The 121,668-nt window shown below is 42.9% G+C and overlaps 7 protein-coding genes across 13 annotated transcripts; 3 read left to right on the forward strand and 4 right to left on the reverse strand.

Annotated features, from left to right (window-relative positions):
- Window positions 1-23,424: 23,424 nt before the first annotated feature.
- On the forward strand, window positions 23,425-25,202 carry LOC119655930 (alpha-ketoglutarate-dependent dioxygenase alkB homolog 6). Its single transcript, XM_038062112.1, has 3 exons — window positions 23,425-23,561; window positions 23,624-23,837; window positions 23,900-25,202. The coding sequence occupies exons 1-3, from the start codon at window positions 23,532-23,534 to the stop codon at window positions 24,370-24,372; spliced, it is 717 nt and encodes a 238-aa protein (XP_037918040.1). The 5' UTR covers window positions 23,425-23,531; the 3' UTR covers window positions 24,373-25,202.
- A 7,425-nt stretch (window positions 25,203-32,627) lies between these two features.
- Window positions 32,628-33,640, reverse strand: LOC119655360 (THO complex subunit 7 homolog). The gene is made up of 3 exons (XM_038061217.1): window positions 33,506-33,640; window positions 33,320-33,440; window positions 32,628-33,239 (listed from the first exon to the last, which is right to left on the reverse strand). The coding sequence occupies exons 1-3, from the start codon at window positions 33,513-33,515 to the stop codon at window positions 32,714-32,716; spliced, it is 657 nt and encodes a 218-aa protein (XP_037917145.1). The 5' UTR covers window positions 33,516-33,640; the 3' UTR covers window positions 32,628-32,713.
- Window positions 33,326-63,521, forward strand: LOC119655358 (E3 ubiquitin-protein ligase COP1-like). Of its 6 annotated transcripts, none has more exons than XM_038061216.1 (6): window positions 33,326-33,636; window positions 34,394-34,509; window positions 61,869-62,264; window positions 62,323-62,702; window positions 62,755-62,905; window positions 62,963-63,521. In XM_038061216.1, the coding sequence occupies exons 1-6, from the start codon at window positions 33,631-33,633 to the stop codon at window positions 63,378-63,380; spliced, it is 1,467 nt and encodes a 488-aa protein (XP_037917144.1). In that variant the 5' UTR covers window positions 33,326-33,630; the 3' UTR covers window positions 63,381-63,521. The 6 variants fall into 6 exon arrangements, with proteins under 6 accessions (XP_037917144.1, XP_037917143.1, XP_037917140.1 ...); XM_038061215.1 differs by lacking the exons at window positions 61,869-62,264; window positions 62,323-62,702; window positions 62,755-62,905; window positions 62,963-63,521 and adding exons at window positions 59,916-60,302; window positions 60,368-60,750; window positions 60,816-60,966; window positions 61,027-61,692; XM_038061214.1 differs by lacking the exon at window positions 33,326-33,636 and adding an exon at window positions 33,833-34,121.
- A 6,549-nt stretch (window positions 63,522-70,070) lies between these two features.
- Window positions 70,071-96,276, reverse strand: LOC119655733 (mediator of RNA polymerase II transcription subunit 28). Of its 2 annotated transcripts, XM_038061783.1 has the most exons (5): window positions 96,083-96,276; window positions 88,346-88,636; window positions 88,026-88,271; window positions 71,485-71,608; window positions 70,071-71,412 (listed from the first exon to the last, which is right to left on the reverse strand). In XM_038061783.1, exons 1-5 carry the CDS (start codon window positions 96,140-96,142, stop codon window positions 71,381-71,383), a joined length of 753 nt encoding a protein of 250 aa, XP_037917711.1. In that variant the 5' UTR covers window positions 96,143-96,276; the 3' UTR covers window positions 70,071-71,380. The 2 variants fall into 2 exon arrangements, with proteins under 2 accessions (XP_037917711.1, XP_037917712.1); XM_038061784.1 differs by lacking the exons at window positions 70,071-71,412; window positions 71,485-71,608 and adding an exon at window positions 78,693-79,294.
- A 451-nt stretch (window positions 96,277-96,727) lies between these two features.
- On the reverse strand, window positions 96,728-97,244 carry LOC119655735. Its single transcript, XM_038061785.1, has 2 exons — window positions 97,094-97,244; window positions 96,728-97,027 (listed from the first exon to the last, which is right to left on the reverse strand). The coding sequence occupies exon 2, from the start codon at window positions 97,024-97,026 to the stop codon at window positions 96,796-96,798; it is 231 nt and encodes a 76-aa protein (XP_037917713.1). The 5' UTR covers window position 97,027; window positions 97,094-97,244; the 3' UTR covers window positions 96,728-96,795.
- LOC119655732 lies at window positions 97,206-116,279 on the forward strand. The gene is made up of 2 exons (XM_038061782.1): window positions 97,206-97,419; window positions 115,333-116,279. Exons 1-2 carry the CDS (start codon window positions 97,322-97,324, stop codon window positions 116,258-116,260), a joined length of 1,026 nt encoding a protein of 341 aa, XP_037917710.1. The 5' UTR covers window positions 97,206-97,321; the 3' UTR covers window positions 116,261-116,279.
- LOC119655731 lies at window positions 104,735-107,407 on the reverse strand. Its single transcript, XM_038061781.1, has 3 exons — window positions 107,201-107,407; window positions 106,973-107,086; window positions 104,735-106,910 (listed from the first exon to the last, which is right to left on the reverse strand). Exon 3 carries the CDS (start codon window positions 106,743-106,745, stop codon window positions 105,501-105,503), a length of 1,245 nt encoding a protein of 414 aa, XP_037917709.1. The 5' UTR covers window positions 106,746-106,910; window positions 106,973-107,086; window positions 107,201-107,407; the 3' UTR covers window positions 104,735-105,500.
- Window positions 116,280-121,668: the final 5,389 nt, after the last annotated feature.

The following is a 121,668-nucleotide window of genomic DNA, read 5'->3' on the forward strand; positions in this document are numbered from 1 at the left end:
CTGACAAAGGTTAGGTCTTCGATTGAAGCAGAGCCCCCTTTCTGAAAGGTGTTTACATAATCTTCGTTGGCCAGAATAATATCCAACTGGGCAAAAGCATCTAATAGACTGCGCCCCTTGCATTTGTCTTCCCGCTACCCACTCAAAGCAGACAACCCATCCGATTCGACCTTTCCTGGTTGCCAATAACTTCTTTCCACTGGTAAACGTAATATGATTATTTGGGTATTTCCACAGGATTTTCGCAAACACACAATGGCCTCTCCGGCAAATTCCTCCAACTTGAACTGTTCTCCTTTCTTTTTCCTTTGGATGTTACTTTATCAAGTTCCTTGCACTATATGTAGACCTCAAGTTTTTGGACCCTTACTGTGACATTCTCCACAAGTGAATTCTTAATTTGAGTTCGGAGGCGATTAATTTTCCTAAGCCGGATTTTTCCAGCTCAAACAGCCCTTCTGGGTCCTTCAAATCTTGCTGACATTTCTGCCTAGATCATTTAGGTCGAGGTCAGCTTTGATCTTTTTCAATATCTCCGCGGATGACAAATTTCCCTTGCTGGAGATCATAATGGGTGAATTCGCAATTTTGCTTTCTTCTTCTTCTACCTTGGTCCACCCACCGTTTTCATTCCCCTTTTATGTTGTCGATTTGATTGCCGGAGTTGGTACTTGGGGGACCTGCTTTCACCCTTCGGTGCTTTTAGTTCCATTTTGTCGAAACCGTTTGTATGGCCTTTTTCCTCTTAGGCGCCTGCTGATTTCCCAGAGGATCCACATCCTTTTCCCGCACTCTCTTGTTTGGCAGCAGGTTGATTGCAATACGATTAGGTACCACTTGGGTCACCTATGACACCGTTGGGCAGCAAGTTTTGACTTGTGCTTGGAATTTCGTTCTCCCTGCTGCAATTTGTTATGGAGCACTCCAATAGTTCTCAATATTTTTTTAATGGCTTGTTCGCGTTATACTTGTCCTTGATGAATTCGGGCAGCTCAAATAGTCCTCCATTTTTGGCATTCATTCACATTCCCTCCGTTTCAGCTTTTATGATCTTTGGCATTGGCGGAGATCTCAGAGTTGTTGAACACTTGTAGCATTAGATACCACGGTGGCCAAGTTGTCCACTACCGAGGCACAGCGGCCGAGGGATATTGATGACCGGAAGCCCGCTTGCTCACTCCCAAAAGCCGGAGGTACTGGGGTTCCGAGCCCCTGCACCGTAAGTTTCCTCCTTCTCTAGTCTTCCATTGTTGTTTTATATTCTGGGTATCCTTCCCATAGCCATTTTGATCCGCGCACCAGAGATGAGCAAATACTAGCCCATGCACAGTCAGAAAAGAAAAGTGCATGAATATATGCTTACACATCAATAGGTAAACCCCAATACGCCAACTGGGATCGCACAGATGGGAGCTCTGGTCAGTCCTCACAGGCCAGTCTATCTGTCTCTCTGTCTGTCTGCCGGTCACACCAGATTTATTCGTAAACGGCGAAACCAATTGTCACAAAATGGTGAGATCGTGTAGTCTGTGAATCACTTTACATACAGCAGGTAGTACCATTTTGCATTGGGTTTAAGGGGGGGTTGGCTCCTCATACATTTAAAAGGGGGTGTACATTTTTTTTTTCACAGAATATGGTCCTGTGGGGTATCAAATGAAAGGTCTCAATTAGCACTCTTCGGCGCTGATGATATTTTTGGTACCGAGTGAAGCATAGGGGAATGAAAAATTTCAACAAAAAAAATCACAATGGTGGATGCATACCAAATCTAGGCCTCAAAATACATCCCATCCCGATATCTACTTAAATAAGTTACGTCTTATCCCGGTATAGCTGCTCACGCACACACGCACTCAATCTTCCCTAAATATATTATTCCAAGGAGGATAACCCAATCCCATTGTTTAAATTCTATTTAAGATATTGGTAGCAAAATTCCAAATCAAATAAGCCAGGTTAATTCCGGCATCTCAGGTTTATATCTCAGAATTACAAAACAATTACAAAACGAACGAAGGAACGTTGAAATATGATTAAATTTCATAATTACAGCTACCCCCAAAAGATCCGTCATTTGTGGCGTTTAGCACTTCTACCACGAGAAAGATGAAAGGCAATGTCGAAATCCCGTCTAATATCGTTTATAAATATTACAAGTTTCAAGTGATCCAACTTCCTGTTGTGTGCCCTTTGAAGTTTTCTTGTAAATTATACGTCACGCTAAGCTTTCCACGTCTTTGCGTCATTTTCTTGTGATGAAACGCGCCACCACCATTTGATAAGGACGCGTTTTGGTAACGGAGACATGCCAGTGAAAGTGTAAAGAAATCAATTTCCAGACGATTTACTTGGTCCCAATGGGCTTAAGGTGTTGACATCATCTTCAAAAGGAGATGCCTACAATTTCCAAGGATATATTTATTCTTGTAAATTGAACGACCCCCACACGACTGGTAGGACAGTGGGTGGTGATGGAAGAGTGAATAAACTGGAGATTGTTAGATAGAGGAAGAAGTGTCTGTGATATCCAGGACGAAGTTCAGTAATTTTTTGGATTGAATGGCAAAGGAATGGTAGGGAAAGAAAATTTTAAGTCACTTTCCTTCCTGGATTGTTACATATTTGCCGGGCCATGACAACATTCCTAGCGCACTGGTTTGCATAATATTATCCCTATCTATAAAAGTATCTTCAGATTCAATACAAGATTCAGAGCATATTTAGTCGAAATCCAATTAAAATTGCGACAAACGGAAAATAAGTTTTATTGCGACAATATCTCCTAACTTCCGTCAAAGGGTCACGGATATCCCAGAAGACCAACGGGATGAACATACTCCCACAGCCTAAGACCCCTTTCCAAAATGAAAATTGGCAAAGTAATGAGATGGAGGGATCGAGTTTTTGGAACCATTTCAAAAAAGAATCTACATGTGTAGCTCAGTTCGGATATCCTTGGAAAAAGCCACTCTTCGCGAAAATGCAATTAGTTGTTGATTGAACACTTCACCTACATAACATGGATAAGGAGTATTTACTTTGGCACTTCCAGGCCTCTTGGTTATTGACCCAGAATAATTGTTCGTGGTACTTCCTCGAGTTCAGTGGCATTCTCACTCCTATTCCAACTTCACAGAATGGGAGTACATTACATCACACAATATCTTCTTTTATTCTTTAGGCGTTAAGGACTCTCTTTTCTCTATTCCTATTTTCATGCTTCTCTCCTTATTTATTCATTCGTTTGTTTCTCTATTGACTGATCAAATTTTTGTTTTGTACATTTTGTTGGGTAAACAGAAGCTAAAAGGCTACAGCCTGGAGTTGAAGCTCTTGAGACAAGGATATCCAAGTGTACATAAGGTTGAGTTTCAAGGGATTTTTGGATATTTGCATTCTCCAGAACAAGGAATGATATGTAATTGAATAGAGAAGGGGAGAAGGTTTAGAAATCGAGAATATCGAGTGTTTGAATGAGGGCTGAGTAGCAGTAGTGGAGACTAATTCTCTGTATTTATTTTGATATGTAAGTCCTTTGGAATCTTGCGGCGTAATGTGACCCCCTAACTTGCATATATTGTTTGGGAGTGCATTTCTTCTAATGCTAAAAATACTTAAACTATAACTTTACCCCCGATAATTTCAGCAGGAAACATTCAACGTGGGTAATGACCCCACTTTTGTTAATGCGGCCAAGCAAGAAGTCATCATTTCATATTGGTATGCCAAAGAGAAGAGAAATATCTCGATGCAACTCAGATCTGGCAAAGGAGTACGTCACAGGTACTTCTCAACAAACTCTAGCTCCATCAAAAATTGGAAATCGATAAAGTCTGGAAGCAGGCTAAAGACGCTAAACGATCATTCTGGAGAAGGGTTTTGTAAAAAGACGAACTCGCTCAAGGCTACTTCTAAATCAAATCTAATCCTGATCCAGAAGCCAAAATAATATTAGAAATCTTGCACTGAAGATGAAATCAGGGCTTAGCACCCAAACATAAAAAAAAATATTAGGCGAAGACGACTTCCCGGTTTCTTACCATGGCAGAGGCAAATCGTCCGACGCTGCCTCACCTCTACTTTGGGAACAGTATGACCGAAGCGACGCGCAGAACACACCACGGCTGCGAATTATATTGAACGTAAATACGCCCATACAAGCTTGGTCAGAGCTGAAAATATTTTGTTTAAGCATTGAGGGGTCCTAAGTCCGCATCCACTTGATGTCGGAGCGGACCAAAATGCATCAACCACACCTACGGGCCATCGTTCACGGCAACCTGAAACGCGCTTTACCTCCCGCAACGATCTCCTTAGATATTTGCACTCCTTCTGTAATATTCTGTGTCAAGTGCCCTTGGAACAATTACAAGGTACACGGGTTTTGATAGTATCAGACCAGCGTGCCTCGATGATACCACGGAGACAGCTGTTGTCGAAGGCTTCAAGCTTTTGAGTAAATTTCCATGTGCTACTGCCATATATCAACACAGAAAGAACACTTACACAGCTCAGCCTCAACTTGGTGTTGAAATAACTCCATTTCCAGATATTAGGTAAAGCAGCGAAAGCGGATCTAGAGCTGTTAATGCGTCAGGCAACATCCAGTTCGGTGCCATGGTCAGCGGAAACCACGCTTCCTAGATATACAAACTGATCAACACCTTCGATCCTCTACCCATTAATGCAGATAGTGAGAGTACGATGGCCCGTCAGGCAAAGAACTTTGGTTTTGCTGGGGTTTATCCTCAATCCAAATCTACTTGCCTCTCTTTTCAAGTCCAGAGCCATTAAGCCAAGAGCCATGATCCGGCGAATGAGCAAACGGAAGTCATCAGCGTAATCGAGGTGTTCAAGGAAAGATGTCATAATCCATTGAACTCCTCCACGTCCTCCAGACAAGCCAACATGAAGAACGTCATCGATGACCGTCAAAGATGGCAAACTCCGCTTTGAACTGCAAAATCCTCTGCGACTTCACCTTCATGCAGCACGTCAAATTTTGCGCCATTCGCTTTAATAATGGCTACTAGTTTCTCCGGAACACCCCTCCTGCGTAAAGCACGCCAGATACATTCTCTGCGCACACTATCGAACGAAGGAAGGAGCGAAGATCTAAATTCCGCGCACTGTTCCAAAATGATCCGTATGGTGTAGATATGGTCAACGCAGGAGGATTCAAGGCGGAAACCAACAAACTCTCTATCGATCAGGTTTTCCAGCTTTTCTTTGATATGGTCTAGAATTAGGTTAGCTATTATCTCTGCAACTGCTGGGTGCACGCAGATACCCCTTCAATTGTTACACTCAAAACGGGTCCCCTTCTTTGTGGCCTTGACGATCGTCGCCCTTTTCCACTCTCTGCGAAAAGTCTCGGACTCCCAAGATTTCTGTACGAATGGAAGCAGTGGATCAGAAATAACTGCAGGTAGGGCGATATATAACTTTGAAGCGAGACCGTCAAGCCCAACGGCTTTACTCTATTTGAGGGCATTGATGGCAAAATGATTTCTCTTCTGCTTGAAGGATCAGTTCGTATCCACATGCTACGGTAACTAACCATTCCATCCACAAGAGGAGGAACTTCACCAGATGTGATACAGGTAGGAACCGTGGTGAAATGTTCTTTCCTTCTCTTCACTTTTTCATCATCGTAGATGAGAAGAAGAGATTTGCGACAGTATACAGTGCTGAAATCATTGCGGTCTGCGGCATCTCTCCCTTCCTTGACCAGCGCAGTAGCAAATTCTTTCTTGTCGCGGGGTACACTACACTGAACTTTTCGGAATTTCGTCTGACATCGCAGTTCGAACGCACCACGCCCGTCATCGCTTGCAGCAGTTCTGTTCATCGATCCGCTTTCACGATTCTGCAGTCAGCCAGATCCTATGACATCCCTTCGGGCCGACGACCTGTGCACCACTCGAGAAAAGAGCACTTTTGATAGCGGGCCAATGCTCATCGATATTCTCAGGCGGGTTATCTCCCACTGTCGAGCAACAGCTAGGTCATAAAAGCGGTCGATATTGAAGTTAGGGGGTCGCAACTCCCCAACCCATGCAACACATAACACGCAAGCGGACGTAGGCGATCATCAAATGGAGATCCCTTGCGGGGCCGATGTCAGTACCTCTCTTGTTACACACATCCACCAGACAACTGCTATACCTACTGCTGATCGCTCGTACCGCGTCGGTACTCGAATAATGTACCACCAATGACAAGGCGGTCAAAGTTGCGTTGTGGTCGCTACGACCGGAGGTTGTCAAAAACCGGCTCCCAGGTAAAAAGGGCATTTTTTGTGATAGCCGCCAGAAGCAGCCCGCGTCTGTTACCACTTGATTTCCTAGAACACTAAAACGCATTGCCGCAAAGGGGAGAGGAGTACTCTCAAGGTTTCTGACTTGGATAGTCCCCCCATCTTACTTCGCTTAGGGCCAAAATTTCCAGCTTATATCCTTGGAATTTCCGCTCAAGGTGGATAAACCAAGCATTCCAGGGACCCTCGCTATGGACGGGCTAGCGCACATTCCAGAAACCAACTATAGTCCGTTTTCGATTGCCAGAGGTCGTTGCCATGATGCCAGAATTTTTTCATAAAGTTGAGCTATTTTAGAAAAAAATGTTGTGGTGAACAATTTGCGAACGCATGCAATTGTGAACACTCTGTGTTTTTCTGGACTGACTTTTGAAAAACAGAGAAATTTATCATTCACTGACAGAGCTAACGCTTAGTGGCCATACGCCAAGCCAACTGCTACTCGAAATGAAGCTGGTCGGTGGCAAAGTTTCGGGGTCCCTGAACATGTTGGTCGCCACCGCCGACAAAATCCACGATGGACGCGCGTGTCCTTTAGCTGGTGGATTGTCATTTAAGTAGACAAACCTGCAGCAGAGAGGGGCAAGGCTAGCTGCCACCGTTTCTAAATTAACAGAGACAGTCGGTGCTTTGGGTTTGGGGAAGTAGAACTAGATCACGATGTAGATCAATTTCCCAAAATGGGCCCTCGGGTAGTAGATCGCCAGGACCTTCGACAAGTAGCAACGCACCTTCTTACCACCACAGATTCGCCGATAAGGCCACGAAATGGAACATCCCTTACTTGACGTCACTATCCTATCGAGAGAGGCGCTGAAATCTCGGTCCTCCCTCCATTCCGAAATCATAAATTAACACTGCAATCGTTAAAACTCGCCACAGTAAATTCCTTGTCGATTCGTAGACATGGTCCACAGGTAGACATGAGTTTAGGACTTCGGTGAGCGTGATCACTTTGACACTTTCTTATCACGGATAGAAGCACTCCTATCTATGCCACTACAGATTGTTAGTTGATTTCCACAATAGATTCCTCATTCCCTTATGTTATATCATCAGGAAGAATCTCAATCTGAATCGCACAACGTCCCTTATGTTGGGTCTTCAGGAAAAATCATAACCTTCACGCCCAACACTGTTTTCATCATTTTTGAAGATGTTGCAACATTACTACCGATCGTTATCACTCTGAGGCTGTTAAGCATGATGTTCAACACCATATCAGCAGTTCCCCTCTTAAACGAAGTGCAAATTGGTGGTGGTGAAACGGCTAGTAAATCAGGTGTGATAGACAGACAGACAGATGGAGAGACACTAAACTAAACTACATTTTTAGCGAGCTGTGATGCAGGGAACTTACGGTAACGCTCAATCTCATACTCGCCCTCGAAGGTAAAAAATAAATAAAACGGAAAACGTACTTATCACTAAGTCAGGGAGAAGGGTGTGAACATCAAAGTTGGGATACAGATAATACATTCCCAGCCTGCGCTCAAATATTTGGGCGTAATAATCGACCGGAGGCTAAGTTTCAAATTGCGTGTGGAGCGTGCAACAACTAGGGCATATAACGCCGGAACACTGCTGAAGAAAATGTTACCGAATCTATGTTGAAATCGATGGAGATATGGACTGCACTCAAGAAAGCCATCGAAGCTATCCAGAGGAAGTCAGCCGGAAGAAGGAACGAGCGAGGAGCATGAGGGCAGACACGAGTGCAGGCTAAATTCTGATCCAGGCCCGGGACGTAATACCATCGGAGAGTCCCGGGGGGAGAGTGGAAGGAGATAATTTTTAATGTACCACAATACACAAAAAATTGGAAAACAGCTGCTCCACCTCTCTGTACCCCTTTATTTCTTTAGGCCTAAATTCAACAATCTAATAAAATCCTTAACACAAATCACTAGCTAACATCTCAACCCTAACAACCTCATCAGAAACCCCATCAAAATACCCTCAGAGCACATGTTGTAGCGATTCGGTCCACCAACCACTTGTTCTTGGGTCACTAAAATTTCAATGCGATGACGATGATGGTGGGTTGATGGTGATGATGACAACGAGAATGATGATGACCTTTCGCCAAACCTGAACCGGAAGTATTTATGACAGATCATTATGTTGGACGTCTATCGACAAGTCAACGTTGTAAATGAATATTACCTACGGAATAGCCCGATAGGAAGACCCTCGCAGGCTGCTAACGGACGGTCATTCAACAAGCACTTTTCAACCCCATGTACAGGTCGCGGTCGTGGCAGTTGGCCAAGCCAACAAAATGATGAATGGTCGCCTCCATAATGTGTTAGGGAATTTGTCTTTCAAACATTTTACACCTGAACGCCTCCAAGAACTGAGCATCATGCTTGAAATGAAAAATAGGAATAACAATTCCATATGGAGGTGGAATTGGGAGAAAGGACTCACAGTCGGGGCGAGAAATTGTGTGACGAATGGATACGATGAGGATCGTGAATTATAAAGAGGATTTTTTCTATGAAAGCTGATAACGAAGAAACTATGCCTGCTTTCAATGACCCAATTTTTTAATCCAAGTGCAAGCTCCTTTCTCATTTGTGAAGTCAAAATGCACTCACTCATGTATTAGAGGCAGTTTCAAGTCCCTTTTCATAAAATCCATTACATAAGTGGAAACATATCGTAGCGAATTAAATGAGGTGTCCGACAACAGTTTTACTGAGGTAACACAGGAAATGATTATTAAGACTAGACCCTAATTGGATTCTCCTATGCCAGAAATGAAAAGTCCACAACACGACGGTGCAAGAAGAAAAAAAATAACATCAGATATTCGTTTATCACCTCAAGTGTTTTTTTCCTAATTAACTTGTTGAGGACTGGGGACTAGGGACCCCGCGATCCGAGCCTCTAAACTCTTTGTAATGCCAGTTTCACCTTTCCTCTGTCTCAAATCGACATAATAAGGTACAACACAAAAGTAACAATCATGGTAAATGTTTAATGAATTAATGACTTTCTAATGGAATTTAGTTTTGTTCGATTTGTCTTCTTGGGAGGTGTGGATTACTCGCTAAATCGTTAATTTTATATCAATTGAGAGGGACACGTAATGTCGACTTTTAATAATGATTTTCTGATCCATTGAAGATTATTTTGAATACAAGTAATAAATATTTACTGGGTGGAATTATTTCTGGAGGAAAGATATAAAGCAGGGACAACGCGGGACCCAGCCCTGACATCCAAACCATCAAAGGTCCTACAAAGTCCTTCAAATTCAAAATTGGAGGACCAACTCATCAAAATATAGACGCAGTGAAGTGCATCAGCACGAAAAACCAGATGCCTGATGCACCCATATCCGGGGCATTCATATAGCAGTTCCATGGATTCCCTTCCTCAGGTTCTGCCATTTGTCCTTATGGGAAGCTTACTGACACGTCAATTACTAAAAATTCAACCCTCTTTTGTAAGGCATCTGAGACACTCTCTCTCTAAAACACAGAGACCAGGTATCCAAAGTTGTTCCACCATATTTAATATAGCTATAGAAGTCAAACGACTTCTACATTTTTGAACAATTTTTGAAATGATCAAAGGAGCTGTTCAACCTGAAATGATCAAAATATCAAAGGAGCTGCTCAACGACAACCTGACAACACACTGTTCGGAAGCGTGACGAGAAAACACGGGCTTGGCGACCGTAACAATAATAGTGTAGGCCTGGAAATTTCCGCAGCTTCCACCGCCTCGTCATTGGTGGCACATAGTTCGAGCGAAGAACCTGCCATAAGGTCAGTTGGGTTTCAATCAACCAACACCGTACGCGCAACCAGATTAACCACTTCTTAATCAGCAGTAGATTTAGGAATTGACTCCTGGATGTGAGTGGCAAGGGAGGCGCTGCCAAGGCCATCAAAATCACCATCTGATGGTGGCTAACGTTCGCTTGCGTGTTGCGTCCGTCACTGCTCGCAGAAGAGCTGTGATCCTCTAAATTCAACATCGACCGCTTGTATAATCCAGCTGTCGCACGATATTGGGCAAACTATCTTGCTAATCAGCAGACACACTGAATAACCCGACTGAGAATATCGATGAATATTAGGCTACCATCAAAAATGCTCTTTTCTCGGGTACTACGCAGGGAGTCGGCTTCGTCCCGAACTGAAAAGGAAATTTGTTATTACGCTGCTCAGGGAAGCGGAGAACGCAATGATTTTAGAACTGTAGACCTCATCACGAAAGAACTTGCATGTGGTGGCGATGTTTCTGTGAAGGATGTCAACAGTCAACTTCTCATCCATGATGACGAACAAGTGAAGAGGTGGAGAGAACACTTCACAATGGTTTTTAACCGTATCATTTCCGGTGAAGCTCCTCCTCTTGTAAATGAAATGGCTTGCCACCGTAACTTGCGGATACGGACTGTTCCACCAAACAGAAGAGAAATCATTTTGGCCATCAATGCACTCCCAAGGAATAAAATTGCTGGGGCTTTACGGCCAGTTACTGCAGATCTACTATGTACTTCCACTCGTACGAGAATCTTAGGAATCCGAGACCTTTCTCAGGGAGTAGAAGAAGGGGATGATCGCTAAGATTCCAAAAGGGCACAGGTTTTGAGTGTGCGGATTGAAGGGAAATCTGGGTGTCCCCTGCCCTCACAAAGATAATAGCTAAAACAATCCTGAAAACTATCAAAGAACCTTTTTTTGGAATTTGGAAGTCCGCATCCACTTGATGCTGGACCGGACCAAATGGAGAGCAACTTCCTCCCACTCTTTATGGTCCACGGACTCCTCTTTCTGAGTTTAACACCCAAAATTCAAAAATTAAAAGAGGGACGAAGACGGCTACGGTTTCGTACCAGGGCAGAAGCAACTCATTAGACGCTGCCTCACCGCTGCTCCCAGGGCAAAGATGAGGCAAAAAAAGTGTCTAGCTCAGCCAAGCTTTGGTCTGAACTGTGGGCGGATTTACCTTGAATATAATTCGCACCCTTGTCATATTTTCCGAATAATAAAAGGGAGCGTAAAACATCTGCGAGCCGCTTCGGTCACGCTGCTTCCAGGGCGGAATGAGGCAGCGTCTGATGAGTTGCCTCTGCCCTGGTACGAAACCGTATCCGTCTTCGTCCCTCTTGTACTTCGAAAGCTCGCAGCAGTACTCGGAATTTAGATCTTCGTTGCACCTGCTCTTCATGGATTTCGAAAAAGCTTTCAATAGCGTGAACCGATAGTGAACCATATTTGGAGTGCTCCACGCAGGAGGGGCGTTCCGGAGAAACAAATAACTATTATCAGAGCGACATATGATGGTACAAAATATCACGTGCTGCACCGAGGTAAAATCTCAAATGATTTTGAGGTCCTTAGCGGAGTCTGCCGGGGTTTGAGTCCTCTCTCCGATATTATTTCCTTTTTTTATCGGTGGCATTCTTCATGCTGTCTTGTCCGGAGGATGTGGAGGGTCCTCAAATACCCCGACTACGCTGATGACATCTTTTGGTCTCTCACCGTTCTTACTGGGTTATGGACCTTGGCCAAATTGCTATGGATTTAGAAAGGGCAGCAAATAGAATTGGACGGAAGGTAAACACCAAAAAAAACCAAGCTTCCCAGTTTGACAGGTCATTGCATTCTCCCTATCTGCATTAATGGGCAGTGCATCGAAGGCGTCGATCAATTTGTATATCTAGTAAGCGTAACAATTTTTTTTAGGGATTCAGGAGTCCTAAGTCCACATCCATTTAATGTCGGACCGGACCAAATGGAGAGCAACTTGTTCCCACTCTTTATGGTCCACGGACTCTTCTTTTTGAGTTAACACTCAAAGTTCAAAAATGAAAAGAGGGACGAAGACGGCTACGGTTTCGTACTAGGGCAGAGGCAACTCATCAGACGCTACCTCACTTCTACCCCGAGAGCAGCGTGATCGAAGCGGCTCGCAGGTGTTGTACGTCCCTTTTATAATTCATGAAACACAATAAGGGTACGAATTATATTCAGCATAAATCCGACCATAGTTCGGACCTACGCTTCGCCGGAGCTAGACAATTTTCTTTTTAGAGATTGAGGTTTCTGCCGACGGTAGCACCGAACTGGATGTATATATTCACCCTGGACCCGTATAATTTTTTTCCGGGTCCGGACTCTCTCTCTACGGCACTAGAAACGAGTGAAATAGAGCAGTGCCTAAATATAGTGTCCAAAATAACTAAAAAAAATCGTTTAAGGTCAAGAATGGAACACCAACTCATGTTAAGTACAGAGTGTACCTTAACAACTCGGCAACGCTGTTAGTTTAGTGTAGTGAAGGGAACCGCACCTCCAAGCACTCAGGAGTATTCAATGACCTACCGCCTGCAGCGTTTGCAGGCTTTTACGATTCTGAGAACATTCTCCAGAAGCAGAGTGCGCAGAGCAAAAAAAATCTTACCATCTTCGTCTGGGATCTGAGCAGGCCGCGAAGCCATCTCCTCCTCTTCACCTTGCCTACATGATGTAGCCGAAAGCACCACCCCAGTTTTTTTGCTTGTGGTAGTTTAAGAAGAAGTGTCCAATTAAAAGCCCTACTAGAGTTTCCAGGTACCAATTCTTAAGAACCAACAAAAATGCCGCTCTAGTGAATGCGGATTCTTTCGCGTGCTTTCAAGAGTTCAAATTTCTCCATTCAGCTACGTGAATCCTTTCAATTTCACCGTTCAGAGTAGACCTGGCTGTGGATAGCCGGATGCCTAAAGCTAGTTTTTACCCCACCATTATGAATTCAGACTATTGATGAGTCAATCTGTCAGTATCCTTATTACCACCGATGTTCAAGTGCCCTGGCACCCACATCAGGAATGCTTCATTCACTCAGTCAAGTTTCAGCAGCACATGGTGGCAACTCTTAACCAACTGGCTTGATATCGGTAGCTGCTTTCCTTTTCACTAAAGTCGGAGTAGTATTCATTGCTCCAGTGATACTTAGGCAAGCCATCCTTTGAATCTGTGTCAGCACTTTACTACTGTTAGCGAAGTTCAGTTTTGGCCACCAGACGATACAAATATACATTGGATTTTATTATGGATATATACATCCAATGAATTCCTTGGGGTGAAAGTCCCTAGGCCTTACCCATGACTTTCTTGCAGTACCAGTCTACAGGAGCCATAACAGAAGAGAGAGAGCCCCGCTTGTTGGCGGCACGTAAGATATCCTGCTTCAATTAACTTGACTGTCCGACCAATATATGAATCTACCTCCTTTCCAGCATGTGAAGGGACCAACTGATTAACAGGGGATCGATTCCATGTTGTCTTGCCGCGTCACAACCCGCAGCGAATGAAGCCTAATTGATAGCAGTCTCGATGTCGATAAATGCGTCTAAGACGGATTCTTTTTCAAACATCGCCTTCTCAATTTGGAGTGCGTTTTGCGTTGGTTTGTCTTTCCGGTAGGCATGTTACCACATGATCCCTTAGTCTTTCCCGTCCTTTCAAAAGAAAGAGAGTTCGACTGAAACTTTTTTCGTCCGTATAGGCCGGTTTCCCCGGTCTGGGAATGTATATCACCTTCACATCATACCAGTTAATTGAAACTGTTGCTAGCCATGCACAATATATATTCCGAATATGTAGACTCAGGGTATCCATTACCTCTATTAGTATAGCAGAAATAATGTCATTCAAGCCCGCAGGCTTGTATCTATTGATCGAGTAAAATGTCCATTTTTCTCGTTCTAGTGATACTATTTTGTATGCCGGAGTCCAATCTCAGGGTTGAGGGCTGTATGCACCGAGAGGATGTTATAGCTTGATACTCTCCAATTTCCGACACGATCCGTAATATCAGAGGATGCCATCGTGATATCTATGGCCACTCGCCTGAGCAAGTTGAAGAATGTGAATTCATTACTTAAATTGAGGATCTGCAGTTCAATTACTGCCAGGTACTCTAATAGTCTCGATCCGCTCGCGTTGATGTTAGAACTTCCCCAAAATATATGGCGGGGCTTAATATCCAACTATTACCCCTATTCCTTTGCTTTTGACATCTTAGATAGCTCTGATGAATATTCCACTAGGAACTTCGTCTACATCATAAGGAAAGAGCACAGAATGATCTCATTATTTCCCTGTTGACCTTCTATGATTAGTTTGGCCACATCTACACTTCAGATAAAGATATTGTGGGATATATGTCCCCTTCAATGACCCAAGGACCCGACAATTGTAACGTGACGGTCCAAAGCCCATTTCTTCCCGAATCTTTTCAGTATCCGGTTATCAGTGCTTTGCGATGGTGTAGTCCTTACAGGTAAAGAAAATTTCCTCCTAAGCTCATACAGTAACCCAACAGATTGGCCACATCATACAAAACCTATCCATCGGCTTCGATATCCTTGGCTGCAAATGAAAGCTTAGTCTTTTCCGGCTGAGCACTTTTTGCTGCCCTTTCGATCGGCTTGGCCTCTTTAAAAGACCGCTGCAGCTCCCATTTGCCCTTAGCCACAGATGCGACGATGCCTCTTTCTCCTCAACTCCTGCACAACCCAGGGGTTGTGCACGCAGGTGATTAGCTTGAAGGCAGTTTGCCCAGAGGCATTGTGGGCCGCCCCGATAGTTGGATGCTATGACCTTTACTGAGGAAAGTAAGTCGATTTCGATTGAGGCCCTTATGCCGAAATAAGGCTACTTAAAACTAGGGGCCACATTTTAACCCTTGTAACCATGCAACTCTCAACACGGTAGACACACCTTGACTTGGGTTTTTGATAAAAACTTATCTTCAGGTTCCCCCAAGGATCTTCCTTACTGAGCTCTTTCACCACGACTAGCTAGGTAATCGTCGAGACCCACTAAGCTAAAGTTTCATCAATACCATCCCATAGAATTTTTGGAAGAGTACACAGTCAAAAACTCCTTCAATGTCTACGAACATCCCCATCGCGTGGTATTTTTTCAGATTTTTTACCTCTATCTTGGAAACTCAGTCACAGCTTTCCAGGCTGGTGGGCAGGTTGGTTTTTCTTTAGCAGGTGTGGCCTTATCGCTTTCTCGCAAATGTCACGCTTAGCAGGTCCCTCTAGACATTCTAGTGAGAATAATATTAAGCTAATTTGTCGGAAGTTCGTTGCGCTTGAATAGTTATCCTTCCTTTGGTATATAGACTACCCTACCCTTCTGCCAATAGGTAAGTGTAGCCCAGAACGCAATGTTCCAGTTTCTCTTGCAATACGTTGGTATTGGAAATTTTCTCTAAACCGCTGATTCTCCGCGTCTCAACCACCTGTTTAAGCACGCTGACGGTAGGCACAATTTAAGCACGCTAATGGTAGGCCTACAGTAGCCGGACAAGCACAAACAATCATAATCTAAGCCATTTTAAAACTTGGAGCCAACGGCTATGGCCGAAACTTTGCGGGAGAAGTTTCAGGAAAAAATCTCACTTACCAGTAACAAACTAATCTCTATTCTATTTGAAAATAGCTCCTAATTTAGACGGAATATATCAGGGCCACATTATAATGCAACAAAAAGAAACTCTATCTAAAATCGCCACTACTAAGAAACATCGTACTATACTATGATCTTAAAATCTTGAATATCCATCAATTGAGCCTAACTAAATTTTCAGCGTATTTCATTTCTATTCCATTCATTTCCATTAATTAAGAAATAAAATCCCACATAATACATACATGTATGCAAAATTAGAAGGCTGAAGCCCCTTAAAGCATCCGCAACTTATCTTTAAGCTCCGTCCAATGGCTGCACGATCTCAAGGCAATTAGCTACGAGAATAAGTAATTTGATATTAATATGTGGACATAGGAGCCTGAATTAAAGAAATTACGGATCAGAATTACATCAAGCGTATAAAATCTTCTACTAACTGATCTCATTTAAGATAAATTCTCAGCGCTGGCTAGTGCGCTTGCATATTCAAAACAACGAATAATTCCACTTTAAAATAATAAAACTCAATTATGGATATCATATTGAAATAAAGGAGCCAATGGTAATGTGATCCTAATCTGCTGGCTGGATTTATTTGTGAAATTTGTATTGGGACCAACAGGCTTTCCATGGTTTATGTTCTCTGGAAATTCATTAATGGAATTTCAAAGGAAAATTTATAATGTTTGAGTCTCGAGAATTTTACATATGATAAAATGGATATTGAATAAGAGAGAAAACATGAAACAACTCAAGAGCCCTTCCATGAATAGGCACCGTGCAAGCAAAACTGAAATTTCGCGACCTATATCAACTCCTTTTTCATTACGCATTTCCCAAATATAACCCCTAGTACATAGATTAATTTGATTTTATGTTGGCCGAAAGCCAGTCTCATTCTCCTCTCAAAAGTTTAACTTAAAGGGCACCTGAGCTAATCTGCTCGCACTAATAGAGAAGCCTTGGATTGGAGGAGCCAAACCATCAAAAGGCTCCAAAGCCAATATTACATAGCAAAAGAGATACTGATCGGGGCAGACCTGGAGCATGTATCCTCATCAGGAAGTGCCTGCACGGTTTTCTGCGACCGACCTAACCGGGGCCATACTGGACTACACCGGAGCGGGGAACGTGCATATCTCCTCGGCTAACATGGCCCACGATCAGTTTCGTCAGAAGAACTGCAACATATCGGTGGGCAACAGAGGCGATATATTTTCCTAACTCGCAGAACTGTGCTGGAGAGATCTACGATATTATCCTACTAACAGACAATAGGGTTCTTAGAATGAAGAACTGGAGAGTATCTGATCAGAAATCCATCTCAAAGCAGAGTTGAATACTTTTCAGTTTAAATCTCGCTACGAGAACTCCAACCCTTTCAGAGACATCAGGAAGATAAACTGGCGGAAGTTTAGTCAAATTCGAGGACAAAATCTCGGCTGCGCAAATTCAACATTGTCACGACAGACAAATTTGAGCCAAAGGTCGGAGCCCTAGAAGAGGCATTCGAAATCACCACGAAGTCTCACGCCGTGCTAAATACAACAAAAAGACCTTACCACTGTGATGGAATGACGATCTGTCTACTCTCAGGAAGCTGACCAAGGAGGTCTTCAACATCTGATGTAGCCACAAATATTGGCAGCCATACAAGGACAGCCTGAACAAGTACAAGTCAGCTATCGAGACTGCAAAGAGGCGATCCTGGTTGCACTATTGTCAAAACATGGAAAATCCCAGCGAATCTGCAAGATCCAGTAAGATTCTGTCCAAGGAACATAGGAGGAGCCCATCATCTGAAAGCTCCTGGGCGGAATTTTCTGGTGAAACCCTGAAGCTGCTGGTTCAGACGCACTTCCCCACCAGCGAGGAGGACTATGAGTCAGAGCCTTGCTTGAAGGGTATATAAATCTCCGGGCTCAGATGGCATAATGCTGACCATGCTAGAGAAGCGGTAAAAAAAGCTTGTGCAGTGGATTTACGAAATTTCCCGCAGCTGTATCTCTTTGGGATACGTACCACACGCACGCATGGTTTCATGTCAAAAGCGAGTAGGCGCAGTTATTAGTCTGCGAAGGACTTTCAGCCTCACCTCTTTTGTATTCAAGACCCTAGAGCTCATTCTAGACAATAACTTAAAGGCGGTTATCGAGAGAACGCCCTTCTCTAAGCCTCATTGCGCTTACCTCAAAGGCAAAGGCGCAGAAACCGCTCTCCAAGCGGCAATTAGGACGATTAAGCGGTCACTACAGTACAAGTATACTCTAGCTGCCTTCCTGGATATAGAAGGAGCATTAAACAACGTTAATACCAACGCCTTAAAGGAAGCCTTAACCAATATCTGAGGGGTTACTTACATATTGGATAATATTCACCCTAAGAACTAGGATAATCCAATCTGATCTGAAAGGTAGCTACTTAACCAGAACTATGGGCAGAGGCACAGCCCAGGGTGGCGCCAGCCCTCCGGTGCACTGGTTGATAGTGCTGGACGAAATTCCACGCATTTTGGACAGGTGCAGAGTCCTGGTGGTGGCGTATGCCGACGAATTGGTAATATTGATATCAAGGACGTTTCCCTCCGTTATGAGTGACATCATGGAGTCAGCGTTGGGAAAACTATGCCTGTGGGCCGGAAGATGCAGACTAGGCATAAATCCAACTAAATCGGAGCTGTTGCTATTCACCACCGAGTCAAGGGTACCTGAATTCCACCTCCCGCACCTAAATGAATAAAGATTGGTTCTTTCCTCCAATGTAAAATATTTAGATGTAATCCTGGATCCGAAGCTAAATTAGAGATTGGACGTAGAACTAAGGACGAAGAAGACTTGTATAGCATTTTACGTCTGCAAAAGGACCTTTCCAAGTACAACAGAGCGAATCTTAACAGGATTCAAAGAACTGGCAGATGCTCTCAATATACTCTGTTGCATCCAACATAGGGCCACAACTTTGCGTGCGTAACGGAGTTGATGCCCAACGTGGAGCCCTAAAGGTGGCATTTCCGCTATCTTTTGGGTTTATACCCACCGAGCTTTGTTAGTATGAGTATCAGAGCTTCCTTCGCTTGCGAATACTCTAATGGCTAAACGGAGTTAGGAGAATTTCGTTCACTAGGTGAACATCCTCTTGTAGGTTCGAGCTCGACACTCAAAACAGGGCTCTTCAGCGGATTCCTCTGCATAGCCGGCGGAAACTATTAGCAAGGTGCCTGGGTGGAGAATGTAAAAAGAAGTAAAATGGACCTTGTCCATTCACTTGCCCATACGAAACTCAGGAGCTACACCTTTTAAATATTTACCGACGAGTTAGCTCAAATCATAACTCAAAATATTAAAGTTCTTCGACGCATTTTGTTGACTTTGTAGGTGTCTAATTTGGATCGTGGCTTTGAGTTTCGACTAGACCAAGCGAAGTTGGGAGGGAGACTGTGCCGCCACTCCATCTCTGGTCTGGGAGAGACTTTGGTCTGCGTTTCTGATAAGATTCCTTACAAAATCTAGAGTTTCCCAATCCTATCTTTGTGTTTTCCTAAAAACCTTGCGCGGATTAATTTACTAGGTCTACTACTACTTCTGCTGGGAGATTTTGTTTATGAGGATTGACTTTTTTTGGGAGTCAGGGAACAGCACAAATATCGTGAACTTTTTACAGTAAATTTTTTTGGGCACCAAATCTGTAACATATCCAACACTGTAGGTTCACGTTCGGCACCAACTCTGTTACGTATGCAACAACTGTGGCCCCACGTTGGGCGCCAACTCTGTTACGATGGAAGTACAATGTTGGACTACCTTGCACCAACACGGTCGCCAGGACTGTCATCCAACCCAACGCCCCTAACAGGTTTGCTAGTCGTAAACAACCGGGCGGCACGTACTAGAGGTAACCCCAATGCTAGCAGTTCGGCAAGATGTTCTCACATATTATCTGCCTGTCAGGACGCAGAGATCTTATGACGTGCCTTGACTCAGCAGTCAACCAAAACTAAACCCACCCGAGGTAAACTACTTAATTAGAGACGTGAGTTCTCGAGGCGGGGGCGAATAATTAGGTTGAGGTGAGCAGCCGCAGGGCCGTCATATCATTTGGCCCCCAAGAGGAGGAAAGGAAGACGGTGGCCAATCGTCACGTAAATGCCAGAGTCAGCTTAGAGCTAGTCCTTTCCCGACCATCCAGCGCGCGTTAGATTCTTCTGTGTCCTGACAGGGTAATAATATGTGTTCCTACTGTAGACCGGAATTGCACTCATGCGATCGCATACCATATTCACAAACTTACCAATGGATATAATGGCTAAATTATCAGTGATGCTTGCATTAAGGCTCCCTCGTTTCCGAAATAGAATCAAAGTATCCTTTACCAGAAGCAGATCAGATGGCAGTGGAGGCTCGTGCTTCACATCCGTTGGTGGTGGAGGGATTTTTATCATGACTCATTGTCGGATACCAGGTGACCCAACTGTGAATGGGTCAAATCAGGGTAATAATCACGGGTGCGCAAAATACTGACCACATTACCTCCTACAGTGGGCCGTAGTCCTGTAATGTAATGGCCCAGATCGATCCAACTAGATTGTCGCGACAAGGATTATTACTATTACTTACCGGAAATTATAAGGAAGGGTACTCCTCCTTGTGAACAGCTCGAAACGACTCTCTTACGACAATGAATAGAACAAATTAAATGTCCATTTAAACATGCTCAACTTTGCATACCAAAGATTTGTCTCTAAATTGAGGGCTGTGTTCGGATATTTCCAAAAGTAGACTACAAAGTTGCTATCTATGATATAACCTCGATTACATTTCGAAATTGCTTCAATCTAGTAGCTGATCTAATGTTCTTCTTCGGAGCTCTTTGAACTTCTTTGTATCGTTTCCAGCCTTCAGTTCACCGGATCTTCAGAAGGGAGATCACGCGTGGCTTTCTCTTGTTTTTCCTATCCTGAAAGACTAACTTTCCTCCGAAGCTTCTCTCATGTTATTGATAATCATCTGAGCTACTTCCTCAATTTTAGTAAGGGATTCGATTCGTCCCCCAAAGATCATAATTCGGACACTCGGTGCCAATTTTTACATAGCCCATTCAGCCTTCCTTGGTTTCCAAAAGGAAACAGATGAAAACAGTTACATAATTTTTGCGACGACAGCTCCAACACCTTCATGTCGAATACTTCTCACTTAGCCATATTACAGTCGACAGTGACTCAACTCCCCAAGTGGAAGAACTGCAACTCTGCTCCTGGTCCGGCTGTATTGACCAGTGCCTCGAGTATGGTCATTTCTAATTTCTAGACTGTACACACAAGCGGCCGCAAACTGTGAATAAAATCGGCTAATTAGGAGTGAAATCCGTACTAGCCCACTCGTCGCCCCTCTCGTTCCCTTCGATATTCTTGTGCTCGGGAACCCAGAGGAGAGAGACTTTTGACGAATTGTCCAGACCGTCCCTGCAATGACTTATCCGCTTGGTGGTCATCCTGGCTGATTCTGAAACTTTAATGGTAGTTTGACTGGCCAACATAACTATATTTCGCTTAAAATGTAGACCACACATAGTGGATGAGGCTCACAAGCCTCGTGAATTACCAGTATCTCCACCAGGAGGACGCTAGCATACCCTAGAAGGATATACGATTCGGACATGTTGTGTGTATCCGAAAAGCTCGCACTCTAGCTACACAACAAATTTTTGAACAGTCAATGAAAAATGCGGCATCGTGCCTTTATAGAACATCGCCACTCTTGCACTCCGCCCTGGTTGGCAATTCTGTAACGAAATTTCTCTAAAAACCAGCCTCCGCGCAGCGTAGTCTGTTAGAAACACCGAGAATCCTCACTGTCCAAGAGAAGAAAATGCAAGAATACGTTGAAGCCTCCATTCGGCAAAACCGCATAGCCCCGATGATGCGGTTGTTTGAATTTGCATAACTTAGTCCTAACGTGCGCCCTGCTCAGCACAGGCCACCACTCAATAGAACCACTAAATCTGTGCTTTTGATGAAGACGCCGTCAGCGTGGCTGAATCAGAAACATAGTGAAACTGACTATTTCCTTACCCAGCTCCTAAATGGGCACGGAAGTTTCCAGTCTTACCCGTATAAGATTGGAAAGCCTCGATCAACGCCCATCACACCTTTTTTTCGTGTGGAAGGTGGGATGGAATTCATCAATTGAAACACAGGAGATCTGTATCCAGACAACATTAGGGAGATACTGTTGTGTTGAACATTATGTTCGGGTTCTTCTCGTCGCAAAGAAGATAGAGCTCGAATGGTAGAGCGTTCCTTGAACTAACACCCCCTCCCGTTGGTGAAAGGAATTCCCTGATCTGAACATTCCGCAAGGCGGGAAAGCTCGGGGGCTAGCCCGAAGTAATGTGGCAGGGAGCTGTTTAGTAGATAGTCGGACGGCGTACTGTTACAGGGATCCAACACTCTGTCTGTAAATGCAATCACCTATCCTACCCAAAAAAAGTCCACACCCGAAATTTCATGGCTTCGAGTGCTTCCAGCAATTCGCTTTGGGTTACGCACCACTTTCTAAGAGGATCTCAAGGATTTGGTCACCTGTCGTTCTCAAGGATTTGGTCACCTGCAAATACGTTCTCCGCCGCTCACGCAGCAGCGTATCGGCCCGCATCGGTGTGACGCACGTTCCTCGCAGACGCTAACGGAGTGGAAAAAACCCTCTCTACGGACCACCTGAAACCTGTTTATCTCGTGTGGGCAAACGCCCCATTCTCGCAGGTTACAGCTGCTGCAGACTTAGTCACGTCAGCGATTGCAACCTTTGCCCACAGTAGATCTACTATAGGCAGTACCCTTACAAAAATGACCCCACTTGCAAATGTGCTTGCAGAAGCTTATCTGTACACACCAAAGACGCTAAACAAGGAAAAGGCATAATCTTCGACAAAGCGTATTGGGAAGAGAGAGATCGGTGAGCTTTTGCTATTCTGGTACTACGGCGTGCTCACCCATATAGCAAAATGTTGTTTCACGTATTCACTTATACATAAGCAAAAACTTGCCAATCTCACCAATACGTTGGCAAGTCCGGGCGGTATGTCAAACACAGCTGATCGGGTTTTCGGTACATCTCGCTCATGCTCAAGGGCAAAACAATTTGAAATCGTGTGTACTGGCACTGATTTCCCCCCCTGAGGGGCAAGGGGGAGTGAGGTAGCTGTCTAGTATCTAACTGTGCCTTTGCCTACTAATCTGCAACTTTCGGATCTACGGTTGGCTCCATCGGCTACTTTCGCCGGGCGCGAAAGTCATTAGTGAGGGAAAAGCTGTGGCGCCGCCAACTCAGCACGCCCGGCCCGAGCAGAGTTTGGTACCGCGCGAGATTTTCACTCGTAATTTGATTCAATCCTAAGAGTTCGACATGAATCCTTTCACCGTGCTTATGACGTTTTTTTTAGCCCCAACCTCCGTTTTCGAGAAACTATTTAAGACAAGAACTAGTTCCTCTTTTATTGTAAATATTGGACTAAAAATTAATTCATCCCAGATACTCTCCAATGGAGTCTAGCATCCAACTGTCGGGGAATCCCCGTTTAAGGTTTATGTCTTTACTAAGTATCTGCTTGGTGTGCCATCTTTTATAAATCAGTATCACTTTTTATCTAATTATCAGTAACATCTGTCAAACAATTCTATCAACAAAAGTATATCGCCGGCGGGTGATTTCCATCTGATATTGCGTTCATTCATTGACCTTCCCTTTAAAGTGTGACTGACTCTTGATATTTGCATTAAAATCATGGATTTCACTGATTTCCTAGTGAGGAATGTTAGTATGAAGGCACTAGTCCCCAGAGGGTGAAAATTTTAACACGATTTTGCACTTTCCAGTGTCCCAAGAGTGCCATGTACATCCCCAACTTCATCACATCCGACGAGGAGCAGAGGATACTCAAGCAGGTGGAAAATGCCCCGAAGCCGAAGTGGACACAGCTATCCCACCGTCGTCTCATCAACTATGGTGGCGTTCCCCATCCAAACGGGATGATTGCCGAGGAGATTCCTAGCTGGTTGCAGGTCTTCGTCGATAAAGTTAACAATTTAGGTATGTCCTGGACCCTTTTTGCATTATTAAAATATCATTGAAGTCAATTGTTCTCCTTCCAGGAATTTTTGAGTCCCACAAAGCAAATCACGTCCTAGTCAACGAATACCAATCCGGCCAGGGAATAATGCCTCACACAGACGGGCCACTCTTCTACCCGACCATCAGCACAATATCATGTGGATCCCACACAGTTCTCGAGTTCTACAAGCCGGAAATCGAGAGCGCAGAAAACGAGGAGTCCAATTCGAGTCCGAACCAAAGCCAGCTCAGTGAGAAGTACAAACGCCAACTCTGCTGCAAGCTGCTCATCGAACCCAGGAGCCTTCTGATTCTCAAGGACTCGCTCTATCACGACTATTTGCATTCCATTTCAGAGATCAAAGAGGACTTGGTGTGCGATAACGTCTGCAACCTGGCCAATTGCGCGGTTCCTTACAAGTTTGGCGACAGATTACAACGAAAGACGCGGATCTCTCTGACGATTCGACACGTCCCAAAGACAACGAGGATGAAGCTTAAATTCTTCACTTAGACAACAGGATTCACGGCAACAACGACATCATCTACACACACAACTGGATTTTGAAATGAATGAAGGAACCATGATGGAAGCAACGAGTCGTAGTCCAATTTTTTGAGATTTAAAAGAATGAAAGCAATCGGGGGAGTTAATATTTATTCATATTTGAATACTGAGCACAATGTAGCCGTTAAGGATCAGGTTCGATTTCTGTATAAGATAGTCTGTAAGTGAACGTTACTTTTGAAGTGACCTTTATGCCGGGTTGTTGTCTTGCTTTTTCTGGATGTATTTTGCAGGGAAACTGTGTATAGATATCATACAAGTGTTTGCCATTAACGTAAATTCGGTAGCTACGGAACATTGTTAAGATTTTTCCTATCCTCGAAAGATACATGACTCACATAAATGGATACCTGCATCTTCCGGAGGAGTAATGCTATTCCGCTCCAAAGCTACTATCATTCCTATTATAAAGCTTGTAATATTTCCACGTGGAACCACTTAAGTCGCCAATAGAAGCAATATAAACGAAACACCAAGCATTTCGCTAGTAAGTTTGGATATTGCCTTCTAGACGTTCTGATGTGTCGTAAACTTCATAGGTTAATCGCATTCGCATACTTATAACGTAAAGATTACGCTTTACAATCACTAATAACAAATTTTCCATTGCCAGGATAGGCATATAACGAAGAAATCCAAACATCGACAAATCCTCAACGAAAGGCAATGCAACTGGCCGAGTTCCTGCTTTAAGTGTTTCCATCTTAGAATTTATAGGGCATTCTGTGCGTTACCCACCAATCAATCATTAAAATTATCCTTAATGTAAGCATAAATGGTGTACCGTTCGTCTCCCTTTATATCCGCTTACTGTAGAGCCTCACATAGATAGAAAATCGCACGCGTTGGGTCCCTAGCATTAATGTAATTTGGCCTTATCACTACCCTTAAGATTCTTTCCACATCATCCTAGTAATCTAAGTCCTCGATATTGTGAAGAAGAACATTCATTTTAACGATTTCGCTTGTTCATTTTTTAGTCTGTGATGTAAAGTATTCCAAGATTTCTACTGAACTCAAAGATTTTGATGTTAAGATCGAGTTGAAAGCAATATCTTCCAGTTATTATGAATGTTGAAAGGCAGCGCGCGCGCACAGTGTGGTTGCATTCTTCAAATGGTTTATGAAAACGTACTTATCTTGTGGTTATTTTTATAAATATTTTTAAAATGAACTTTTAACTGATAAATGGTTATATTTGGAATTGGATTTTTGTCGAATATAAATAATTTTTATGCGTTAAAGTGTAATAAAGTGTATTTGACCAATTAAATGCTACAAATATCGTGTTTGCCTTAACTCATTTGGGTCCCCACCCGCACCAGTGGTTGTTCTTTGCTAAATATGGAGGCGACCAATTCCACCAAGCGGTTCATCAACTGATGCTCAAAGTATGGGACAGGGAATCAACGCCTGACGACTGGCAACGAGGCATTATCTGTCTCATACATAAAAAGAGGGGTATGCAGCAATTATAGAAGTATCACGTTGCTGAGTACCATCTATAAGATATTCTCCTCTAACTTGCTCAGCCAGATAGCCCCATACCCCCAGATTATCATTGGCCTATACCAAAGAGACTTCACTCCAAGCAAATCAATAACAGATCAGATTTTCTCCCTGCTGCAAGCGATGGGAAAACTATTGGAATATGAACATCAGTTGCGCCATCTTTTCATCGACTTTAAAGCCGCCTATGGTAGCATAGCCAGGGTAAAACTGTACACGGCCTTGAGAGAATTCGGTATCCTGATGAAATTAATAAGACTGGCTAAGCTGACCCTGACCAATGTGCGAGGCCAGATGAAAGCGACAGGATCCCTCTCGAGACCATTCGACATCAAGAACGGTCTAAGACAAGGGGATGCCATATCATGCGTCCGCTTGAATCTGGCCCTCGAAAAAGTGATCTGTGATGCTGAGGTAACTGCAAGAAGTACGATCCTCTTTAAGTCCACCCAACTGCTGGCCTATACTGACGATATCGATATCATGGGAAGAACCACCCAAGACGTACAAACTGCCTTCATCTAGATCGAGCAGACGGCGCGAGATCTTGGACTGCACATCAATGAAGGCAAGACAAAATATAATATATGGTGGCAACGTCAGCACCAAAAACCAACCAACCAACAACACCAAACCGCTCTGGTCAAATGGGAGGAATAAAGATAGGAGTCTACAACTTTAAGACCGTTGAGAATTTCTCCTATCTAGGGTCAAAAATCACAACCGATAACAGCTACGATGATGAAATCCGCGCACGGTTGTTGTCAGCCAACAGAGCCTATTTCAGCTTACACGTCTCACCATAGGGTCAAAGCTCTTACTGCACAAGACAATGATCTTGCCAGTCCTCATGTATTCCTCGGACCCTGGGTTCTTAGCAAGAGAATTGCGAACTCTTGGCCGCGTGCGAGAGAAGAATCCTCCGAAGAATTTTTGGCCCCCTAGATGAGGATGGAGGATTCCGTAGCCTACGTAACGACGAAATCTATGAGCGATACCATGAACGTCAGGTTGTGAATAAAATCCGGCTCAATAGGTTACGGTGGGCGGGTCACTTAATCCATATGGATGAGGATGATCCCACCCGGAAAGTCTATAAAGACAATATCGATGGTAGAAAAAGAAAAAAAAAGACGAGGCGGACCCTGCCTAAGATAGAGAGATGGCGTAGGCCAGGACGCCCGACAACTTTTAGGGATATCGAATTGGTGGACCTCGGCGCAAAACCGGGATGTCTGGAGTTCCTTATTAAGGCAGGCCTAGACCGGATACCGGTTGTTACGCAGTTGATGAGGATGATGATGATGATGATGATCAGCCTTACCGGGTCGGAGTAATGTAATAGTTCTGTGCCGGTCTCTGGGGTTGGAGCGTCGGCCGTGAAAATGTTATAGAGTGTAGATCCTGAAATGGTTCCCTGCCGTACTCCGGAAGTTACCGGTAGGAGATCGGAATAATCATTTCTCACGCTGATGTAAAAATACCTATCATCGAAGAAACTTATAAGTCTGATCACCGGGATAGGGGATTCAAGGCTGATTAGTTTGAAAATGCTGCTCACTGAGTCGTGAAGGTAACTAAGTGCGCGTAGAGTCCCGTGCTTTGCCCAGAACCCAAATTGATTGCTCGGAATAATGCTTTTCTGATCACAATGTTGGACTAATCCCACTGTCCATGCTTTCTCGAAAAGCTTGCCCAAGACGGAAAAGAGAGAGACGAGCCTGAAGTTTTGTGGTTCCTGAGAGCCGCCTTTTTTCTTAATGACGGTTATCTTCGCTACTTTTCAAGTAGTGGGAAATGGGAAATAACCATTATGGATGCAGTTGTTGAAGGCTGCAAGAAGGAACTTCATTGATGTCCTGGGGAGGTTTTTCATGACAATATTTGCTATGTCATCTGGTCCGGTTGATTTTTTGCCGTTAAGGCTTTTTGTGATGGTTACGAGCTGTGATAAACTATAAACTCAAAAAGGTTTTTGGGTCATTTGGTATCCAGGATGGGTTAGAGGTGCAGAAAGTAGTTAATTTAAGTGTATGCTCGTGAAGGAAGTCTTTGATTGTCGAGTCTACAATCGAACTGACGACCTAGTTGTTTCTAGGCGAAGGCGAGTTTAGTTGGTTTAGGAAGGACTCCGCGAGTACTTGGGCTTTCCTAGCGTCGCTGCCGATGTTTTCGTTGTTCTTGGTGAAAACAAAGTTTTTAGATCTGTTACGGTCTGTCAGCCTTCAAACATATTAGATCGGGGTTTCACATCTGCTAGCTTGCTGGTGAGTTCCTTGTTACGGAATGGTTCCACCATTTGATGGATTAATGTGCTAAAGCAATTAATCCGAGAAATTAACACTTTATATTCGGTGTTAATTCTGTTGCCATTTTTGTGGAAGTTTCGCTTGAGATTTCTGCGCCAGATTTAAATGACTTTCATATGTTTTATTATCTCGTGTGGCAGTTTATTAAACTGAAGCAGAGTTGATGGCATCAGTAGCCAAGATGATGGCCTCATCGATCTCATCGTCCGTTAGATTTTGCGAGACAATGATTTTTTTCAGGATAAGCTGAGATGCTAATTCTGCCCTGAAATTATCCCAGTTAGTGTGGGCGAATGTTCTAATTGTGTTGGGTACTCGCTTTTGCAGTTGAAAGGTTAAGGAAAGTTTGAGCTCAACTGCAAAGTGATCGGACGCCTGCAATGTGAGCGTAGCTTCTGCGGTCATTAGAAAAGAGTCCCGTATGGATTGACTTTCAAGCCTTGTGGGTGTGTCGGGCAAGATCATCTCAAGCTGGTTTGATGAGCTTTGATTATGGATCGAGGGTAACCCTATTTCGATTTTTTAACCAAATCGCCCCAAGAAGTGTGCCGTGAGTTAAAGTCGCCACCAAAAATTTGGTACTTAAATTTTGCTGGTGATCGCTCAAGATTTGTAAGTCGTGGCCCAGTTGTTCAGAGGGTGAGTTACATTTGATGTAGTTTTAACTAAAGCCGCTGCTGAACAGATTTGCCGGTTTTCGATGGAGACTTCTTCAAATTCACAGTCTTTTCTCACTAAAGGAGCGGTACCGCAGTTCGTGTCATTCCGGATAATGTAATAACCGGTAAAATTAACGTTATCCCTGCTTTTCAATCGTGTTTCTGAAACACAGCCGAAGTCCGCTTTCAGAAAATCTACCAACTCTTGTGCGGTGGCACGTTTGGCATGTGAGACAAAGGGCGCGGAGTTAAATGTAACAATTTTTAACTTTTGATGCTGTTCATTTGTTTGGGCCGAAGCCAGCGTTTCGACCAGGTTTTTGAAGACCAACTTGTTGCCTTGAGGGGCTACAATTCTAGGAAAGTATTCCTAGTTGCTTGGGTAAGAGAATTTTGAAGGGCTGCAGCCCCGATTGCGACTTCAACGGAAGCGCCGAGTTCTGGCTATGCAGAAGCTTGTCGGTTTGCGTGACTAGATTCGACATGCTTTTCACCTTAAAGTGCGGATATTCTTCATTGAGTTCGCGCATTATGTCGGCCGGGTCTGTCTCTTGGTGAAGACCACGGATAACTAAGGACTGACTCCTTAAAGCTGGTGGGGTACTAGTTGTGGCATGTAGCTCCTTTTCTTTGATGAGGTTGAAGATCGCCGCATGATCTTCAAGGCTTTGTGCGAAAATGCTTTCAGCCCTTTCTCTTTCAGGATCCTCAAGAATTGAGGTACATTGATTTTGTACCCAGTGCTAGGCGAAATTTTATCCTTTTTAGGCAGGCAGTCGGGGGGAGGGTGCTGAGGGTTTGCCGGAGGGGCATTAATTCTACTAACACTAGCTTTACCATTACTTTTCTTCTTTCTCCGCTGGACGTAGTTGAATTCGTCGCCTTCCTCTTCTTCGATGACCACTTCGAGGCACGTCTCACCTACATCTTGGTGATGTTGGCCCTGTTGTTGCTCCTTTTGTTGCGACGTTGCAACTGGCATTCTTCCTTCGAGAGATGGCAAGCGTTCCTCCAGCTGCTTAATTATATTTTGCTGGCAGTCCAGTTGCTGGACCATGGCGGCCTTCTCCTGCTTTAGCTCCTCGATTTTTTCGAGAAGGGTCGCATTCATTACCTGCAGTTCTGAAGAACTGCTTTCCTCCTCAGATAACAACTCCTCCGGGAGTATCATTTTACACCTCTTGGCGGACATCCTGCTCCCAAATCCGTACTTACTGTTGCACGCAGCAGCACTGGAATGTAAACAACAATTTTTACTTTAAATGTTCTTTTATAAATTTACCTTGATTGAGGACATGTAATGCCACCACTGTCCAGAACAGATACTTCCTTGTGAGTTATTTGTCAGTCCTCGATGAACTTCAGCTTCTGGTTACTGTTCGCTTCGAGAACTCAGAGCGAACTGCGACCTACCGAGAACTGACCAGTGTGAGTACCTCAGATCAATCCAATCAGCAACTACCATGTTGTTTACATAGCACGCAGATAAAGGAGGAGGGTTTGAGACAACGTGCTTTGCACTATCCTCAGCAAAACAAAAATCAAATGCGAAGATCGGGGAAAGAGATAATTAAAGTATGTATGTGTGTGTGGTGGGGGAGAAGCTACAGCTTCTGGGCACTGAAGCCGTGTTGGCCCATTGTACTCGCCTCAGGATTTCCGTTAGTGGATGTGATGCTACCCGTCGTAACTGGAGAACATCGGCACCAAAGATTTGATGCCTGATGCGTCCATAGCCGGGGCATTCACATTGGAAATGCTCTGTGCATTCCACTTCCTTGAATAATTCCTATTCTGACCATACGCCCAGCTAGTGGCTATGGCCTGTCAGAATGCCCACAATACACCTGCAAGTCCTCCTGCTTTTCGACAGGATAAACCTTACGGTACGCATGTTCGGTTCTGGCAGTAAAAGTAAAAGTCTGCCACCTCCAATTGCTGGTTTCGGTCCCGGCATTGGGAAGATTGACTCCTCTTTCGCTAAAGAATCCGAGATTCCATTTCCCTCTACGCCACAACGACCAGGTACCCAGGTAATCTAGAGATAGAGTTCAAACGGTTTCTGCATTCCCGTACGATTTTCGAGGTGATTAAAGGACTACTCAACGCCCTCGATGCAGCTTGACTATCGCTGCAAATTGCGATGCGCCTACCCTTCAACCGCTCGCCAATCACCCAGTTTGCCGCCCTCAGGATCGCATAAACTTCGTCTTGAAAACCGTTGCATATTGTCCCAAAGGAAAAGCCCATTTCTCGTTTTTATTCGAGAGGTAGACTCCGGCTCCAGAACCCTCTTCTGTTTGTGAGTCATCCGTGTAGAAGACTTCCGTATATCCCGCCACGCATTCCTTTGGGGCTTCCCAGACCCATTTACGCTTCAGGGTAACTTCATATCTTCTATTAAACAGATGTATGGAAACACGAGAATCGGAAGGCATTGTAAAAACTGCGCGGATGTCGTGCTCATGCCACCAGTGATACCCAGACACATAGTTCTTTGCAGTGCGGCTAGTTTGCGGTGAAAACCTTTTTGTCCCACCTTAACCAACTACGCTACGGATGCATATACGAACATCGGCCTAATGATGCCAACATTACTACATGAGGCCTGAGTCCCCATGTCGAGGCAAAGGTCCGTCTGTACAGCCCATAAGCTGTGAGAGCTCGTTTCATCTTTACCTCTACATGTTTGTTCCAAAGAAGTTTTTTATCTAGAGTGACTCCCGGATATTTCACTTCTTCGGAGAGTTGAAGGCTAGTACCCCTCATCTCAAGGAGACAAAGTCCATCCAGTTTACCCCTTTTTGTGAAAAAAAAAATGTGGTTTTATTTGGATTAACTGACAAACCATGTCTAAGGCACCAACTGTCTATCAAATCAACGGCACGTTGTATATTTCTACATACCGTTCCAAGATCCCAATCAACAGCAAGCATAGGCACGTCATTAGCATAAGCCTGAGGGTGTATTGTCAAATTTTGCAGTTCGCGTAGATGTGAGTCGATCAGCATACTCCACAAAACTGGCGAAAACACACCTCCTTGAGGGCAGCCCTTTGTTGCTTCTGCAGTCAGATAGCGATAGACACCCGCCTCAGCGCAAAGCAATCTCTGCGTTAACATAGCATGTATCTACTTAATTAAAGCATCATCAACACCATCTGGCGGCAAAAAGTTTTTGAAAAGGCGCACAGTCAAAAGCCCCTTCAATATCCACGAACACCCCCATCGCGTACTCACCATTCAAAGTTGCATTCTCTATCTTTGTAACCAAAATATGAAGAGCAGGCTCACAGGACTTTCCACGCTGGTAAGCATGTTGGTTTTCATTGTTACCCTCCACCAGTCTCTCCAAACCTTTCAGCAAGAACGAAATCAAGTGGATCTCTCTCTGACAATCAGGTGAGAGTGACTACCGAAGCCATTCAAAATACAGCCCTCCGTAAACCACCAAGGGGAAATTGGTGCCGCAATAAACAGATGTCCTGAAGATGAAGTATCAACAAATGATCTTCACAACCACTGCCCCTGGAATGCCACATATATATATAGAGGAGAGGAAGCTCACTCTCCAAGACAGATAGGTTCCCCCCAAGGAGGTTTATTCCGTGTCAGCCTATCCTGCAATGTGCTGCTTGACTCCAACAAGGTATGATACGGTTCCAGCTAAACTTTAAATACTTCGAAAGGATTTTGTGGAATAAATAATAAATGAAAGTTGTGAGTAAATTTGAGATAAAGATATATTCAGTTTCAATTCAATTCCTTTCATATAAATCTAGACGCTATCTGCTGTCGACACACCCTCACATCATATAATTTCACCTCCATACACTGGACTCGTAGGAACATATATTTCAAAGACCTTTTCGTCGTCATCATCCATCGACATTTTCTCATCGTTTCCCTCCTCATCCGACGAGCTGTCGTCCAAATTACTTTGCAATTCCTTTATTGACCGCATCAGCACCAAAAAGTCATTCTTCCTCGTATCCAGCTTCCTCTGCAACTGAGCCTTCTTCTCTTCCAGCTCGTTCAGCTCCTTCGTGAGGTTGTCCAGCTGCTCCGTGGTCTTCTTCCGATCCGGCTGAGCATTAATGACTTTCGCCAGAGCGTCGTACTCCATGCGATTCTTACGGATTTTCTTGGCCAGTATGAGGTCCTCCTTGCTCGCCTCAATTTCTCGCTTTGCAACCTCAATGCTGCCCTCAATCGTGTCCGAGATGGTTTCGTAGTTTTTCAGTTCTTGTTTCATCATTTTCGTGGCAAAGTCTGACTTGGTGACGGCAAACTCGCACTGTGCAAGCTGAGCTAGTAGGCGGTCGTACATTATCTGGCTGAAGGCGAAAAAATAATGATCTAGTTAGATTTCCGACAGATTCCTGTAGGTTTTAAGTATTTCATAACAAAATTTTACTTATTTTCCGGCGAGTCGTTTGTATTGCACCATTTTATAAAAGTTTTTAAAAGCACGTTCAACCGTCGATCATCGCCAGTCCCGTCGCCATCGATCAAAAGGCGCCGCTTGATTACATCCTCTGCAATAGGGAAACATTTTAATAATATCTAAAAGTGATTTAAGTCTGAATTAAACCGAATTTACCATCAGTCATCCTGTTATTCTGCGATCAACGGAGTGGCGTAAACAAAAACATAACCTGACATTCGGTGGATGACAGTCGTGGTGAAATTAAGGGTAGCCCTTGGAGAGATTCAGCACGAAACCAAATGTTGGTAAGTTTCAAGGAGCACTTTGTTTATAGTCTTTTATGGGAATATCCTTCGATGGTTGACTCTTTTATGTACACGATAATCCTTAATAATTCAGTATTCACCGCTTTGCCGGTATTTTAATACATAATTCTCGTAATGTCAATAGCCTCCAATGTCACATACGGCACCCCCATTCCGCGCGTCATCCTCATTCTGGAGAGGAATTTCACCACGTCTAATCTCGTGTCACTTCATACACACTCTACTCGAAAATCTTTTGAGTTTCGTCAATTCCAAGGTGTCGGGGGCAGGAGTTGTTTTGCGTGAGTTTTCTTCGATTCGTGGACTTAGTAACATTCGATTGCGAGTGTCCAGACTCTCAGTTCCTTGCGTGGCCCTATCATGCTCTTTGACTTGATACTATGGCGTTAGTGGGACTTTTGAAATTTGTGCAGCGAACAAGCAGTGCAAATGCGTGTCGATTTTACTGTTCAATGTCGAATAAGGTGAGGAAGTAGCGAGCCCCGTGCCAGTTCCGTATGTCATGAATGGTGGAGGCGACTGGCGCCACTGTCTCCATGCACGGGAGCACGATATCTTGTTATTTATCTAACCCGCTGCCGAGGGGATGAGGACTTTGTTTTCATTTTTCTTGCTGTTGAGGGTTGGACGTCCCATCCATCTGCAGTGGATTTGTTTGTTTTTAATTTTCTTACGCTATTCAGGTGCAGTCTCTGGCGCTTCATCCCTAATGCTAATGTTTCTTTGCTTCTTGCAGCGCGGCATTGTGCTCGGTGTTCACACAGGCAAGGACCAGGACAAGTACGAATTGACTTCATTCGCAAAACGCTACGACGAGTCGATCGGTGGAAAGCTCTCGGAAAGTTTAAAAATGTGAGTATCCGTGCAAGCATTTACTTAGCCTTCAGACTGATAGCGGGGTACGTGTTCCTTCTGGCGAATTTCAAAGTACATTCCTCAATGAATACTTCGCTTTGTCAGGGACTTCCTGGCAGGTTTAAATTTAATCTTCTGACCCTGGAGCAACAGGGCTTGAATAGAAATGCCACTAAAAACTATATGTCCGTGTTCAAGTTGGAAAGTGGGTTTGGGATGCATCTCAAAAGAAGATTTGGAACGCAATCAGCAAACAAATGGTTGCGATATGACTTGCGGTTTCGTCCAGGGAACAGGAAAATATCAGATCCCAGACTCACCTCTGCCTTGGGATCAGCGTGACCAAAGTGGCTAAAAGGTGGTATTTGCTTCCTTATATAACCAGGCGTAAGCCGGCCGAAGCTGAGCTAGATTTTTGTTTGGGAATCAAGGTTACGGTTATAATTACTATTCTTAAGTGAAATTAGTAATCCTTTTTGTTGAGTTTAGGAGTGATATCGCAAGAATTCATTTACGCTGATGGAAAGTATTTCCCTTGTTCCTTATTGAAAAATGTCTAATTGGGTCCTGAAATCAGCGCAATAAAGTATTTTCCCATGTAATGGCGTTATTATAGTTAGAAACAGTGATAAAGTATAAATTATAGGTATTGGGCGTGTGCATACGTTTTTGCGGTTTCCCCAAGTTGCGATTCTTTGCTAATAGGATGGAAAAATCACTATTGAAAAAGATCGCGGTAAAGGTAAGCGAAGCAAGATGGGGAGACTTTGGAGAGTGCAACTCTCCCTCTTGCAGTAATGTGCTTTTGTACTCAGGAAAGCCATAGTGGTAGCAGACGTAAATCCGGTATCCGGTCGGTATCCCGGTATCCCGGTCAGGGACTCGATTCCTGACGAATTTCTAACTGCAGGATTCCCATCCAGGTTCAGGAGCGTCACAATTGTGCAATGCGGCACACCAACGGCGACTTCCAATACAGTGGAGAAGGATGCTTTCTACGAGAAATTAAATGCAGCTCAGGGGGGGGGGGGGGGGGGGGTTCCTTAAGATGGCATTGTGGTGGCACATCAGAGGCATGAACGACGTCGCCTCCGCCGATGCATTGTACTGCGGCTTGGCACGAGGCCGGCGCCCAAACTCCGTCCTTCTGGATTGGACTGCCGGCGTGAACGGCTAATAGCTAAAGAAAACATTGTGGCGAAGACTAAATGTACCACCGGATGCAATTTCAATGCAACAAAAAGCTAGGCTCGCTGGGTGCCTCGGCGTCAGCTACCCGAAGCGCAGCACCACGTCCCCTTACAAAATTCGACTCTCTGAGCAGGCGTTGCTTTGGCACGGGAGCTGAGGTGTCGGTTCTCCCCGTACCCCGTCCAAACACGTTGATACCATAGAACTTGCGACTGGCCGCCGCGAACTCCAGGTGGACGTGAGTTTCGGACTACGCTGAACGTATTCGCGGCGATTCGTTTTGGCGGACATTAGCACCCCCATTTTACGCAGAGCAAAGCCTTGATAGACCCCGCATCTTCTTTAAAGTCGCCAGGAAAAATGTCCACCTGCGCAAACGGCGCTGTTTCCATTGTTTTCGAGCGCATTGCCGGCGAATCGCATTCGTGCAATCCTCCGAAAATATCGCAACATCACTACTGAAAGTAGTTTCTCTCAGCCGGTTAGGCACGATGTGCAGCACAAATCAATACTACCGGCTAGCCGATCTTCTCAAAGGTCCGTCCTCTATTACCCCAGAAGCTGTTGCAAGGAAAGAGTTTGACGATCTCACGAAACTTGCAGAAAGATTTCAGTATTGGGCCGCCATTAGAAGTGCTCTTTTATTGGGTCCTGCATAGGCTTTCGGGCACGTCGTGAAGGGGCGTCCCAATATCTGACTGGCTGCGGAATCGTGGAAGCGGATCGATGAAAAGAAGGAGTTGAAGTCTCTACTGACCGCTGCGGGGGTGCTCAGAGGTAATGGTGAGGAAGATAGGGCGGCAACCCTGTCGGCCGAACCAACCTCCATAGTGGTGGCAAAGAGAAGTATCACATTGGTCTGCCGGCCGTGATGCAGTAGGCAAATGTTCCAAATGCCTAATTAAAGCGATTCGCTCCGAGTTTGCACGCGGACTCATCTGAAGTGGAAATAGGAGACGAAACGTTTCCAGGGGTGTACTGGTATCATGGGAAGCGGAATAGCCCCTGAATTCACATACTTCAGGAGAATTCTTGTTGTATGTGCTTTCAGCTCGGTTGTTGCGGTTTCAAGCTTGAAGCGACACAAAATAAATCCGTGTCTGTCTTAAGAAGACCATGGGATTAGGTCCCCGAGACAGGTACCCAACTAAAATCATAGTGACGAGACTGACCGCTGTAAGCGATAGCGGGCGTGCTCGCTCGAATTCCTATACCGAGCGAAATTCTGAGTAGTTCAACGTAGTATACATCGTGACAAGAGAGAATTTGCTATTGCGTTGCTCAGGGAAGCGGAAGGTGCCGTAGATCGCCCCATACAAAGGGCATGCAGTCAAACGGAGTAAAGCCGCTTTGCTTGACGGTCTCCCCGCAGAGTTATTTATCACTGCACTTGGAGTTACTGCTGGATGATCGTCAAGATCCCAAAGAAGGGCACCCGTTTTGAGTGTGACAATTGAAGGGGTATCTGCATGCTCCCTGCCGTTGCAAAGATAATAGTTAAAATAATTCTGGTACGCATCAAAGGATATCTCGAAGGCTTGATCGACAGAGAGCAGACTGGTTTCCGCTCAGAATCCTCCTGCATTGACTACATCAACATCCGACGGATCATTTTGGAACAGTCCACAGAGTTTAGATCTTCGCTGCACCTGCTTTTCATCGATTTGGCGAAAGCTTTCGATAGCGTGAACACACTCCCTCCATGGAGTGCTCTAAGCAGGAGGCGCATTCCAGCGAAACTAATAGCTATTATTAGAGCGATATATAATGGCGCAAAATGTCACCTGCTCCATCGAGGCAAAATCAAAGGCAAAGGATTTTGAGGTTCAAAGCAGAGTTCGCCAAGGTTCAATTCTGTCAGTGATATTATTTCTTCTTTTAATCGGTGACGTTCTTCATGACGCCTTGCCCAGAGGACGTGGAGGAGTTCAATTAACAATGACATTTTTCCTCAAATACCTCTACTGATGGCATTTGCGAAAGCGTCGATCAATTTATATATCTAGGAAGTGTGGCTTCTGCTTCTGAATGTTGGCCGCAGCATTAACAGTGCTAGATCCGCTGTCGCTGCCCTGTCTAAAATCTGAAAATGAAGTTATCTCAACACCAATATCAAGTTGAGACTGTCCTGTGCTAGTGTTTTTTCTGTGTTAGCTATATGAGAGTAGCATATAAAAAGTGAACTCCATTGTTGCCCAAAGGCTCCAAGCTTTCGTCAATATCTGTCTGCGTCGTATCATTCGAGTACGCTGACCTGAAACTAATGCAGAAGAAACAATTTGGTCGGCGCACGGTAATAGGAAGACGGAAGTGACAGTGGATAGGTCATACTTTAAGGATGACCGACAATTGCATTGCGGCCTAGGAAAAGAAAACGTGGCAGACGCTCCCTCAAATGAAGCGATGGCGTAGGACACGACGTTAGACAGTTTTTAGGAATATCGAATTGATGAACTTCAGCGCAAAACCGAGATGTCTGAAATTCCTTACTAAGCCCTAGATCCCACAATTCTTAAAAAAATATGTTCAGCTCTGGCTAAGTTTTGGTTCAAAGTATGGGCGGATTTGCGCTCAATATCATTCGTAGTTTAGTTGTATTCTGCGAATTATATAAAGGAGCTTTTAACATCTGCGAGCCGAGTCGGTCACACTGCTCCCAGGGCAGAGGTGAGGCAGCGTCTGACGATTTGCCTCTGCCCTGGTAAGAAACCGTAAACCCGTCATCGCCTAATATTTCTTAAAGTTTGGGTGCTAAGCCCTAAACGAAGGGCCGGAAGGAGTAAGTTGCTCCCCATTTTATCCGGTCCGGCATCAGACATGGGACCCCAAAAAGAGGCACTTTGTTGCTACCAGATCGTTGGCAAAGTGGAACTAACCACGAAGAAAACCATGTACTTGATTAAAAATGGAAATATTTTTTTAAAATTTGGCTTAAAAAACGATAAAAGTTATGCACACAGGCAATAATTCGAAATTGTATATAAATTATACATAATAATAAAAACAAGAGATATAAAGTCACGTTTTCTCGTAATTACTTTGCTAATCATGTTTTCTTAGAGAAAAATTATATTCTGCTAAGAATTACCATAATATTTTCTATCGCTCACGACTCAATTGAGTAAACTTGACAAGATCAGACAACTTTATTGTCATCGTCGTAATCATTTCAAGCTAAGCATAATTAAACATGGTTTGCGATGATTCTTTGGCAGATAATTGCAATTATCGTTCATAGTAAATTCAGAAGATAAGAAAAGAGAAGAAGGAGAACAACTATATCTGAAATTGGTAGACTTATCTGCAGCAAAGTACAACCAATCTTTTCGTGAATATATTAAATAAGTGGAATCTTTGCAACTTACGTTCATATTGTTGCAAGGCCTATTAGAAATCGTCTGCAAGGGTCTGATTTGCCTGCACAAGTGTTACCAGGCTCAAGAATGTGTGGTGGTTCATTGGACATTTGAGCCGATCTTACGCAACTACAAAGTCGCGTGTTTTAAGTCACTGATGCAACTGAGATATGTGGTAAACCGGGAACTTAGTCCATGAAAAAGGAAAATCGCGAGACATTATGTGCATGACTGTGACTTTGTTACAATAACAACTCGACAGCACGCGGAGTCGAAATATTTGATCCTAACTGCGAATGAGCGATCAAGGTCCATGACGGAACCCTTCTGTACCAGTTCTATGCGAATTAGAAAAAGAACTTTCAAAATCGCTCATTCTATCTGCCTCACTCATACAGGTTTATATTGCCGGACACACAGCTTACTCCTATCCTTCTAACCTCAGATAGCGTTGAGGAACGGCCTTCTTCGAGCCTCTACTGAAATGTCCTTGAAGTCCTAGAAGTGGGAGCAATTCGGTTTGTAATATTTATTTTGATCACCTCAGAGGGAGTTTAGTATTTATTACCTTAATGAATAAACTGCATAAGAAACTCTTAATGACCGTGTTGGATGAGCGATGGTCAGAAAACCATTTTTGGTGGTCCGAGCGGACTAAGAAGAGCTATCCCAAAAACCTAAAAAGATGTGAAGTTGATCGTGGAGGTTCGCCTGCAAATCGCATCGAAATATTCCGTCGTCACGCTTGGATCTGCACTGGATATTAAAAATCCGATAAGCAGGGGGAGAGCCTACCGAAAGATTAATACGCGAACTAAAATTGAAAGATGAAAATAAAAAAATAACGGCTCGACCGCGCGTGGAGAAACTTTGGACCTGAGTGCCGGCCGAGGTTCCCACCTTGCCATCATTTTGGAGAATGCCCCTTTTTAGTATGAGTTTGGGAGGATTAGAGAGGAGAAGGGGAAGAGGAAGTCCTCAAAATTCAGATATTGTGCAAAGACCTCAGAGCCGGAAACAAGAATAAGGCGTGGGGTGAAATCTGGGAACGTCATACGTGAATTGTCGGTCCGCTTTAACACGATAACTTTCGGAGTTACTGTGGAAGACGTTGTAGTGCAATTTGAAAAGATGGTGCGATTGGTCGTTAATGTCCGTCCGCAAATATAGAAGCTCCATCGAAGTGTTAAAGTGTACAATTTTTCGGTTGGGTAGTTTGTAAGAATGGGTCCGCCGATCCGCCGCACTCCCCATCTTTCCAATAAATGTCGAAGCTGAGACCGGCTTCGGAAAGGACTAACCGAGACCTTTCATTTGATACTGCACATGACTGTGGAGGAAAAAATTTACATACATTTGTCGTTCCCCCTTGTTTTGCCAAATCCGAGTTCCACCATGGTGTTTTACTCTTCTTTGACGTCTTGAGTGGACACCTCTCTTCGAAAGCTTCTCTCATGCTAGTTATGATCATCTGGGTTGTCTTCTCAATTCCAGCGATGGATTTGATGCGCTTCCCAGGGATCGTGACACGGGCGCTCAGACAAGGTACATATATTATTCCTCAATTCTTTAGGTGTTTAGTGCTGCGAATTAAAGTGTCTTAAACATGATATGCCTGTATATTGTTCAGATTTAGGACTCGAAATGTTACTTTAACTTTATAAAAGCAAAATATCGAGCACGTTGCCTACTTCAATATGGTCCTTGCGAAAACAGACACATAAAGAATATCTTTCCTTCATAGAAATAGGACTTCCGGAAATGAAATACAAATTAATTGCACATTCGTTTTCAAAATATTTCATCTCGGCAAGTTACACGACTTCAAACAGCTTCGCCTTCTAATTGAGCAATTAAACACATGTCGCCTCTCTTCAGTGCATATCTTCATTTTTTCATATCGTCACCCTTTCATATTTTCTCAAGTATCCTTTTCTGCACAGAGACAACCTGTTGCTCTACGCACTAGACACATCATCCTGATGATTACCGAGATCCTAGACGGATGTTGGCCATGTAGTTCCCGACATTCATGGGATTAGTTGCCTCCGTCTGAAAGCTGGAGGAGAGGACGAATGTCTGTTTTTAATGAGACAGATGAGGATTTTTGAGTCAGTGACATTATAACTTGCACAAATCACGTTTTTAATTGACTTTAACGTTAAACTTTTTCAAGATAAAGCAAAATTGATGTAAGAATAATTACTGTAAGCTAAGATGAGGTGTAGGGATAATGCCCTTTAAAGTATTCTGGAGCATACTTTAACGTGATAATAATGAGACTGGATGAGATTCAGTAGTAGTTTCTCAAAATGTTCTAGTTCGGTTGGAATTTTAGAGGTAGTTGAGGATTATACTTATGTTCATATGTAATAAACGTAAAACGTATCAAGTACCTTGATACGCTTGAATCAATTACGCTTCATCTTATGCTACAATTTTGAATCCTGGTTAGATGGACCAATTATCACCTGGCGTTACTTTCGGTCACGCTGCTCCCAGGGCAGAGGTGAGGCAGTGTCTGATGAGTTGTCTCTGCCCTGGACGAAACCGTCAGTCAACCTTTTTTGATAATCTTGGGTGTTTAACCCAAAACAGAGAAGTCCGTGGATCACAAGAGAGGGAGAAAGTTGTTTCCCAAGTGGTCCGGTTCGTCATCAAGTGGATGCGGACTCTGGACTCCCAACATCCTGAACAAAAAAATATTAGTGGGTGTTCAAGCTTTTTCTATAGTATTTAGTCGGCACCGAAACTACGATTCACTCGAGCACGTTTTTGATCCGAAGTGAGCAAACACACCACACAACGCATGGCCAACTTTCTCGTTATGTGACAAACATGTTTTTTGAACATGTTCATGGCACCCGACACTCTCAGTCCTGTGGTACTCCTGTTGCGACTCTTGTCCTGCTTTGATTCCTCATCCGTATTGTATCAAAGTGTCCTTTTAGAGAGGTAAGTTTTGGTTAACTTAGTCAAGTAACTAAGGACATTCGTTTTAGCCAATGTGCTTTTTATCCATTCCCAACTGGGTGAATTGAACGCATTTTTGACATCCAATGTTACTACGACGTAGCCTTTTGTTCAGAATAACGCGTCTCGAGCCATCTCAAAACCACATTTGCGAAATCGACCGTTGGCTGGACTTGCTCTGATAGGCCATCCTCATTTTCTACGATAGGGAGAAATATATTGTAGGTGACTCTTCCGAGTATCCTTCCTACCGTGTCCATAAAGCAAATTGGGCGATATGATGGTCTCCCGGTGGATTTCAGTAGTAAAACTTGTTTCTTCCTCTTTCACTGAGCGGGAAACGAGGTTTGATCAAAAAGTTCCAGGACGCGCCTTCGTGTTAACGCTGACAGCTGGTTCGGTGCTCATTTTCTAACGGAAACTTTCCTGAGTAACCTCCATTTTAATTTGTTGGTCTAACCTCCAGGCTATTTTAGTGAAGTCTGTTTTTTTTGTGTTCCGCATTTTTTTGTCATGGACGTGAAGGAGGAGCAAGGTGTTTGCGTGAAATGGAGCAAATCGTTCACGGACACTTCTCAAATGCCTTTGGTGATGAAATGATGAGTCGTGCACGGTGTCACAAGTGGTTTAAACGGTTCAAGGAAGGCAGAACATCAATGGAAGATGACCCTCGTTCAGAAAGGCCTTCAACCTCGATTGACGACTTTCATGTGGTTAAAGTGAATGCCCTTGTGCGTTCCAATCGTCGTTTGACGATTCGATAGGTGGCAGAGGAGTATGACACCGCATTTGGGTCAAATCAGAAGATTTTGAGCCAAAAATTGGATATGAGAAGAGTTTCAGCCAAGTTCATTCCACAACTGATGACTCTTAGAAATGGCCAATCCTCATGGAAACTAATTTAAAACTATCACTCACTCCCACATGACCCATCAATGTAGACAAGAGTTAATCGGAAGAAGCCAAATCTGGTCAGTAAGCGGCATGTCGTAGAGCTCCCCAACTGAGGGCTTCTAACGTGTCACCTACCGGTTTCGCCATATGTGATGGAGCATTTTCATGGAGAAAAAGAATCTTGTCTTGTCTATTTCGTCATTCTGATCATTTTTCAAACAGCAAATGGCTTGAGTCATTCAATTGTTTTGATAATGGCTAGTATTAATCGTTGCGCCGAGCTTTGACAGGTCATAATATACCACACCCTTCCTGCCAAAATGATTCAGTCCTACGGTCGATCTGGATGATGCGCCTAATGATATTTTCTACTTGGGATTCTGAAAAAGAATCCATTTGGCATATCCAATAACGATTCAATGCAAAAGTGACTTTCTTTTGTATCGTGCGAGCGAAATTTCACAAGTGCTTTTGTGCCTCTCCATCTCGTTCGTCGCATATGCTATGCACATAACGATTTTCTGGATCTTCCCCATATTTTGTGGGTGCTAGGAAACAGCTTCTTGATTTACCCTCAATTGCTCTGCTAGTTATTTTTGTGTTTGCGAATCATCTTCATCAAATGTCTGCAGTTTTACATTTTCGTACCTTTTCGTCAGTTTTCCGCTTTGCAACATCGAAATTACTACTTTTAAAATGTCGAAATCATCCTTCATATGTATCTTGCCATGAGGCATAGTTACCATAAGTCTTCCGAAGTAACCAGTATGATTCAGCAACAGTTTTCTTTAAATGAAAACAAAAAATAATGTCCGCGAATGCTTTTTATTTGGTGTGAATATTACACACATCTACTTTTTGCGCTACCCTTTATGTCGAGAAGAAGATACATGTGTTCGCCCCTTAATATTTTTTGATAACAACGCTGTACGCTGCCCTTCAAGGGTTTTGTTCGACTTAGTCTGGCTTTCTTCTAGATCGTTGACAGATCCTTCTTGCTAGCAAGCATGCTGCTCGCAATTTCTTCGGCCCACCAAAAGCTTGAACGCCTATTAACAAGGGTTCAACATTTTAGCATAACAGCATCGCATGCTCTCGTTATGCACCTCATCATTTGTGTTACCTTTCCTAAAGTCGCACCATCGTAACCCTGGCATCTCTGTAAATGTTCCTACTCCTTCAAGCGTTTTCACGGATCAGCCCTGACTTCCAGCTCCGCTGGAATGCACATTAATGCGTAGCCCATTTTCGATCTAGTAGAAAATTGCCCGGTGGTTGCTATGAGTATAATTCTTTTTGACAAATCAGACCATTCAAATCGACTAATGAGCTTGAACTTGCTCCTTAAAAACTGGATACATTTTTGGTGTTTGCAAGCCCCAGGTACATATTCGCAAAAGTGTCCTTCAAAGTACGACCCCTGGTGTTAGTAATTCGACGACCCCCATCCACCCGTCATGATTTTCGGGGTTTCGACTTCTTGCGTCTGAGACTAGCATTTCTAGTATTTCTTCAAATTCTGCCATCATCGTGCTTGGTGGAGCTTATCAACTACATATATGTAGATGCCAGCTACCTTTGGCCTGACAACCCTTCCTTTGATTTCGACATGCCCATATTAACGGCTTGAATTAGGAGGTAATTAGATAGTCGAAATTTTAAGTGAAAGATTTGCCTTTGAAGATATTTTCCTTTTTATTGGCTAAAAGTATTTGGCAATGTATACAAATACGTATTTCGGAGACCAACTGTCCCCTTCTTCAGTGTTTTATTTTCTGGAATGTATTTGCATACATTACCTTTATCGCATTGGCTTGCCGGCCGTGATGCAGTAGGCGAATGCTCCAAGGCCTAATTGGGGCGATCAGACCCGAGTCTGCACGGGGACTCATCTGAAGTGGCTTCGGTCACGAAACCTTACCAGGGGTATACTGGTACCATGGGAACCGGGGTAGCCCCTGGACTCTTATACTTTGGGAGAATTCCTGTCGTATATGAGTACAGCTCGGTTGTTTGCGTTGGCCCCCTAGTGGGAGCTTCATGGGGGCTGTTGGTGATGCTCAAGCGAGAAGAGACCTTCGGGCCTCGGCGTGGTGTTGCGTTTCAACACGGGTGCCATACTCCTTAGTTCGATAGAGATTAAGGTAGGTCTTGCATCCACCAGTATGAATGTTAAGCCATGTACTTGCATAGACTAGTACCGTTGTTTCAATAATTTTTGTTATTTGGTTGGTCTTTCTCTCTTGCAGTGAGAGGCCTTTTTCCCAAAAGAATCGTCCACTCCGTCTCTACGCCTCTTTTTGAGTTTACCGTTCATGAGTTTTGAAGAGGGTCACTTGTGTTGCTGCCAAATAGGAAGCAACTTACTCTCCCTTTTTCGGTTCATCGACCCCTACCCCCTCCCACAAAATCATCAGACGCTGCCTCACCGCTGCCCTAGGAGCAGCGTCATCGAAGCGTCTCGCGATGTTGAATACTCCTTTATATAATTCGCAGAACACGACACGAATACAAATTATATTGAGCGTAAATCCGCTCATACTTTGCCAAAGCTTTGCCAGAGCTGAACATATTTTGTTTAAGGATTGAGGGGTCTTAAGTCGGCATACACTTGATGTCAGACCGTACCAAATGGGAAACAACTTACTCCTTTTTTTGGTCTGCGGACCCCTCGTTTAGGACTTAGCTTAGAAATTATGGGTGCTAAGTCTTAAATGAGGGATTCGTGTACCAAAAAAAGAGGGAGTAAGTTGCTTCCCATTTGGTCCGGATTCTGTGGGCAATCTTATCATAAAGTCCATGAAAATTGATAATGAGTATACTGCACGCGAACAAGGGTACAAGGTGTACCTGTTTTGGGTTAATTTAAAGCATAAAACGCGTCCATTCCGCAAAGATTAGAAAAAGACTTGCATATGCTCGTTGCTGTAAATGGACCATATTTTTAAGGGGATACAGTAGTTGTTGATGAATTAATAAAAAATGTGTCTTGATTAATAAAGCCTGGTCCGTTTTTGGCAGAATGTGTATATTTTCTTCTTTTATTATTGAAAACGTTCACTTGAATAGTTGGAAGTCTTTAGCTTGCATAATTTTTATTAAGAATACACGAACATCATAGGCAATATGTCAAAACTGATTAAGTTTCCAAATAATTTTGGAGACGGAAAAATAGTTGACACTCATCTACACACATTTCTTTTTGGCTTTTAAAGTAGTCTTATGTTTGTAATTTAATTTTTGTGTTTATTGTTTAAGTTCTCCCTTTAAGTTCGTTTAAAATGTAGTCGAACTGAAACACATATTGCCTGTGGTGGATGTATTTCGATGTCTTATTTGGCATTTTCAGTAGAAGTAGAAGACAAATATATTGGAAAGTAGTTAAATGATGGCATTTCTGTTTCAGATTGACTGCATTTTGAACGAATAATCAGGCCGTCTAATATTTACTGCTATACATAATTTACGACCAACTAAAGCCTAAGTAGGGGCACAGAAACAGAAACGCGAAAGAAAGCTTCGTTGCAGCTTTCAACAAACAAAGTGATTGCAATCGAACGATAAAGTCATAATTGTAAAATAATTTCGTATTAAATCACATGTCGATGCAATGACAGCGCGACGACCACGTTCGCTCTCCCCCATGGGAGTTGATTCATCACACCACCATGGCGAGGACAGGAAACGACGACCAGTTGGTCTAAATGGCATTAGTTCGACTGTGGAGGACAAAACTAGCGATTTCCTTTGTCCCATTTGCTTCGACATCATTCGCGATGCACATATTACACGATGCGGGCATACATTTTGCCACGAATGCATTCATAAATCAATTACCACATTTAAGCGCTGTCCAAAATGCAACGTAATGCTTAATCCTGACACAATATTTCCTAACCACCTTCTCGATGAGTTAATATCCAAACATAATTTGAGAATGCAACTGCAGGACGGACTGAATGCTACCACTGCAGCCCCAACTCCAGCAGGAGGGCCGGATGGTTTGAAGAATTTTTTGTCAACCGAATCCCAAAAATTGTCCCTAACCGATGTGAATATTATGCTGGAGATACTGACCCAGAGAAAGCAATTGCTAGAATCGGAGTCCAGTGCAGCACAAAACCAGTTACTCTATGAGTTTTTAACGCATTTGCTTAGACAAAAGGAGGATCAACAGGCTCAAATTATGAAGGAAATTACTTTAGTGAAAAAGGATCTAGAAAGTGTTAGTAGCATTTTGTCAACAGTGAGCGGAAGGAGTAGCCGAGAGGATAATTCGCAGGCGAAAGGTGATATTTCAATTGAAGGTGCTAAACTTGAAAAACAGCCGACGACATCACACAGTGATGGTTTCAATGCCAATGCTGAAGGAGTCGCAGACACTAGTTCCAGAAGTAATTTCCTATCTCGAAAGCGGCGCATGTACTCCCATTTCGACGATTTTGTTTCATCGTACTTTTCGACACGAAGTCAAGAACTGTACTTAGGAACGGATTCCACCCATATTAGTGCAGACGACAAACTAAAAGTTTCCTCCCATGTTCGTCAAGGACTTGATACATTCCGTGATAATCTTGTAAAATTCTCACGCTATAGTAGCCTTCGTCCTTTAGCCACAATGCATTATTCTAGCGATTTACATATTAGTTCAACAATCGTATCCACAATTGTGTTCGATAAGGACAATGAATACTTCGCTATTGGAGGCGTAACGAAACGCATAAAAGTGTATGATTACTTAGCGGTTGTTCGTGATCCGGTGGACATTCATTATCCATGCGTGGAGATGGTGTCGAAAAGTAAGATCTCGTGTATAGCTTGGAACTCGTATCATAAAAATATCCTAGCGTCAAGTGACTATGAAGGCGCGGTAAATATTTGGGACGTCACGACCAGTAAGTTGACGAAGTGTTTTCAAGAGCACGAAAAACGATGTTGGAGTGTGGACTTCAATGAGGTGGACACACGGTTAATTGTGTCGGGATCGGACGATGCAAGAGTGAAATTATGGTCGCTCAAGGACGAACATTCGATCGCAACTTTAGAAGCTAAGGCAAATGTTTGTTGTGTAAAATTCAATCCGAAAATTTCATATCAATTGGCTTTCGGTTCGGCCGATCATGACGTACATTTCTATGATCTGCGGAACATGAGTCGTGCTATTTGTGTATTTAAAGGACATAAAAAGGCTGTTTCCTATGTGAAATTTCTTAATACCCACGAAATAATCTCTGCGAGTACGGATAGCCAACTGAAATTGTGGAACGTGAACTCACCACCGTATTCGTTACGATCATTTACGGGTCATGTGAATGAAAAGAACTTTGTCGGTCTTGCTACGGACGGTGATTATATTGCGTGCGGTAGCGAAGACAACTCAATGTTTATTTATTATAAAGGACTCTCGAAACCGTTATTTAGTAAGAAAATTGAAGTTGGACATCGAGTGTCCGATTTGGAACGATCAAATGATTTGAATGAATTTGTGTCGGCCGTTTGTTGGCGCAAGCAGTGCAATGTAGTTTTAGCGGCAAATAGCCGTGGTCTTATAAATATTTTAGAATTAGTTTAAGTAAATGTTGATGGAAGGGTGTGTTTTGCTTGTTTGTTCTACTCCTTACAATTTCTGTTGTACAGAATTTATTCAGAAGGAACTTTTGCCGTTTTCATTCATATCATATCATTTTTACGGCACATAGTCGACGTAGTGCTTTGTATCTGAGTAAAAGCAAAACATGCCTTTCACGAGTAAGATAAAGTTGGTTTAGGAAGTTCAGTCCCTGGTTTATGTACGCCAATGGCGCATAAAATTAGTATGCAGAATTTGCCAAATCAATCTGAAGAAAATCAAGTCATTTATAATTTAAGATAGATGAAAAAAAGATTAGATACTTCTAAGTAATGTTATACAACGCTATTTGGTTTTAAGTAGAGCCTTCATCAATACAAAGTCTTTTAGTTTTTTTTTTCTAATTTGATATCAATTGTACATCATTCTTCATTTAATATTATTTTCATATAAAAAATGATAGCAGGAATAAACAAAGTATTTAAATTCATTTAAATGTTTTGGTTTAATTTTTCGTTTACCCTCGTTCGTCGCTCACTTGTTAGCAAATCATCTAAATGTACACTAGTTATACAAGTCTGAAACATAGTTATATATACGAACAATGTTGCTTTGTTTAGATAATTAGGATATGCAAATTTTTTAATAATTATAGTTATTGGTCTTAATTTCTAGGATGCATTGTTGAAATACAAAACTGCCAATATCAAAATTGAACGAAATTAAAGCTCAAAATATCCTTAGGATTTTAAAAAGAAAACGAACTAATTAACTAACCTATGAAGTGTTTTGCAACGGTGTTAGCTGTTAGTAAAGACTTCCAATCATCGTTATTAAGCATTGAGCTACAATGCTGCGTTTTTTGGAGCTCTCATGTTGGTTATTCATATGCATAGATTCAGATGATTGCTCTCTGAATAGGATTAATACTAAACGTGGCTAATTCAGAGCATATAGAATTTATTCCGAATACACACTGTACACAATCGTCTGCTTGAGCAGTTTAACGCTAAACCATTTCTTGCGTTAAATAGCTATCATACAAGCGCCGCCAGAAATTACACGTCGAACTCATGATATTCTCGTTCCACCCATTTAGCAGCATAACAGCACTTCGCTCCTTGCGTTGCAAAAATTAATTGCTGGCTATTCATGAAACCTTTTATCTAAATCCAAAAATAAAACACTTGCATTTGCATCAGACTATGTGGACTTTACTGTTTTTGTTTCTGGGCCAATATGAGTATTTTCTCATTCTCTGGATCTGCTACTGTTGCTGCCTTACTGTTAAAGCAGTTCTTTGACCTGCGTTGAAGTCCACAGAAGGAGGTTCAACTCCCAGCACATTGTCTGTAATTTTATGGTGGAGAAAAATCATTGCGCATCTTCGACCATCGATGGAAATTGCGGGAGATAAATTCCGCACATAAGGTCTGGTTTTAGTGCCATGTATGTGATCCAGTGCATTGGTGTGCGCCTACGTGGATGCGAGTACATGGCTGCAAGCATGTGGAATTGTACAGCTGCTTATCACTTGTCACATGAGATGAAGAAACACAAGAAAACCATCTAAGTACCATCGACACAGCAATACATTAACCACATGGCCCACGGGCCAGTTAGTTACCTCATCTCCACCCCAAAGACTATTTTGGGACAGGGTAGGTGAATGTATTTACGCACAGAGTGTTGGAATCCCGCAACGGTACGCCGTCGGACTACCAACTAAACACCTGCTAATTTTCAGACAGCTAGCCTGGAACCGTTTGTCACATTACTTCGGGCAAGTCCGCGAACTCTCCCGCCTTGCGGAGCCTTCAAATCAAGGGATTTTTCTTCATTGAGAAGAAAGGGAACTGTTAGTACAAGGAATCCCTTACCATCCAGCTCCTCCACCAGTCGAGCCCTATCTTCTTTGTAACGAAAAAAACTCGAACGTAATCCACAACACACTCCTCAGCATCTCCTTGAAAATATTGTCTGGAGACATATCCCCTATATTTAAATAGAGTTTCTGACGAATCCCATCCCACCTTCTACAAGAAAAAAAAGTGTGATGGTCGTCGTCCACAACCCTATTGCAAAACACACAATCAGGAGATCGTGCCTTGCCAATCTTGTGCAGGTAATACTCAAAACCTTCATGCCCACTTAAAAGCTGGGTAAAGAAATAGCCTCACCGTGTTTCCGATCTAGTCAAGCACCTAAGTGGCTGATGAACTGCGCAGTCTATTTGCCTGTAGTTTCATTTTGCCAAGAGAGTTGCCACTCATCTAGTGTACGTTGACGTTCGTCACGAGCAACCACCTTACTTGCGCTTGAATATCCCTTTCCCGTTCTTAGCAAGAAGGGCAACAGGAATCACTCCCGCGATCACCATTACGGCCGGTTCAGAGACAGTGCGGTACTGCAAAGCTCATCTTTGAGCCAAGGGTCAGGCAAAGATACTTAACCATTGGCTTTCACTCGATTATCGACTCGTCGATCGATATGGGAAGCAGAGTCGGGATTCTCTTTTTAGTCAGGATGACCACTTCGGTTCAAACCATGGGCAGTAATCCATCCGCTTACTCGTTGCATCAATATATACCAAGTCTGTTTTGCGCCTGTTCGACAGTACATTTAGCAACAAGCGCCGCGACGTAATCTCCATAATAATCCAAGCGCGATTCTTCTGGCATGTCAAGTTTAGTCTGCTTAAACAACAAAAGTATTATTTAGTGTGCCTAGAATGTTTTTCGATCTTATGGAAATAAAGGTATTTCTGACGTCAAACGCTGCGAGGAGCAGCATCCGTCGAGCTCGACGGCTGTGTGGCTCCACGCGATGAACAGCATCCACGACATTGCAGCCAGAACTCTGGATCTCTTTGCTCTAAAGCCGAACTGCCGTGGGAATAAATTTCCGGCGGCACGTAGTGGTCATAATGAAAACAGCAGCTCAATGTCGCCTTTCCCTTTGCTGAGCAGCGCAATCCTCGCCATACCCTCTTTCAGGCAAGCGTCGAATGCGCCGAGAAGTAGCTCTGGCCGATGTTGGAGAAAAAGTTTTTATTCCTGTGCTGGGATACCGTCGGACGCTGGCGTTTTCTTGTTTTTAACAGAGAGGACTACCTCTTCTATCCTGTAGAAGGTCATCATCTTGTACGGGGTGCGCATGGAATAATGCCCATACAATGTGGTCCATCTGCATGGGTTTAAGTGAACAGGGTTTTCCCAGAGCCCCAACTTTTTTGAATTACCAGTTTGTAGCCGAGTCCCCACGGCTTCCTATTTTCCTTGTTCCGCTCGAAGTATTCCACCCGATGTCTCCTCCGAAGTGTCTTTCCTTTCTGCACGTGTACAGCTATGTTGCCAACTCTATAGTTGATATGTCAATTCCTTCGTTTGATTGCCTCCAGGGATCGATCATCCACCTCGATCGTGCGGAATCTGCCTTTCTCCTCCACCCTACTTCTGAATACTCTCCATAATCGCGTATGGATATCCTCATTCTGAGCGATTAGGAGGCCCATGAGATCTTCTGTCTCTACTGTTGCGGCTTTTTTTAGTTTCTGGGTTGCGGTTGGATAGTCCTTCTGGTTATACAATGTTGTTAGGAGGTCAGTTGTTGATAATAGAAAGGCCAAGGGAGTTTTGGATGGTCCCTACCGCCTCAAATATTTTAATATCTGGAAATGGAGATACCTCAACACTTAACATAAAATTGAGAGCGTTTCGCACGAATATTGTTTCTAGTCAGACATATTGTTTGGAGTAATGCTAATCGGAAGGGGAAGTGGTATCCACTACCACCACGCATGAAAAAGCAAAAGCTACATTGGAATCCACTGGCCACAAAGAGCGCACAATACTAGGGGAGAAATATGGGCTCCTCATGAAATCTTGTAGGAAGCTGAAGCCCATGTCTGGAAATCGAAAACGATGGTGCTTAAGTGATTGATTCTCTGTGCCCTACTTGGTAGACGAAGGCAACTATGTCTGTACATGCGCTGTAAGATCTGGTTGACTTCGCATACTTGGAAGTGGCAAGCGCGGTGAACACATATCTTTTATGGCAGTTACGAGTGGGATCGAAAGTGATGTACTTGAGCTCCGATATAACAGATCTCAATAAATATAATGTAGCGTACGCTGTGAAGTTACTTCAGTACCGTATACCGCATCATGGCAGAGGTGGTCACAAATCTTTCGGTAGTCGGATTAGGGGTGAATCCCCATCTAGCTTAGGAAGAAGCAGGAGCGATGAAGTTTTACCTCTCGTAGATAATATCTAAAATAATACTAGAGCATAAACTCTACACATGCAATGATTTCCATGATTTTGTGTTAAGTTTAAGGTGGCTCATCATACATGCACTTTCCTACGTTCAATTAAGGGATTTTGACAAGAACATGAGCATTCTCGGAGTACCGTACCAACGAAATAGTGATTCGATCCTGTATTGGTTCGCTTATATATTCTGGCATTCATCAAGCTGAGAAGTGGCAGCGTTCGATTGGTCACACTGTGGTCAATTTGGTTGACTGTTGAAACCTCCGAGTATGATTTTGATGTCATACCTGGGTTAGCCCTCGGAAGGTTTATTCCACTGCCTCGTAGGAGGTATCCTTCTCGGTTTCTGTAGTCCTCTGTAGGTGTGTGCATTTTTATGAGGCTGATGTTTCGTTATTTGCATCGCAGGTGCAGAGTGCAAAGTCGTTTTCTTATGACACTTATTTTTACAGCAAATAATAACGGGGTTGACTAGGCAACTTCCGATCCGGGAAATCGGCCCGTGTTCAGCTCATTAGCTCCTACTTTATCCAGGATGCGCAGGTTCCATAAGACAAGGTGTAAATTGTCTGTCCACTTTCTTTTTCGGGTCCGTCGTTGCGTGTCCAGTACAATCCAACTATATACCCTCCTCCAAACAAGCGATCCATTTGGTACAGTTTTTCTCGGTTTTAGTCGCAGAAAACTCGCTACTATCCTCCGTTTGCAGCTTTTCGTTATGATAGAAATCCCAGGTATCACCACATGGAGATCGAGACAACCGTTTCCCAGGTTTTGTGCTTCATTGTCCTTAATACAAATCACACTTTTCCGAAATATTCGGGAATGGATTCATTGTTCAAGACATTGTACGTCCTGGCCAGCAAATGAGTTAATTGTAGCCTTTATCCATGCAAAAAGCTCTCACAATTAATCATGAAAATTGTTTTTATTGGCGTCCCAGAAGCCAGGACCTTCTTCCGTCAAAGTAAAATAATTTTTCGGCTGTTTCTATGAATAGGCTCCAGGCAGTGGCAGTAAACAAATTGCGAGAAGTCTCGGTATTCTCAACTTTCAGTATTATTTTAAGCTCCCCGTGGATTTTCCGCTGTAACGTATTTTGAATACCTTACGTATCAAGATAGTTGATTGTGTGATGTTATGCAGTAGTGTCAATGTGTAGGATATTTGAAGGACTTTTCAAACCTTGAGCGTTGTGAGTAGTTAATAACCAAAGGAGCCTTTGATTGTCTATTACAGAAAGCAGTCCAGATTTGATTTCCTTATTATTAAAATAACAAAGTCACTGCAACAGTATCTTTTACTCTCACAGACTAGAATATGCAAATGAATCTCAGATGCATTCTTAAAATGATTTTTATTGCATTTATATAATAATAACAAAAGTTAACAAGTTAAAAGAAAAAAATGTATTTGAAGTTGAATTATATATAAAGTAAAGTGGAAAGAAAAAAGCATATATCGTGTCCCTTTTATATTTTTCGAAAACTTTATTTAATATGTATATGTAGTAGTTCTTATGAAATTCAAAATGATACACAGTAGCTAAACAAAACGTAGTATATGAAAATAAATATTAAAGAATAAAAATTATATAAAATCTAGGTAAGAACACGTCCACCGAGAATAACACATTTAAAATTAATGCAAATCAGTTAGAACGCGCTAAAAATCTGCAATTATCTGTTTGAAATGAATGTAAACTGATGAAATTAAAGGTTATCGATAAAGACAAGCAATATTAATAGGCATTAGACGCAGTTGGTTGTTTCTTTGAAATTATGGATCCAATGCACAATTAACTGAATGTATAGCGAGAGAATAAATACGTATATGATCATGGAGTTAAAATCTTTTGTGATAATTTCTTTTTAAAAAGCTTTGGCGTCAATATTTGGACAATTTTCGATTAATTACATTGGTCAACAAAAACAAATGGAAAAAATTGGACAGACACTCTGATGAGCGATCTTCACTAATTTCGCTGAAATAGGGTATGACCGCCGTTTTTAAGATTTTGTTTGCAAAACAAAACCTTATTAAAATCGCTTCAATGTCTGTCTGTCTGTTTTTTTTTTTTTGGCTGGCTCCTGCCATACGGTTATGTGAGACTTTTACTCACTGAAACCACCTCCTTCTCCTTCACTTACCCCGCGGGACTGCCATTTCGGTATTACTTCGCGGAGCAGGATCAGTTATGAACTGCGGCTTCTGTCGTTATTTGTAACTTTCCTCCGAAGCTCCTCGCTCCTCAGCAGATTGTGGATCGCCTTCATTAATTTTTCCACCGCCTTCCAAGATGTTTCAGAGGCTAGCATATGGTCCACGATATTTGCGGGTGTCAGCCGTACCCCGGCGTCAATTTCCGCCTCTGCTCTGTGTGCCGCGAACCGCGGGCAGTTAAAAACAACATGCTCCGCATCCTCCGGAATCATCATGCATGTTGGGCAATACGGGGAGTCGTCACGCGACACGCGATAAAGGTATGCATGGGTACCCTCCGTGTCCGCTCAAGAATTGAGTTAGGTGGTAACTAACCTCATCGTCGCTTCGTTTGATCCATTAAGAGACAACTGGAATAATCCAGCGTTCTTTAGGTGAATCATCCCATCTTTTTTGCCATTCCAAAATGAATTCACTTCGTGCCAATTGCCGACGATAGGCATAGGACTCGCCGATTGCATATGATGGGTAATAGAGGCGTCGATCCTCGGTCGCCAAGATGTTGATGGGGATCATGCCTCCTATTACACAAGCTGCTTCGTCTGAAGTTATACGGTGAACGCGTGCCGTTCGCAATGCAATCAATCAGTATGGAGCTGCGATTTTTCTTCTATTTGCTTCCAACTTCAAAGACGGTGCCCAAACTGAAGCTGCATAGAGCAAGATGGAGCTGACAACACTCGAGATCAGGAGCCGACGGCTTTGCTTAGGACCATCTATATTTGATAACATTCTTGCCAACAATATAGCCACTCCGGACGCTTTGGTTGCTAAATTTTCAAAATGGGAATTGAATTTCAGTCTTTGGCCCACCATGACTCCTAGGTGTTCAAGCGGTGGCTGCGGCTGTATGATGTGTTCACCAATCCTGATCTTTATCGACGTCTGCTTCCTTCGCTTGGTAATCAAAACTATCTGGGTTTTATGTTCTGCGAGTGTCAGACCAGCTTCCTCTAGCCGAGGCATGATTTTAAAAATTGCCTCGTTTGTGACTTCCTCGATATTATCAATATCTTGTGCCATGATAGTCACTCCGATATTGTCTGCGAAGCCAATGATTGTCACTCCTTAGGGTAGTGGCAACTTTAAAATTTCGTGATACATTATTATCCACAAAGAAGACCGAGGACTGATGCTTGTGGAACCCCGCAGGTTGTTGTATACATCTTAGGTCCATCGTCCGCAATTATTTCTTCACGTGAAGAGTAACTACCGCGCAAGATTTATTGTCCTCCATTGCTTTTTCCGCAATTTCCGTCACCGTGCTGATGGCATTGACAGTAGATCTTGCCTTTCGGAATCCGAACTGCCTGTCTGAGAGACCACCCTCCTTTTCTGTGATTGGTACAAGCCTATTGAAGATGACCCGTTCGAAAAATTTACCGATGCCGTTTAGTAGGCATATAGGTCTATAAGACGAAGGATCACCCAAAGGTTTATTTGGCTTCGGGATTAGCACAAGCTTCTGTTTCCTCCAATCTTCCGGGAAAATTCCATCTATGAGGCACGTCGTAAATGTTTCAGCGAACCACTTTGGAACTGTTTCGAAGGCTACTGTCAGTGCTTTATTCAGAATGCCATTTAAACCTGGGGCTTTATTTTCGGCAATCTTCTTCGCGGCTTCCAAGACTTTTTCAGTGGGTACTTCGAGAATTTCACCGAGATCTATCTGGACAGTGGGTGGGTTCGGTTCACCTGAAACTTGTGGGAAGAGAGTGCAGCAAATTAGGGTTGGTGATCGGCGGTGAGCGCTTAGCCTTGATTGATGCTATAACTGCCTTGTATGCTCTTCCCCATGGGTCGAAGTCCCCTTCCTTGTATAACCTCTTGAAGTGTTAGTTTTACTTCTAGAGATGGCTGCTTACAATTCTTTCCTCGTCTTCTTATATCGGTTGTGCAACTCTTCAGATTCAGGCCGGTTTCTGCTACGTTGGCTGTGTCTTCTGGCTTTAAGGCAAACTTTAAGAAGTTCTTCGATTTCGGCATTCCACCAGAAGTTGGGCATTCGTTTCTTGAGTACCGCGCGGCGGGGCATGGAACTGTCATACGCTTTTTGTATCTTTTAAAGAACCTACGCCACCTTTTCTCGTGCATTTCCCACCGCCATAGCTTCCTGCAGAAGGATTTCTTCCAACATTTCTTTATCAAGTTTTTCGGATGTCCAATCGAGATACTGCAGTTTTTTTGATTCGCTTTGCTCCTGTTGTACGTTCCATCTAGAAGATGATAGCTTGATGGTCACTGTGCGTGTATTCCTCGCTCACTTACCATTTGAGATCCTTAGATAATGTATTGCTAACAAATGGAAGATCTATCACCGATGCCATATCCCGTCTCCGAAAAATATTGACCTCACCAGTATTTGCCAGAACGGCATTCACACGTGAAAATACTTCGAGCAATATGCGGCCTCTAGCATTTGTTTCGCGACTACCCCAATCTTCGGCCCAAGCGTTAAAATCGCCAGCTATTGTTGCGGCTTACTCCGGAAGCTAATATTTCTACCATTAGTACGAATTCATCTAGCGTGAGGCTCGGCGCAGCGTGGCAACTGAATATGTGAATACCGCCTACATTCGCTCGTGTGAATCCGTCTTCTGGCCTATTGCTCGTATTTTCGGTCGCTCGGTTTCCGCAAGTTCAGACTGCCGCTTTGCCGCTTCTGTGTGATACAAAGACACCACTGTGGAAGTCTTTGTAATATTCGCATATAATGGCAACGTCAATTTCATGTTCCAGCACGCTTTGAGAGAGCAGTTCATGAGCTGCCTGGCAATGGTTTAAATTTAGCTGTAGGAACTTTATTTACGAAAAGTTGAAATCGCCTTCCTAAACGCCGGACATCTGTAACTATTTCTCTGCATAGCAGGCATTCAGGATTCGCATTACACTCTTTGCCAATATGCCCTTCTTCTCCGCATCTTCAGCACAACTTAGATCTATAGTACTTGTTTGAACAGTTTCTCGAAATGTGTCCAAATTCCAGGCATTTGAAACACCTCTTTGGCGATCTCTGTTCTCGCAGTCGACAGCTGACCCAGCCGACACGTATTTTGCCAATAGTAATAGCCGTTTTTTGCTGCTTCGAATGGTAAACCTATCTGAGTACCACCATATGCATTACAAAGCCTTATCACATTGGGCTCAAAGATCGAATCTAGCCCTAGTTGAGTCTTAAAGGCCTCGCCGAACTCCGCTTTTGTGGTGATCTCATTTAGGTTCTTGCATTCAAGCAGCATTGAGTCCTGGTTCACCTTTACCTCCGCTAATTTGCCCAGTGACGACTCGATCTTCTTATGTAGGTAGTGGGACTTACTCTCCCCTGGCCTAAGCTCAAGGAGCAAATCGCCTTTCTGCATGCGTCTATACGGTTCACGTGTTCACCCAGGTCCAAAAGGGAAATGCCTGTTTTTTTACTTTCCCCAAGATTTCCGGTTGTTGATTTTATAATCATCGCATTGGACCGCGACCTCTTTTGTGGCCTACCTTTTCTCCATCGTTAACGTTTTTAAACAGTTCCTCTTTAGGACATTCAAAAAATAACCAGGCGCAGTCCGGTTGTTCTCCCGTCGTCACGCAGCTAAGGCACGGCTTCTAGCACAAGGCTATGCGCTGACTATGTTTGCTTGACTTTTGTACAACCACCTAACTTGCACTAGCTATGTAAAGGACATATACATATTTTAAATTGCTGTTTTATTAATTTATTTTTTTGCTTCATAGTGCCAAACTGTTTTGTCTGAAGGTGATTTCCCCGAAGGCAAGTGATCACCCGTGGATACGACGTTGGCATCAGCAAGTGGTCCCGATTGGAGTCCAAGGTTAGGATTGCTGACAGAATGGTCCTGGATCTGAACTTAGACTCAGGTTCTCTTTCGATGAGCTCACGATGGAAATTTAACTTTAATTTTTGTTTTTTGCTATTGCTTTTTTCATGATTGGCTGTCGTGACCTTTGTTTCGGTTTCTGCATGGCCACTTTTGCCAAGACAAAGCTAGCTGAAACTAGGGTTCACCTGGTACCCAGAGTTAACCGTTCGCAGCTGCATCTCAACCTCTGCGACAATTCAGACCTCGGAACTGTAGTCACACGTTGGCTTAGGGTTTTAATGACTACTTAGCTTCAGGATTCTCTTGTGGTCCTATGGGAATTTCCCTGCTAAGCTCTCCCACACAGCTTGTGCTACAAGGTAGGTAATGGTCAAAGGAGATTATAAGGAGTAAGTTTGGTTTCCAATCACATCTAGACTAACATGTGATTGCATACCAAACTCGTCTTGTCCAACCCAACTATAATAAATATACTGCAAACTATGTCCTGTAGAACAACAGGAGGATATGGTGAAGTTTTATAGCCATTATGACTGGCCGCAAATTTCAAGAATATACTGTAATTCTATGTCCTGACTCTGTTCGGTTTTCGATGGCTTCATAAATGACAATGAATTTTTCGCCATTTTACCTGGATGAAGTGGCGTTCCACAACTGGCGTTCTTTGTGATCAACATATCAACGAACGTCTCAAATCTAAAATTTACCACAATGTCGACCATGTCGCTCTCTATGGTTCTGAGTGTTGGCCGACTATAAAAGACAATGAACGGCGTCTTGCGGTAACGGAGACGAAGATGCTGCTGTGTTGGGAAAATGGCTGAAAAATGGAGGAATCTTTTGAAAAACTTTAACAAATTTGGTCTTTTGCGTTTTATTATTTTTCTGGTTCTATTCTAAATCCTATGATGTCTTTAACTTCCTGCTCAAATGTCTATTTTCTATTATTTTTTTGACTCTGCAGCAGTTGATTTCGACCCGCTTACCCTTGTATTTTATTTAAAACCAGATTGGCTTCATTCACCCGAGGTTCGCAAACTTAAGTCAACTAATAAATATTTTTCCCAATAATTCTTTTGATACCCTCTTTAGCTCTGGACCGCCTAAACCCAATCAGTGCCGAGTTTATTGGGGGCTAAATAAAGAATATGAAGCCTACGCCGTTGTTGGAATCGGGGACCCAAAAACTGTCAGCAAACTTGAATGCATTAACGCTGAAAAGGAAGTGATTCGTGCTGCAGCAGCTGTGGGAGTGAACACCCTTGTTGCACAAAATGTTCTCGACATTGAAGTGGAATCATTGGGTGGTGCTGAATGCACAGCCGTTGGAGCTCTTCTCGGAACATTCAAATATCAGGACTTGAAAGCAAAGGACAAGCGATCACCAAAGCCAAAAATTCAGTTAAGAAGTGATTCGGACGATGCCGACGGTTGGAAACGTGGAAAAATTTTAGCAAACGCTCAAAATTATACAAGAGTGTAAATATCAAAGCTTTGTATTCAATTTTAATTAGATGCCAATAAAATTTCTGGAATATTTCTAGTTTAATGGAAACACCAGCCAATCTCATGACCCCAACTATTTTCGCTGAAAAAGTTAAAAATCATTTCCAAAAATGTAATATAGATGTGAAGATAGAGGCGCATGATGCAGATTGGGCACGGGAACTGGGAATGAATGCATTTTTGTCTGTGGCAAGCGGGAGTGACCAACCGCCAGTTTTCCTGGAAATGACCTATTCCAAAGGCAAATCTGATGATCCCTTCATTTGTTTAGTAGGGAAGGGCGTGACTTTCGATTCCGGCGGTATCAGTATTAAGCCCGCGGCAGGAATGGCTGACATGCGAGCTGATATGGGTGGAGCAGCTAACCTCGTTGGAGCCTTGGCAGCTATATCTCAACTGAAACTCCCTGTGAATGTCAAAGGTAGAACTTTTTGGTTTAAACGAATTTCTAATTTAGTTATGCTGAAGGCAATACACTCATTTTAGCCCTTATTCCTTTAACCGAAAATTTGATCAACGGTCACGCTACTAAGCCTGGTGATGTTGTAAGAGCAATGAATGGTAAAACTATTTGCGTTGATAACACAGACGCTGAAGGACGATTGATTCTAGCTGACGCTTTGTGTTACGCCGAACGGTAAAGAATCCATGATGATTGATGCAATTCCGAACGAACAATCCTTTTTATTTTTTACAGATTTAAACCGAAATTCATTCTGGATATTGCCACCTTAACTGGGGCCATAATCGTGGCTTTGGGCAATTGTGTAGCGGCTGCTTATTGCACGGATGAATCTCTTTGGAAAAACTTGGAGGCCGCCGGAGCAGATACCGGAGATCGAATGTGGCGTATGCCACTTTTCAGCAACTACAATAAAATGGTGACCGACTACGAATCCTATGATTTGCAAAACACCGGAAAGAAGGGGGCCGGATCATGTACAGCGGCTGCATTTTTGAGGGAATTCGTTCCAGAAAATACTCCCTGGATTCATATTGATATGGCCGGTATGATGACCGCCTGTGACGATCAACTCTATACAAATGGGAAAATGATGCCTGGACGTCCAATGCGTACATTAGTGGAATTGGTACAAAGATATGCCCAAAACAAACAATGAAAATCCTGGGGCACATTGTTATTAGTAAATGGTATATTTTCAAACCACCTTACTAAATTGTAGAAATAAATATTTTGTAAATGATTATTTGTTTGGTATTTTAAGGAACGCGAGTTGCTCGTGCCTATTAGGGTTGCATTTGGGAAAGCAAAATAAAGAAACCTGAACAATTTTATATTTTGGTCGAGGTTGCCCGTCCTTAAACCTGTTTATAACAATGTAATAAAGTTGTCTGGTCGATATTTGTTGGTTTTAGTTGTTAGGCAAAGTAAATCCCTTTCTAAAAGTTCGCATTCTCCGTTCTTCTCTCTATATTTTCTCCGTCAGAAGCTACACGTAGGGATTACCCTCACTATTTCTTCAAATCAAATCAGCCTATTTACTACCGTTTCACATTATTTCTTCATTTTCTCCCTAGTTCGGGGCCACCCAAAAGCAACAAAACTCTCGTTTATTGGGGTCTCAGCGATAAACACGAAGCCGTAACTGTAGTGGGCGTTTCAAACCCCCGCAAGGTCAGCAAGCTTGAATGTATAAATGCTGAAAATGAGGTAATTCGGACGGCAGCCGCGGTCGGAGCTAGAAGATTGATTTCAGAAAATGTTTTCAATATCGAAATGGAATCCTTTGATAATGCAGAATGTGCAGCAGTTGGAGCTCTTCTCGCCACATATAAATATCAAGAGTTGAAACAAAAGGCGAAGCAATCACCGACACCAAAAATATGCTTGTCTGAAGGCGCCAATAATCCTGGGGACATTGACGGTTGGAAACGTGGGAAAATTTTAGCTAAAGCCCAAAATTTCGCAAGAGGGCAAGTATTTGTTATGTTTTTCTTTGCAAATGGATATAGTCTCATAACAGATTTTCAGGTTGATGGAAGCACCTGCCAATCTTATGACGCCAACTATTTTTGCCGAAACCACAAAGGCGAGGCTGACGAAATGCGGTGACGTGGACGTTGTTATACACGATGCAAATTGGGCTCGCGAACTTGGAATGAATTCATTTTTATCGGTGGCGAGTGGCAGCGATGAACCTCCAGTCTTTTTAGAGATTACATATTCCAAAAGCGATCCTGGTGATCCATATATTTGCCTGGTGGGAAAAGGCGTAACATTCGACTGTGGGGGCATCAGCATCAAGCCTGCAGCAACGATGGCTGATATGCGGGCTGACATGGGTGGAGCTGCTAATGTGGTGGGAACAATAGCTGCCGTGTCTCATCTCAATTTGCCAGTTAATATTAAAGGTAAAGTGTTAACTCTGTATTTCGTTATCAAATAATCGTTGTATCTATAAAGGACTCATCCCATTAACCGAAAACCTTATAAATGGACATGCCACCAAACCCGGAGATGTCGTGAAAGCCATGAACGGAAAAACTATTTGCGTTGACAATACAGACGCCGAAGGGCGTTTGATTTTAGCTGACGCTCTTTGCTACGCCGGAAAGTAATCTACTTGCTTTCATGAATAGATTCGTTAACAAATAGTATTTCGTCATTCCAGATTTAAACCTAAATTCATCTTAGACATTGCAACGCTCACCGGTGCTGTCACAGTCGCTTTAGGAAACTGTGCAGCCGCCGCGTACTGTAATGATGACGCGTTATGGCAAAAATTAGAAATTGCAGGAGCAAATACTGGAGATCGTATGTGGCGTATGCCACTTTTCAGTCACTATTCCAGACAAATGACAAATTATGAGTCCTACGATTTACATAACGCTGGAAAGAAAGGAGGCGGATCCTGTACAGCTGCTGCATTTTTAAGGGAATTCGTACCAAAAGATACTCCTTGGATACATATTGATATGGCTGGCATAAAGGGTCCTTCAGATGATCAAATCTATACGTTAGGCAGATCAATGACTGGACGCCCGATGAGGACTTTGGTTGAGTTTATATATAAATGTTCCAAAATGTAGCAAGAATAGTTTATATTTTGCTAGTTCTTTTTATTCGAAATAGTCGAACCGAAATTATTCTAAATGTACATATCATACATAATGCATGAACCTTTTAAACTTGGAAATTGTAACATACAAAACAAAATTGCTCAACCAAGATAGACGAAATTTTAACTGCAAAACATTGCCAACTACTTTCAAATTTGGTTGCTGATGATCACGCGGGGCACTTATTTAGGAAGATGAATGTTGCAGCTAGCCTTTGCCAATCCCCTCACCCCCACCAAGATTCAAAATGCAAGAAAAACTTCAACAGGTCTTAGAGATGGAAGCGCATTTGCCGATAAAGTTCAAGAAAGGTAGTAGTGTTCATTTTTCAGGTTTGCTCATCAGAGACAAGTTACGTTGAGGCTCCGTCTCGAATGTATCCATGACTGTAAGCTCCGATGATGGCTCAATCTACCCTCTGGTGAGTTCAAAAGATTTCTACAATGAGTACTAGCCACAAATATCATACATCACCCTGTTCAGAATATAAATCCAAAAGGTCACGTCTAAACGGTTGAAAATGTTTTGAAAATATTTATTTAGGAGATATTTCGATGATCATTGAAAATTAAGTAATTATCTTTTTAGGTTGACTGCGGGCCATAAAATTGTTTGCCGTTCCCCATGACGAGAACTTTGGGATTGAGTCCTGGCGGTTTAACGTGAGTTCCTGTGGTGTAAACTTAACCCCACGATCTTCTTAAAGCACGGATTGATTTTGTGACCACAATCAGGGCCCCGCTGAGATAAGCACAACGGTACCATTATTCTATACTGAGTGCATGGCTTAGTTTATTCATACTAGTGGATACTAGACCTACCTAAATCTCTACCGAGTGAATGAGTCCCGTGTTGTCACGCAACATGACGTTTGACATCCAAAGATCTCTGCTCGCTTGAATGTAACCACAACCCCCACGAAATTTCCACTAGGGGGCCAACCGCAACAACCGAGCTTTCTTTTTTTTATGGGTGGAGGAGGAAAAAGACGCTGCTGTGCCAGGTTGTAGCAGTGTGTGGGATTCTCACCTACTAAAACCACCTCCACTTCTCCGCCCATATCCCCGCTGGACCACCATGAAGTATTACTTCGCAAGAAGGGCTATGGTTTACACTAGCACAACTAAGTCACACGTCCGTTGCGCTTTCCGGGCTCGTTGTAGTTCCTTCAACGTTTCCTGAATCGCAGTTGCTATTGCGTTTATCACACTCCAATTTGCTGCGGACCTTAGCACATTCTCCACGAAATTATGGGGTCCGATAATTGCATTGAGGGCGGCATTTAAGCTCTCTCTTTCATTCGCGAACCTCGGACGATGGAAGATAAGATGCTTCGAGTCCTCGAGTGTAGCGGCGCACGCCATCCAATTCGAAGAGATGCAAGTACTTGCTATATCTACCGTGTCCCGTAAGAAACTGCGTTAGGTGATAGTTCAATTCTCCATATTTGCGCTCGATCCGTCTCTCAATACACGGGATCAGCGTATGGGTCCAGCAGTTTTTTCGGAATTATCCCACCGTTCTCCATCTACTGTACAGCTATTTCCTAGTGACATTTCGGAAGCTCGCTATCATTTCGACTCATGTGCACTGCACACCCTCAGAACGATTAGCCGGCATGTCGAACTTACTCTTCTCTGGTTCACTGTGTTATCCAGTGCGCACGCTCATACAGGAGCCGCGTATAGCAGGATGGATTAGCAGCCGGCGACTAGATTTTGGTCTTCCAATATTAGGCATCATTCTTGCTAGAAATGAGCTAGCCTTTCTTGCCTTTTCGCGCACATACTCCAGGTGCCTCTTAAAGTTCAACTTGGCATCGATCATTACCCCCAGGTATCTAAAGATTGATTTTGAAACGACCACGTGATTACCAACCCGGATTTTGACAGTGTTGTTTTTCTTAGTGTCTGTTTTTTTCGCAGGGGAAGCCTGCTCCTACCTAGGTTCCTGCTTATCATATGCTTGGTTACTGACGATTTTAATTCGCTCGCTGCTCGTCCTTTCTTCAATGCAACCCGTGCTCGTATATGTTCTTTGATCGTGATGTTCGCCAGTATTTTAGTTTGTCCAACGTAGACCTGGTCTCCATTAATTTTGTAATGTTACGCACTGCCCTTGAGTAGATGCAGGCGAATCTATTTCTGTCGTCTGAGTTTTCTTGTTCTTCTTGTTGTTGTACGCTTAGTTGCGTTAGCTCCCTCCTCTTCAAGTACCTTTCCTTTCGTAGTATTATATGTTTCACTGTTTTTTCCTTGTAGCCGTTCATTTTAACGGTGCTGAGGATGTACTTTTCTCCTTCGCGAAGTGTTTCCCGCTTAGCGAAACCGTGTACATTTGATGGATCATGGAGTTGAAGGGGGCCATTTTTTGACCCCATGAATCGCGTTGGGTGTGGGTGGTTTTTCTGTGGATATCAAACTCTACCTTCCCACCCCTCTTTATTATTTTAACATCCAGAAAAGGCAGACTGTGGTCCACTTCCGTATCCATTTTTGTAGATGTTTTGACTTGCTAACACGGAGGTTGTGTCTTGTCTTTCTAGTCACTATGACGAGTGGACCGCTGATATGCGTTAAAACTTCATTATAGGACTATCCAATAGGCTTTCATTGCCGCTTATATGATACAATTCGTGGTTTTTATCTCTATACTGAACTGAAGCAATAGGAAGAAAGTATTTAGTTACACTGAGTATCTTAGTAGTAGCAGAAGAATAAGAAGCAGCCAGAATACAAAAACATAAACCGGGGAAATAGTACGACATGATGAGGAGATGAATGCGTTTAAGCACAGTGCGAAAATGCATTGCTAGCCGCAGCAAGGGGCTCTCAATGTTAAAACACGTGGCGACTCCAGAAGATAGCTTCTGTTTCGGAAAAAAACTCGAAGGAGAAACAGCTTACTTTAGTAAAACCGTTAAAAACAGGGTGGACGAAAGGAAAGGCGACTAATCACAGCAATCGTAGCTTCCACCAAGAGCGCTATAAGCGCCAAATAGACCGCAAACAGTCCGTTGCAGACCAAACTATGAAAAATGAAAAGAAGAACACTCTTTGGAAGAGACTTTATCCAGGTAGTTTTCAGGGCCCAAAAAAGCAGAGAAGGACAAAAAGAAATTGGCTAGCATGACGATAGGAAACCTTATGCATAAGTTTAAGGCGGAACAATGAAAGAAAAGACTAAGAAAACAAAGAAGGAGGAGACCGCAAGCTCATTAAACCGACAGGGGAAAAGACCTTCCTGAAAGTTCTCACCGAACTTCGTAAGATGGAATCTAATGACAGTGAAAGAGAAGCATTTTGCATATGCAATGCGACAGCTGCCAGAATCGTCATTGAATTGGATCAAAGGCAATCGGCAAGAGTATGTTCTGTGAGGCGGTTTCTAGCCTTGGAAGTCCGAGATCTTGATTGTATTATAGATAATACCGAAATGAAAAAGGCCATCAAGTGTGAATTCTTGGAGACAATTAATGCCCAGATAGGCATCACTTTTCGCAGTAGGAATATCAGGCTCGGTATTCGGTGATCAGGGTGGAATTAGAAACTAGGTAGAAACTGACCTAGTGCTAATGAGGAGCCATTATTAGAATAAGGGTCTTCTTTTAAAGTATCTGGACTTATCAGATGCCACTGTCAGGCCAGAATCGACGGAGGATGGCTTTGTCTGGATTCGATGCTTAGGGATATCGTTTTTCACCGTCTCTCCAACACCGTATAAAACACTACCAAACTGTTGACGCAAATTTGATGTTCTGGAGTATGTCGTTTTGGGCACTGAAAGGCAGATCCTAGTTAGGGGCAATTGTAATGCCAGGGCACTTGAATGAGGTGCGTGTCAACCAGACTCTAGAGGGAAATGCATTCTGTAGATGGTGGCGTTCTAGGCTAGTGACTAGTGTTATTGGAAAAAAGGTGATATGTTTTGGTAGACTTTTTGGCAACTGACCATCAATATACCGCGTTCGAAATGGTCCACGTTATCTCTCAGCATATATTTGGCCAACGTTCTTGAGCATTGGGAGATTCGTTAAAGTCTTAGAAACAAGCAGAACCAGGCTAGAGGACGCTTCGGGAGGTGGAGTTGTTACTGCTCTAAATTGAGTTATAAACCTAATAACGAAGGCCGATGAACTTTCATGTCTCAGGAGAGCACGGAGCCGCGAGAAGTCGTATATGTATTGGTAGACAGCGTCGGTTTTCGAATTGAGAATGGAGCTCTACAGAAATCCTGTTCACTTAATGCCGAACAAATGGACCGTATCGTACGGGTAATATCCCTTCCACAGGTCGTTTCAGTTGATGTCAACCGCGTGAAAGGCGCCGAGATCTACTCACTTTTCACCATGGAAAAGCTGGAAGGGCCATCCTCTCTATAGAAAATTAAAAGACGCTAGGATCCCATGGTATTCCGCTAGATATAAACGAACTGGTGTTTTACCATTGGGCGGAAATACCTATAACCCGGAAAGTGCTCGAAAAGCTAATCAGAAATAAACAAGCCGACTAAGGCAGTTCGGAATTAGAACGGAGAAATTCATAGTGGATGCGGTTCACGGAGTCGAGGCTTATAGCCCTCGATACCTCTCTCTAACGCTTTTATGTTAGAAATGCCTTCCATTTTGTAAAATGGGCAGAGCTGATGCTGACGATATTGCGAAGTTTGTTTGTAGACGCACTGCTGAACATATGCAAACAGACTTGGCATATTGATACGACGAGCAAGCGGATTTATGACTGTCCATGTATCATTTATATCAACCAATAGCTTTGTGGTTAGGGAAAAGGAAAATAGTTATTATGACTAAAAAGTGAATTTCGACCGTGCATCTCATGGCTATCAGCGAGACGGTATGAAGTTAAAATCAACGCTTAAGTTCCTTGGGCTAATGCTTGACTCGAAGGAAACCTTTTTGGGAAGCGGTGGACAAGGCTGCAATAGGATTTTTGGATTTAATCTAACTGCTCACCTTTAGCACCTAGTCACCTTCTTATAAGCGCAATGTAGTCAGTTCTTTTCATCAGCATCGGGATGTTGGCCGGTATTTTTAGTAGAGAGGTGTATCGTGGGCGCCTTGCGCAAGTGCAGAGGAGAAGAATCTTGCAAGTGGCGTCTGCCTACTGTGCTGTCTCTGAGTCGGCTACAATGGTGATTGTGAAAGTGACCCCTGTAGCTCCTCTTGCCCTGGAATGCAAGATCGTCTATAGGCACAAGAGATAAGGCTCAAGAGGGAAACGGTAACGCACACTGATTGATTGCGAACATTCTTAGGAAAACGAGTCAAAAAGCAAATGTGACTGTTGACTGCGAGACTCATCAAAAACATAGGTTCGGGACTGGACCAAGATTGATTATTTCGTTGCCACATTTTTAAGGTGGCATAGATGTCGTCTTACCTATACAAAAACGATAAGACGCAATCCCCTGACTGTGTGCTCTGCAATGAGGTGGTAGACGACACCGATCACGGCTTTTTTCGTGTGGAAGGTGAAATGGGATTTGCCATCAACTTTATGCAGACACAGGGGGCTCTTTTCAGGCAAGATTGTCAGGAAGATACTAAGAGATGCTAACAAATGTAGTCATGTTGTACATGATGTTTAGGTTCTGAGCGAAGAAGTTTCAACTTGACCAGCGGAGAGATAGGATTACAAGGGTTCTTCCTTTCGTGAGTGAAAAGAATTGCTTGATTTGAAAGCTCTCTAAGGCGAGGAGACGGGAGGGCAAGCCGAAATAATGGGTTAATCGGTTTCTATTCTGATGCCGGGGGTGTTTAGTTGATAGTCCAATGTCTTACCGGTGCATGAGTCCAAAACTTTTTGCGATAGGAGGTGAGACATTTAATGAACATCCTGTTACAATTGAATCTTGAATAAGCGCTCGGTAAGTCAACGATGATATCCGGATGGCTCAAGTGGCTAGAGTACCGGGCTATCGTAGCGGAAGGTCGCGGTTAAAATCTCATCTCCTTGGTGTAAAAATTATCTCGGTTATAATTTAGATGGAGATGGAGATCACCAATGCTATATAGAAGCCGTATGGCGGATGGCTTTGAATTGACAAATTGAAATCTCATGTGCTGATATAATGTTGCAAAAGACCTTTGGGGAGTCTGCTCTTTCGAAAACTCGGGCACACGAGTGGTATAAAGATTTTAACCGCGCCCATCCTCGCCAAACACCGACGGAAACGAGAAAAAATGGTGCTTGAAAATCATACCCACCTAAGAGAGATTGCTGGTGAACTTGCCGCTAAACTCATTATGATTTTACGTATAAGACGTGTCGCATTCCGGTAGATGTAATTTTCGTTCGAAAACAAAAGTTGAAAGAAGGTTGCGGACATGATTTCTTAAGTGAATAATGATCCGACCTGCATGAAGCGCATAATTACTAGTGATGAAACGTGGGCCTACGAGTTTGACATGGGGGCAAGTCAACAATCGTCCAAATGGTGCTTGAAAGACGAGCCGAACAGGAAAAAAACAGATTGCGACGAGAGAGCCAAGGCCACCCGTTTGGCGGTCTACCAGCGGTACATGGATAAGAGGTGAAACGCTCGCACACGTTTGTTTTTTCAGAAGGATGTATTTTTAAATTAAGTCGGTTCCGGTACTTTTTTTTATCGAAAAGGAATAGCAAAATAGAAAAATTCATGCTGATTACATAATTATTTATTTGCATTGAAAAATAATATTGCATTGGATATTTTTTTATGGTAGGTCTAAACGAAATCTGTAAATAAAATTTGAAAACTTTGCAGGATTATAATCACGCAAACACTTTGAATATTAAAATTCGGCTCGTCTGAATGATGTCAGATTGCTTCAAGGTAGAGCTGTGTTCAATTATTTTCATTTCATTCTTTTATTTTTATCATTTCATAACTGGTTTTCGCAATGATTGCAAACTAAAATCTGCATTATTATTTATGTGGAATATATCCAGAAAATCCTGAAATCAAATCATCTAAATTATTCCAACTTTATAATTTCGTTTGCCTCGAAAAATTCTAAATGTATCAAGGTGAAGTCGTGCAATATTTTCAATTTAAGAATTTTCTCTTTAAATTCTAATGAATTTCATGATGTGTTAAATATCACATGGGAATAAATTAATTAATATCAAAATGTATAATTTTGAAATGTTCAAAGTATAAAAATTCAATTTGGTTTTCATTTTTAAATTCGTTCAACTTATCATGGTAGTTTTAGACCCTTGCAGAGTCTTTGGAATTTTGATAAATTTGGTAAGTCTTTCTCTGGCGTTTCTTTCATACGTCGATCCATATTTAGTTTAAACAAAACAAAAGTGCACGAGTGAGAAATTTAAGTACTTCACCATTGGTTTATCCGAGTATATTCTATTTTTAAAAGGGGCTGGTCGCTTCACAGCTATCCACGTTATCAAGAGTTGATTGGAATATTTATGTTTTCGTTACTGTATAAAGTCTGGAAGATATTTTTCATGAAGAATTGCAAAACAAAGGTTTGACTAAAACAATTTGGTAGGCACCAATTAATCGGAAACTAAGATAGTTTGGAAATTTAAAAAAAAAAAAGAGTCGCCTTAAGAAATTTGGACACATGTTAGGAAGTTTCATGTTGAGGAACAGTTTGTTAGTCAATTTCACGGAGGATGTTAGAGGTTTCACATGAGTAGTCCATTTTTCGACAGAGTTATAGTTGGCATTTGATTCTCTTTGCTTCGAACATGTAGCTACATTTAAGACGAATGGAATACAAGATGCATATAACTTTAGTACAATTTTCAGAGGTTTTGTTTGCTTCTTTCTTTACATTAATGTTAAGTTTTCATTAGTGTAGTGACTAAAAAAATCTATTTATTCAGTAATACATATTCTGCTTCATTCTAGGATAACGGTGAGCCGTGAAACTCGGGAGCGGCGCCTCTTCCACGGCCACGGCCTCGACCACGACCTCTGCCTCGCCCCCTACCCCGCCCGCGTCACCTTCGTCCATCACCCATGCCTACAAGGTCTGCCAAGGAAAATACACATTGATTACCGACCAATTTATAAAATCAGTAGAGCGCGATGGCTCATTTGTTACCTATATTGCTTGTTGTTTTCTCCAAGTATGCTAAAGGACCCTGCAAAACATTAGCACCTTGGTTGAATGCCCCACGAGCTCCGACAGGTCCACCTTGTTGCATGTATAGCTGCTGAGCGCCGACCTAAGAAAACAGGAAAATTAAGTAGAATCCATGGTATAGCACAGTATTATGTAAAAATAAAATGAAAATTGTATTAATATGATTCCGGTTATAGGCAGAATCTATTACGCAGAATGTTCACAAGCATATTATGATTTCATAACGATTTTTACAGATGATATAAAACATCCAAAAATATTACTTGATCCGAATTAACTTGATTCTAATTAAGTTTGTTTATGAAGTTTCCGGGTACGTTGAGGGTTTCAACTTTACGGATCGTTGACGGCGTTCGCAAAGTCCTTTTCTGGCGACGGGGCAATTAGGAAGCTTAAATACTCTTAAAAAGTGGAACTATTAAAATTTATTTCTTCGTGCTGCTTATGGGTAACCACCATCGCCCTTCCGTGTTTGGTGAACATCTCTTCCGATTTCAATGTATGTTCTATGATATTTTCCGGTGTAGATTCCACCTAAACTGTAGCGTTTAATACGGTACTACGCATAAGAAACTTCAGAAACTGAAGTACAAATGCTTTGCGTTTTTCGCTATATTCAGGCATTTCATGTAATTTGTGAATCATCATAATCAAATCGATAGAAGTAGAGAAAGAGCAAGAGGAATGAATGAGTCGCTACAGTTTGACTGGGTCAGACGTCTCAGGAAGCAGAGAGAGCAAGAGGAATGAGTCGCTATAGTTTGACTGGCTCAGACATCTCAGGAAGTAGTTGGGGCCTTATTATTAGTATTTACTACTAATTATATTTAACGTGCCTGAATACCTAGGCCACCTTCAGTTTCAAGTAAGACTTTTACCCTGATACCTGGGCTAGACATGTTGGACATTTTTCTCGGATTACTCGTGGGACCAAAGCTGACCCTTATTTATCAGTCGCCGACTTCAGATTTGCGCCAAGTCATTAGGAGTTGGCCTTCCTATAAGAAGACTCGATTGCGAGAGCTTTTCTTCCAGACGCGTGTGAATGCGTGAAGTATTGCCTATACGGGACCATTCCAGCAGGCTAGGTGCACCCTACAATTCAAATTGCAAAAGTTGCAGGGAGGCGGAAGAAACTCTCAGACACTTTCTTTGCGATTGCCCAGCTCTAGCTAGACCAGGTGTGGACACTAGGTAAACAATTCTTTGGGGCTTGGTAAATTGTACGAGCTGGCTCTGAAAATCAGAACGGGCTGGATTCTGATCTTCTTGTTTTTCCCATAGCAGACATACTATTATGAGTTTCAGGCATTAAAAAAGTGCATCATAGCGCTAATTGGGGTCCTCAGAGTGGCTACTGCTACTTACCTACCTACACACTCCTTTGAACTGAGAATTAAAACATTACTGAAAGTACTTCCAACTTGTCATAAAAGGTGACTTAAAGAGATAAAAATTGGTGGGTTGGCAACCTATATCTCGCAAGGAAGCTAATGAAATTTTATCCACGCCTCGGATATGGACAGACTTATCGGTTTAGACTGTTGGCTACCATACAAGGACACGTTTTGGTTTTGGTTAATGTGTCTGCGCTCCTCGACAACGGAACAGTCAAGCAAGAGTTCCAATGTGAGAAGCTGGATATTCTCGGGTTAAAGGAGGTTTGATGGTGAAAATCTAGAGAGCATTCATCCCTCTCTTGCGGAACTATGTTACTGAACTCCTGAAAGCCGGATGAAAGTAAGCGTAAAGTAATGTTTGCGGATATATGGGAGGTGGTTTCATGCAAGATGCTGATTGCGAGATTTCAGAATGAGCAACATTTCAATGTTACGCACCAACAGAAACTTCCCGTGAAGAAAAGAAGGTGGCTTTTAGATTTCTACAGTTTCCATCGCCTCGTCATTAGTGACAGATTGTTCTAGCACACCCTATCAACAGATCAGCTGGATTTAAAATAGATGTCAGCGTACGAACAACTAGATCGACTATATTGCGAACTGTCTTCTGCATTCACGTAAAAAACGTCTTCGAAGGAATCATCACCTTATGGTCGCTGGCCTTTGCCACTCTGTTGGATTTAATACTTCGCGCAAGCCGCGAATGCTCCAAAATTCGTCCCCCCCTTCAAGGTCAACATCGATCCAGTTACCGTTCGGTTATGGGAGAATTATCTTACTGTTCGAAGAGTCCACCAGAGAATATTGACAAACATCATAACACCTGGCTGACTGGGGAACCGTGAATACAGTTCGATGAATGTAAGGGATTGTTGAAAATGACCGATCGAGCTCCGATACCGTGAGAAATTTTAGGAAGTGTTGCATAGTGAGTAATGCCGTAAACGAAAATTTATTGTTGTGCTGGGCAGGGAAGTAGATGGTGCCTTCTCATGAATTGTGCTCTTTCCGAATCTCGTGAAATCTACCACCTAAACGATAATGCACCCTAGATACTTGAGCATAGGTTATTACTTCGATCAGTTCCGAATCTTATATCAATTTATTACCGATAGAGAAAATCATCGATAAAAGCTTTAAACGTTCCTACCAAAAGCGACAACGAATGAAAGAAATGTCACTCGAGACACAACAATGGATGAAACTCTAGAAAATAAGTCTTCGGGGGCGACAGGTGATACTCGGGTACTTGAACGTGAAACATTGTTGTGAAACTGCCAGGACCTCGAGATACTTTAAGTATTGCTCAAAGCCTTTCATTTTGACCTCTGGAGTCCTTCAGACGATATATGGTGGCTAAAATTCCCTAAATCTGCGATAGCGGATCCCATTGCACAGCATAACCAGAAGCTAGAATATGAGCATCGATAACTGCACCCTGCAAGAAACTCTGCAACTACGAGATAAAACGTGATCACGGTAAAAATGTTTCGGCATTGCCATTTCTGAGGGTTTCCAAGACGTATTATCTCAGTTAACTGCACGATTCACTTCTTCGTCACACACGCGCCACTGACAAGCTGACCCGATGCTGCGAAAGGGGTCTTCTGGCAACTATTTGACACGGGGGTAATCTTAATGGTTATGTCGACGAAAAAGCAGATGGCAACCGGTGCTATGGAGGTAAAGCCGTTGGTATAAAAAGTAAGGGAGGCGAAAGTATTGTCGGTTCAGCCGACAATCATGACTGTGTCAATACATGTTCCATTGAACAGTTGTTTTCCATATTGTGAAGATTTTTATACAACCGCATTCGTGACATCGTTCAGTATTGGCACAGTATACCATATGCTGCGCGGCTACTATCTACAATGTATCACTGGATTTAGAGAAGGCGTTTGTTCTGTCGATATTCATCAAGGAAGCGCCCTTTCACCACTCCTCTTTGTTCTTGTCATGAATACTGCCACGTGGGATATGTAATAACCAGTGTCCTATATACTGTGCTTTGCAGATGTTTTTCTAGTACCTCACAAGAAAGCTGATATAATTTCGCTATTTGTGATAGCAGTGAACCAAGCTATTTAAGTACCTTATCAATGCTATCAGACAACGGTAACATGTGCTGTGAAATTGCTTCGCGCATCAACGTAACGCGTTCTACAACTGACGCTCCTTGCGATCGATACGCCTATGAGACCTCGATGGGAAACAACCAAAACGTCGATCGATACAATAGATGGTGATTGGCGGCTCTCAACACAAGTCAGACTAAGCCTATGGCCAAGAAAAATGGCGTAATCGACCCAGGCGGCAGTAGCTAACACGGAAGGATCGTCTGATTACACCAACATTCGTGTTTATTACAGCACATTAGTCTTTATCAAACTTGCCGTATCATTGAGCCCTTGTGAAGTTTCAAAGAGTCCTGATAAGCAATTAAGTGAAACGTTTACCCACCAAAACCACTTCCTTCTTCCTCCACTTTTCAGCGCATTACTCATACGATGTTACGTTACCAGGCGAAATCAAATTTTACTTGTTAGTCGTGTTGGTGTTTGTTTCCTTTTCGATTTTTTACTTCCTTCGTCTAAGCTTCTTATGGTAACTATCATCGCTGTTGATGTGAATCTCCATATATATATTCCAGGATGCGGTGTTAAGGGCCCATCAGCTGTAGCTGACGAACCTTTTATGGCAAAGTTCCGGTTCTCTGCCACACTCGGGTGAACTGATGAAACGTCATGACCAAATCTTCAGAGGTATGCTCGTTTATATCATCCTGGTACCGATCTACCTCAGATATCTGATATGATTCTGTACATCCAGCACCCTTTTTGTGCGTGGTTTCAGTGGCAGTGGGTTTCATCATCATCATCATCAACGGCGCAACAACCGGTATCCGGTCTAGGCCTGCCTTAATAAGGAACTCCAGACATCCCGGTTTTGCGCCGAGGTCCACCAATTCGATATCCCTAAAAGCTGTCTGGCGTCCTGACCTACGCCACCGCTCTATCTCAGGCAGGGTCTGCCTCGTTTTCTTTTCCTTTTCCTACCATAGATATTGCTCTTATAGACTTTCCGGGCTGGGTCATCTTCATCCATACGGATTAAGTGACCCGCCCACCGCAACCTATTGGGCTGGATTTTATGCACAACTTAATGGTCATAGTATCGCTCATAGATTTCGTCGTTATGTAGGGTACGGAATCATCCCTCCTCATGTAGGGGGCCAAAAATTCTTCGGAGGATTCTTCTCTCGAACGCGGCCAAGAGTTCGCAATTCTTCTTGCTAAGAACTTAAGTCTCCGAGGAATACATGAGGACTGGCAAGATCATAGTCTTGTACAGTAAAAGCTTTGACCCTATGGTGAGACGTTTCGAGCGGAACAGTTTTTGTAGGCTGAAATAGACTCTGTTGGCTGACAACAACCGTGCGTGGATTTCATCATGGTAGCTGTTATCGGTTGTGATTTTCGACCCTAGATAGGAGAAATTATCAACGGTCTCAAAGTTGTATTCTCCTATCTTTATTCTTCCCGTTTGACAGTGCGGTTTGATGTTGTTGGTTGGTTGGTTTTCGGTGCTGACGCTGGCACCATACATTTTGTCTTGCCTTGATGTGCAGCCCAAGATCTTGCGCCGCCTACTCGATCTGGTTGAAGGTAGACTGTACATCTCGGGTTGTTCTTCCCTTGATGTCGATATCGTCAGCGTAGGCCAGCATTTGGGTGGACTTGAAGAGGATGGTGCCTCTCGCATTTACATCGGCATCGCGAATCACTTTCTCCAGGGCCAGGTTGCAGAGGACGCATGATTGGGCGTCCTCTTGTCGTAGATCGTTGTTGATGTTGAATGGTCTTGAGAGTGATCCTGCTGCTTTTATCTGGCCTCACACATTGGTCAGGGTCAGCCTAGCTAGTTTTATCAATTTCGTCGGGATACCGAATTCTCTCATGGCCGTGCACAGTTTTACCTTGGCTATGCTATCATAGGCGGCTTTAAAGTCGATGAATAGATGGTGCAACTGAGATACAGAGCAGTTTCAGTTGACCGTCCTGCCCGGTAAGCGGGTTGACAGTGATGTAGGGAATTAGGCTTTAGAACGTTAGTTCTAATATAGTTGTCTATGACCTTCACCACCGTTTTGAGTACGAACGACGTTAGGCGAATTGGTCTGAACGATTTAGAGTGAAAAGGATCCTTTCATACCCTGGGAATCCGGGAAATGTTCTGAGAAATAGGCGTACCCTGCCCTCTTCATTCTCGGTAAATGTCCCATCTTCCTTCTTCAAACAGACGGAGGATATTGCCCCGTCTTTGGTTATAGCCTGTCTGGTTGCTTCTGTGATCTGTTCGATCCCTTCACAGAATTCCCTGAAGCTGTTCCGTTTTGCTTCCCTGATTGCGTTGCTATACGCAGTCAATGCATTTTTGTAGCTCTGCCAGTCTCCGGTTTATTTTGTCCGCTTGAAGGGTTTCCACCATGGTACATCCCTTGATGACTTAACTGTCTTAGAAGGCCAGCTGGCCTCATAAGCGTTAATGACGACTGTGTTGAGGTTTAGCTCGCGTTTGGTATTTCGCTAGGTGCACGCGAATCCTCGTGTTTGTCTTTATTTTCCAGTATCCGGCAGTATCCGGTGCGGACCCACGATGAGATGACGAATACTGCCTCATCTGAATTTTGTGCAATGACTCAAGAGGGATCAAAGTGCTCGAAGGACCTCCCCCCTCACATTTTCGAGTCTGATTGGCACGGAGGGAGATCGTGTCGACGGAACACTTCGATGGAGCGTCAATGTTTGCGGGCGGAGCCTCACGGTCAGTTTCGCCATTTTTTCAGTTTTTTTTTGGGGATAACTCTTCCCTTTTGATCCTCTTCGGCCACTAAGGATGGTCTTTTGAGCATTGCTATTACAGTTTGCTTCCACCAAACTTATTTCAGACAGATTCGAATCGGCAATGAGAAAGGTGGGAATTGCGGAAGTCACCCGAATTCACTTACCACAAAATCTGATTACAGGCGATTTCTGCGATCTAACGTCAAGACTTTAGACTGAAATCATCATACAGCTGTTCAGTCCAATTGAAATCTATTAAAATATACAAAAGCTGTCTCCCGGCTGGCATTATGTCTCAACCACTAGAAAAGTCCGAAAATAACCACGAGAAACATTGGACCAGAAATTGCAATGTGTCAAACCGAGATCTACTTCTGGAAAGGAAATTGAACAGAGTCCTGTAAACAATCGAAATGTCCATCTTATTCCGTGTTTCAACGGGCACTGGACAGCATCACTAAGCTAGGTAGCCTATAGGAATAGACTTGACTGGTCCACGAAAAAATAACCATTTTTTTGAATGGATGCACATAGATGCAGATTTTTGGCAGCTAGCGTTATTGGTGACTTCTTTGGGTTCTGAAAGAACAAGAAGGATTAACAAGTGTCGATTTACTCGCGTGCGACTTCAAATACGGCGGCATTTATAGAAGTGAAATCGGAGAAGTTTGGCTTTTCTACACCTTGATATCTACGCACTATCATTTTATAAAGGGAGCAATGAACACAATTTTATAACAACTCGAATGCATGGCGGCTGTGTGAAAAGAAAGGAGCAATTTACGAAAAAAAGCAATCAGGGGACACTGGATGAATGTCTAGAATGCATGCCAGTTCGACTGAGATAAAAAATCTTCCAAATCACACCACGAAAAATCATCGTTTTCCTATATTCCCACATTTGCATAATTAAAAGAGAGAATTTGTTTTTATTTCTAATTGTTTTTTACTATTTTCAGTCTGTATTCTGAGCAATATTCAATATTCTTCATCTTTATAAATTATTAACATTTTCTCATAGTTACATTACATTTATATGTATATATGTATTTGTATATGAAATCATTTACTTTAATATATTATTTATATTTATTTACTCTAAAAAATTGCTTTGTATTCATGAAAAAGGTACACACAAATATTGAAAATCATTCTTTGGAATAGATTTCATATTTTGTTGTTGCTTATGCATTCTTTGTCATTTGTATTTTGTATATAAGATCATTAAAACGTAGCCAGCTTTAAAAAAAGTTCCTTTTCATCTCATAAAAAGTGTAATTTTAATATTACTCTGCTAAGAAGAAAAACCTACATAACTTATATGCATTAATCATACTAAGAGCTTCATAAATTTGTCTGTTTTCTTTTGCATTTGAAAATCAATTTTTTTCTACTCGTAACTGTGAACGAGAATCAACAACGAATCCTTCTAGTGTGTGTATTACGTACGTACACGCGCACACTATTTAGTTACATAGAGCGTGAAAATCTTTCATTTTACCGCTTAGCCAATTTCCCGAACGACTGCAATTAAAAAAAGAATGAAAATAAAGGAAATGATAAAATTTTGTTAGCTTCTATTTTTTTGGGGTGGTTTTAGATTTTAATGTTTGAATTTGTGGAAAAATGAAAGTTGTATGTCAATTTGAATTGTTTATTGTATGTTCAATAGCTCGAAATTTTGAAAAGTTATTTAAATGGTTTTTACGAAAGCATCATTTTTTTATGTACAGCCGCTATGAATTATGTAAATGCAATTTTTCTTCAGCATGAGTATATTGTTCATTACAACCTAGATTCAGAGGAATCAGAACTTAAAAACACTTTCTCTCTTTGCTTACGTCTTAAACATGCGCCGGGTTTATCGGCACAGATTTCATCCTAAATATGCACATGTTTGATGATAGTTAAAAGTAAAAACATTACTTCTGAAATATTCTATACCCTAACATTTTTATAGTTCATCCGCGAAACGTCGTACAGCTCATTGACTGGATCCAACAATGCCTGGCTAACAGAAGAAATAATTTAATACAGAATTATTACTTGCTGTACATTTCCTTACATTTCAAACATAATTCATGTTTCCTCTTAGTTAAGAGCAGTAAAGTGGTCCCAGTTTCTCCGAAATATAAATGGGACCAATTTGAAATCTACAGCAGAAATGAACTTCTATCAATCTTAGTCCTTGTGGAAGCTCTTCCGCTCAAATAAAGTTTGTTTTCATTGAATTTTTCGCAAGTAGACTTGTTGGGCAAATGTTTTGAGTTGTGATTATTTTAATATGCAAAATGTGCGGAGTGCCTTATTACTTATTTATATCCTGATACAGTTTAGAGAGCACGTATGAAACATAGTGTCACTACAAAATCAATTCGATTACTCAACCTAGTTAAAGATTCATGTTGATTTCGATGTTCCTTTTTGGCGGAATAAATCTAACTTTCACGACAATAATAATAGACATAACTGTCATCTTTGAAACAGGAAACTGTCAAGTAGCAAAAGGTTTGAAGTTGTAATTATTGTTAAATGCTTAAATCATCTATTATTTAACGATTCAATGATTGAGTTGGTTGAATACCAGCCTCTCGATCTCATCACCCCGAGTTCGAATGCTCGTCATGGATGTTTGTGCGCATCTTTGTGCTATGCTGCTGCTGTAGGTTTATCGCATGCACAAACATTAGGTAAAAAGTGGAAGCGCAAATCCGCAGCTATTAAATCATACGTCTCGCTCTTATGTTTCACCAGCTCATGAAATAGAGACTCTGATTCTTTCTGTTTCCAGTCGCGAGTCTGAGTCATCAGATATTTCAGCAGTTCTACTGGCTGATAATGGTCGTGCATGTCTGGTTGTATTCCCAATGTTCAATGTTTCGGATGGCACTTTCAATAATTTTTAGAATTTCAGCCCAATACCTAGAGGGCTCGAAAACTTTATGGTGTAGAGGCAGAGGTTCCTCCTTTTCTAACCCGATGAGAATTCGTGGCAATTAAAAAATCGCTGCAGTCAACCCGCCTTAGAAAATTAAGGCTCTATAAATGGAGGATATTTTCATATCATTGTGGTAAACATTGATTTGCCAACCCCGCATTGGAAAGGGAAGGAAAAAAGAAAGCCCCGCTTTCTACCCCAGCTGAAAACCCATAATGGCTCTCTGAGGGGGGCTATTTTCGTAACATTAGTGACCCTATTGGTAAGGAAATCATCGCCGTTTGTACAGAGGGCTGCCCTTGCCCCACAATCCCCTTCTACACCAATGCGGGGCAACCCCCCTCTCTAATCTCCCTTGCACATCGCGACGATCGCCGATGTTTAGAAAAAGTGGTCTTCTTCTTCCTTTTGTGTACCCTCTTTATTCCCTCCCTCTCCGGAGGTGACGCTGACAAATCAACGTTCACCATGATGATATCAAAATACTCCCCATTTGAACCGCCATTACTTCTTAAAAGGAGGTGACCATTGCGACTTTTCAACGATCTTTGAGAGAGAAAATGGCCCGCTTCTCTATTTACACTCTCCTTTCCGCTTGGAAGATGAGGTTCAAGTTAAACCCTACAGTTTTGACATGAAAATAGCCCCAATATGGCGCGCTATGACTTTTTAAGCGGGGATAGCTGTCGCAATTTTTTAACGGCTTGAGAGAGGGACGCCTCACTTGTCCTTTTACATACCAACAAATACCAAATCAAAACATTACCATGACGATACAACAAAAACCCACTTTGAAGGGCCATAACTTTTTTAGAGGATCGCATAAACTTCTCACTCCCAACGAAGATGGAGTTTAAAGTTGAACCTTTAACCCAATGGGATGGTATAGAAGTTGGTCTATCACAGCAATATAGCAATTTTCGTGACGATCGAGTGAACGCTGTAGAAGTTTATCCGTTGGAGCACTTTCTGGTGGCGAGTTATGGCAACCTATATAGTTCAAAAATCTCCATTAAAAAATACATGTACAGTGGAATCCCGATAATTTGTACATCGATAATTTGCATTTCCGGCTAATTGGTACAAATTTGCCGATTCCCGTTACTTTGTACTCCCGATAATTGGTAATCCCAATATTTCGTACCAAATCGTCAGTCCCTTGATATTACACCACACCATCACCACAAACGGATATACATAGCAACAACATCCACTTTTATAGAATCAGATTATATAATAGATAAAATTTTTAAAATGAAATTTTTATTTTAGGGTGCGTTCTCCTATTGAAAAAGAAGATTCGGTAGCCAAGTTTTTGAGATATTTCAAAGTTGAAATTAGAGACGCGGAAACACATCGAGGATAAACGTGAGAACAGCGAAGGTGAGGAAACAGAAAAGGCTAGCCCATGCCATTATTTCACTTAAAGATAAACTTGATACGTGCTTCTAGCTTTCAAGCTGCTCGACAGAGAGCAAGTTGGTGTTGGCTTCGGATCCTCCTGCATTGACCATATCCACGTCCTACACATAATTTTGGAACGATGCGCGGAATTTTGAACTTCGCTTCATCTGCTCTTCATCAATTTCGAGAAAGCTTTCGATAGTGTGAACAGGGAGTGTAGCTAGTGTGCTGTACAAGGGAGAGGCATTCCGATAGTCATTATCTGAGCGACATATGATGGCACAAAATGTCACGTGCCGCTCCTAGGCAAAATCTCAGGGGATTTTGAGGTGCAAACCGGAGTCTGACAGGGTTGCCTCTTGCACCGATATTATTTCTTCTTGGTATCGGTGGCGTTCTTTATGCTGCCTTGTTTGGAGGGCACGGAGGAGTTCAACGGACGATGACGTCTTCGTTTGCTTTTTCACAGAGTCATTTACCTTGGCCAAATGGCTCCGAATTTGGAAAGAAAGGCAAATAGAATTGGACTGAAGATAAATATTAACAAAACCAAGACTCTCAGTCTAACAGGTCATCATAATCTGCCTATTTGCATTAATGGACCGAACAAAGCAAAGCAAAGACATCGATTAATTTGCATACCTAGGAAGCATGATTTCTGCTGACGGTAGCACCGAACTGAATCTTGCCCGAACTGGAAATTCAATTATCTCAACACCAAGATCAAGTTGAGACTGCCTGTGCAAGCGTTCTTTCTGCGTTGGTATATGAGACAGCACATGGAATGTCACCCCCACTGTTACTTAAAAGCCCTAAGTCTTCGTCAACACCTGGCTGCGTCGTATCATCGGGGTACGCTTGCCTGATACTTTTACGAACGAAGAACTTGGACGGCGCACGAAAAACACGCAATCATTCGTTCGTCGGGAGCAATTAGCTCACCGTAATAACCATTGTGTATGAAAGATCTACTCTCCATGATCATTTCAGAAAATTGTTAAAAGGTTACAAATACGAGCTAATGCAACGCTTTGCAACAATATCTAACATGGGCGAGCAACCAGTATCTGCGACAATTTAGTTGCAGAAGTCATGTGCACATCACCCAGCAGTATATATTATTATGACGTAAATAAATTCAACAGACGATCCAGACCTAAAAGAAGTCATCATTAAGAGAAAAACCAAATATGTTCAGCGGTTGTTGAACTCTACCAACCGCCATGTGACGGTGTGTAATGTTGGGTCAAAGGAGACCCATTTGTAATAAGCTACAAATGGACGCTCTCTGGCTAGTTGGACAGCGTAACATTTTGAACTGAGTCGAAAACGTTCTCATTCCCTACTTCCGCCGCTTTTCAGGTTTATAATTGCTGTTTTCTGTTCCTGTTTATTTCTCCGTCTTTTGATTCCTTCCAAGCAAAAAGTTGTAATTGACGTATCTCGCCAGCCATCAAGTTCTGCGAAGTGCATGACATCCACTTTATATTCCACCTAGCAATTGAACGCACTTGTTGCAGCTGCTCGACGTCGGGTTTTCCAACCATGAAACCGGGATGTCCCCTAATTCTCATCGAATGGAAGCAAAAAAAGACAGGCACCCCTGCCTTCCCCGCTCTTTTGCGCTGATTAATAAGCAGCCTGAACATGAACGGGCGCGTCGTTGTGAACGGCGTCTCTAATGGCGCTCTCGCGTTTCTTTCAGCAGCTGCCACGAAAAAGTATAGCTTAACTTGCGATCAGACTTGCAGCAACTGGTGAAAAAAAGGTTGAAACACAGCCAAGATACCACGGGCCACAAGAACAACAAAACGAGGAGTGATTCCGGCGGAATACACGACATCATCTGACAATACAAGCACCAACTGAGACAAAGATTCATTTTTATGTTTTTTAATCCATTATTTTGGTGTTTTGAAGCAATAAACAATAGATTGGTTGATTTTGAATACCTTGGCAATGATTTTTCCGACTCTCTTCCTAATAGTTCCATTTCATAATTTCGCATTTGGCTTTTTTGCTTGAAATCCCAGCCCCGATCAAAAACAACTTTTGCACCCTTCAAAGTATTCGCTATGAACAAGAAAATAAAAAAAAACATCATATTTGGTCAAAGTGGAACTTGGCTGATTGTGTCCCTTGAAGTATACTAACCCCAAAAAGTTGTGTCCTTAGTGATATTGTGGAGCAGGTCAAGCTTTTAAACATATCAAGCTTTAAACAGGTCCTACTCCTTCCAGAAAGCGTGGCGGAGAACGCGGAAGGGAACTCAGTAAAGAAACCATTTTGGTCATTAACGAAAGCTGAAGAGCTCAAGTAGCCTTGCTAGTATACTTAATTCTTTTGTCTTCTAAGTCGATAGATCCAATGTCATAAAGTATGATAAAATGATAAATATTGTGTACTGAAGCTGCTTCAGTGAATTTGACTTACAAGTCATCTTGCAGCAGATAGAACGATTCGGGAAGATTTGTAATAGGCGAAGTTGGGAACCTTCTATTTATCCCGTCACGGGATGTAGTAGCCATAAGGAGATGTGGACCATGCAGCACCAGCAGGTTAGGATCGCGTCTCTATCACTCAACATCACTGACGGGGAATATCGTCAGGATAAAGGTATCGGTTAATAATTGAATTTATTTGCGAGATACCAATAGAAGATCAAAATGATATACATGGGTAACTTCTTTTCGCACGCCATATCTTTTTGAGCGTTTGTTTCTGAGCATCTTATTTTTGTGCGCACGCAACGCGAGCGGTAGTGATCGGATATTTGTCGCAATCTACTGCGATACTGTTTTAATTCTAGACAGTTGTGTGCGCTGGTTTCGACGATTCCGAAAGGGAAATTTAAAAAAAACGCTTTGAAAGCATTACTAAATGATAACTCTACTCAGTCAGCAACAACTACTAACTAAGCTCAGCGTCGGCCAGCAAACCATCTCCAATCATCTACATAGGAAAATGGGTGTTCCATCATCTGAATTAATGCGGAAAAGATGTATCATTTGCTTTTTCACTTCGAGAGAGAGACGATAAGTGAATCCATTGCGAGAACCCGAAGCGCAAGAAATCGTGGGTTTCATCCGTCGAGCCTTCCATATAGACGCCAAGATTGACCCAATTCGATAGCGCACTTGGTGGATATTGTGCTAGGAGCTGCTGAAACTAGGGCAGACAAACATGGCTGAACGCTACCCGCAACAACTCATCGACTTGAACCATGCGCAAGTCTATGAGTTGCCGCGAAAAAAGGTCGAAATGAGCACGAAGACATAGCAAAATAATTTTGCAGCAGGACAATGTCCCAGTCCTCTCAACGACTTTGGCAAAAAAAACATTATTTCCACCCTCTGCTGGGAACGGTTACCTCATTCGTCGTACGCTCCGGACCTCCTGCCCCCAATGACCACTTATTTTCTTCAATGGTGTACGAACTTTCCCACTTTACCACACATGAGGAAATCCAGGAACAAGGATTCATGGGTAGGCCGCATCCAAATAAGAAACCTTCTGCGGGGAGGGCAGCCGCAACTTGTGCGATCGATGACTTAAATGTGCTGCAAAAAAAACCTTCTGATTTTTATATAAAATGAAAGGTCGTTTTTCAATGCAAAAATGCAGAATTATTAATCTCTAAATCTGTGCATTGGACGTTAATAGGGATCTAAGTGTGTATTCTTGCGGTGTTTCTAGCAATTAACTTAGTTGGAAATGATTGCACGGTTTTTGTTTTTCGCTAGTATTCCAATGTGTAGTAAACATATACCGATATTTCGGTAGTCGCTTGTTCCTTTCTTGCTAAGCGTCTGCTCATTGCAGAGAGAGAATGAGCAGACGTATAGCGAAAAAATCCGTTCAATCGTTTTCGAACGTCAGTAGGCGCTTTTTACTTTGAAGCAAGAAAATCCAAGCTTTGCAATTTAAATCGTTAACTTTCGGCTGTCGTTTGCCCGAATGACACAAACTCTGAGTATCCCTCCCAAGAATATTGATGAGGATTAGGCCGCCATCAAAAGTGTCTTAAGCTCTGCAGCAAGTGACGACTCTGTGGCGGTTCGATGAACGAAAGGTGCTGATAGCTCTGTCGATGGTTGTGAACGAGAGCGACGCGTTGGAACTCTACTACAGTAAAAATTATGAGAAGTACGGCATAGCGTTGGCCAGGAAAACTGAAGCTGTCGAAAATAGCAACGATTTCACTAAGTGGACGTGTTCAATGGACGCTGTCATCTTTCCTCAAACACCTGAACTACGCTGATAACATATTTTTGTTCTCTCATCGAGTTATGAACCTTGGCCAATGGCTCTGGACTTGGAAAAGAGCACACAAACTCCGACTGAGATAAACATCATCAAAATCAAAGTTCTCAGTTTGGCGGGTCATCGCATTCTTCCTATTTGCGCTAATGGACAACATTTCTCTGTTTCGTTAGATGGGGGTAATATGTGGAAAATGACCATCATTGTCACTATATCTGCGCCCTATCATTGGAACTCTGGCCTGAAAAAATCACAAATGAAAAACTTAGCTTGCGTACGGGTTGGATTCCCGTGGACCATGCACAAATAGCAGTCGATAGGCCACACATTGAGAGAGGGCGATAAATTCGCGTGGGTCACTCCAGAGCTGCATGGCGCAGAACGATGCAGACAGAGTACAAACTTCTTTGAAACTCTTGGAGAGAGGTGAGGCACATCACCAGCAACCGATAAAGATGGTATCTAGGTGTGGTTGATACCCTATATCCCATAGGTGTCTACGGTAACAATATAATTGTAATTTTTAGCAAAGGATTTTGCATAATGAATGTTTCCAGAGTTTACTGTGGTTCACTATAGTATCGGGGGCAGATTAATTAAGTACTTTGCATGAAATGAAAGAAAAAAATATATATCTTAGCCATAAACCTTTATGGAGGCCCGAAAACTTGCACAAGCTCTGAATTATGTTAAATGATGTACTTTTAACAATAATATGGACATTACCAATGGAAAATAAAACAAGAGATAGCATTTTTGAAGGAATTATTACTGCAGTGAAGAATATCGATATCTCATTTGAGTGGTTTTTCGTTCATATTATTAAGGAATCATGAGTCGAAGGAATTGTTAAGACCAATAACAGATTAATTAAACCCCTGAAGCAAATAATGAGATAATTTCTATTAATATATAATCGCTTGACTCACTGCTTCCTTTACAACTAGCTTGTTGCCATGACCCAATGCATGTCAAGTTTTATAGTGAAAAAATATCTCCACCATTAAGAAAGAGCATCCTTATTATAACGTACAAAACCATTATCCAAATAGTGAACAGTCAAGTTAATACTTCGATAAATTAGTCGACACTGAAATTATTGTGAAATTCTAGACTATTTCATGACCATGACGTTGTTATACGACTAGTTATTAATGATTTATCGTTGTAGACGAGATTTAATGAGAAATGAGAATCACACCTATACTAGAATAGCTTGCGATAGGAAAAGTAGAAGAGTAGAAGTGTGATTTTGAACTCAAACCACCACGAAATTATGTTTAATTTATCTATGCACTATGGTGAAAATGTATCCAAAAGCAGAATTACAAAGAAGTCGTTCATTTAAACATTTTGAAGAATTTCACTTTTGCAATTTATAATTTAGAACACAATTGCTAAAAAAATTTGCATTTACATAAAACAAAGACCAATAATTGAACTAATAATAAATAATTGCGTGCATGAACTTAGAAATTATCTCATGAAAGGTTTTATCCAATTAGAAAGGGCACGTCGTATTTTTTTTCCTCAAATGAGATAAATTCCGCGTTACTGTTTATTATTAGAAGCGAGAACTAAAAAATTACTTCAACAAAGTTTGGATGATAGTGTTAGAACATAATCAATACTTTATGTCGTAAAACTTACCTGCATCTGTTGCATTTGCTGCATCTGTTGTGCCTGAAGCATTTGTTGTTGATGTTGTTGCTGTTGAAGATGTTGTTGTTGTTGCAATTGAGCTTGAAGACTTCCCGGGATCCCACCGGCCCCACCACCTCCGCCACCAGCGCCTCCAACCATACCCATTTGACTTGGTCCGTTTTGTGGAATACCGGCAGGATTGGCATTTATCGCTCGCATATCGGGTTGTGATTGAGGTGGTTTATTATAGCCCTGTTATTGGAAAAGCAGAAATTAGCTCTGAACTTTGAAACTAGACTTGGGCGTGAATCCAAACATTTTCTTACTTGCTGCTGCTGTTGATCGGAAAGTAGAGATTTCCATTCTTCTAGACGTGCGTAGTGTTTATTGATTAATTGATCTTTTCGTGCAATTTCGGCTTTGAGTTCCTGATTTTCATCCTTCAAAAGCATTTCGGGTTTGAGAGCTGAGATCACAAAACGCTTTTGAAGGAAGAATGCTTCCATTTGACGTGCGACATCGATGAATTTATTTGCTGTTGCCTGTACTTCAAATTCAACTTCTTCTTTTGTTACGCCTGTATTGGATTCTTGTTTGGTGAGGGCATTCAAGCAGGCCTGCGAGTTAATGAAAACATATAATGTTATTGTTATGGAATAGAATAAGAAAGGTAAAGATTTAAAATAAAGTTCGAACAATTGCGGGTGAGGATTCCGTTTACGGGTTTTCGCTTAACAGGAACTTTTGGGTAACCAATCCAAGTACGGAAGCCTCGACATGCACGTAACAGTCAGTGAGTGGGGAGGAATTGACTAGGCCGAGATGGTCAAGTTCGCGAAATTGAAAGTGATGAAACTTAAAAAGTAACAGGAGGGACTTCATGAAGTCACAAAATAGTAACGTTAAGGAAAGTCAATTTCATTATGATCTTATCGGCTATCGAGGCGCGTGGGGAAAGTCCCTAGAACAATAAATGATATGGAAAAAAAATGAGGGAAAACTAAGAAGCGGTAAGGAAAAAAGTATGAGCAATCAAGGGATAATCAACCTTTCCATCACTCCGAAAACTGTTGTTTGGACTCATCTCTACCTTCAATGCGGTCAAAGGGAGCAGAACCGCCTGGCTCGGCAGGAACTGCTGATCGTAGTTCCTGCTGAGCTGGTAGTTCTACTTATCTGGAAATCCTAATAATCTAACGTTTTACTCTGGGAGCGATGATGAAAAGGGCCTCCATCTTGAAAGAGCATTTGCGTGCGCCCTACCCTAACTATCTTCGAACAAAGAACACTTCAAAAGCTTGATCAACAGAAAACAGTCTTTTTCCCAATTTGGACCCTCTTGCAATAATCACAACAATACCCTTCGGGATCACCTTGGAGCAGTATGTGGAGTGTTCTACGCAGGAGAGGAATTCACGAGAAACTAACAACTAACAGAATGTCACATAATGGGATAGAATGACATGTACTGCATCTAGGTAAAATTGTGAAGGAATTTGAAATCCAAAATTGATTCCAACAAGGTTGCTGTCTTGCACCGATTCTGTTTCTTCTTGTTATCGGTAAGGTCGAATTTGAGAAACAGGTAGGCAGGGTCAGAATGAAGATAAATACCAATAAAATAAAGGTTCTTAGTCTTTTCTAATCTAGATTATTTGCATGCACACTATTCGTTGTTATTGTTTTTTTTACACGTTCTTATTTGTTATGAGATTGTGCTGCACAAGTCGAATAGAACACATCCACGACGACGATTCGAACCCAGAGCAAGGGAATCCACAGGTTAATGCTCTAGCCGTCAACCATCGAAGGCCACCAAGGCGTTGTTTCTGTCGATGGCACCTCCGAATTTGGTGTTGCTCGACATAACAGCACTAGATCCGCCGTCGATGTTTTGACTAAAATCTGATGTTATTTCTCACCAGTGTTCTCTCTGTACTGCTATATGGGAGTACAGGTGATAAGTACCTCTCACGATTACCATGGTGGAACTCGGATTTGTAAAACAGAGGAGTCCGACCGGAGCACTCTCCAACTCCAGTTCTGAAGTCTGATTCAGCTATTGAGTGGAATTGGGCGGCTAAATGACCATTATGAAGAGGCATTTGCGAAGAGACCCACTTAAGGTAACCTTAAAGTTGAACTGGATTCTTTTACGTTGTTAGTCAGCAGCACCTATACTTTAAGAGCAGGGTATACACAGAAAGTGCTGAACAAACGGCAAACCATTCGCTTAGAATGCACTCCCGAGGCAGCATCCAAAATCTCAGTTTAGTGGCGAGAGGTGAACACAATTCGAATGACTGGACTTTGACTAGCAAAACAACTTCGCTTAGGCGAATTGATATAAATCTGCAGGCCCGGATAGCATTATCTTTTCGAGTGTCGCGGTCGGCGTAGTACTGATTCCTCCGGTAATAATTAGGCAACCGGGCTTTTGGTCCCGCGGCAGTGTGAAGCCACACGACTACATATAAGCTGCCTGTGATATGTATGTAACATTTATATCCAAACCAGGGAGATCCACCTAGACGAACGTCACGGAAATTTGAAATTTTTTATAAAAGAATCCGGGACCTTGGAAAGTGGGAGTCGAAAACCAGTGGTCCTTAAACAACCACGTGGGTAAAATTGAGAAAGTGAATCACCAATATGTAGCCAATGTAAGGAATAGACGGAGACGGCTCTGTATTTTATATACAGCTGCTCGGCTTCCTCAATGAAGAATCTGCCTCTGGAAGTTGTAGTCAACAAATTAAGCTGACCCTCACTCACCCGAAATCTCCAAAACTTAGTTAACATTTCCCTCGAACGTAGAACTGCATTGGCTTACACGTCAAGTATCGGTAGTGGTCTTGATTAGAAGACGGAAGTAGCAGTGGATAGGTTACATTTTAAGGATGACAACTCCATTGCTGGTATGCCATGCAATTGGATTACTATTTCACGAATGAGTAAGTCGCCATAGAAACATGTAACACAGAAGGGTTATAGCGAAATGCAATTTTTCGGGAAGGTCTGTACAGGGGCTAGAATACACTTCAGAGCGAACCGGCAAAATAGCGCGCTATAGATGATTAGGGGATAACGGCAACCATATATGAATCGCAAATCCGAAATTTCAATTTTGATACCTCCAAAACTCAGCCAAATATCAAAATATTTCCTACTTTGCACTTCTTTTGGTCTGTCTCCCCAATCAAGGGTATCATCGTCACGAACCATTTTATTTGCCTATAATTTTCACCTTGTGAGCAGGGGCTTAAGAATACACTCAAAGTCTTCATTGCTTGTCGTTAAAGGCGACTAAAAGGGATAGAAATTTGCAGGCTAAACTTTTAAATTTCGAAACGTTACTGCAACCGAAATGTGATCAAGGCCTCGGATAGAGACTGACCTCGATAACGGTAGCGTGGGTCCCCAGAATGCTTGCTTTCTCTAACTAAGCCAAATAAGATGATGGAGGAATCGCCGCAGAGCGCTATGATTTCAGAGGTGTATACCGCATCACGAAAGAGCATGCATGTGGTCGCAAACCTTTCGATGGTCCTATGAAGGATGTTAACGATGGACCTTTTATCCGTGACAACGAGCACCTTAAATGGCAGAGAAAACATTTTACCAGCGTTCTCCATCTTATAACATCTGGTGAAGTTCCATCTCTTGCAGATGAAATGATTAGTCACCGTAACTTGGGGATACAGTCTGCCCCTCCAAACAAGAATGAAATAATCTCGGCTATCAATACACTCACAGGCAGGGCAACAGCGCTGGGCTTGACGGTCTCCATGCAGCACTGTTCTCTGCTACTTTCATCCACCTATAAATCCTTCTAATCTAAGATGTTTGCCAATAAGTGAAAATACGAATATTGTTTCCTGATCAAGATGAATGTAGAGCATCCACATAGTATGTTCGTCTTAAACGTTTTTTCCTCCATTTTTCAACAAAATTGTGCTTCAGTTTCATTATCATCAAACTACTACTCACTGACGTTTTACCTCTTCAACCATCGCTCCGTCGAAGTAAGCATAGTTTTCAACATTTTCAAAAAGGGCAATTACTCTCAATACCACAAAGAGGGATATTTGTACGTTTACTGCCGAAAGTTTTAGCGACAGAAATCAGGATCGCTTCCGCTCTGGATTCACCTGTACTCAATTCGGATCATTTTGCTCTCTTACTTCCTCTTCATTGATTTCGAGAAGGCTTTCAATACTACTTGTAAGAAGTAGAGGGATTGCATAGAAAATAGCTACTATTCGAGGAACTTATGATAGCGGAAAATGCATTGTGCTGCGTCAAAGTAACGTTTCGGAAGAATCCGATACGGTTGCATTCTGCGACGAGATATTACTCCTCGTTTTCAGTGACGTTCTCCATGTTCCTTTATCCAGCGGGTTGGACGGGTGCAATGGACGACGTTATATTTCTTCAAGCATCCTCTACTCTGATGGCACCTGCTTGGTTCCACACGAAATCATGGGTTGGAGAAGGAAGCAAGCAAGCAAATCGGTCCATCCAGAAAACTAATATTTTCAACTTGACGAGCCATCTCACCGCATTAACAGAAAGAAAGTATGATGGCCCCAAGCCCAGGTAAAGGAGGAGGGTTGGAGGCAACGTACTCAGTACTATCCTCAGTAAAACAAAAATAAAATGCTGAGAACAGTGAGAAAGATAAATAGAGTATAGTTGGGAGTTATTCCAATATGCTAAATCCTACCTGATCTTTCTTGGTGACAGACCCTGCGACAGGTCGGCCAAGAAAATGTATCCAATGTAGTTAGAAACAAGATGATCGGATTGAGTCACAAGCCTCGGAAAAATGCTAGGGCATCCATTTCAGTCGACACGGCAGGACGAAAGCAAATTAGTTCGAGTGAAACAAATGCAAGCTGCGAAATTGAAAGGAACGCGGTAAAAATGGCTATTAACTTCTCTATTTTGGAAGCCCACACACTCAATATGGTGTTGGCATTACCATATCAGAGGTTTTCCGTGATGCCATTAAAGAAGTGAAACGATTTGATGATCGGCTGATGACCATTATATCAGCTGATCGCACTATTCACTTCTTCACCGCATATGCACCACAGACAGGTTGACCGAGAAAGATGCCTTCTGGTAACTTCTCGATGAAAAGACTTATCACGTTCCTGCTGACGACTATATCATTACCAGCGACCTGAAGGGTCATGTGGGTGAAAAGGTGTGTAATAGGAAATAGGTGTCATAGGGGAAAGGAGTTCGCAACGCGCAATGAAGGTAACGAGTGTATAATCGATTTAGGGGACACCCATGACGTTGTACTTATGAATACATGGTTCATCAAACGATTGTCCCATCTTCCTACATTTTATAGTGGGAACAGTAAAACGTGAGAAGAAAGAAGAAATGATCTCACTTACGCGATTACCAACCATTACGAATGTGGAACCAAATGAAAGACACGATCCACATGCCTCTGCAACCCTCGGAGTCATCAAGCCGGCTAAGCGATACATCAACCGAGATACTTGGGATGGCGAGAAAGATCTGCATCGACTTGCCAAAAGTCGTAACGAGCGCATACAGGATATCGAACACTTCTGTTGCGTTAATGACAAGAACGGTACTTTGCTTACCTACCGTCGAGCTGAGACGGATAGATGGCGAGAATACTTCGAGCAGATCATTGCTTGACACTTGAAGCAGTTCCACCTGTCAGCACAACTGAAGTTAAGGAGGCAATAGAACGAATGAAATCGGGGAAAGCAACAGGACCTAACGACATCGCATCTGAGCTCTGGAAAGCGAAGAGCTGGGACCCAACATTGTGGCTCAGTGAATTCTATAATCGAGTGATTCAGGAAGGAAGAACACCATCTGACTGAAAAGAAAGTACCACAGTTCCAATATGGAAAAAGAACGATAATCCAGCAGAATGTTCAAATTACCGTCCGATCCGGTTACTTTTCCATACCATGAAGATTTTTGAACGCATTCTTGACAACCGTATTCGCGAAATCGTTGAAATAACCGTGAATCAAACCGGATTTGTCTAAAACTGTGGAACTACTGACTCAATACAGCTGTGCGGTTACTCATGGAGAAACACCGTGAGAAGCATCACCCTCTTTACATTGTATTTCTGGACCTAGAGAAAGCGTTTGAGCGTGTGTCATACGCACTCATCTGGTATGCTCAACGACAACACTTAGTGCCAGAAGAACTCGTGCGCTGGGTTAAACTACTCTACCACGATCCTAAAAATAAAGTTCGAAGTAGGGTGGGTGTATCAAAACCGCTTCCTGTCTCTGTTGGTGCTCATCAAGGAAGCGCCGTCTCACCACTTCTCTTTGTTCTTGTTATGGACACCGTTACACCGTGAAACTGAATTTTCGACGACCGATCCCCATGAAACAGGCACAATCACTGTCAGCGGCAGTGATCTGCCCAGAACTGAGTGATTTAATTACCTCGGGTCAACGTTATGAGCCAATGGAGAACTGTGTTATGAAATTGCTTCACACATTAACGCAACCTGGACGAAGTGGCGTTCCAAAACTGGTGTTCTTTGTGATGAACGTATCAACAAACGTCTCAAATCTAAAATTTATCGCAATGTCGTCCGCCCCGTCGCCCTCTATGGTTCTGAAGGTTGGCCGACTATAAGAGACAATGAACAGCTTCTTGGGGTAATGGAGACGAAGATGTTGCTTTGGACTAGTGACATGACACGTTTTGATCACATCCGAAATGAGGATATCCGCGATCGTTATGGGGTCGTACCGATCGTTGAAAAAATGCGAGAGGCGCCTTCGATGGTATGGTCACAGAATACGCGCTTACGTGAATTCACTTGCCAAGATTGGTCTGAACATCGAAGTGGATGGTAAACGACCAAACTGACCAGGCCGAAACAACGGTAGCTTGATACGCTGGATGGGGATGTAAAAGCCTCGAGATTGCATCCATATCAGGCATTTGATAGAGCCAAATGGCGAACCGATCACAACGAGCCGACCTTACTTGTGAACGGGACAAGGCTGAAGAAAAACAATATTAACAGAAAAAATCGAAAGTGTATATTTTGGAAACGTTGTCTCTGCCCACTTCAGCATCGAGCTTGAGCTCCATGCCTGCGTTGATCAATGCCTCCTCTGGCCCGTAGCACCTTGAATGAAAAACTACGTTGGCGTAGAGATCAACTGCTATTAGGCATGTATTTTATAAGACAAAAGTGGCAGTGGTTAGGTCACAAAATGATGACAATTTTATTTCTGGATATGTCGTCTATTTGAATCCACTAACACAGAGTGGACGACGAGTGAGAGGCCCTAGTTGTGAAGTGCGAGCTTCTCAGGAAAATGAAGTGGCTGAAACATAGTTCAGCAAACGAGCGACCGCGTCACATAGCTCGATTTAATGGATAACGCCAACTATATATATGATGAAAATCCGAAATTTCGAGTCATATTTTGATTATTTTCGTGTTATTTTTGCCTCTTTTACAGAAATTCATCGCAACGCCACGGAAAGGATAGTCGGCCTCTAGTAAGGCTACCATCGTCGTGCTCATTTTGTTCTCCAAGCTTTTTCGCGCAGTCTTGATACCGTCTCAGTTATTTTTAGTCTGTTTTTTGTATACAAACTGGTGCAAATCGGAGATTGAAATCGCAAACGCAATATACCTAGAATGGACCTAGGAAGGCCATGTACTTGGAACAGATATGTTGATTAAGGATTAGCCCGGACGGGGCAGACAATATTCCAAGAAAATTGATAATTAATCAAAGCCAATGATATGTTTATCATAATCAATGTCGTTATTCGAAGTCATTGCCCGCCAACCGGCAAAACGACACTCCTCCACGTAAACTCACTGTCTCACCTGACCAAAGTCAAACAACCACAAATCCAAACAAACGAATTAAATTCATGAAATTTTCATGAGCCCAGAACACAACCCGTCACTACATTTGAAATTATCTCAGAAATAAAGTTAACAAACAAAACTCGGTAATTGATTCGCGTTCATTGCACTCATAGGTCTTTCACCTCCTCCAAATCCAACTCACCTGAAAAGCCTCTTCGAATTCATCCATCAGGTTCCCATTACCGTTCGAGGAAGAAGCCATTCTATTAACAAACACTAAATGCAATAAACCAAAATCATTCTACACAAAATAAACTTGAAAAAAGTCCGACCGTCGCGAGCGGCATGTCAACTTCCCGACACCGATCAATGTTTTGCCAAGCATCTTCCCTGAAAACTCCGAGTACCAACCGCGTCGACGAAAAAATCAAATTATCCTTTCTGTACTAAATGTCAGGGTTACCAATCCAACAATGCCTAATGTCAAAATCAGCTGATTGCAGTTGCTGGAAAGTGCATGGAAGTATTGGAGTCATGGTTAGTTTTGAAACAATTCGATTCCCATTGATTTTCGGTGGATTCCTGGTCGCTGCGGCGAGCGCTTATGTGTTCCGGTTCGTTTTGATTTGATTAGCAGAAAATGTAACTCGGTAACTCTATGGCAATGTTTATAGTGAGAAGCTCATACCCGACATGGAGGACGAGCGCCGCAAGATTTTCCGCGGATCAGAGGAAAACCGGAAAGCGATCCAGGATGCCGTGAAGTCGATGAGACCTTCTTAAGATTCCAACCCAATCCCACTGTAGCAGTCGCCTTCATTGAGTAGTTTTAAGAACAAGTCACGGATTTAGTCATAAGAACTTTATTTACGAATAAACTTGCTAAACACGAAAACTTGTTTGGAACTCCCGCTCTTAGTCCTTGCGAACCTTCTGCGCCCGTGGGTCATCGTCCCGGAACACGACGTAGGTGAACTTGTACCGCTTATTCTCGCCATCCTTCCGGTAATAGTTGGTCAGTCCTACCCCGATGAAACCCAATCCGATCAAGGCAAGCACGGAGCCACCGACGATGTCGGGCACTTCATTCCAGCCGCGTAGAATCAACGCCTTCAGTCCTTGCCGTGCGGGTGGGGCTGCTGCCATTCTAAAAAATTCAAAACAACGTCGTTTGTTTATATTAAGACGCCTTAATTTAATGAGAATCTCCTACTTCTTCTTAGCGCAAAATTCCAGCTATACGTAACAGGGAGATAAATTTATTCATCTGACAGATGTCAATTGACTCAAGTGGGGTTTGAGATGTTGGTACTCTACTGAACTAAAGAGGGGCAACGACTGTGCTAAAATTTCCGCACGTGCAGTTGACAGTTGAGTTGTTGCGGGAAATAAACAATTCATTGACCGGCCGGGATTAGATTGTTTTTGTGAATGTTTGACAATGACGGCAAAGGAAACGAAACCTAAAAATGCGAGTGGGAAGAAAAAGCCATCACAAAAGCTGAAAAATGTTCTTGCATATCCTTTCCCGCAGTACTGGTAAGTACTAAATATATTTGAAAAATGTATTGAGTTATTGGACTAAACTTTCAAAAAATAAAGTGTTTAGGGACCTCTGCGAACTTTTAGTTGATTGTAAACGGTTGAGCGTTTCAGAAGAGCTCTATAATGGTCGACCCCAAAAGAAAAGCATTAATCAGAGAAAAGCTTTGCTATCACAAAGATGATGCCTATAATTATCCTGATCAATAAGGCTAAAAACGCTGCTAGTCATCAATTTCTCTACTGGGCGTTCTTAGGGCCTTCCTCCTGAAAATAGTATTAAATTTTTCAGAGTTCTAATACGACCCATCCTAGATTACTCCGCCGCCACATCTGTAATAGCACCCAGATACCTAAACAACCAAATCACCTCAATAGCAGCCACACTCCTAAAAAGATGCCTGGGGCTTACAAAAACAGCTCACCTGTCCACTTTTGCTCTGACAAATGAACCATCGCCTCATCTTAGAATAACGATTCTAGCAACTAAGGAGCTATTAAGGCTTCATGCAAATCGACCTTATGTCTTTCGAAATGTCCAAAAGAGTGCAGACGCTAAAAATGGCCTTTCTGCAACTTACAAACGTCTCTCTCATCTTTTTGACCTCCTGAAGGTTGACAGAAAATCGAATTCTCCACCCCCCTACAAGTAATTATAACTCAGGTGACAGGCGGAAACATTCCAAAAACAGCGTTAGCAAACGAGATCAATGCCACCATATGCAACTACAAATCTAGAAACTTTGAATTATATATCACGAATGCTTCTGTCAGAAGAGGCTATGTAAGCGTTGCAGCGGTCAATGATCATGCTGAAACTGTGGGTCAACACAAGCTAAACCAAATCACAACGTTATCAGCAGAACTCCAAGCGTTTTGGCTAGCCACTAAATATGTGTTGGAAAAAGGTCATACGAAAGTGGTCATAATTACGGATTCCTTACACGTGTGCCAGCTCCTGGGCAAAGAGTCTACCTCTCACTACATGGTCAATGAAATTCACAAAAACATCAAATACATGAATTGCGAAGAAGTAGTCATAATGTGGTCCCCTGCAAGTCATGCTGGCAACATAGACAACAGTCTAGCCAACTGTGTCACGGAGTCATCGTAGGTGGTATCTGGTGTCATATATCGTTAGCCTGCCGGGACAACGTGGAACAAAACAAAAACGCACACACACACAAAATAATTATCCTGGAAAGCATACAAAAATACCTCAAAAGTTTGATCAACAGAAAGCAAGCTAGTTTTCACTCTCAATCCTCCTGTACCCCCACATTAAGAGTAGGAACGGATAGAGCTATATGGCGAAGAACAGTGAAGGAAAAGTGTAAACTTCAAGTATAAAAGTTTCTGAGAACGGTTCCTTTGAATAATTGACCGCTCTCGCCCCACGGGATTCCGTCTTTTTTAAATAGTGTCGAAACTAACAATTGATTTGAAGTGCTAGTCGACATCTTTCATTTGATACCCCACATGGCTGTATTCAGATGTTTACTTCCCCTTCTGAAAGTAGTTTTTGAGTGGAGAAAATTGAAACCTGCTACGACCTTTGGCTATCGGTTTCTAGAGAATGCGCACGCTCCTCGATAATGGTATCGTGGGTCTCTAGAATGCCCGCTTTTCCAACTCGCAGTTATCTGTTTAAAAAAGAAAAACAAATGATATCGCTTAATAACAGTTCAGAACAGATATCGCTTCAATAACAGGGATTGTAAGATGGGTTGGACATAGGTTTAAATCAAGCTCTTTCTCCCTTTCTTCCTCCAAGCCCAGCGTGGGCTGGCAGTGCTCGAGCATTTATACTTTTCGCTTATTGTAATCCTTATCTGCTAACCATACAGTCTAGATTTATGACTTCCGTAGACATAAAGTCTTATCGTATAACGTAGATTGCGGCGTATAGGAACTCTCATATTTAACAAGTAAGGACTTAGCGACTTAGTGGTTTATCTTATCTCTATTGGGAATGTTCCTAAATAGTTAATCTCATCCCTATTTGGGGTATTTCTTTTTGGGTGTTGACGGACTCTGGGTCCTTAACTCGCAAGAATTCCACCTATATGATATTTTCGGCAATTAAGGGAATTTCGATTTGTGCTTCGTCTTCTACTTTCCTTTTATCTTTTATACTTTACTTTGTAATAGAAAAAAGAAATGAGAACATAAATGTTACGTTTATATGGTTCTCCTGTTTGCAATTGGTTGTGTCCTCGGTTTTACGGCATGTGTAGTATACCATTCGCCTTTTCCAAGGTCAACTTGGCAACACAATGCATTCAATATTAAATATACCCTTTTTTCTTCTTTTTTAATACCCCTGAGCTTCGCCAATTACTTCTCTCAATACCATAATTCCTATTCCAACATTCATTTAAATCCAACATCTAACATTTAAAATAATAAATTTTACTTATTTTTTTTAAAAAAACCTAACAATTGGTCGCTTTGCCTTAAATCCAAAAATCCAATTTCATTTCTTAATACTTATTACTTATTAATAACACACGTTTTTACATGGCTTTGGACCTGAGCAGCAAAAACTGTTTATAAGGTAAATTGGGGAGCTGAATTCAAATCCGCAGCCCGTTTTTAAGGATTTGTTTTTCTCGGAGACGGTTATAGCGATTGATAGCAAATTTGGTGGAAAGGTGGGAACTGTGAACGCTCACGCATACAGTGAGCAACATCATTCTACGACGAATTTAAAAGGGGAGTCCCCATCCATGCACACTTTTCGAAGCCGGTATTAGTTTTGACATTTGTTGGAAAGGTGTGGAGTATGGATGGCCGAAACTGATAGTTTCTTTTACTGACCCATTCTCAGAAACTACCCAAACAACAGCGCGCGCGGTCGAGCCGTTATTTTTTTTTATTTTCAGCTTCTAATTTAGGTCGCGTTTTGATTTATGAACGCGAGGTCCCGTGTTGGTTGAATTTTCAGAATCCGGCGGAGACCGATGCATCGGTTAATCTTGTATAATGAAAGTGAGGGATCGAAGTGTTTAACGAAATGCAGCAATATGCCAACAAATACAGCTATATGCCAACGGTGCATCAAATTGAAAAGATGTTGAGTCACTTCGGGAATATCTTTTTAAGAAGATATGTTGTTTATGGACCTACAGTTCAAGCAAATGCTACAGGTTTAGGAAGCATATAGAGTCGTTGTAGGACATTATAACATAACCATTCTCGTACCGCGAAGGAATTGCACTTGGGGTTGTTGTCTTGCTGGAAGACAAACGGCTGTTGGCCTTTTGTAACAAATTAAAGAAAAATCCCTTAAAGTATACTTTCTTCTCTCTCGAGAAAATGTCCAATTTTTTAAACTCCTCTCTAACTTCCGCAAGACCCCCACGAATAGGACACTAACACATCGTTCAATAAGTCCCGGGACTAGCGTAGAAATGGCGCTAATAATACCATTTACATACCAAGGTTCAGAAGTACCAACCTTCAGATAAGAAAAAAAAAAATTTGATGTAATTCGAAACATAACCAAGAAAGCTATAGTGGTTAAACTGACGCTACCTTTGCAATCGTGAAAAAATGGACCAGAACGAATTTCGTGTGCTGATAAAACATTGTTTTCTAATGGGGAAAAAACACTGTTCAAGCTCAGCAATGGCTTGAAAAACGTTATCCGGACTCTACTCCATCGAAAACAAACATTTGTCGGTGGTATTCGACGTGAAACGCGGTCGTGTTAATATAAATGATGCGGAACGTTCGGGTCGGCCAAATGAGGGAGTAACTCCCGAAAACACCAAGCAAGTATTGAAAATCGTGATGGGTGACCGCAAAATGAAAGTGCGCGAGATAGCTAAGATGGTGAACATATCAACTGGTAGCGCATTTACTATTTTGCACCAAAAATTGGCTATGAAAAAGGTTTTTCCAAATGGCTGCCGCGTTTGCTCACAATGGAACAACAGCAACAACGTATCAATGATTCGGAGAGCTGTTTGGCACTGTTTACTCGCAATAAACAGGATTTTTTGCATCGATATGTGACAGTGGACGAAACATGGATTCACCATTTCTCTCCGGAGTCAAGTCGGCAGTCAGTTGAATGGCGTACGACCGGTGAAAGCCGCCCGAAGCGTCCAAAAACACAATAGTCGGCCGGCAAAGTGATGGCCTCCGTATTCTGGGATGCGAATGGTATAATTTTCATTGACTACCTCGAAAAAGGAAAAACCATCAATAGCGACTACTGCATGGTATTATTGGATCGTTTGAAGGCCGAAATAGCGAAAAAACGCCCACACATGAAGAAGAAGAAAGTCATCTTTCATCAAGACAACGCACCGTGCCACAAGTCAATCAAAACGATGACCAAATTCAACGAATTAGGCTTCCAACTGCTTCCGCATCCTCCGTACTCGCCGGATCTGGCCCCCAGCGACTGCTGGCTCTTTGCGGATATCAAAAAGATGCTCCAGGGAAAAAGATTTGGCTCAAATGAGGAGGTGATCGCTGCTACTGAGGCTTATTTTGAGTTAAAAGACAAATCGTTCTACAAACATGGCATTGAAAAGTTAGAGAAGCGTTGGAATGATTGTATAACCCTTGAAGGAGATTATGTTGATGAATAATAAAGAATTTTGCCGATAAAATGTTGTTTTCATAGTTAGTCCCGGGACTTATTGAACGATGTGTTATTTTTAGGAACTGATTGTGGTAACTCCAAAACTCGCTCCTCATATATATTTGAGGCAGTGGAAACATCGATTAAGGATGTGATCCGTGATGGATATCCTCTCTTCCATTTTTCGCATTTTAGCTTCGCGTGTGTTTTCCGGTAGATTCGCGTTCTCACGGGTCACTGAAAGAACATATGAAATCTTGTAAAATGCCCCGGGAGGGAGGAACGCCACATTTCCAAGCTTGGCTAGCAAAGAGGCGCGCAAGCGCTTCTGTCAATCGGCGATGTTTTTTTAATGTGATGTCACATCGACGCTAACATAACGTAGTGATGTTCAGGTCGCGTTAGGTGTTGGTAGTATGATATTATTTTTGTGCCGTTATACACAGTATGTCTCAAAGTAAACAGGTCATTTTCAAAATAAGAAAAATGGATTTTTTCTATAAAATTGTTTTATTTTATTCAAAATAGTCTCCTTCCTCCTGATTTGTCCGGTTTAACAACTTTTCGAATGACGATTTTAGGTCGTTGACCTGCATGGCTCGGAGGATGTCGGTACACGCCTTTTAAATGGCCGGAATGTCAGCATAGCGCATGTCTTTCAGCGCAAATTAAGTTTTCCGAATAGATAAAAGTCACTGGGTGCCAGATCAGGCGAATACGGAGAATGATTGACCGATAAAATGCGAATTTTCCTAAAAAAATCGGTGATGTGCATCGGTCGATGAGACGGCGCATTATTGTGCAACAAGCGACAAACCTTTCTTTCCTGCCGTGTTTCACATTGTATCGCATCGGAGTAGGGACTTGAATACTGGCTATTTACTGCTTGTAGCTAAAGTACAAATCCGCTGTAAGCCCTACTCTTGAGCCGAAAATGATGAGCTTTTTGACTTTATGAATTTGCCCACGAACGTTTTTTTTCAGCCCGAGAAAGCTTTAGTGTTCCACCAGTTGCTTTGCTGTTTTGATTCAGAATTATACACCAAAGTTCATGTCTCTTTACCATTCATTATCCCCAAAACTGTAGTCGTCTACGGTGCGTTTTATCAACTCGCTGCACTTCTTTTTGGCCATCGGTTAACACTTTCGGAATCATTTTGGCGCACACTTTTCTCATCTAGAAAATCAGTCATAATGCAGCGATCTAATTTCAAAGTTTTTACACTTTGTCAACATTTCTGTTTGCGTTGTCGATGCCTTCTCGGACGTCCTGGAACTGCTTGTGTTAATTGGAAATTCGAGCATTCGACGCTGCATTCTTCTTACAAACAACAAAACAACAAATATGATCGTGCATCGCTTCTCGATCAATCGCTATATCTTGGACAAATTTCTGGCGAAATGTGACCCTCACTATGTACATAGTATAGCCATAAGTTCTGTCAGTCAAACCAATCTTTATTTCTCACGAAGTAATAAACCAAATCAATCGAAAAATACACCATTAGAAAAGGGAAACATAGAACTTTCAAACGAAAAAAAAAAATTGTTCAAAATATCTGCCGCTTGGAGGTATACAGGCTCAAAGTCCATGCATCGATCGCTTCACGCACGGTATGAAGCGGCATTTCTCGAGCTGCAGGCGCGATGCTGGCGTTCAAACTCTCCAAATCAGTGTAAGTTCGATCGCAGGCAGGCTCCTCTAACTTAGCCCAAAGGTTGCAGTCCACAGGATTCTAATTTGGGCTGCCTGAGGTCCATTCATCCCCGGTTATGAACCCAGGAACATGCGCCACTAACAACTGCTGAATTATCTTGGCTTTGTGCGTGGGGGCCGAGTCCTGCTGGAACCACCACGGCTTTCTAGCGAATAGAAATTCATTCAATGGATCGACTACGTCCTCTAACTTTTCGTACACGCTCGCATTGGTTTTGACGCCGGCCTCGCAGAAATGAATATCAGTTACTCCGTGATATGAGACGCCACATCATACCATGACAGAAGTTGGATGGTGAAGACATTGGATAGCGGAGCATTTTCTTTGGCTTCATAACAATTGTAAGCCATCATTTTGTCGGTTGAATTTTTCCTCAATGGTAAACATTTTTTCATCAGAATAAGCCATATTTTGTTACCGGGAAATAGTCGCAGAAGAGGCAGCACACCGAGTTCGCCGTATTTCCTTCAGTTTTGGCGTTAACATATGGTTAACGCACCGAGACCGAAATCTTCACGTAAAATACGACTCATAGTTCGAGTTGAAACGCCCATTTCCGCCGACATTCATTTCTGCTTGCGGAGACGATTGCGACGTTCATGCACAGCATGCACGACATTCGGGCGACGTACGGAGCGCGGGTGCCTCTTCTGTGGCCTTTCAACCACATCAGCTGTTTCGAGCTAATGTCCTAAAAACAAATCGTTCGTTTACCGGCGGCTTTTTTAACAAACTATGAATCTTTTTCGGCGTATCCCCACATTGGTGCAACGCAATAATCGTGATTCTTTTTTCGTAGTTACTGAACTTCATCGTGTTGTCGTTCACGCGTCGGAACCTGAAAGTCTGACGGAAGTGGGGTATGGTTGGGTACTCACCGTGCGCAGGGTTACCAGTTTCGGCGGCCTAACATTTCTCGCTATACGTATCGATTGACAGAAGTTATGGCTACACTATGTAGCTACCAGCAAGCGACTGAGCTTAGGAAAAACAGGACTGATTTTCAATAATAAACTCTTTTATTCAGTTTAAACTATATCAAGACAATTTCTTCAAATAATTATAACATATCTGACTGACTAAATATGTATCATCACTTTCCATGTTTTACATTTGGATAAAATAGTCCTAAAGTGTGCAGAGAAGAAGAAAAGAACTTAATTACATAATTCAGAAGAACTTATGGCAAGGAATCGAAACGCCTAAAAGAGGAATCACAAGTAAATCAATTAAACCTAAATTGAACTGTTATAACTCTGAAATCACTCCACAAAATTGCACCCCATCAGGTGAGGCAAAACCTATCAAGAAAGAAAGAAAGAAAAAAGACGAACTAACTCATAAAACTGCCCCCCCCCTCCCCCTCCTGCGGATTCGAGCTAAAGTCCCCAGAAAATAGAAAGCCTACTTTTGATTTAAGAGCGTCCGGGGAGGTAGTGTAGCTCTCCGGCACCGACAATATCGACCGATAACAAATAGCACAGCAGCCGCCACAGAATTCATCACTTCCAGCTGCCCTGCCAGCAGCACCTACGTCTCGCGGCAGATAACGAGACGAACCGCCCAATACCGACTGGTTGCACTACAAAACTTTCTACTAAAACAATTTATTTTGTTTTCATTTCAGAGCGAATTTGAGTTGTGCAGTGTCTAGTTGTCTGTTTGCATTTACAATTAGTATTAGCGCGCTAGAATTAGAACAAATGATTGCATTGACGAAACGACACAAGTAACTTCGCGACAAACCAAACGACAGGCGCCGATCATTGCCAGTATTCGTTGTTGGTGTAGATTATTGTATTGCTTTCGTCCTCCTCCTCGCTTGTGACGTTCTGGATTGTCGAGGTGATCGTCGGGTCTGTGACGGTTGAAGGCAACTGGAGGGTGGCTGGAATGTTGGACGATTCTGTCGTTATCACACCGATTTTCGCTAGGCTATCCTCGATGCTTTGGCTTGCGCAGACAGGGTCGGTCGGTTTCCTGGTGAGCTTAAAGTCTGTTGGGGTCAATCGAACGCGCGACGGATTCTCCACGGTAGACATGATTGGCGGTTGCGCCAGTACCGAGTTAGTTTCACTAGTCTCGGCTATTCTGAAGGCGGTCATAGCCTGGTAGATGTCGAGATCATCCCAATCTTGAAAGCCATAAGTGTTATTGGCGGAAACGTCTTCAGTGAAAATTGTCGCCTCCTCGTCTGGCACTACAACGTTTGCCAAAGCCACTCCATCTACCAAGTAGGGGCTGCTCGTCGGGAGAGATTTGTCCCAGACAATGTACGTCGGCTCGACGGTCGTAGTTTCTGTATTGTTATCGATTATGTATGTCGTTCCGTCAAACGTGTGGATTAGGTGCTGATTTTTGTAGGATTCGACGGACTTTATGTCGGACTCGCGAATAAGTAACACTTGACCGCTTTCATCGTACGCGATGATCCCGGTCTCGCTTGGGGCCGGCTCGCCGTTGTACGACACGAGGACCACTTCTTGTGGAAGGATTCCTTGCTGATTGGTGACTTGCACGATTTCTGGTAACTTAAGGCCCGGCTCTTGCAACAAAATGACTTGCTCCTTCCCGTCGAGTTGAGGTTGCTCCAATATTTGCGCCTCAAACACCGGTTGCTGCACGAGCGTCTGTTGGTCTGTTGATTGCTGAAGCACCCTATCTAGTGGCCACTGTTGCAATCTGGCCTTAGTTTCGAGACGGTTCCTGGAACGTTCTTTGTTTATTCTAGCGTTGAGATCGTCATGCTTAGCTGACATATTGCTTGGTAAGTTTTGATTTTCCTGCTCTTGTCGAGTGTGTCGCGACTTCAATTGCTTGGTGCGGTACTTTTGCAGTATTTTGAGTTGATCTTTCGGCTGCGTCTTGCTCAGTTTCGGCTTATGTTTGTGTGGTTTGTCAACGTGCACTCGGCTGGGTTCCTTATCTAATTTCCGCAGACGCACGTCTGGTAGAAGCAGCGGTACCTCTGTTTGCAGGATCGATTGTTTTGGCATTTGCAATTCCATTTGGCGTTGGGTGTGGTGTCAAATAAAAATTTGGGTGTTATTGCTTCACTTTTGCACTTCTCCCTCGAAACTTTCCCCTCCCTCGGTGGCCATACACAATGGAAAGCATTAAACGTGACAAAGAGGAGCGCACCTCGACATGCTTCTGCGTTATTTACAATAAATCTGTTGAGAGTGTTCCAGAAATTAGACCAAAAACGAGGTTACTCCGAAACTACGTTGCTTACCTCTATCAAAAACTAAGGCAAGCCCCAATGCGGCCTTTATCAGTCTGTGGTTTGTCTTCGACGGTATCCTCTCTTGGCAATCTGGCGATATCACTCGAAAAGTGTGTTCAAGGTCTGCAATGATGTGTTTATTTTGGGAGACGATTAGCTTTATCGTTACATCGAGCGATTAATGGCGGAACAACAATTGAACCAATCGATAGGAAACTTGCAAAAATACTCGCTCACCTCTGGCGATAGGTTAATGGATGCCTCTGCGTTTCGATTCTCCAGCTGAGATCCGTAAGTTGCGTTGTGCTCGGTGTCTGCTCTGACACGGGAAAGTAAAAACTTAATTTTTTCAAAAATTCACCCCCACGAATCGTACGCAATACGATAATTGTCAACACACATGACAGCTGATAAGAGTTCAGTTGAGAACTTGGATGAGCGGCTGAGCGGCGTTGCAGTTGAATCGGGCTGTCACGTAGGTGTCGACAGTCTCCGCTAAAATTTGCTTCGTACAGGGTGCACGTGAGTTGGCAGAATTGGAAACTGTACGGAATTGTGTTTGACACATTTTTTGTAATTGAATTGAAGTGAATTGTCATTTGTTATAAAAAATGAATAAAATATATAATTAATGGAAAAACCACACTAAATATTGACAATGAACAATATTAGGATATTGTGGAAGTTTTTAGCTAAATTTTATCTTCTTAATACAAACACGGTTTTTCGAAATTCTCTTCTTTAGTATAACACAGTGTTCAGATATTTGCGAAGCATTAACAAAAGGTCTCAAGGGCAAGCGTGTGGGCAGGGTGTTTGACTTGGTCGCTAGCGCTTGCGGCGCTCTGGTGCATCCACACACATGCCAAGCCTCAACATAAAACCTTAAAAAGCGAAACGAGAAGCAAAAGTGCGAACTCGTCCAGATGCCATTGTTATCTCCAGTTAGGGAAATCTGTCCTACGCGGAGATACACAAAAAGGTCGAAGCCAACCCCGACCTAAAAGATCTGAGTGGAAATGTGAACAGAATCCGAAGAACTCAGAAAGGGGATCTCATATTCGAGCTGAAAAGATCCAGCGTAGGCGTAACTGGTGACTTTCGCACTCAAGTCAAAAACTCGCTTGTGGAGAATGCCGCAGTGCGTGCCCAAAAACATGAGATCTGTATACAAAGTAAGGATCTCGATGAAGTGACATCGAAAGAAGCAATTTGTACTGCCCTAAAGGAGCAATTCAAGTTGAAAGAACTTACAGAGGGGTCTGTTGTAGGCTTACGAAAAACCTATGGTTGTACTCAAACGGCCGCAAAACGAGTACCAACGGAGGCAGCGCAGATGCTGTTAGTTACCGGAAGGGTTCCGATTGGATGGGTTGTCTGCCGTTTAAGAGAACGAACTTCACTAACAGGTGCTCAGGTGCCTCATGTTTGGGCACTTCGCGAAGGCATCAGCAGCATTGTCAATCCGATCCATGCAGAAGTTGTGGGGAGAAAGGCCATATTGCCAGAGAGTGCAATAGGGACCCCAAATGCCTATTTTGCGAAGTAATCGAGGGACAGGATAACCGGCACATTGCTGGAAGTGGCAAATGTCCGGAATTTAGGAAGGCGCTCACTGCAATGAGAAAATGGGGTTTATTCAAATAAACCTCAATCATTCCAGGGTCGCTCAGGATTTACTTGAGCAGACCACGTTCGAATCTGAAGTGGAAATTGCCATCATAAGTGAACCATATAGAAACCGTCACGGTGGCATATGGGTCACAGATTCGACTGGCGAGCGGCGATATGGGCTTGCGGTCGACAGGCCATATAATGTATTGCAAGTCGGGCAGCCAGTGGCTTTGTGTGGGCGAAAATAAGTGGTGTATATGTATACAGCTGCTACGCCCCACTGTCTGAATTCGAGGAAACGCTTGATAATCTTGTTCTCGACGCAAGGGGACGAAGTCCAAAGGTGATTGCTGGTGATTTCAATGCTTGGGCCCTAGAATGGAGGAGCAGAGAATCAAACGTTAGGGGGCGCAGTTTATTAGAAGCTTTTGCGCAGATGGACAGTTTCGGCCAACGAAGGTGCTGTAAACACCTTTCAGAAAGAGGGATCAGGCTCGGTTGTAGACTTGACCTTTGTCAACCCTGCGCTGACGCGTGGTATGTCCTGGTGCGTCAGCGAACACTACACCTACAGCGATCACCAGGCACTCTTCTTTGAGACATGTGTCGAGCCACATGACAAAGAGCTGTCATGCCCGAAATCGGAAAAGATTTCAGGCTGGTCTGCAAAATCTTTGGATGAGCAGACCTTCATAGAGGTGTGGTTAGATCAATCTGATAAAGCAGGCGCCTCTACGGAAAGAGCCGTCCATGTGGCCCAATGCATCGTCAAAGCATGTGACGCGTCCATGCCTAGGAGGTAGTAAACCAAACTACTGGTGGAGCGATAAATTGACCGGCCTTCGAAGAGCCTGCTCCCGAGCCAGAAGAGCGGCTCAGATGGCGGTAGGTAGAGTCGATCAAAGACAAAAAGAGTGCGCCTATAAGATAGCCCGCAAAACCCTTAAGCTCGCCATCGAGCGAACCAAAGGAAAATGTTTTAAAGAACTCTGCTCAGAAGCGGACGTAAACCCGTGGGGGAGTGCTTATACAATCGTGATGGAATGATTCAGAAGCCGTTCATCTCCGCAGATCACGTGTCCCACCCTCTTGCTGAAAATCATCCAGGGGTTATTCCCCCAGCAAGAGGAGAGCACCGACATATTCCAACTACCTCTGAATGTGACGACAATTCCACCAGTCTCCAGAAACGAGCTGCTAGGGATCTGCAGTAGAATAGGAGACAATAAAGCGCCGGGCGTGGACGGAGTATTGAATAAGGCCATAAGCTTGTCATGAAATCCAGGCCGGACATGTTTGCTGAGTTGTTCGAAGCGTGCTTGTCCGAGGGAATATTTCCAGCGGCAGAAGTTGATACTTCTGCCTATGCCTGGCAAACCTTCAGGTGAGCCATCCTCATACCGGCCCATATGTCACACTGTGGGGAAAATGTTAGAGCGGGTAATCTATAATAGATTACTTCCGGTTGTTGAGAGCCAAGGCGGCCTTTCAGATCGGCAGTATGGGTTCCGTAAATCCAGATCAACCATAGATGCCATCAAATTGGTTACTGGTTTGGGCGAAGATGTAATCTACGGAAAGGGTAGTACCAGCAAATATTGCGTGGTAGTAACCCTGAATGTGAAAAATGCATTCAATTCGGCCAATTGGAATCTAATACGGAAATCTTTAGCGAAGGTTGGTATTCCCGCCTGTCTCGCTGCTATCGTCGATAGTTATTTGATTGAAAGGATGCTCTGGTATGACACTGATGACGGACCCCAGGAGTATGTTGTTTCCACGGGTGTTCCGCAAGGTTTCGTATTGGGCCCACTACTGTGGAACATCATGTACAACGATGTACTTAATCTTCCTCTTCCGAGGGAGGCCACACTGGTGGGTTACGCTGACGACATAGTGCTGGTTGTCGTCGCAGAGCATCTCGAAGATTCTGAGTTGGCTAGAGAGCTCTGGTCTGACACTTGCGGAGGAAAAAACGGAAGCGGTCCTTATCATTAAGCGCCGGAAGAGAAGAGAGAAATTACGTCCGCATTAAAATCGGGAATCATATCATCACTTCCAAGCTGACCATCAAAAACTTGGGGGTGGTGATTGATAGAAAGCTCAGCTATAAGCAACACGTATAGTATGTTTGCGATAAATCATCCACTGCTAGTATGGCCCTGGCGAGGATGACGCCTAACATGGGAGGGCCATGGCATACCTCTAGGTTGCTTATAGCCAGGGCGGTGACCTCAATCATACTCTATGCGCCCCAGTTTGGAGGGAGGCGTTGCAGATTTTAGTTAACACTAACAAATTGAGTGCAGTCTACAGGAGGACAGCACTGAGGGTATGCTCTGCCTTCAGGACTGTCTCAGATGATGCAGCATTCGTCATCTCTGGAATGATGCCGATTGACGTCTTGGCAGATGAGATGGCGAATATTACAATGCGAAGTCAATCTCTTCCTCATCGCGGACGAAGAAGAGTGAGAGGGAGAGATCCATAAATAGATGGCAAGAGCGGTGGGAACGCTCGGGAAAGGGTCGGTGGACTCACAGGCAACCTACCTAACCGGATTTTATCCACAACCAGACGGTCATGGTATTGCTAATATATTTCGTCGTTATGTAGGAATTCATCGCCGTAGCTGGTATCGGCTGTGATTTTCGACCCTAGGTAGGAGAAATTATCAACGGTCTCAAGGTTGTAAATCTCCTTGTTGTAATCTGTTATCTTTATCATTTTCGATTGACCAGTGCGATTTGATGCTGTTGGTTCTTTTGTTTTTGGTGCTGACGTTGCCACCATATATTTCGTCTTGCGTTTATGAATGTGCAGCCCGGTCATTGTTCTTCCCAAGATGCCGATATCGGCAGCATAGGCCAGTAGTTGGGTGGACTTAAAGAGGATTCTGCCTCTTGTATTTACTTCAGCATAAAAAGGACGCATGGTAAGGCATCATTTTGTCTTAGACCGTTGTTGATGTCGAATGGTTTCAAGAGTGGTCCTGCTGATTTTATTTGGCCTCACACATTGGTCTGATTAGCCTGGAGTGAACCCCCTTTGGTATGGGCCAATGATGTTTTGGGCGTATGGGGTTATCCGACCTAGCAGAATAGCGGAGATAGCGGTACTCAGCAATGTGATACCTCTACAATTACTGCACTGCGTGATATCTCCCTTTTTATGTGTGACATATCCAGTGTATCTTTCGCCTTGGGATTACATCATGTGCACCACGTTCTTCGTTTGAAATAGTATCAGGCCAGCGTACTTCGGTGATACGTCGCAGGTGTTCATGAATGCTTGAAGCTTTCGAGTAACAGTGGGGTCACTTTCCAGGTGTTACTCTCATATAGCCACACAGAAAGAACAGTCTCAACTTGATCTTGATTTTGAGATAACTGCAATTCCAGATTCTAGACAAGGCAGCGAAAGCTGATCTAGCACTGTCAATCCGTCGAACGATATCCAATTCGCAGCAGAGACCACACTTCCTAGTTATATCATTTAATTAACGCTTTCGATGCTCTGCCCATTAATACAGATATGGAGACTGCGGTGCTCCGTCAGACTGAAAACCTTGGTTTTATTAGTGCTTATCTTCAGTCCAAGTCTACCTGCTTCTCCTTTCAAACCCAGAGCCATTCGCCCGAGGTCTATGACCCGGTGAAAGAGCATACAGACGTCATCAGCGTATTCGAGGTGTTTTAGGAAAGATGTCATCGTCGATTAAACTCCTCCACGTCCTCCAAACAAGGCAGCACGAAGAACGTCATTGATCGTCGGACTCCATTTGGACCTCAAAATTTTCTGAAATTTCACCTCGGAGCGGCACGTGACATTTTGCGCCATTCTATGTCGCTTTGATAATAGCTATTAGGATACACTTCCTCCCCACACCATCGAAAGCTTTCTTAAAATCGATTACTAGCAGTTGAAGCGTAGATCTAAACTCCGCGCACTGTTCCAAAATGATCCGTAGAGTGTTGATGTAATCAATGCAGGAGGATCCAGAGCGGAATTGATCGGCGCCTGCGCTGCTGAGACTAAGAATCTAGCTTTTGTTAGTGTTTATTTTCGATCCAGCTCTACTTGCCTCTCTTTCCAAATACAGAGCCATTTGGCAAATGTCCATAACCCTGTGATAGAGCAAGCAGGTGCTATCAGCGTAGTCGAGGTGTTTGAGGAAAGAAGTCATAATCCATTGAACTCCTCCATGTCCTCCGGATAGGAGAGCATGAAGAACGTCACCGATAACAAAAAGAAACGATATTGATGACAAATATGGGGAGGAGAAAAGGGATTTTTCTTACGGCGCAGGGCCACCGAAACCCAGTGCCAGTGGCTTTTGGCAGTGGGAAGTGGGCTCCCAGCTGTCAATATTCAGCGGCTGCAGTACCTTAGCAGTAAGAAATTTAGCTATTGTGACTTCTAATGCTACAAGAGATAATAGTGGAGTGGAAATGAGATCTACACCGAATCCTTTTCATAAGGATTGAAAATTTCAGAGGCGACCACCAAAGGCATCATTGCCCCTTGGTGAGATTCGTCGCGGAAATCGAAAAGGAATACGACATTATGCTGGTAAAAAAAACGAACGTAGAAGACAGCAAACTGAAAAAGCTTTTTTTTCACTGGGAGGACCCATAAATGAGCAAGGAACGAACTAATCCACCAAAATATAAGGTTGTTAACTTATCCTATATTAGGGCACTAAAAGAGAAGAATTGGAAAATGCAGGTGATACTATATTGAAAAGGTATCGCCTGCGTTTTCCAGATAGGTGTGCACGCGGGGAAATGCAATAGGGACCTATCTGAGTGAATTCTTTGATATCCAGCAAGCGAGCAACAAGAAAAATCCCTATAACAAGGAAAGGTGAGTCGGCGAAAACCCGGATGAAAGTTGGTAATTCTTCAATTACTGCGTCAATATTGGTAAAGGCTGATATCCTCCGGAAACTGTAAGCGAAGTCGGAATTGATAGACTTGGGTGATAGTATGAGCCGAATCAGACGAATGCAGAAAGACGATCTGATATTGATATAAGTCAGGTTCGACCGTCGACCTGACATGATTCAGTACTTCAATGGCGAATGTGATGTTCTAATAGTTAAATGAACCCTACATCCGTAGTGACCACCAGGCCATTATTTTTCGACATTAGAGACAGAGGAAGTGACAGTGGAATGCGTTATGGAAACGAAAAACCTAGGATAGCTGGCTGATCCTACTGGGACTTTTGAGGAGAGCCCGTTTTGTTTCAAGATTACCAATGAGCAACTCAACCAAGGAAAGCGTTAGGAGAAGAATGGCCAGAGATTCGGAGTAGCCTGCAGTTAGAAAAGGCGTAGGGGGTGGAGTGGTCGAGGTGGGGTAGGGGAGGTGGGAGTTAGCAGTGGGGTCAACAAAACTGATAGAAAAAGCGAGATATTGGGTGGGATTACGGGAATAGCGAGTCTGAAAACCAAAGGGTTTCAAGTTACCGCAGGCAACGGCGGCTTCGACGCTCAACAAGGACTTTTTATGCGCTTTATTAATCATCGACTTCACAGTGGAGCGCATAGCCTTAAAGTGAGGAAGGTCGGCGTCATTCTTAGGAGCCCGTGCATGCGCATGTTTCAGGCGAATATTATTAAAGATTTCCGTTGTGAACCAAGTTGGGTACGAACGTAGGCAAGCAGGGGAAAAGGAACATAATAGGAGAGGAGGTCGGACAAGATATTGTAAAAGGTGCTAAAAGCTTGATCACACGTTGAGTTGCTTAATATGTGAACCCAGTTGATAGACGCCAAAGCTGAGTTAAGATCGTCAAAGTTGGTTTTGCGAAAGTTGAACTGAGTAGATTTACGTGCAGTTTGAACAGGGTGACTCCGCCTCAAATTCAGTGGGGGTCAGTTTTGATATACGGGGATGTGCAAGGAAAGAAAGAGAGGTGTCGCTCGGGGAGGTTGGATAGGAAGAGATCGAGAGTGCAGGCTAAGGAGTTTTTAGTGGTATTGAAATTCAGGGCAGAACAAGTGTTCATGAAGGAAGAAAGTAGAAGGGAAGACTGGGAGAGGTTGTTTGAATGAATTGGAAGGCTAGGATGATTAGGCCAGTGGAATATGGGGAGGTTAAAATCATTGCGCGAATGATCACTTGGATCTTTTAGCGAATGAGACGTACGATCTCTACCAGGGGAGATGGCGGAATCCATCTCAGGTAACTATGGGTTTCCGAAAAACCACTTGGAAAAAGCTGTACATTCCAAAACAGAGCACTGGACCCATACAATGAAGTATTGAGAAATGGGTCGGGCGAATGCACGGTGAATTGAAGTGCCAGTTGGTTGTAGGATGGAGACAGTACGACGCACTCACTGTAGTTATCGGAAACCAACATCTCGTGGAATAGGTTGTTTAGGCTAAGACTTAATAATTTGCAATATTTGCAGTGCAGGAAAAGAAGACGAGGCAGACCCTGCCTGAGATGGAGCGATGGCGTAGGTCAGGACACCAGACAGCTTTTAGGGATATCGAATTGGTGGACCTCGGCGCAAAACCGGGATGTCTGGAGTTCCTTACCAAGGCAGGCCTAGACCGGATACCGGTTGTTGCGCCGTTGATGATGATGAATATTTGCAGTATAATTTAGAAAAGCACAAATTTGTTGAGAAAAGTTTTTCTGTTTATTTAGTTTACCACCTTTCCGAGTTGTTACCTCGGTATCACCTTTATTATGGTGCTTCATTGACTTTAAAATATTATTTCATTCTTATGCTTGCAGGCCTGTATTGAGTGATGAACAAACAGAAGAACTGAAAACACACATCCTAAAAGCTAAGGAGTCGCAAAATGGCAAATACACAATCTCAGGAGATAATTTGTTCATCGGATTAAGCAAAATAGTTCGTGAAATCAACCGAAACACAGATGTCTACTTTTTCCTGTCTACCGACATCAAGCCAAAGTTTGTAGCAACCCAAATCATCAACCTAACACTGTCAAAGCATAAATCATGCAAAGTGCTCTGCGTGCCAAACCTTAAGGCGCTCACAAAATTTCTATTTGGTATCGAAAGCATAGCGTTTGGATATAGATCAGGACAGTGTCCACTTGTTGAAAAGTGGATAACTGATACACAAGCGTCATCGTTTCCTGTATCGGAGAGAATACTCAGATATTATTCACAATCAATGAATAGCGTTGATAACAAGAACATAAAGGAGCCTATTAGGAAAAATATAAATAAACCGGAGGACGTAGTACATGTGGAGTCACTATTCCTTAAGCGTAAAACCAATAGTCAACGTGCCTTCACTCCCCAAAGTGCTGATAATTCCAAACCATTGGAGCTTGACCAGTTGGAACCCGAGCCAGCTGAATGGGCTGATTTCATATCACTTTCAGTGAAGCCAAAGTCGAAGGTGGAGCAAATGGAGATTGATGGTGATGATGAGGACGATATTGAACTAGAAAAACGAAAACTGTCTGATACCATCAAGAAATTCTTTTCAAAGTCAAGCAACGGCAAAGTGGAAAAGGGGACCCCGGATCCTGGAAGCGGAGTACAACCCAACGGCAAAAGACATAAGAAATCAAAGAAGCATAAAAAGCTTCCCAACGAATCAAGTCACTTTGAGTACGTAGGCCTAACAGTTAATCGCATACAACCCAATCCTGACAAGTTGAAAAAGAAAAAGAAAAAAAAATAAACTTTCCTGAAAAAATGTAGATTTGCATTTTACTTCACTATGCTATGCTATGTATCCCCTAAAATATTAGGGTAGTCCCTTAATAGCACGACTAGTCATACAAACTTCCATAAGGTCGTGCGTAACTCTCGCTGCCCATAGACGGGAATTGTGAAAGGAAATCCCATGAGGATTTTTCTTTTCAGGAATTCTGACTGCTATCGATTTGCGTGTATTTCTTCGAATATTAAACGAGGTTACTGTATCAGGCTGTATCGCCCGTGAGAGCTGAAGGAACGGAAAAGGTGATTTGTGAAAGGTGAATTCGAACGAATATAGCCTGGGGATCATTTATTATTTAAGAGTAAATATTTGATGTCGGTGGAGTGCGTAAGTATCATTGGATAATCCATCTTAGGGGTGTATCGTGTTTAATGGTATCAGTGCAGGCAGAGCTGGACATAGTAAATCCCTAATTGCTCTATTGAATATTTTCTTGCACGAAATTTCAGATAATATGATTTAATGATGAATGCTAGGCTGCATACACTAGTGATATCATTAAGGTAGCTTTCCAGGACGAAATTGCCTGAAGTGGGGAAGCACTGATGTGTTGTTACACACCAATCTACATAATTTTGTCATCAATCACTGAACCACTGATTGAACTTCGTTAATTAGCGTTGACTGTGTGTACTATATGCGAAAGAAGCGACGTTATTCATGATTAATTTCAGCAAAATAAATGTTTGCAGTAGGAAGTCTCTATGTTGGAAAATGATGGGGACCTTCCCTGTAATACTCATGGTCGACAATATTATTAAGGGGACCCCTTCCTCGCAGTTAAATCCAGCCTTCAACAGATTCTGAGCTACCGACCTCATAGTATCCAAAGCTTTCCCGATGGTACTGGATCACTCAAGCACAGATGGGCTCGGCCGAGGGCGATATCACTGATTCTATGATGGCCAACCCTCTACTCGGTGCCTTCCCATACGATAATCACCGCGAGGTCGGTGGAACTCGCCCATATGGGCCTATCGGGTTCGATCTGGTGGTTTGTATTATCCTGCGACCGAGAGTCACTCTCAGAGCGCTTCCATGCTTGCGCACTTGAGGCTGATTGTGCTCGAGTGTCACGGTCGGTCTCTTCTTGGTCAAGAATAGACATCGAACTGCCTCGTCTTACCCCGGAACACGTCCTCGGTGTCGCCACTGCTCCCTTCGGTGATAATATCCCCGTACACACGAGATATAAGTCTTTTTCCTTTCGCGTAGACCTCTATCATCAGCGATTGCTTACCCTCCCGAAAGTATACTCAATCTTGGGGACCATGTTCCTTGAGGAGAAGATTATGGGCCGCAAGGAAATGCTGATACGCAGATTCGGACCGTTCCCGAGATCTTTTCTTTTGTCTGAATTTCACTAAGGATTTTGTCAAGATTTCCACTTTATTGCTCCTGTTGGGAGTCGATGATAGCCTGGAAATCCATTTTGAACTTAACAATGGACGGAGCCAGCTTGGAACACAATAAGGTGAGTATTTCCCCAGACAATTAAACTCTCCTCCAAATGGCCGATGCGGAACGAAACCATACTAAACGTAGTCTTATCTTCCCGTAAACTACTATAAACCGCAAATCTGCGTAAAATAGACAACAACTAACAAGAGCCTAACTCTGAAAGCGCAATGCGGACAAGAGCGGCGAACTGTATATCCTCCAAATAGTTAGGAACTTAAATCCGCATAAAACTCCGAACACAAATATCATATATATATATACTCACGATTGAAGATGTTTATGAGGGTAGACAGCGGTAGTCAGCAACGTCTTCGGGATATTCCTGAGAAATATGGAAATCTTGGAAGATCCCTGTATCCAACTCGACGGACCAAATGTTTGGAAGATTTCATCTTAATAGAAAGGTATCGGAAACCGAGCCTCTAGGTTGGGGCGACATCCTTGAATGGCAAACCTAGCATGCCTATCGGGATCATGTCAAGGAAACTAAGCACCCATAACTTCATGCCCAGTTTATGTACATAATTTATATAGATGGTTGTCATTCACAACTACTCCTATACATCATCGAACATGGTCAGCGCTTCAACTCTTTCCAGGAAGTATCGAGAACCCTACACTACTCCTCTACTGCCCTGCGCCAAGTGTTCCTGAGGCGACCCATTCATTGCCTTCTTAGGAACTGCACAGCGTAGTCCCTTCCTAATGAGTGACCTCTCGATTGCTACTTCCGTTGGATGCCGACTGTAGAAGCAACGCTGCCTGGATATACAAATTGATCAACGTCTTCGATGCTCTGCCCATTAATGCGGATGTGAATAGTGCGTAAACCAATCAGACTGAGAACCCTGGTTTTATTGGTATTTGTCTTGAGTCCGAATCTACTTGTCTCTCTTTACAAATCCGGAGCTGTTTGGTTCGGTGAGAGGGCAAATGTCATCAGCGGGGGTTTGGATTTGAGATAAGATGTTATGGTCTATTCAAGTCCTTTACGGCTTCGGAACAGCACGGAGCCTTTAATTTAAAAAAATGGTTTTGGAGACAGAATGCAGCCTTGTCGGACTCCGTTTCAATCTTCAAATTCCTCTGGGAGTTTACCTCTATGCTACTCGCTACATTTTGCACCATTGTATGCCATGATAATAGCTATTACTTTCTCTGAAATAGGAAGGGCATTTCAGATATATTTCAGTTAGCACGGTCACTCTGCCGAAAACCTTCTCGAAATCAATAAAGGGCAGGTAAAGCGAAGATCTAAACTTCGCGCACTTCTTTAAAATTATTCGTAGGGTGTTGATGTGGTCAACAGAGGAGGATCCAGTATAGAAGCCAACCTGCTCTCAGTCGACCAATTTTTCGAGATATTCTTTGATGTCTTCCACGATTATTTTAGCTATTATCTTTGCGACGGCAGGGAGCACACAGGTACTCCTCCAATTGTCACACCCAAAACAAATGCTCTTCTTTCGAATCTTTATGAGCATCGCCTCTTCCGCTTTTTGAAAAATGTCTCGAATTCTTAAGATTTCTGTATGAGTGATGTTAGTAGATCTGCAGAAACTGCAGGGGCAGCAATGAATAGATATGCGGGGCCGTCAAGCCCAGGGGTTTTACTCCGTTTGACTGCATTGTTGGTCGAGATGATTTCTCTTCTGTTTGGAGGAACAGTCCATATTCGCATGTTACCGTGGATATGGCGTGGTTAAGAACTGTGGTGAAATGTTTCTTTCACTTTTTCAGCTGCTTGTCATCGTGGATGAGGAGTCGACCGTTAACATCCTTCACATGATCATTGAAAGATTTGCGACCACATGCAAGTTCTTTCGTGATGCGATATACACTTCTGAAATCATTGCAGTTTCTGCTTCTCTGATCAACGCAATAGGAAATTCCTCTTTGTCACACTACGGTAAACTTTTCAGGATTTCGTTAGATATCGGCGTTCGAGTGCACCACACCAACCACCACTCACAGCGGTCAATAGAGCCTTCAACTCCTTCCGTTAATCGATCATCCTCCATGATTCCGTAGTCAGCCAGATTTTATGACGCCTCATCGGGACGTTCCCGACCACTTGCGTAGCAACCGGGAGAAGACCATTGTCGACCGAAAGCTGGATCATACAAGCAGTCGACGTTGAATTTGGGGAATCATAGTGGCGGACGCAACACAGATGGTGACCCCTTTCGAGGCTGATGTCAGCATTTCTCTTGCTACGCACATCCAGAAGACAACTCCTAAATCTAGTGCTGATCTTAAGGTGGTCAAACTGATTGCTCGTAAAGTGTCAGTTGAAACCCCACTAACCTTATTGCAAACCATGTGTTTGAACGATGTACCGCCATCTGTACCATCTGGCGACGATTGTTGTGTCTGTACTGGGTCCACTATCGTGGAGCATCATATAGAATGATGTACTTAACCTTCCGATTCCAGAAGAGGCCACGGTTGTGGGTTACGCCGATGACATAGCACTGGTTGTGGTTGCAAAGCATCTCGAAGATGCTAAGTTGTATTCCAACGAAGCAATCAGTGCTGTTAAGGCTTGGTGAGAGAGTGCTGGACTGACACTCGCGGAGGAAAAGGCGGAAGCGATCCTCATCACTAAGCGCCGCAAGAGAACTTACGCCTGTATTAAGATTGGAAATTGCATCATCACGTCCAAGCCTTCCATCCCCACGTACTCGAGGAGGGCGATCAGACCCGAGTCTGCAAGGGACTCATCTCAAGTGGCTTCGGCCACGAAGCCTCACCGAGGGTTATCTGGTACCATGGGAACCGGGATGGCCCTCTGAGAGCATATGCTCCAGGAGAATTCCTGGAGGATGTGTTCGCGGCCCGGTTATTTGCGGTTGGCCCTCTTGTGGGAGTTTCATGGTGGTTGTGGTTATGCCTACATCGCGGGCGGAGCTCCTCGGAGCTCGAGCGTGGAATTGCGCTGTACAACTCGGGTGCCGTACTCCTTAGTTGCGGCAGAGGTGTTATGCCTCGCATCCACTGGTATGAACGCTGAGCCTGCACTCAGTATAAACCAGGACCGCTATGCTTGCATGGCGGGGCTCTGATTGTGGTCCCAAAATTAATCCGTGTCCGAAGAGGACCGTGGGATTATGCCTTCACGGCAGGTACTCACGTTAAACCGGGGGTGTGTTAAAAAGGGTGTGTTCTGCCTTCAGGACTTTTTTAGATGATGCAGCGTTCATCACCTCGGGAATGATGCCGATTGACATCCTGGCAGACGAGATGATGAACATATATGATACCAGTTCCATCTCTCCTTTATCACAGGTGAAAATAGCCGAAAAGAAGAGATCCATAAGCAGATGGCAACAGCAATGGGACCTGTCTGAAAAGGGTCATTGGACTTACAGGTTGATCCCTGCCATGGAGGAGTGGTTGGAGAGAAAGCATGGGAAGATCGATTATAATCTCATCCAGTTTCTTACCGGCCTTGTAGGATATCGTCAATATCTGTACAGGTTTAATTTGGACGCCTTACCTGATTATCCAAACTACGTCCAGACGACCCAGTGCACGTATTCTTCCAATGTTCCGGGTGAAGTGCTATCACCAGAAAATTTTGCCTGGAAAAAGGTAGCTTGCCAGAAGGATAAGGAAAACAGAAGAAGTGAGAAAGGTGCGGTTATGAACTTCGCGGATAAACAGAAGGAGATCTAGCTAAAGTAAGCTAGCTCCGCTCCGTGATGTAGTACTTAAGATTCACGGGGCAGGATGGGAGTCGGGGGTGATTTTATTCGATAAAAATCCTACACTCTGGTGTGGTCAGGCCATAGTCTGTTAAAGATTTCCACTTTCTTACAAAAAAAAAAAGACAGACAGAAAGACAATAAACCGATTTTAAGGTTTTGTTTTACCTTAAATCCGAACTCCCAATGGTAACAACG

Source organism: Hermetia illucens, chromosome 4, assembly GCF_905115235.1.
Source record: "Hermetia illucens chromosome 4, iHerIll2.2.curated.20191125, whole genome shotgun sequence".
In the NCBI taxonomy this organism is placed as follows: domain Eukaryota; kingdom Metazoa; phylum Arthropoda; class Insecta; order Diptera; family Stratiomyidae; genus Hermetia; species Hermetia illucens.

Coding starts and splice junctions, on each gene's coding strand:
- LOC119655930 (XM_038062112.1), top strand. CDS start 23,532: ATGGATTTCACTGATTTCCTAGTGAGGAAT. Junction 23,562..23,623: donor CTGATTTCCTAGTGAGGAAT/GTTAGTATGAAG, acceptor TGCACTTTCCAG/TGTCCCAAGAGTGCCATGTA. Junction 23,838..23,899: donor CGATAAAGTTAACAATTTAG/GTATGTCCTGGA, acceptor TTCTCCTTCCAG/GAATTTTTGAGTCCCACAAA.
- LOC119655360 (XM_038061217.1), bottom strand. Junction 33,240..33,319: donor AACGACTCGCCGGAAAATAA/GTAAAATTTTGT, acceptor TTTCGCCTTCAG/CCAGATAATGTACGACCGCC.
- LOC119655731 (XM_038061781.1), bottom strand. CDS start 106,745: ATGGAATTGCAAATGCCAAAACAATCGATCCTGCAAACAGAGGTACCG.
- LOC119655358 (XM_038061212.1), top strand. CDS start 46,537: ATGACAGCGCGACGACCACGTTCGCTCTCCCCCATGGGAGTTGATTCA.
- LOC119655735 (XM_038061785.1), bottom strand. CDS start 97,026: ATGGCAGCAGCCCCACCCGCACGGCAAGGACTGAAGGCGTTGATTCTA.
- LOC119655733 (XM_038061783.1), bottom strand. CDS start 96,142: ATGGCTTCTTCCTCGAACGGTAATGGGAACCTGATGGATGAATTCGAA. Junction 88,272..88,345: donor CCGATCAACAGCAGCAGCAA/GTAAGAAAATGT, acceptor TTCCAATAACAG/GGCTATAATAAACCACCTCA. Junction 71,609..88,025: donor AGCAAATGCAACAGATGCAG/GTAAGTTTTACG, acceptor CTGTTTTCTTAG/GTCGGCGCTCAGCAGCTATA.
- LOC119655732 (XM_038061782.1), top strand. CDS start 97,322: ATGACGGCAAAGGAAACGAAACCTAAAAATGCGAGTGGGAAGAAAAAG. Junction 97,420..115,332: donor TATCCTTTCCCGCAGTACTG/GTAAGTACTAAA, acceptor TTATGCTTGCAG/GCCTGTATTGAGTGATGAAC.